The sequence below is a fragment of the Patagioenas fasciata genome, chromosome 2 (assembly GCF_037038585.1).
Source record: "Patagioenas fasciata isolate bPatFas1 chromosome 2, bPatFas1.hap1, whole genome shotgun sequence".
In the NCBI taxonomy this organism is placed as follows: domain Eukaryota; kingdom Metazoa; phylum Chordata; class Aves; order Columbiformes; family Columbidae; genus Patagioenas; species Patagioenas fasciata.
Window position 1 is genome coordinate 111364632 of NC_092521.1, and position 141114 is coordinate 111505745.

At 47.3% G+C, this 141114-nt stretch overlaps 3 protein-coding genes and 2 long non-coding RNA genes across 23 annotated transcripts; 3 read left to right on the top strand and 2 right to left on the bottom strand.

Annotated features, from left to right (window-relative positions):
* Positions 1 to 6721: 6721 nt before the first annotated feature.
* On the bottom strand, positions 6722 to 9135 carry LOC136098787 (uncharacterized). The gene is made up of 4 exons (XM_065832473.2): positions 8109 to 9135; positions 7904 to 7998; positions 7648 to 7772; positions 6722 to 7446 (listed from the first exon to the last, which is right to left on the bottom strand). Exons 1-4 carry the CDS (start codon positions 8757 to 8759, stop codon positions 7427 to 7429), a joined length of 891 nt encoding a protein of 296 aa, XP_065688545.1. The 5' UTR covers positions 8760 to 9135; the 3' UTR covers positions 6722 to 7426.
* A 9986-nt stretch (positions 9136 to 19121) lies between these two features.
* On the top strand, positions 19122 to 34494 carry LOC139827240 (uncharacterized). The gene is made up of 4 exons (XR_011737663.1): positions 19122 to 20144; positions 20456 to 20674; positions 27234 to 29046; positions 30600 to 34494. It is a non-coding gene; the product is annotated as an uncharacterized lncRNA (long non-coding RNA).
* An 898-nt stretch (positions 34495 to 35392) lies between these two features.
* LOC136098792 (uncharacterized) lies at positions 35393 to 78577 on the bottom strand. Of its 6 annotated transcripts, none has more exons than XR_011737661.1 (8): positions 77609 to 78577; positions 74933 to 75151; positions 55100 to 70429; positions 46793 to 53787; positions 45267 to 45485; positions 41506 to 42147; positions 40790 to 40862; positions 35393 to 37718 (listed from the first exon to the last, which is right to left on the bottom strand). It is a non-coding gene; the product is annotated as an uncharacterized lncRNA (long non-coding RNA). The 6 variants fall into 6 exon arrangements; XR_011737660.1 differs by having other exon boundaries at positions 75580 to 78577; XR_011737659.1 differs by lacking the exon at positions 74933 to 75151 and having other exon boundaries at positions 55100 to 70650; positions 75580 to 78577.
* On the top strand, positions 47136 to 49177 carry LOC139827233 (uncharacterized). Of its 6 annotated transcripts, none has more exons than XM_071804726.1 (4): positions 47136 to 47786; positions 47897 to 47991; positions 48119 to 48254; positions 48419 to 49177. In XM_071804726.1, the coding sequence occupies exons 1-4, from the start codon at positions 47136 to 47138 to the stop codon at positions 48419 to 48421; spliced, it is 885 nt and encodes a 294-aa protein (XP_071660827.1). In that variant the 3' UTR covers positions 48422 to 49177. The 6 variants fall into 6 exon arrangements, with proteins under 6 accessions (XP_071660827.1, XP_071660826.1, XP_071660824.1 ...); XM_071804725.1 differs by having other exon boundaries at positions 48483 to 49177; XM_071804727.1 differs by having other exon boundaries at positions 47255 to 47786; positions 48478 to 49177.
* On the top strand, positions 55443 to 57500 carry LOC139827232 (uncharacterized). 9 transcript variants are annotated; one of them, XM_071804720.1, is made up of 4 exons: positions 55443 to 56108; positions 56219 to 56313; positions 56441 to 56576; positions 56741 to 57500. In XM_071804720.1, exons 1-4 carry the CDS (start codon positions 55443 to 55445, stop codon positions 56741 to 56743), a joined length of 900 nt encoding a protein of 299 aa, XP_071660821.1. In that variant the 3' UTR covers positions 56744 to 57500. The 9 variants fall into 9 exon arrangements, with proteins under 9 accessions (XP_071660821.1, XP_071660820.1, XP_071660817.1 ...); XM_071804719.1 differs by having other exon boundaries at positions 56778 to 57500; XM_071804716.1 differs by having other exon boundaries at positions 56801 to 57500.
* Positions 78578 to 141114: the final 62537 nt, after the last annotated feature.

Here is a 141114-nt window from a genome sequence, read left to right on the forward strand (position 1 = left end):
CTGCCCCCCTTCCTCGACAGGTCCCATCTGTGGGCAGAGCGGTCAGAATGTCCCTGGCTCTCAGACCAGAGCAATTACAAACATTAGTTCTGTGCTGGGGTGTTAGCTCTTGTTCTCAACCTAATTCCAAAGAATGACTGTGCGAGCTGTGAAAAAGAAAGGTTTCTAACCGCGTGAAGAAAATCAGTTCGCTTTCGGCGAAAAGAGCACAATTTCTTTCAGGTATGGAGCCCTCAGGGCTCTGTCAGGGCTTTCTTTTCTCCTCTGCCTTCCCTTCCCTTCCCTTCCCTTCCCTTCCCTTCCCTTCCCTTCCCTTCCCTTCCCTTCCCTTCCCTTCCCTTCCCTTCCCTTCCCTTCCACCTTCCCTCTCCCTTCCTTCACTCTTCCCTAAAAACCACTTCCCAGGACACAAAACGCAATGGATACAAGTGTTTCTATTTGATTTTGTTTTATTTTCTTTTTTAATTTACTTCCTTTGATGTTATTTCATGTCATTTCTGTTTCTCACTCTGTTTCAGAGCCAGTGCTCACAATCCTTAACACAAGCCCACGTGTAGCCAGGAGCAGGCTGATGCGTTCTTCAGTTTAGCTTGAACAAACAGCCCTTGCAGGCTGGCAAAGGCAAGTCCCAGAGCTGCAGAGAGCAGCAGCAGGAATAGAGGCCAAGCTTTCCCTGGTTGCTGAAGAGGGAGAACCTTGAGAATGAGGCGCGGGCCTGACCATGCACAAAAGAAGAGGTCTGTGGTACTGTGGGATCTTTTCCGAAGCATCACATGTATCAATGACAAGCAGACGTTTTGCCTTCCACAGCTTGTTTTGCTGCTGTGCTTCTCGGGCAGGGATGCACGAGAAGCGCTCTGGTCCCTGCCAGGCGCTGGTGTTGCCCGCAGGGAGAGCTGCCGAGTGGCAGCTGCGAATCCTTCCTGTTCCTGACAGGACACCAGTGGCTGCTCCAAAGCACTGGGTCCCCATGCAACATCTCTGCATCCTGTTGCCTACATCTGCCTTCTTTGTCTGTAACTTGTTTGGGTTTTGCCTGTTTCTTTCTACCTTGTTTGTTTTTTTGTTGTGGTGGTGGTGGTGGTGGTGTTTCTCTTGTTGCTGTTGTTCTGGTTTTGTTGGGGCTTTTGAAGTTTGTTTCGTTTGGTTGGTTTAGGTCAGTTTCTATGAGTTGGTTTTGGTAGGCTTTTTGAGAGTGGTTGTTCGAAGGTGGTTGTTTGACGCTGTATTACGTTGTTGGTAGGTTGTGTGTTCGTAGGTCACTGAAGGCGGGTTGTTTTAGGTTAAGGTTTGTTAAGTTTGGTTTAGGTTGGCGGTCTTAGCTGCTTGTTTCAGGTTTGATGGTTTAGCTTGGTTTGGGTTGGTTAGTTTAGGTGGGCGGGTTCAGGTTGTTTGATGTGATTTTCTTAGCGCTGCTCTGTGTGGTTTAGCTTAGGAGGTTTCTTTTTCTTGGTTTTGCTGGGTTCTTTGGTTGGTGCTGTTTTCTGAGGATTCTTTAGCACTGGTTGTGTTAGTTTGGTTTAGGTTTCTGGTTTTAGTAGCTTGGTTCAGTTTGTTGCGGTCGTTTGAGGTTGGTTTGAGGCAGGTTCTTTGAGGGTGGTTGTGAGAGGCTGGTTGTTGAAGGCTGGTGGGTTGAGGTTGCTTGATGCAGGTGATTTTTGGTTGAAGTTGTCTTCCGTCGGTTGTTGTAGGTGGCGTATCTGAAGCCGTTTTCATGGAGGCTGTTTTCTTTAGTTTGGTTGAGGTTTGTTTAGATGATTTTAAGTTGGGGGTGGGTTGGTTATTTGAGGTTGTTTCTTTTCAGTAAGCAGTTTAGGTGGGTTGGTGGGTGTCTGTGTTTTTAGGTAGGTTGGTTTAGGCAGGTTTGGTTTACATTGTTTAGGTCGCTTGAAGGGTTTCTGTTAAGGTTGGTTCAGGTTGTTTGGTTTAGGTTGGTTTAGTTATTTCCTGGTAGGTTGTTTAGGGCAGTGTTATGCACGGTGCATGTTTTGAAGATGGGTTCCTTCAGGCTGGGGTGGCTTAGATTGGTTGTTGAGGGTGCTTTAGGTGGTTTGGTTAGATGTACATTGTGTTTTGTTGGTTTTAGGTTGTGTCTGGATGCTTTGGATGTAACTGCAATCTCGCTGGGACATGTGTCCCCCCACTAATCACCAGGCTCGATTGGGCTGTTTCTGCTGTCTCGGCAGATGTCCCCTTCCTCCTTCCCTGCTCCACGTGTTTCCCTGCCTTGCTCAAAGAGGATGACGTTCCCCGCTAGAGGCGAACCATTGCTAGGTCAAGGGTATACGGTAGCTGCGCTGTGCTTGAGAACCTCCCTCCAAACAAGCTCAGGGTCCGTTAGGAGGAGAACCTGGGGTAGTCAAGCTTCCAAGACTGCAGGCACATCCAAGTGAGACACTGCCTGGGGTAGGGTGGCTGGTGGTTGGGTTTTTGTTGTTGAGGTTTTTTAGGGTGTTTTAGCTTTGTTGTTGAAGTTGAGTTGATCTAGATTGGTTTTTAGCTTGGTCATTGTAGGCTGGTTTCAGTGGTTCTATTTAGCTTTGGGTTGTTTGCTTTAGGTCATTTTGGTCAGGTTATGTCATTGGGTTTCGTATTTTTGAGGCTGGTTTAGATCGGTCGCTTTAGGTAGTTTTATCCTTTATTAGATTGGTTTTAAGTTGTTTGAGATTGTTTAATGGTTATTTTAGGTTAAGATTGGTTGGTTTCAGTTTGTTTAGCTTGTTTGGTTCTAGGTTGCTTAAGGTTGGTTGAGAAATGCCGGTTTATGTAGTTTTAGATTGTTTTAGGTAGGATTTTTTTAGATCATTTGGTTTAGGTAGGTTTGTTTTAGGGTGTTTAGGTTGGTTTATTTTGTTTGGTTTAGGTAATTTGTTGTAGATTGTTTAAGGTTCTGTTTAGGTTGTTGGTGGCTGATTGAAGTTTTTTAAGGCAGACTGGTTTAGCTTCTTTAAGGTTGGTTTAGGTGAGCTGTTCTATGCTGGTTTGGGTAGGCTGTTCTAGCTAAGTTTAGGGCCAGCTCGTGGAGCAGCAGGCACCCAGCCCAAATGGCGCAAAGAAGCCGTGGCAAGGGGCCGTGCTCAGCGCTGCAGAGGAAGGCAAAAAACCCCCGGAGACGCTTGCTGTCCCACCTGGGGGAAAAAAAAAGCCTTCCTCCCCCCAGCTGCAGGGCACAAGAGGCCATCTTCCTGGTGCTTGAGCAGCAGGCAGGATCCGAGCCAAAAGGGCCCAGAGGAGCTCTGCAAAGTGGTCATGCTCAATGCTGCAGAGGAAGGCAAAAAACCCCCGGGGACCAGTGCCAATCTGCCCCGGGGGAAAAAATTCCTTCCTGACCCCAGTGCTGGCGATCGGCTGTTCCCTGAGCATGTGAGCCAGACCTGGCTCCTTGTCCCACAGGCTGCTCACGCCTCCCAGGACCTGCCCAAGCCCTATCCTATCCTATCCTATCCTATCCTATCCTATCCTATCCTATCCTATCCTATCCTATCCTATCCTATCCTATCCTATCCTATCCTATCCTCCCTTGAGCTGGAGTCATCTCCCGGACTCCCGAGAGTGCTCAAATGCCCCTGACATGATGGACCTTGGCGGGGACTAGAATGCTTCCTGTGCCTGGTGGGACACCAGTGGTTGTCCCAAAGCACTGCAACCCCTTGCAACCCCTTTACATCCTAGTTCTTACGGCTCCTGAGCCTGGCTCCACAGGGGATGAAGATGGTGAGCTCTGCAGTGCTCCTCCCGAAGGAATTCCCTTGGTCTTGCCACTGCTATCCAGCTGAAAAGGATTTCCAGCCATCAGATAAGCTTGGCAGGTGGCCCTGGCAGTCCGTGTGCCATTCCTTCCCAATGCAGCAAGTGACTTGTGCTGCCCAACGCAGCAAGTGGCGTGCTGCTACGCTGTCATTTATGGTGACGCTGTCTGCTCGGGAAGAAGTCCTGAATGGTTTTGTGCTGTTTACCGTCTCTTTCCCTGGACTTGATAGCTCTTTTCCTGCTTTGGCTTTCATCCTTGATATCGTCCTTGAAGAGCTCTGCAGTGCTCCTCAAGAAGAAATTCCCTTTGTCTTGCCACTGCTACCCAGCTGAAAAGGATTTCCATCCATGAGCTGAGGTTTGAAGGTGGCCCTGGCAGCAGATTGTCTTACAGTGGAGAACCTCCAGCAGCCTCACGCAAGCTCTTCCTCCCTCAGCCCCTGCCCTGTGATGCCACCAGCTCCTCAAGTGCTTCCTCCGGGATGTGTTGGGGCTGCCCCCGGGCCAGCTCTGGCAGTGGACACGGGACCCGGCTGCTCCTTTTGATCCTGCCCAGGGCATTGTGAGCTCTGCGTTGCCGGGTGCTGGCATTGTGACGTGGGGGTGACAGAGCCCCACGTGTGCAGCCCCGCCCGCCCCCAATCCGCCCAGCACCCTATGGAGGAAGCCTTTGGGGTGCTGGCCCCAGATCAGTCCCTGAGCTGAAGAGGCCCAGGAGGCTGTCCCTGCCCTTGGTGTGCATTCGCTGGGCAGAGCTGCTGGGTGTCCCTGAGGCCTCCTCTGCCGCTCGGCTCCCCAGAACAAACCTCCTGCTGTTTCTCTTCTCTCAGGCAGAAACCAGCCCTGCAGCCTCGAGGCCACCCTAGTATAGCCATCTCCTCTCTGCCCCACATAAAATGCCCACTGGGTCCCACAGCAAGGAAGACCAGGGACTCAATCCAGCTGGACACAAACCCTTTCCTGAGGCATAAAGAGAGTGATTTTGAGAGCTGCAGAGAGCAGCAGCAGGAATAGAGGCCAAGCTTTCCCTGGTTCGTAAGAGGGAGAACCTTGAGAATCAGGCGCAGGACTGACCATGCCCAAAAGAAGAAGAAGAAGTAGAAGATGATGATGACGGGTGTGGTACCGTGGGATGTTTTCCAGAGCTACGCGACACGTAGCGACAACGAGCGGACTTTTTGCCTTCCACAGCTTGTTTTGCTGCTGTGCTTCTTGGGCAGGGATGCACGAGAAGCGCTTTGGTCCCTGCCAGGCGCTTGTGTTGCCCGCAGGGAGAGGTGCCGAGTGGCAGCTGCGGATGTTGCAGCCGGGCTGGAGCCCTTCCAAGCAGGGGCTGTTTTGGTGGAGGGAGGTTTTTGGTTTTGGTAGCTTGGTTGAGGTTGTTGAGGTGGTTGGAGGTGGTTTGTTTGAGGCAGGTTCTTCTTTGAGGGTGGTTGTGGGAGGCTGGGTTGTTGAAGGCTGGTGGGTTTAGGTAGCTTGATGTAGGTGATACTTGGTTGAAGTTGTTTTCCCTTGGTTGTTTTAGGTGGGGTATGTGAAGTTGTTTTCATTGAGGTTGTTTCCAGTATTTTGTTTGAGGTTGGTGTAGGTGGTTTGGTTGAGGTTGTTGAGATGGTTTGAGGTTGGGTGGCTTAGGTTGGTTCTGTTATAAAGCTTCAGTTGCCATGGGGACTCGAACCCATGACTGGAGAGTCTGTTTACCCTTCTCCCACTTGCATGCAGTCATTAGCGGGTCCATCCTGGCTCCAGTGACCGGGACGCAACAGAAGGCTCACTCAGGGTTACTCGATCTACCCCCAAGATCGCTAGCGGCAGACCCCCTTCTGGTGGAGTCAAGTCAGTAGCCCCCTTAGGTAGGTGCCCATTTACAGCAATATGGGGAATCTGGCCATGCGGAGGCTTCCCTCGCCAGTTGCTGGCCCCCATGTTACAGGCCCACGTTACAGTAAAACAAAAGCATACCTTATCCGCTTAATTCAAAAAGTCGTTGTCTGCCCCCGCGGTGACCAGCCGGAGTGGAACGGAGCCCCTGTGAAATAAAAGGTGCGGGACACGTCTGGGAGGTCCGTTTCTCTCAGGCGGTCCGCACAGCCGGGCAGAGCTTGTCCCTTCGTGGTCGCCAAAATTGATATGTGGAAACAACTTTACAGCCTATAAAGTCATAAAACTTTACAACGTGCAAGCCTATAAAGCGGGTACGTTTATCTGATATCGGGCGCAAGGGGGATCGTTCCACCATTCATGCGCACCTTCTAACACTATGAGGTGTGTTTAAATACAGCAAGGTGTTAGGTATTCATAATGACCCCAGGAACGCCTATACTTATTCATAACCTTTCCCCGCTTCTTATTAAAATGAGTCCCAGGTCATAATTTCCAAAGCCTCCTCCTAGACAGCTCCCTGTTGCGCCTGCGCGGTGCCATCTGGTGGTCTTGAGGAGGGGTCTTTGGATGAAGGCTCCTTCAGCTTCGTCACAGTGAACTTTTTACCTTTGGCTCATTATGTTGAATTGACTGGGACCCAAGCGGCCAAGTCAATTGAAACCAGGCTGGCGCCCCCTTTTGCTCTAAGTCTTTGTTACCTCGTCTCCTCAAGTTTACAGCTGGGTGCAGTAAAACTTCTTATCTTGGCATTCGAGGGGGTTCTGTTTTTCTTAGCATGAGTCTACATAAAGCTCTAAACTAAGCACTTATTGTGTGCCTAAGCCTTAAAGTGGTAGTTCATTAGTAGGCACCCATTATATGTTTAGTTAACCCTTAAAATGGTAGTTCCCTCTATCATGTCCCCTCCCCCCCATCCCCTGTCTCTCACCCCTTCTCCCCCCCTCTTCCCCCCACCCCCTTCCCCTCTCCCCGCTCTGTCCCCCCTCCCCGTCCTATCCCTCTCTCTTCACTTCCCCTCCCTCCTTCTCCCTCTCTCCCCCCTCCCTCCTCTTTTCCCTAAAAAAGACTTTCAAGGACACAAAACACAATGGATACAAAGTGTTCCTTTTTATTTTATTATAGGTTCTTGAAGGTTGGTTAGTTGCTTGCTGTTGTTGTAGGTTGCTTTAGGTGAGTTGTTCTATGCTGGTTTGGGTGTGCTGTTCTAGCTAAGTTTAGGACCACCTCGTGGAGCAGCAGGCACCCAGCCCAAATGGCCCAAAGAAGCCATGGCAAGGGGCCGTGCTCAGCGCTGCAGAGGAAGGCAAAAAACCCCCGGAGACCCTTGCTGTCCCACCTGGGGGAAAAAAAAGCCTTCCTCCCCCCAGCTGCAGGGCACGAGAGGCCATCTTCCTGGTGCTTGAGCAGCAGGCAGGATCCGAGCCAAAAGGGCCCAGAGGAGCTCTGCAAAGTGGTCATGCTCAATGCTGCAGAGGAAGGCAAAAAACCCCCGGGGACCAGTGCCAATCTGCCCCGGGGGAAAAAATTCCTTCCTGACCCCAGTGCTGGCGATCGGCTGTTCCCTGAGCATGTGAGCCAGACCTGGCTCCTTGTCCCACAGGCTGCTCACGCCTCCCAGGACCTGCCCAAGCCCTATCTTATCCTATCCTATCCTCTCCTACCCTACCCTAGGCTATCCTACCTTGCGCTGGAGCCATCTCCTGGACTTGGGAGAGTGCCCAAAGGCCTCCGACCTAACGGACCTTGGCGGGGGGCAAGAACGCTTCGGAAAATCCTGCTTCCAGCTGTCCTGTCAAGAATTCATGACCAAACCTGGGCAGAGAAAACAAAATGCCAGAGATGAAACTTACTGCACGTAACAAGAGGACACAACAGAGATGACGGAGGAAAACAGCAAGAGGGGAAGGAGAGGAGGAGCAGAGAACACAGAAGGAAACGAGACCCTTGAATCTCACCCAATCAGAGGAGTAAGAGAAGGCTTCCAAAAGACCAGGCTCTGAATACAAAGCATACCTCGTAAGGTTTTGTCTCCAAACTTTTCCTCTTTTGAAGGCAAGCTGCAGATCCCACGCTGTCCTTTGGTCTCCGACGCGGCGTCCTTCGGTCCCCGGCGGTCTCTGGCGCTCTCCAGCGGGCTTCTGTGCACACACACACGCACATATCTGGTTTTTATTTTCTATATCTACACATTTCTATTAACTCTAGAGTCTGTATACACGTCTACAGGGAGAAGGAGAAAAAGTCTGAATTATTTGTGCCATGTGCAAACCTTTTCCCTTGAAGGCAAGCTCCAGCTCCAGCGCTGCCCTTGGGTGTCCTGGCCGTCTGTGGGGGCTCCTGAGGACTCCTCCCGGTGCTCTGGGGCTGCCGACCAGAAGATGGCAGCGACTCTCCTCGCCTCTTACCCAGGCCCCAGGGCAGAGGAGATGCCCCGGCATGAGGGCCGGGGCTGCGGGCTGGGAAGCCGGGCTCACCTGCGGCTCCAGAGCGGCTGCTGCTCCGGCCCGGCCCATCCCGTCCCGTCCCATGCCCCGGAGGCGGCTAGTGGCGGCTGCGGGGGCGGCGCCGCTTGTGCCCAGGCGCCTGCTTGGGGGCTCTGGGAGAGCCCCCGGCCGTCCTGCGGCGCTTCGGGCACCACGGCGCTGGGGGCAGCCCGCCCACGCTGCTCTTCTGCCCCAGCAGCCCTGCCTGAGGCGGGTCCACGTCCATCGGCTCCGCCTCCTCCCGAGGCGGGTCGATGTCCATGGGCTGCTCCTCCTCCTCCCGGGGTGGGTCAACCTCCATCGGCTCCTCCTCTCGCCTGGGGGCGGTGCTGCTGCTCCCGGCAGGCTGCCGCCGTTTCTTGGGCGGCGGAGCCATGGGCCGGGGGGTCCGTGAGCCTCCTCTTCTTTCTTCTGCTCGCTGCGGCCTCTTCTCTCCGAGCGCTGGCGCGGCTGCCACGGCTCTGCTCCAACTGCCACAACAGAGGCTCGCGGCGTCCCCAGCGAACGCTGCGGTGGCCGGCATGGCGGCCCACAGGGCCACGAGGGCCCCGTCGCGGGGCCATTTTGCTCTGCAGTGCTGTCAATGCTTATACTTGGTTTGCCTCGCCTCGCCTCGCCTCGCCTCAGGTGGAACCAACTCATTTGCCTTTTGTCTAAAGGAAAGACCGACAGCCGCACATCTTTTGACAGTATCTTTGACCAGCACGACAAACCTGGCACTTGTATTGCACAATTATCCTGTGCTAAGGGATTCTGCTGTTTCTTTAGTGCTGTACGATGAAGAATGCAAAAGGTGTTTGAAGAGACAGTGCTCGTTCCCGCGTTTACCGGCACACGGGGCGGGGCCGAGGAGCGACGGCTCTGCCATCCGCTCGTCAGGGCTGCTGGCTCGGTCTTTGCGGGAGGCGGTAGCGATTGCTCGGGTCTGTGTCCAGCATGGCGGCGAAGGCGAGCAGCAGCCCCTCTCAGCTGCTGCTGCCGCTCGGTAAGCGGCGCCGCGACGCTTCCGCGCTCTCCCGGTGCCCGGGCGGGGCTGCGCTGGGGCCCGGCCTGTGCCCGGCGGGCGGGCGGGCGGGGAGGGAGGCCGAGGCCGCTTGCGGGCACGCGTGGGTGGCGCGGTCGGCGCCGCCGCTTGGCGGGCAGCTGGAGCGGGGGGAGCGGGTGTGCCCGCCGGGTCCGGCGGTGTCGGCCGGTGCGGGAAGATCCCGTCGAAGATGTTACAGGCTTGTGAGTATTATTTCTGCTTGTTGTTGCTGTTTAAGTTTGTGTTTCCTGAGGGAAAACTTGCTGTAAGGTCTGTAAGCAAAACGTGCTTGTTTTTTTGGAATGAATGTTTGCCAGCTGAGTAGTTTCTGCCTTGGACTGAATCCTTGGGGGTGATCTGTTCGGGGCAGCCCTGTCATAGAGTAGCAGTTGCGTGACTGATCCTTGTCATCGGGTTCCTAACTGGTAGCCTTTATTTGGCGTGGGTTGTTGTGTTGAACTTCTCCGTAGTTCGTTTGCTTTTCCATTTCCTGAAGGTCTAGGCAAAGATTAAACAAATGAGTGGACTTAAAGAGAAGTATTTGTTATTTGGCCATGCCATGTTGCTATTTGAAACCTGTTTTGATTCTTGGTGATATTCAAGAAGTTGCCGCGACTCAGAGGGCAAATCTTGATGTGCTGAGCAGAAGAGTGCAATGGATCTTTTTGGTTGCCAGGTAGCTTTCCTGACCCATGTGGCCAGTTGATCGAGATTCCACTGCACGCCTGAGAGAGTGAGAAAGATCCCCTCCCTCCTTAAAGAATGACCGTGATGCTAATGGGATGAAATACGCTTGTTGATCAGCCTGGATGTCAGTCAAGCTCTGTCCCATCTCTGCCCCCCTTCCTCGACAGGTCCCATCTGTGGGCAGAGCGGTCAGAATGTCCCTGGCTCTCAGACCAGAGCAATTACAAACATTAGTTCTGTGCTGGGGTGTTAGCTCTTGTTCTCAACCTAATTCCAAAGAATGACTGTGCGAGCTGTGAAAAAGAAAGGTTTCTAACCGCGTGAAGAAAATCAGTTCGCTTTCGGCGAAAAGAGCACAATTTCTTTCAGGTATGGAGCCCTCAGGGCTCTGTCAGGGCTTTCTTTTCTCCTCTGCCTTCCCTTCCCTTCCTTTCCCTTCCTTTCCCTTCCCTTCCCTTCCCTTCCCTTCCCTTCCCTTCCCTTCCCTTCCACCTTCCCTCTCCCTTCCTTCACTCTTCCCTAAAAACCACTTCCCAGGACACAAAACGCAATGGATACAAGTGTTTCTATTTGATTTTGTTTTATTTTCTTTTTTAATTTACTTCCTTTGATGTTATTTCATGTCATTTCTGTTTCTCACTCTGTTTCAGAGCCAGTGCTCACAATCCTTAACACAAGCCCACGTGTAGCCAGGAGCAGGCTGATGCATTCTTCAGTTTAGCTTGAACAAACAGCCCTTGCAGGCTGGCAAAGGCAAGTCCCAGAGCTGCAGAGAGCAGCAGCAGGAATAGAGGCCAAGCTTTCCCTGGTTGTTGAAGAGGGAGAACCTTGAGAATGAGGCGCGGGCCTGACCATGCACAAAAGAAGAGGTATGTGGTACTGTGGGATCTTTTCCGAAGCATCACATGTAGCGATGACAAGCAGACGTTTTGCCTTCCACACCTTGTTTTGCTGCTGTGCTTCTCGGGCAGGGATGCACGAGAAGCGCTCTGGTCCCTGCCAGGCGCTGGTGTTGCCCGCAGGGAGAGCTGCCGAGTGGCAGCTGCGAATCCTTCCTGTTCCTGACAGGACACCAGTGGCTGCTCCAAAGCACTGGGTCCCCATGCAACATCTCTGCATCCTGTTGCCTACATCTGCCTTCTTTGTCTGTAACTTGTTTGGGTTTTGCCTGTTTCTTTCTACCTTGTTTGTTTTTTTGTTGTGGTGGTGGTGGTGGTGTTGTTTCTCTTGTTGCTGTTGTTCTGGTTTTGTTGGGGCTTTTGAAGTTTGTTTCGTTTGGTTGGTTTAGGTCAGTTTCTATGAGTTGGTTTTGGTAGGCTTTTTGAGAGTGGTTGTTCGAAGGTGGTTGTTTGACGCTGTATTACGTTGTTGGTAGGTTGTGTGTTCGTAGGTCACTGAAGGCGGGTTGTTTTAGGTTAAGGTTTGTTAAGTTTGGTTTAGGTTGGCGGTCTTAGCTGCTTGTTTCAGGTTTGATGGTTTAGCTTGGTTTGGGTTGGTTAGTTTAGGTGGGCAGGTTCAGGTTGTTTGATGTGATTTTCTTAGCGCTGCTCTGTGTGGTTTAGCTTAGGAGCTTTCTTTTTCTTGGTTTTGCTGGGTTCTTTGGTTGGTGCTGTTTTCTGAGGATTCTTTAGCACTGGTTGTGTTAGTTTGGTTTAGGTTTCTGGTTTTAGTAGCTTGGTTCAGTTTGTTGCGGTCGTTTGAGGTTGGTTTGAGGCAGGTTCTTTGAGGGTGGTTGTGAGAGGCTGGTTGTTGAAGGCTGGTGGGTTGAGGTTGCTTGATGCAGGTGATTTTTGGTTGAAGTTGTCTTCCGTCGGTTGTTGTAGGTGGCGTATCTGAAGCCGTTTTCATGGAGGCTGTTTTCTTTAGTTTGGTTGAGGTTTGTTTAGATGATTTTAAGTTGGGGGTGGGTTGGTTATTTGAGGTTGTTTCTTTTCAGTAAGCAGTTTAGGTGGGTTGGTGGGTGTCTGTGTTTTTAGGTAGGTTGGTTTAGGCAGGTTTGGTTTACATTGTTTAGGTCGCTTGAAGGGTTTCTGTTAAGGTTGGTTCAGGTTGTTTGGTTTAGGTTGGTTTAGTTATTTCCTGGTAGGTTGTTTAGGGCAGTGTTATGCACGGTGCATGTTTTGAAGATGGGTTCCTTCAGGCTGGGGTGGCTTAGATTGGTTGTTGAGGGTGCTTTAGGTGGTTTGGTTAGATGTACATTGTGTTTTGTTGGTTTTAGGTTGTGTCTGGATGCTTTGGATGTGACTGCAATCTCGCTGGGACATGTGTCCCCCCACTAATCACCAGGCTCGATTGGGCTGTTTCTGCTGTCTCGGCAGATGTCCCCTTCCTCCTTCCCTGCTCCACGTGTTTCCCTGCCTTGCTCAAAGAGGATGACGTTCCCCGCTAGAGGCGAACCATTGCTAGGTCAAGGGTATACGGTAGCTGCGCTGTGCTTGAGAACCTCCCTCCAAACAAGCTCAGGGTCCGTTAGGAGGAGAACCTGGGGTAGTCAAGCTTCCAAGACTGCAGGCACATCCAAGTGAGACACTGCCTGGGGTAGGGTGGCTGGTGGTTGGGTTTTTGTTGTTGAGGTTTTTTAGGGTGTTTTAGCTTTGTTGTTGAAGTTGAGTTGATCTAGATTGGTTTTTAGCTTGGTCATTGTAGGCTGGTTTCAGTGGTTCTATTTAGCTTTGGGTTGTTTGCTTTAGGTCATTTTGGTCAGGTTATGTCATTGGGTTTCGTATTTTTGAGGCTGGTTTAGATCGGTCGCTTTAGGTAGTTTTATCCTTTATTAGATTGGTTTTAAGTTGTTTGAGATTGTTTAATGGTTATTTTAGGTTAAGATTGGTTGGTTTCAGTTTGTTTAGCTTGTTTGGTTCTAGGTTGCTTAAGGTTGGTTGAGAAATGCCGGTTTATGTAGTTTTAGATTGTTTTAGGTAGGATTTTTTTAGATCATTTGGTTTAGGTAGGTTTGTTTTAGGGTGTTTAGGTTGGTTTATTTTGTTTGGTTTAGGTAATTTGTTGTAGATTGTTTAAGGTTCTGTTTAGGTTGTTGGTGGCTGATTGAAGTTTTTTAAGGCAGACTGGTTTAGCTTCTTTAAGGTTGGTTTAGGTGAGCTGTTCTATGCTGGTTTGGGTAGGCTGTTCTAGCTAAGTTTAGGGCCAGCTCGTGGAGCAGCAGGCACCCAGCCCAAATGGCGCAAAGAAGCCGTGGCAAGGGGCCGTGCTCAGCGCTGCAGAGGAAGGCAAAAAACCCCCGGAGACGCTTGCTGTCCCACCTGGGGGAAAAAAAAAGCCTTCCTCCCCCCAGCTGCAGGGCACAAGAGGCCATCTCCCTGGTGCTTGAGCAGCAGGCAGGATCCGAGCCAAAAGGGCCCAGAGGAGCTCTGCAAAGTGGTCATGCTCAATGCTGCAGAGGAAGGCAAAAAACCCCCGGGGACCAGTGCCAATCTGCCCCGGGGGAAAAAATTCCTTCCTGACCCCAGTGCTGGCGATCGGCTGTTCCCTGAGCATGTGAGCCAGACCTGGCTCCTTGTCCCACAGGCTGCTCACGCCTGCCAGGACCTGCCCAAGCCCTATCCTATCCTATCCTATCCCATCCTATCCTATCCCATCCTATCCTATCCCATCCTATCCTATCCCATCCCATCCCATCCTATCCTCCCTTGAGCTGGAGTCATCTCCCGGACTCCCGAGAGTGCTCAAATGCCCCTGACCTGATGGACCTTGGCGGGGACTAGAATGCTTCCTGTGCCTGGTGGGACACCAGTGGTTGTCCCAAAGCACTGCAATCCCTTGCAACCCCTTTACATCCTAGTTCTTACGGCTCCTGAGCCTGGCTCCACAGGGGATGAAGATGGTGAGCTCTGCAGTGCTCCTCCCGAAGGAATTCCCTTGGTCTTGCCACTGCTATCCAGCTGAAAAGGATTTCCAGCCATCAGATAAGCTTGGCAGGTGGCCCTGGCAGTCCGTGTGCCATTCCTTCCCAATGCAGCAAGTGACTTGTGCTGCCCAACGCAGCAAGTGGCGTGCTGCTACGCTGTCATTTATGGTGACGCTGTCTGCTCGGGAAGAAGTCCTGAATGGTTTTGTGCTGTTTACCGTCTCTTTCCCTGGACTTGATAGCTCTTTTCCTGCTTTGGCTTTCATCCTTGATATCGTCCTTGAAGAGCTCTGCAGTGCTCCTCAAGAAGAAATTCCCTTTGTCTTGCCACTGCTACCCAGCTGAAAAGGATTTCCATCCATGAGCTGAGGTTTGAAGGTGGCCCTGGCAGCAGATTGTCTTACAGTGGAGAACCTCCAGCAGCCTCACGCAAGCTCTTCCTCCCTCAGCCCCTGCCCTGTGATGCCACCAGCTCCTCAAGTGCTTCCTCCGGGATGTGTTGGGGCTGCCCCCGGGCCAGCTCTGGCAGTGGACACGGGACCCGGCTGCTCCTTTTGATCCTGCCCAGGGCATTGTGAGCTCTGCGTTGCCGGGTGCTGGCATTGTGACGTGGGGGTGACAGAGCCCCACGTGTGCAGCCCCGCCCGCCCCCAATCCGCCCAGCACCCTATGGAGGAAGCCTTTGGGGTGCTGGCCCCAGATCAGTCCCTGAGCTGAAGAGGCCCAGGAGGCTGTCCCTGCCCTTGGTGTGCATTCGCTGGGCAGAGCTGCTGGGTGTCCCTGAGGCCTCCTCTGCCGCTCGGCTCCCCAGAACAAACCTCCTGCTGTTTCTCTTCTCTCAGGCAGAAACCAGCCCTGCAGCCTCGAGGCCACCCTAGTATAGCCATCTCCTCTCTGCCCCACATAAAATGCCCACTGGGTCCCACAGCAAGGAAGACCAGGGACTCAATCCAGCTGGACACAAACCCTTTCCTGAGGCATAAAGAGAGTGATTTTGAGAGCTGCAGAGAGCAGCAGCAGGAATAGAGGCCAAGCTTTCCCTGGTTCGTAAGAGGGAGAACCTTGAGAATCAGGCGCAGGACTGACCATGCCCAAAAGAAGAAGAAGAAGTAGAAGATGATGATGACGGGTGTGGTACCGTGGGATGTTTTCCAGAGCTACGTGACACGTAGCGACAACGAGCGGACTTTTTGCCTTCCACAGCTTGTTTTGCTGCTGTGCTTCTTGGGCAGGGATGCACGAGAAGCGCTTTGGTCCCTGCCAGGCGCTTGTGTTGCCCGCAGGGAGAGGTGCCGAGTGGCAGCTGCGGATGTTGCAGCCGGGCTGGAGCCCTTCCAAGCAGGGGCTGTTTTGGTGGAGGGAGGTTTTTGGTTTTGGTAGCTTGGTTGAGGTTGTTGAGGTGGTTGGAGGTGGTTTGTTTGAGGCAGGTTCTTCTTTGAGGGTGGTTGTGGGAGGCTGGGTTGTTGAAGGCTGGTGGGTTTAGGTAGCTTGATGTAGGTGATACTTGGTTGAAGTTGTTTTCCCTTGGTTGTTTTAGGTGGGGTATGTGAAGTTGTTTTCATTGAGGTTGTTTCCAGTATTTTGTTTGAGGTTGGTGTAGGTGGTTTGGTTGAGGTTGTTGAGATGGTTTGAGGTTGGGTGGCTTAGGTTGGTTCTGTTATAAAGCTTCAGTTGCCATGGGGACTCGAACCCATGACTGGAGAGTCTGTTTACCCTTCTCCCACTTGCATGCAGTCATTAGCGGGTCCATCCTGGCTCCAGTGACCGGGACGCAACAGAAGGCTCACTCAGGGTTACTCGATCTACCCCCAAGATCGCTAGCGGCAGACCCCCTTCTGGTGGAGTCAAGTCAGTAGCCCCCTTAGGTAGGTGCCCATTTACAGCAATATGGGGAATCTGGCCATGCGGAGGCTTCCCTCGCCAGTTGCTGGCCCCCATGTTACAGGCCCACGTTACAGTAAAACAAAAGCATACCTTATCCGCTTAATTCAAAAAGTCGTTGTCTGCCCCCGCGGTGACCAGCCGGAGTGGAACGGAGCCCCTGTGAAATAAAAGGTGCGGGACACGTCTGGGAGGTCCGTTTCTCTCAGGCGGTCCGCACAGCCGGGCAGAGCTTGTCCCTTCGTGGTCGCCAAAATTGATATGTGGAAACAACTTTACAGCCTATAAAGTCATAAAACTTTACAACGTGCAAGCCTATAAAGCGGGTACGTTTATCTGATATCAGGCGCAAGGGGGATCGTTCCACCATTCATGCGCACCTTCTAACACTATGAGGTGTGTTTAAATACAGCAAGGTGTTAGGTATTCATAATGACCCCAGGAACGCCTATACTTATTCATAACCTTTCCCCGCTTCTTATTAAAATGAGTCCCAGGTCATAATTTCCAAAGCCTCCTCCTAGACAGCTCCCTGTTGCGCCTGCGCGGTGCCATCTGGTGGTCTTGAGGAGGGGTCTTTGGATGAAGGCTCCTTCAGCTTCGTCACAGTGAACTTTTTACCTTTGGCTCATTATGTTGAATTGACTGGGACCCAAGCGGCCAAGTCAATTGAAACCAGGCTGGCGCCCCCTTTTGCTCTAAGTCTTTGTTACCTCGTCTCCTCAAGTTTACAGCTGGGTGCAGTAAAACTTCTTATCTTGGCATTCGAGGGGGTTCTGTTTTTCTTAGCATGAGTCTACATAAAGCTCTAAACTAAGCACTTATTGTGTGCCTAAGCCTTAAAGTGGTAGTTCATTAGTAGGCACCCATTATATGTTTAGTTAACCCTTAAAATGGTAGTTCCCTCTATCATGTCCCCTCCCCCCCCATCCCCTGTCTCTCACCCCTTCTCCCCCCCTCTTCCCCCCACCCCCTTCCCCTCTCCCCGCTCTGTCCCCCCTCCCCGTCCTATCCCTCTCTCTTCACTTCCCCTCCCTCCTTCTCCCTCTCTCCCCCCTCCCTCCTCTTTTCCCTAAAAAAGACTTTCAAGGACACAAAACACAATGGATACAAAGTGTTCCTTTTTATTTTATTATAGGTTCTTGAAGGTTGGTTAGTTGCTTGCTGTTGTTGTAGGTTGCTTTAGGTGAGTTGTTCTATGCTGGTTTGGGTGTGCTGTTCTAGCTAAGTTTAGGACCACCTCGTGGAGCAGCAGGCACCCAGCCCAAATGGCCCAAAGAAGCCATGGCAAGGGGCCGTGCTCAGCGCTGCAGAGGAAGGCAAAAAACCCCCGGAGACGCTTGCTGTCCCACCTGGGGGAAAAAAAAGCCTTCCTCCCCCCAGCTGCAGGGCACGAGAGGCCATCTTCCTGGTGCTTGAGCAGCAGGCAGGATCCGAGCCAAAAGGGCCCAGAGGAGCTCTGCAAAGTGGTCATGCTCAATGCTGCAGAGGAAGGCAAAAAACCCCCGGGGACCAGTGCCAATCTGCCCCGGGGGAAAAAATTCCTTCCTGACCCCAGTGCTGGCGATCGGCTGTTCCCTGAGCATGTGAGCCAGACCTGGCTCCTTGTCCCACAGGCTGCTCACGCCTCCCAGGACCTGCCCAAGCCCTATCTTATCCTATCCTCTCCTACCCTACCCTAGGCTATCCTACCTTGCGCTGGAGCCATCTCCTGGACTTGGGAGAGTGCCCAAAGGCCTCCGACCTAACGGACCTTGGCGGGGGGCAAGAACGCTTCGGAAAATCCTGCTTCCAGCTGTCCTGTCAAGAATTCATGACCAAACCTGGGCAGAGAAAACAAAATGCCAGAGATGAAACTTACTGCACGTAACAAGAGGACACAACAGAGATGACGGAGGAAAACAGCAAGAGGGGAAGGAGAGGAGGAGCAGAGAACACAGAAGGAAACGAGACCCTTGAATCTCACCCAATCAGAGGAGTAAGAGAAGGCTTCCAAAAGACCAGGCTCTGAATACAAAGCATACCTCGTAAGGTTTTGTCTCCAAACTTTTCCTCTTTTGAAGGCAAGCTGCAGATCCCACGCTGTCCTTTGGTCTCCGACGCGGCGTCCTTCGGTCCCCGGCGGTCTCTGGCGCTCTCCAGCGGGCTTCTGTGCACACACACACGCACATATCTGGTTTTTATTTTCTATATCTACACATTTCTATTAACTCTAGAGTCTGTATACACGTCTACAGGGAGAAGGAGAAAAAGTCTGAATTATTTGTGCCATGTGCAAACCTTTTCCCTTGAAGGCAAGCTCCAGCTCCAGCGCTGCCCTTGGGTGTCCTGGCCGTCTGTGGGGGCTCCTGAGGACTCCTCCCGGTGCTCTGGGGCTGCCGACCAGAAGATGGCAGCGACTCTCCTCGCCTCTTCCCCAGGCCCCAGGGCAGAGGAGATGCCCCGGCATGAGGGCCGGGGCTGCGGGCTGGGAAGCCGGGCTCACCTGCGGCTCCAGAGCGGCTGCTGCTCCGGCCCGGCCCATCCCGTCCCGTCCCGTCCCATGCCCCGGAGGCGGCTAGTGGCGGCTGCGGGGGCGGCGCCGCTTGTGCCCAGGCGCCTGCTTGGGGGCTCTGGGAGAGCCCCCGGCCGTCCTGCGGCGCTTCGGGCACCACGGCGCTGGGGGCAGCCCGCCCACGCTGCTCTTGTGCCCCAGCAGCCCTGCCTGAGGCGGGTCCACGTCCATCGGCTCCGCCTCCTCCCGAGGCGGGTCGATGTCCATGGGCTGCTCCTCCTCCTCCCGGGGTGGGTCAACCTCCATCGGCTCCTCCTCTCGCCTGGGGGCGGTGCTGCTGCTCCCGGCAGGCTGCCGCCGTTTCTTGGGCGGCGGAGCCATGGGCCGGGGGGTCCGTGAGCCTCCTCTTCTTTCTTCTGCTCGCTGCGGCCTCTTCTCTCCGAGCGCTGGCGCGGCTGGCACGGCTCTGCTCCAACTGCCACAACAGAGGCTCGCGGCGTCCCCAGCGAACGCTGCGGTGGCCGGCATGGCGGCCCACAGGGCCACGAGGGCCCCGTCGCGGGGCCATTTTGCTCTGCAGTGCTGTCAATGCTTATACTTGGTTTGCCTCGCCTCGCCTCGCCTCGCCTCAGGTGGAACCAACTCATTTGCCTTTTGTCTAAAGGAAAGACCGACAGCCGCACATCTTTTGACAGTATCTTTGACCAGCACGACAAACCTGGCACTTGTATTGCACAATTATCCTGTGCTAAGGGATTCTGCTGTTTCTTTAGTGCTGTACGATGAAGAATGCAAAAGGTGTTTGAAGAGACAGTGCTCGTTCCCGCGTTTACCGGCACACGGGGCGGGGCCGAGGAGCGACGGCTCTGCCATCCGCTCGTCAGGGCTGCTGGCTCGGTCTTTGCGGGAGGCGGTAGCGATTGGTCGGCTCTGTGTCCAGCATGGCGGCCAAGGCGAGCAGCAGCCCCTCTCAGCTGCTGCTGCCGCTCGGTAAGCGGCGCCGCGACGCTTCCGCGCTCTCCCGGTGCCCGGGCGGGGCTGCGCTGGGGCCCGGCCTGTGCCCGGCGGGCGGGCGGGGAGGCCGAGGCCGCTTGCGGGCACGCGTGGGTGGCGCGGTCGGCGCCGCCGCTTGGCGGGCAGCTGGAGCGGGGGGAGCGGGTGTGCCCGCCGGGTCCGGCGGTGTCGGCCGGTGCGGGAAAATCCCGTCGAAGATGTTACAGGCTTGTGAGTATTATTTCTGCTTGTTGTTGCTGTTTAAGTTTGTGTTTCCTGAGGGAAAACTTGCTGTAAGGTCTGTAAGCAAAACGTGCTTGTTTTTTTGGAATGAATGTTTGCCAGCTGAGTAGTTTCTGCCTTGGACTGAATCCTTGGGGTGATCTGTTCGGGGCAGCCCTTTCATAGAGTAGCAGTTGCGTGACTGATCCTTGTCATCGGGTTCCTAACTGGTAGCCTTTATTTGGCGTGGGTTGTTGTGTTGAACTTCTCCGTAGTTCGTTTGCTTTTCCATTTCCTGAAGGTCTAGGCAAAGATTAAACAAATGAGTGGACTTAAAGAGAAGTATTTGTTATTTGGCCATGCCATGTTGCTATTTGAAACCTGTTTTGATTCTTGGTGATATTCAAGAAGTTGCCGCGACTCAGAGGGCAAATCTTGATGTGCTGAGCAGAAGAGTGCAATGGATCTTTTTGGTTGCCAGGTAGCTTTCCTGACCCATGTGGCCAGTTGATCGAGATTCCACTGCACGCCTGAGAGAGTGAGAAAGATCCCCTCCCTCCTTAAAGAATGACCGTGATGCTAATGGGATGAAATACGCTTGTTGATCAGCCTGGATGTCAGTCAAGCTCTGTCCCATCTCTGCCCCCCTTCCTCGACAGGTCCCATCTGTGGGCAGAGCGGTCAGAATGTCCCTGGCTCTCAGACCAGAGCAATTACAAACATTAGTTCTGTGCTGGGGTGTTAGCTCTTGTTCTCAACCTAATTCCAAAGAATGACTGTGCGAGCTGTGAAAAAGAAAGGTTTCTAACCGCGTGAAGAAAATCAGTTCGCTTTCGGCGAAAAGAGCACAATTTCTTTCAGGTATGGAGCCCTCAGGGCTCTGTCAGGGCTTTCTTTTCTCCTCTGCCTTCCCTTCCCTTCCTTTCCCTTCCCTTCCCTTCCCTTCCCTTCCCTTCCCTTCCCTTCCCTTCCCTTCCCTTCCCTTCCCTTCCCTTCCCTTCCCTTCCCTTCCACCTTCCCTCTCCCTTCCTTCACTCTTCCCTAAAAACCACTTCCCAGGACACAAAACGCAATGGATACAAGTGTTTCTATTTGATTTTGTTTTATTTTCTTTTTTAATTTACTTCCTTTGATGTTATTTCATGTCATTTCTGTTTCTCACTCTGTTTCAGAGCCAGTGCTCACAATCCTTAACACAAGCCCACGTGTAGCCAGGAGCAGGCTGATGCATTCTTCAGTTTAGCTTGAACAAACAGCCCTTGCAGGCTGGCAAAGGCAAGTCCCAGAGCTGCAGAGAGCAGCAGCAGGAATAGAGGCCAAGCTTTCCCTGGTTGTTGAAGAGGGAGAACCTTGAGAATGAGGCGCGGGCCTGACCATGCACAAAAGAAGAGGTATGTGGTACTGTGGGATCTTTTCCGAAGCATCACATGTAGCGATGACAAGCAGACGTTTTGCCTTCCACACCTTGTTTTGCTGCTGTGCTTCTCGGGCAGGGATGCACGAGAAGCGCTCTGGTCCCTGCCAGGCGCTGGTGTTGCCCGCAGGGAGAGCTGCCGAGTGGCAGCTGCGAATCCTTCCTGTTCCTGACAGGACACCAGTGGCTGCTCCAAAGCACTGGGTCCCCATGCAACATCTCTGCATCCTGTTGCCTACATCTGCCTTCTTTGTCTGTAACTTGTTTGGGTTTTGCCTGTTTCTTTCTACCTTGTTTGTTTTTTTGTTGTGGTGGTGGTGGTGGTGTTGTTTCTCTTGTTGCTGTTGTTCTGGTTTTGTTGGGGCTTTTGAAGTTTGTTTCGTTTGGTTGGTTTAGGTCAGTTTCTATGAGTTGGTTTTGGTAGGCTTTTTGAGAGTGGTTGTTCGAAGGTGGTTGTTTGACGCTGTATTACGTTGTTGGTAGGTTGTGTGTTCGTAGGTCACTGAAGGCGGGTTGTTTTAGGTTAAGGTTTGTTAAGTTTGGTTTAGGTTGGCGGTCTTAGCTGCTTGTTTCAGGTTTGATGGTTTAGCTTGGTTTGGGTTGGTTAGTTTAGGTGGGCAGGTTCAGGTTGTTTGATGTGATTTTCTTAGCGCTGCTCTGTGTGGTTTAGCTTAGGAGCTTTCTTTTTCTTGGTTTTGCTGGGTTCTTTGGTTGGTGCTGTTTTCTGAGGATTCTTTAGCACTGGTTGTGTTAGTTTGGTTTAGGTTTCTGGTTTTAGTAGCTTGGTTCAGTTTGTTGCGGTCGTTTGAGGTTGGTTTGAGGCAGGTTCTTTGAGGGTGGTTGTGAGAGGCTGGTTGTTGAAGGCTGGTGGGTTGAGGTTGCTTGATGCAGGTGATTTTTGGTTGAAGTTGTCTTCCGTCGGTTGTTGTAGGTGGCGTATCTGAAGCCGTTTTCATGGAGGCTGTTTTCTTTAGTTTGGTTGAGGTTTGTTTAGATGATTTTAAGTTGGGGGTGGGTTGGTTATTTGAGGTTGTTTCTTTTCAGTAAGCAGTTTAGGTGGGTTGGTGGGTGTCTGTGTTTTTAGGTAGGTTGGTTTAGGCAGGTTTGGTTTACATTGTTTAGGTCGCTTGAAGGGTTTCTGTTAAGGTTGGTTCAGGTTGTTTGGTTTAGGTTGGTTTAGTTATTTCCTGGTAGGTTGTTTAGGGCAGTGTTATGCACGGTGCATGTTTTGAAGATGGGTTCCTTCAGGCTGGGGTGGCTTAGATTGGTTGTTGAGGGTGCTTTAGGTGGTTTGGTTAGATGTACATTGTGTTTTGTTGGTTTTAGGTTGTGTCTGGATGCTTTGGATGTGACTGCAATCTCGCTGGGACATGTGTCCCCCCACTAATCACCAGGCTCGATTGGGCTGTTTCTGCTGTCTCGGCAGATGTCCCCTTCCTCCTTCCCTGCTCCACGTGTTTCCCTGCCTTGCTCAAAGAGGATGACGTTCCCCGCTAGAGGCGAACCATTGCTAGGTCAAGGGTATACGGTAGCTGCGCTGTGCTTGAGAACCTCCCTCCAAACAAGCTCAGGGTCCGTTAGGAGGAGAACCTGGGGTAGTCAAGCTTCCAAGACTGCAGGCACATCCAAGTGAGACACTGCCTGGGGTAGGGTGGCTGGTGGTTGGGTTTTTGTTGTTGAGGTTTTTTAGGGTGTTTTAGCTTTGTTGTTGAAGTTGAGTTGATCTAGATTGGTTTTTAGCTTGGTCATTGTAGGCTGGTTTCAGTGGTTCTATTTAGCTTTGGGTTGTTTGCTTTAGGTCATTTTGGTCAGGTTATGTCATTGGGTTTCGTATTTTTGAGGCTGGTTTAGATCGGTCGCTTTAGGTAGTTTTATCCTTTATTAGATTGGTTTTAAGTTGTTTGAGATTGTTTAATGGTTATTTTAGGTTAAGATTGGTTGGTTTCAGTTTGTTTAGCTTGTTTGGTTCTAGGTTGCTTAAGGTTGGTTGAGAAATGCCGGTTTATGTAGTTTTAGATTGTTTTAGGTAGGATTTTTTTAGATCATTTGGTTTAGGTAGGTTTGTTTTAGGGTGTTTAGGTTGGTTTATTTTGTTTGGTTTAGGTAATTTGTTGTAGATTGTTTAAGGTTCTGTTTAGGTTGTTGGTGGCTGATTGAAGTTTTTTAAGGCAGACTGGTTTAGCTTCTTTAAGGTTGGTTTAGGTGAGCTGTTCTATGCTGGTTTGGGTAGGCTGTTCTAGCTAAGTTTAGGGCCAGCTCGTGGAGCAGCAGGCACCCAGCCCAAATGGCGCAAAGAAGCCGTGGCAAGGGGCCGTGCTCAGCGCTGCAGAGGAAGGCAAAAAACCCCCGGAGACGCTTGCTGTCCCACCTGGGGGAAAAAAAAAGCCTTCCTCCCCCCAGCTGCAGGGCACAAGAGGCCATCTCCCTGGTGCTTGAGCAGCAGGCAGGATCCGAGCCAAAAGGGCCCAGAGGAGCTCTGCAAAGTGGTCATGCTCAATGCTGCAGAGGAAGGCAAAAAACCCCCGGGGACCAGTGCCAATCTGCCCCGGGGGAAAAAATTCCTTCCTGACCCCAGTGCTGGCGATCGGCTGTTCCCTGAGCATGTGAGCCAGACCTGGCTCCTTGTCCCACAGGCTGCTCACGCCTGCCAGGACCTGCCCAAGCCCTATCCTATCCTATCCTATCCCATCCTATCCTATCCCATCCTATCCTATCCCATCCTATCCTATCCCATCCCATCCCATCCTATCCTCCCTTGAGCTGGAGTCATCTCCCGGACTCCCGAGAGTGCTCAAATGCCCCTGACCTGATGGACCTTGGCGGGGACTAGAATGCTTCCTGTGCCTGGTGGGACACCAGTGGTTGTCCCAAAGCACTGCAATCCCTTGCAACCCCTTTACATCCTAGTTCTTACGGCTCCTGAGCCTGGCTCCACAGGGGATGAAGATGGTGAGCTCTGCAGTGCTCCTCCCGAAGGAATTCCCTTGGTCTTGCCACTGCTATCCAGCTGAAAAGGATTTCCAGCCATCAGATAAGCTTGGCAGGTGGCCCTGGCAGTCCGTGTGCCATTCCTTCCCAATGCAGCAAGTGACTTGTGCTGCCCAACGCAGCAAGTGGCGTGCTGCTACGCTGTCATTTATGGTGACGCTGTCTGCTCGGGAAGAAGTCCTGAATGGTTTTGTGCTGTTTACCGTCTCTTTCCCTGGACTTGATAGCTCTTTTCCTGCTTTGGCTTTCATCCTTGATATCGTCCTTGAAGAGCTCTGCAGTGCTCCTCAAGAAGAAATTCCCTTTGTCTTGCCACTGCTACCCAGCTGAAAAGGATTTCCATCCATGAGCTGAGGTTTGAAGGTGGCCCTGGCAGCAGATTGTCTTACAGTGGAGAACCTCCAGCAGCCTCACGCAAGCTCTTCCTCCCTCAGCCCCTGCCCTGTGATGCCACCAGCTCCTCAAGTGCTTCCTCCGGGATGTGTTGGGGCTGCCCCCGGGCCAGCTCTGGCAGTGGACACGGGACCCGGCTGCTCCTTTTGATCCTGCCCAGGGCATTGTGAGCTCTGCGTTGCCGGGTGCTGGCATTGTGACGTGGGGGTGACAGAGCCCCACGTGTGCAGCCCCGCCCGCCCCCAATCCGCCCAGCACCCTATGGAGGAAGCCTTTGGGGTGCTGGCCCCAGATCAGTCCCTGAGCTGAAGAGGCCCAGGAGGCTGTCCCTGCCCTTGGTGTGCATTCGCTGGGCAGAGCTGCTGGGTGTCCCTGAGGCCTCCTCTGCCGCTCGGCTCCCCAGAACAAACCTCCTGCTGTTTCTCTTCTCTCAGGCAGAAACCAGCCCTGCAGCCTCGAGGCCACCCTAGTATAGCCATCTCCTCTCTGCCCCACATAAAATGCCCACTGGGTCCCACAGCAAGGAAGACCAGGGACTCAATCCAGCTGGACACAAACCCTTTCCTGAGGCATAAAGAGAGTGATTTTGAGAGCTGCAGAGAGCAGCAGCAGGAATAGAGGCCAAGCTTTCCCTGGTTCGTAAGAGGGAGAACCTTGAGAATCAGGCGCAGGACTGACCATGCCCAAAAGAAGAAGAAGAAGTAGAAGATGATGATGACGGGTGTGGTACCGTGGGATGTTTTCCAGAGCTACGTGACACGTAGCGACAACGAGCGGACTTTTTGCCTTCCACAGCTTGTTTTGCTGCTGTGCTTCTTGGGCAGGGATGCACGAGAAGCGCTTTGGTCCCTGCCAGGCGCTTGTGTTGCCCGCAGGGAGAGGTGCCGAGTGGCAGCTGCGGATGTTGCAGCCAGGCTGGAGCCCTTCCAAGCAGGGGCTGTTTTGGTGGAGGGAGGTTTTTGGTTTTGGTAGCTTGGTTGAGGTTGTTGAGGTGGTTGGAGGTGGTTTGTTTGAGGCAGGTTCTTCTTTGAGGGTGGTTGTGGGAGGCTGGGTTGTTGAAGGCTGGTGGGTTTAGGTAGCTTGATGTAGGTGATACTTGGTTGAAGTTGTTTTCCCTTGGTTGTTTTAGGTGGGGTATGTGAAGTTGTTTTCATTGAGGTTGTTTCCAGTATTTTGTTTGAGGTTGGTGTAGGTGGTTTGGTTGAGGTTGTTGAGATGGTTTGAGGTTGGGTGGCTTAGGTTGGTTCTGTTATAAAGCTTCAGTTGCCATGGGGACTCGAACCCATGACTGGAGAGTCTGTTTACCCTTCTCCCACTTGCATGCAGTCATTAGCGGGTCCATCCTGGCTCCAGTGACCGGGACGCAACAGAAGGCTCACTCAGGGTTACTCGATCTACCCCCAAGATCGCTAGCGGCAGACCCCCTTCTGGTGGAGTCAAGTCAGTAGCCCCCTTAGGTAGGTGCCCATTTACAGCAATATGGGGAATCTGGCCATGCGGAGGCTTCCCTCGCCAGTTGCTGGCCCCCATGTTACAGGCCCACGTTACAGTAAAACAAAAGCATACCTTATCCGCTTAATTCAAAAAGTCGTTGTCTGCCCCCGCGGTGACCAGCCGGAGTGGAACGGAGCCCCTGTGAAATAAAAGGTGCGGGACACGTCTGGGAGGTCCGTTTCTCTCAGGCGGTCCGCACAGCCGGGCAGAGCTTGTCCCTTCGTGGTCGCCAAAATTGATATGTGGAAACAACTTTACAGCCTATAAAGTCATAAAACTTTACAACGTGCAAGCCTATAAAGCGGGTACGTTTATCTGATATCGGGCGCAAGGGGGATCGTTCCACCATTCATGCGCACCTTCTAACACTATGAGGTGTGTTTAAATACAGCAAGGTGTTAGGTATTCATAATGACCCCAGGAACGCCTATACTTATTCATAACCTTTCCCCGCTTCTTATTAAAATGAGTCCCAGGTCATAATTTCCAAAGCCTCCTCCTAGACAGCTCCCTGTTGCGCCTGCGCGGTGCCATCTGGTGGTCTTGAGGAGGGGTCTTTGGATGAAGGCTCCTTCAGCTTCGTCACAGTGAACTTTTTACCTTTGGCTCATTATGTTGAATTGACTGGGACCCAAGCGGCCAAGTCAATTGAAACCAGGCTGGCGCCCCCTTTTGCTCTAAGTCTTTGTTACCTCGTCTCCTCAAGTTTACAGCTGGGTGCAGTAAAACTTCTTATCTTGGCATTCGAGGGGGTTCTGTTTTTCTTAGCATGAGTCTACATAAAGCTCTAAACTAAGCACTTATTGTGTGCCTAAGCCTTAAAGTGGTAGTTCATTAGTAGGCACCCATTATATGTTTAGTTAACCCTTAAAATGGTAGTTCCCTCTATCATGTCCCCTCCCCCCCCATCCCCTGTCTCTCACCCCTTCTCCCCCCCTCTTCCCCCCACCCCCTTCCCCTCTCCCCGCTCTGTCCCCCCTCCCCGTCCTATCCCTCTCTCTTCACTTCCCCTCCCTCCTTCTCCCTCTCTCCCCCCTCCCTCCTCTTTTCCCTAAAAAAGACTTTCAAGGACACAAAACACAATGGATACAAAGTGTTCCTTTTTATTTTATTATAGGTTCTTGAAGGTTGGTTAGTTGCTTGCTGTTGTTGTAGGTTGCTTTAGGTGAGTTGTTCTATGCTGGTTTGGGTGTGCTGTTCTAGCTAAGTTTAGGACCACCTCGTGGAGCAGCAGGCACCCAGCCCAAATGGCCCAAAGAAGCCATGGCAAGGGGCCGTGCTCAGCGCTGCAGAGGAAGGCAAAAAACCCCCGGAGACCCTTGCTGTCCCACCTGGGGGAAAAAAAAGCCTTCCTCCCCCCAGCTGCAGGGCACGAGAGGCCATCTTCCTGGTGCTTGAGCAGCAGGCAGGATCCGAGCCAAAAGGGCCCAGAGGAGCTCTGCAAAGTGGTCATGCTCAATGCTGCAGAGGAAGGCAAAAAACCCCCGGGGACCAGTGCCAATCTGCCCCGGGGGAAAAAATTCCTTCCTGACCCCAGTGCTGGCGATCGGCTGTTCCCTGAGCATGTGAGCCAGACCTGGCTCCTTGTCCCACAGGCTGCTCACGCCTCCCAGGACCTGCCCAAGCCCTATCTTATCCTATCCTCTCCTACCCTACCCTAGGCTATCCTACCTTGCGCTGGAGCCATCTCCTGGACTTGGGAGAGTGCCCAAAGGCCTCCGACCTAACGGACCTTGGCGGGGGGCAAGAACGCTTCGGAAAATCCTGCTTCCAGCTGTCCTGTCAAGAATTCATGACCAAACCTGGGCAGAGAAAACAAAATGCCAGAGATGAAACTTATTGTACGTAACAAGAGGACACAACAGAGATGACGGAGGAAAACAGCAAGAGGGGAAGGAGAGGAGGAGCAGAGAACACAGAAGTAAACGAGACCCTTGAATCTCACCCAATCAGAGGAGTAAGAGAAGGGTTCCAAAAGACCAGGCTCTGAATACAAAGCATACCTCGTAAGGTTTTGTCTCCAAACTTTTCCTCTTTTGAAGGCAAGCTGCAGATCCCACGCTGTCCTTTGGTCTCCGACGATGTTCTCCAGCGGCGTCCTTCGGTCCCCGGCGGTCTCTGGCGCTCTCCAGCGGGCTTCTGTGCACACACACACGCACATATCTGGTTTTTATTTTCTATATCTACACATTTCTATTAACTCTAGAGTCTGTATACACGTCTACAGGGAGAAGGAGAAAAAGTCTGAATTATTTGTGCCATGTGCAAACCTTTTCCCTTGAAGGCAAGCTCCAGCTCCAGCGCTGCCCTTGGGTGTCCTGGCCGTCTGTGGGGGCTCCTGAGGACTCCTCCCGGTGCTCTGGGGCTGCCGACCAGAAGATGGCAGCGACTCTCCTCGCCTCTTCCCCAGGCCCCAGGGCAGAGGAGATGCCCCGGCATGAGGGCCGGGGCTGCGGGCTGGGAAGCCGGGCTCACCTGCGGCTCCAGAGCGGCTGCTGCTCCGGCCCGGCCCGGCCCATCCCATCCCGTCCCATGCCCCGGAGGCGGCTAGTGGCGGCTGCGGGGGCGGCGCCGCTTGTGCCCAGGCGCCTGCTTGGGGGCTCTGGGAGAGCCCCCGGCCGTCCTGCGGCGCTTCGGGCACCACGGCGCTGGGGGCAGCCCGCCCACGCTGCTCTTCTGCCCCAGCAGCCCTGCCTGAGGCGGGTCCACGTCCATCGGCTCCGCCTCCTCCCGAGGCGGGTCGATGTCCATGGGCTGCTCCTCCTCCTCCCGGGGTGGGTCAACCTCCATCGGCTCCTCCTCTCGCCTGGGGGCGGTGCTGCTGCTCCCGGCAGGCTGCCGCCGTTTCTTGGGCGGCGGAGCCATGGGCCGGGGGGTCCGTGAGCCTCCTCTTCTTTCTTCTGCTCGCTGCGGCCTCTTCTCTCCGAGCGCTGGCGCGGCTGCCACGGCTGTGCTCCAACTGCCACAACAGAGGCTCGCGGCGTCCCCAGCGAACGCTGCGGTGGCCGGCATGGCGGCCCACAGGGCCACGAGGGCCCCGTTGCGGGGCCATTTTGCTCTGCAGTGCTGTCAATGCTTGCACTTGGTTTGCCTCGCCTCGCCTCGCCTCGCCTCGGCTGGAACCAACTCATTTGCCTTTTGTCTTAAGGAAAGACCGACAGCCGCACATCTTTTGACAGTATCTTTGACCAGCACGACAAACCTGGCACTTGTATTGCACAATTATCCTGTGCTAAGGGATTCTGGTATTTCTTTAGTGCTGTACGATGAAGAATGCAAAAGGTGTTTGAAGAGACAGTGCTCGTTCCCGCGTTTAGCGGCACACGGGGCGGGGCCGAGGAGCGACGGCTCTGCCATCTGCTCGTCGGGGCTGCTGGCTCGGTCTTTGCGGGAGGCGGTAGCGATTGGTCGGCTCTGTGTCCAGCATGGCGGCCAAGGCGAGCAGCAGCCCCTCTCAGCTGCTGCTGCCGCTCGGTAAGCGGCGCCGCGACGCTTCCGCGCTCTCCCGGTGCCCGGGCGGGGCTGCGCTGGGGCCCGGCCTGTGCCCGGCGGGCGGGCGGGCGGGGAGGCCGAGGCCGAGGCCGAGGCCGCTTGCGGGCACGCGTGGGTGGCGCGGTCGGCGCCGCCGCTTGGCGGGCAGCTGGAGCGGGGGGAGCGGGTGTGTCCGCCGGGTCAGGCGGTGTCGGCCGGTGCGGGAAAATCCCGTCGAAGATGTTACAGGCTTGTGAGTATTATTTCTGCTTGTTGTTGCTGTTTAAGTTTGTGTTTCCTGAGGGAAAACTTGCTGTAAGGTCTGTAAGCAAAACGTGCTTGTTTTTTTGGAATGAATGTTTGCCAGCTGAGTAGTTTCTGCCTTGGACTGAATCCTTGGGGGTGATCTGTTCGGGGCAGCCCTGTCACAGAGTAGCAGTTGCGTGACTGATCCTTGTCATCGGGTTCCTAACTGGTAGCCTTTATTTGGCGTGGGTTGTTGTGTTGAACTTCTCCGTAGTTCGTTTGCTTTTCCATTTCCTGAAGGTCTAGGCAAAGATTAAACAAATGAGTGGACTTAAAGAGAAGTATTTGTTATTTGGTCATGCCATGTTGCTGTTTGAAACCTGTTTTGATTCTTGGTGATATTCAAGAAGTTGCCGCGACTCAGAGGGCAAATCTTGATGTGCTGAGCAGAAGAGTGCAATGGATCTTTTTGGTTGCCAGGTAGCTTTCCTGACCCATGTGGCCAGTTGATCGAGATTCCACTGCACGCCTGAGAGAGTGAGAAAGATCCCCTCCCTCCTTAAAGAATGACCGTGATGCTAATGGGATGAAATACGCTTGTTGATCAGCCTGGATGTCAGTCAAGCTCTGTCCCATCTCTGCCCCCCTTCCTCGACAGGTCCCATCTGTGGGCAGAGCGGTCAGAATGTCCCTGGCTCTCAGACCAGAGCAATTACAAACATTAGTTCTGTGCTGGGGTGTTAGCTCTTGTTCTCAACCTAATTCCAAAGAATGACTGTGCGAGCTGTGAAAAAGAAAGGTTTCTAACCGCGTGAAGAAAATCAGTTCGCTTTCGGCGAAAAGAGCACAATTTCTTTCAGGTATGGAGCCCTCAGGGCTCTGTCAGGGCTTTCTTTTCTCCTCTGCCTTCCCTTCCCTTCCCTTCCCCCTTCCCTTCCCCCTTCCCTTCCCTTCCCTTCCCTTCCCTTCCCTTCCCTTCCCTTCCCTTCCCTTCCCTTCCCTTCCCTTCCCTTCCCTTCCCTTGCCTTCCCTTCCCCCTTCCCTTCCCTTCCCTTCCCCCTTCCCTTCCCCCTTCCCTTCCCTTCCCCCTTCCCTTCCCCCTTCCCTTCCTTCACTCTTCCCTTACTCTTCCCTAAAAACCACTTCCCAGGACACAAAACGCAATGGATACAAGTGTTTCTATTTTATTTTATTTTATTTTATTTTATTTTATTTTATTTTATTTTATTTTATTTTATTTTATTTTTATTTTTTTAATTTACTTAATTTGATGTTATTTCATGTCATCTCCGTTTCTCACTCTGTTTCAGAGCCAATGCTCACAATCCTTAACACAAGCCCACGTGTAGCCGGGAGCAGGCTGATGCGTTCTTCACTTTAGCTTGAACAAACAGCCCTTGCAGGCTGGCAAAGGCAAGTCCCAGAGCTGCAGAGAGCAGCAGCAGGAATAGAGGCCAAGCTTTCCCTGGTTGCTGAAGAGGGAGAACCTTGAGAATGAGGCGCGGGCCTGACCATGCACAAAAGAAGAGGTATGTGGTACTGTGGGATCTTTTCCGAAGCATCACATGTAGCGATGACAAGCAGACGTTTTGCCTTCCACAGCTTGTTTTGCTGCTGTGCTTCTCGGGCAGGGATGCACGAGAAGCGCTCTGGTCCCTGCCAGGCGCTGGTGTTGCCCGCAGGGAGAGCTGCCGAGAGGCAGCTGCGAATCCTTCCTGTTCCTGACAGGACACCAGTGGCTGCTCCAAAGCACTGGGTCCCCATGCAACATCTCTGCATCCTGTTCCCTACATCTGCCTTCTTTGTCTGTAACTTGTTTGGGTTTTGCCTGTTTCTTTCTACCTTGTTTGTTTTTTTGTTGTGGTGGTGGTGGTGGTGGTGTTTCTCTTGTTGCTGTTGTTCTGGTTTTGTTGGGGCTTTTGAAGTTTGTTTCGTTTGGTTGGTTTAGGTCAGTTTCTATGAGTTGGTTTTGGTAGGCTTTTTGAGAGTGGTTGTTCGAAGGTGGTTGTTTGACGCTGTATTACGTTGTTGGTAGGTTGTGTGTTCGTAGGTCACTGAAGGCGGGTTGTTTTAGGTTAAGGTTTGTTAAGTTTGGTTTAGGTTGGCGGTCTTAGCTGCTTGTTTCAGCTTTGATGGTTTAGCTTGGTTTGGGTTGGTTAGTTTAGGTGGGCGGGTTCAGGTTGTTTGATGTGATTTTCTTAGCGCTGCTCTGTGTGGTTTAGCTTAGGAGGTTTCTTTTTCTTGGTTTTGCTGCGTTCTTTGGTTGGTGCTGTTTTCTGAGGATTCTTTAGCACTGGTTGTGTTAGTTTGGTTTAGGTTTCTGGTTTTAGTAGCTTGGTTCAGTTTGTTGCGGTCGTTTGAGGTTGGTTTGAGGCAGGTTCTTTGAGGGTGGTTGTGAGAGGCTGGTTGTTGAAGGCTGGTGGGTTGAGGTTGCTTGATGCAGGTGATTTTTGGTTGAAGTTGTCTTCCGTCGGTTGTTGTAGGTGGCGTATCTGAAGCCGTTTTCATGGAGGCTGTTTTCTGTAGTTTGGTTGAGGTTTGTTTAGATGATTTTAAGTTGGGGGTGGGTTGGTTATTTGAGGTTGTTTCTTTTCAGTAAGCAGTTTAGGTGGGTTGGTGGGTGTCTGTGTTTTTAGGTAGGTTGGTTTAGGCAGGTTTGGTTTACATTGTTTAGGTCGCTTGAAGGGTTTCTGTTAAGGTTGGTTCAGGTTGTTTGGTTTAGGTTGGTTTAGTTATTTCCTGGTAGGTTGTTTAGGGCAGTGTTATGCACGGTGCATGTTTTGAAGATGGGTTCCTTCAGGCTGGGGTGGCTTAGATTGGTTGTTGAGGGTGCTTTAGGTGGTTTGGTTAGATGTACATTGTGTTTTGTTGGTTTTAGGTTGTGTCTGGATGCTTTGGATGTGACTGCAATCTCGCTGGGACATGTGTCCCCCCACTAATCACCAGGCTCGATTGGGCTGTTTCTGCTGTCTCGGCAGATGTCCCCTTCCTCCTTCCCTGCTCCACGTGTTTCCCTGCCTTGCTCAAAGAGGATGACGTTCCCCGCTAGAGGCGAACCGTTGCTAGGTCAAGGGTATACGGTAGCTGTGCTGTGCTTGAGAACCTCCCTCCAAACAAGCTCAGGGTCCGTTAGGAGGAGAACCTGGGGTAGTCAAGCTTCCAAGACTGCAGGCACATCCAAGTGAGACACTGCCTGGGGTAGGGTGGCTGGTGGTTGGGTTTTTGTTGTTGAGGTTTTTTAGGGCATTTTAGCTTTGTTGTTGAAGTTGAGTTGATCTAGATTGGTTTTTAGCTTGGTCATTGTAGGCTGGTTTCAGTGGTTCTATTTAGCTTTGGGTTGTTTGCTTTAGGTCATTTTGGTCAGGTTATGTCATTGGGTTTCGTATTTTTGAGGCTGGTTTAGATCGGTCGCTTTAGGTAGTTTTATCCTTTATTAGATTGGTTTTAAGTTGTTTGAGATTGTTTAATGGTTATTTTAGGTTAAGATTGGTTGGTTTCAGTTTGTTTAGCTTGTTTGGTTCTAGGTTGCTTAAGGTTGGTTGAGAAATGCCCGTTTATGTAGTTTTAGATTGTTTTAGGTAGGATTTTTTTAGATCATTTGGTTTAGGTAGGTTTGTTTTAGGGTGTTTAGGTTGGTTTATTTTGTTTGGTTTAGGTAATTTGTTGTAGATTGCTTAAGGTTCTGTTTAGGTTGTTGGTGGCTGATTGAAGTTTTTTAAGGCAGACTGGTTTAGCTTCTTTAAGGTTGGTTTAGGTGAGCTGTTCTATGCTGGTTTGGGTAGGCTGTTCTAGCTAAGTTTAGGGCCAGCTCGTGGAGCAGCAGGCACCCAGCCCAAATGGCCCAAAGAAGCCGTGGCAAGGGGCCGTGCTCAGCGCTGCAGAGGAAGGCAAAAAACCCCCGGAGACGCTTGCTGTCCCACCTGGGGGAAAAAAAAGCCTTCCTCCCCCCAGCTGCAGGGCACGAGAGGCCATCTTCCTGGTGCTTGAGCAGCAGGCAGGATCCGAGCCAAAAGGGCCCAGAGGAGCTCTGCAAAGTGGTCATGCTCAATGCTGCAGAGGAAGGCAAAAAACCCCCGGGGACCAGTGCCAATCTGCCCCGGGGGAAAAAATTCCTTCCTGACCCCAGTGCTGGCGATCGGCTGTTCCCTGAGCATGTGAGCCAGACCTGGCTCCTTGTCCCACAGGCTGCTCACGCCTCCCAGGACCTGCCCAAGCCCTATCCTACCCTACCCTATCCTATCCTATCCTATCCTATCCTATCCTATCCTATCCTATCCTATCCTATCCTATCCTATCCTATCCTATCCTATCCTATCCTATCCTATCCTATCCTATCCTATCCTCCCTTGAGCTGGAGCCATCTCCCGGACTTCCGAGAGTGCCCAAACGCCTTTGACCTTATGGACCTTGGGGGCAAGAATCCTTTCTGTGCCTGGTGGGACATCAGTGGGCATTCCAAGCAGAGAAGAAATTCCCTTGGTCTCTCCACTGCTACCCAGCTGAAAAGGATTTCCATCCATGAGCTGAGGTTTGAAGGTGGCCCTGGCAGCAGATTGTCTTACAGTGGAGAACCTCCAGCAGCCTCACGCAAGCTCTTCCTCCCTCAGCCCCTGCCCTGTGATGCCACCAGCTCCTCAAGTGCTTCCTCCGGGATGTGTTGCCCCTGGGCCAGCTCTGGCAGTGGACACGGGACCCGGCTGCTCCTTTTGATCCTGCCCAGGGCACTGTGAGCTCTGCGTTGCCGGGTGCTGGCATTGTGACGCGGGGGTGACAGAGCCCCACGTGTGCAGCCCCGCCCACCCCAACTCTGACCAGCACCCTTGGGAGGAAGCCTTTGGGGTGCTGGCCCCGAATCAGTCCCTGTCATCTCCAAGACAGGGGAGTAATCCACCTAACCATGTCCCTATTTTGCCAAAATACAGTGTGGATTTGTTGCCAGTCCAGCCTTACTTCCAGTACTTCTTCCAACAGCCCTGTTTACGAATTCATGAGCAAACCTGTGAAGAAAAAACAAAATGCCAGAGATGAGAATTACTGCATGCAACAAGAAGACACAACAGAGATGATGGAGGAAAATAGCAAGAGGGGAGGGAGAGGAGGAGCAGAGGATACTTAAGCAAACGAGACCCTTGAATCTCACCCCATCAGAGGAGTGATAGAAGGGTTTCCAAAGACCAGGCTCTGAATAAAAAGCGTACCTCGTCAGCTTTTGTCTCCAAGTCTCTAATTTGCTCCTCAGCCTCAGGTCTGCTGTGACAGCAGGCCACATTTCTCTGCATTATTTCAGCATCTGGATGCTTCAGAAGTAATGTGTGAGCTGCTGCAATAGCTTTTGGAAGGTTATGAGCCCAAACAGGGATGGTAAAAAGAGGAAGGGGGGAAAGGGTTAATGGGAAGGGGGGAAAAAAAATAAAAAGTTTACCTGTTTTTGTCAACAAATTTTCCTGCAGCTTCTAGAGTCCCAGCTTACTTCTACTGAAGCCACAGTCTCGGCAGATACAGTCGTACACTAGGTCTGATACAATTCTTCTCAGTTTTACTAACAGATACATAATGAGGAATTTTTTTTTTAATGTTAAAATCCATTACTGCTGCAGATAGCATAGGTGATGACTTTAAGTTAAAAGAAGAGCACCTTTCCCCTCCACCTGCCCTGTTCATAAAGCTGACAAGGCACAAGCATATACTGTTGCTCCTGTGTGGGATTAATCTCACAGCAATTACTGAGCCCAGCTGACCGGGAACCATCACTGCCCATGTTTACACGGTGTTTGTGTCACTTCTTGGCCCAGCAGCACACAAGACAATATGCCAGTAAGGTATCTGCCTGATGGTGTTACAAAGTTTGAGCAAAGGGCAGGGACTTGCTCCATCCTTGTGTCCTAGTGAACTATGTGATTTCCTCTACCTATTTTTAAACTAAGTTTTAACCCCGTTAGAGACTCTTTGTGAAGCACGTACTGCTCATTTACAACTGCATGTGGCAGGTGTACTCTGTGTGCATGCATGGCCTGCTGGACAGAGGGAACAGGGTGAGCCTAAAGCACAGGCTTTGATAAAGCCCCAGTGTCGTGGTTGAGACAGACAAACGACATAGACCAAGTTCTTCCAGGATGAAAGTAGTAGATGCCATTTATTGCCACAAGTGCATTTTTATACAGTTTTACCAATTCATGTGTCTCTTCACTATTGGTTACAATTTACAGCAGTAACATCTCATTGGCTATTTTTGCTACCATCAATTTTACTCTTTTACTCCCTTTTCTCTCATGGGTACATCCTTAACATCTCTGGATACTCTGTTACTCCCATCTTTCTCACGGGTAGGCCTTCATATGTTCAATATCTTCTTCTGTTCCAATGCCCTCTGTCAGGGAATCCACAGACCCACTGTAGTCCCCCACAGGCCATCTGAAAGGAACCTTCACTGTGCATTTCATAAGCACAAAGTTTTTTTCACCTGATGACTACCCTGCTCTAATCTTTACACATCATTAACTTTTACACCTTTTTAAAGCCCAAGGTTATTCTTTTAAATGACCTACTTATAATGGCACCCTAAGTAGCATTCTGGAGAGCACCAGCGTCCACAACTTCTACAGGAGAGAACAGCACCGTTTCTAGGGGAAGAAAAACAAAACCCACCACTTCTTGTTCAATCAAGTGAAAAGATTATTACCTGCACTTCCAAAGCAGCAGGCTACAGGAATATTGATTACACAGGAAAATAGACCCATCTGGAATACTCTGAATTCTCAGCTCCAAGTTGCACATCTTTCCTTTCATATTATTAAAAAAAAAAATCTTCTTTTCTTTTTTTTAAACAATCTTATACCTTAATCCTTATTTTTTTCACCTTTTTTTTTTTTTTTTTCTGATGAGAATCAACACAGGAAAATTCTAAATTGTTTAAGCACATCAAGTATTTGCTACAGTTGCACTTGATCAACATCCTGTTCTTTCCAACAAGTGAACAAGTGCAACCAAGTTTCTTTCAAGAGCCATACAGAAGGAGAAAGTACAGATTCTGCTCTGTATGATAGCAAGTAGGTAAAGGACCTGCCACTGATTTGAGAACTCCATGGGCTCTGCTGTGTCAGTTTTGATCCGCGGGAAGAAAAACAGCCCTTATTGTTTCAATATTTAGGTCCATCTTTTCTCACTTGCAAAGTAGATCAATTGCTTGGAGAGACTGACGTGAATTACCTGGAACAAACACTATTTTAGCATAGGATCTGTTTGTTTCCTGGCCAAAGAGTCACTATGTCTTGGTTAATAACACTACACGATTTCATCAACATATTTCTGTCTCAAGGGGCCCAGTCCTGTTTTATTTTCCAGTAAGACATTCCTTCCTAATTCCTATCTCGGACTTAGAAATGAGCAGCATATAATTCTTCAGTGTCTGCTTATCACCCGAGGAAGTCAACAAATCTCTTTTCCGTAGCTACAAGGAGTTTTCAAAGATGTGACAGTTCCCTCCAGGCATCAACTGACCTTAAAGAAGGAGCAAAATACAGAAGGATCAATAAATGTGAAAAAGACCTTTGGTATTAGGGAACTGAGATGAACTGGTACAACTTTCTTCCTTAGTGATTTGAAAAGAATGCTGTTTGACTGCTGCTCAGACTGATAATCCACAAAATATTTGCTACACTTTGTAGCCAAAGGCATTGCCATCAGCAGCTTCAGAACACACCCTGAAACAAAAGTCAGATACTACAGCTCGAACTCCGAGGAAACAGCATCAATGCCTAATGACAGCTGTAACGTGGAAGGCATGGTAAGCAACAGCTGTAGAAGTTCATTAATAATTTATCATGGCTCTGTTTTGAATACTGACATTTTCCATTACTTTCATTATACCTGTTATTATGAGATCATTACATCACCTATCAGACAACTGTAACTTTCTTAACATTGAAATGAAAGCTTCTAGACAATACACAAAGTTACACAAGCGAGGGAAGTACACAGTGATTTCACAGGCAATTTGGAACTGGGCTCCTGACTTGCATTTCTGACTTTGAAAACCTCTCTCCAAATCATTTGCCATCTTTCATTAAGATCCAGCAGCAGCTCTCTCCCGTGCCTCCTGCTTTCCTTTAGTCATCCAAAGCCCACAGGGCTGCACCGCAAGCTTGAAGAACAGCATGCCAGCCTCATGTCCTGTTTCTGTCACCTAGCTTTTATGTACCATTTCTCACTAATTAAAACACCCAGTGACTCCTCATCACACGTGACACTTCAGTAGGTACATCCACGCATTATTTTTGCAGCATTGTATTTGCACAGATTAGCTGTTGAACCCTCCAGATGATGTCTTGCCTTTCAAGAAGGGTGTAGTACAACTGCTGGGGTTCTACAGAAAGTCCAAAGGGGAACAAAAGTCCGACTTCAAAGTGCAAATTGAAAACCAGCTGCTTAACCTGTAAAGGGCAATCGTGAAGAGAAACAAGTGTGTTTAAACATGTAAAAGACAGCTATGAAGAAAAACTTTTGTGTACATCCGCTGCACACAGGACACAGAATAATGAGGCTTAAGTTGAACACCTGAAAAACTTAGGGTATGCAGCAACCTGTGCAACAGCAGTAACATTAAAGGAATTTATAAAGAACAAATTAGACAAGCATTTGTAAGGAATGATACGGAAAACTCATCATCCTCCTTTGGGATGTGAGCAGCACCAGACTATCTTTAAAGGTTCTTCTTTCCTCATTGCTGCCCCCCTGTGTGTTTCTGTGGTCATCACACAACCATCATATTATCAAAGATTAACAGCATTTGGATGCACAGAAACTTCCTTTAGAGTGATGTCCGTAGACCTTGGAGTCAAGATCTGCTCTTTTTCTCTCCCAAGCTTGAAAGCTCTCTTCAGTTTAAGGCTGTTTTCAAAATACTGAGTGAAGTAGAAATTAAATGCACACACTGGAACATGAAGAAGATGATTTAACACCAGCCCTCTTTTAGGTTTGCTCCAGGTTTCGTTTTTAACCCCTGGAACATGAACTGGGTCTGGTCTGTCTGTCCTCGCTTGCCAAATACCATTCCGGCACCTTCACTACAAGAAAGTGGAGCTACCGAGCAAAAGAAGTCCAAGAGAGCTGAACCTCAAAGCCAGCAGAACCAAAGGCTGCTGAGCACCACACAGATGCATCCACTTGGAGGAGCTGCCAGAATTCTACAGCATTTTATCACATGGTTTCTGGTGACAAAGCCTGAAGATATGTTTAAACACATGATCCAGCTTAGTATCTGCCTGTACCCCAAAGAAGAGCAACACCAGCTCACAACTGGTGATTTCTACAGACCTGGGCCATAAACAAACGCACCAGACACTGAAAAACCAAAGGCTTAGAGCAGCTGAAATACAACTATTATTTTTCCATTCCATCAACCAGTCAGGAAACTACCTACGGCTTGTGCACTTACAGAACAGAACACAATAACTAACAAAAAGAAAGTCTTTGATTCCGAAGAGATCAGTGCGTCTTTACAAGACGCCATGAGTTCAACATACAAAGTCAGTATTCTCATTAGCAACGCACATTCCCTGAATAGGAACTGCTCACCTTTTATCAAATGTCAGCTGCAAGAGCGTGTAAACGAAACAAAACAACCCACACCAAAACCCACCCACACCCCAAAAGCTCTATTTAGATTATACATCTACATAAAACATGTCTTTGTAGATGATAACTGTTGAATTCATACTTCAGGTCCTTCTCTTCCAGGAACCAGCTATGAAAGATAAACACGATTTTCTGCTTGAATTCTACAAACCCATATGCAACCGTTCTTGTTTTACAACATTTTAGCAGATGGAGACTTCAGGGTTGACCACAAAAGCGGTTTTTATATTCAATATGATCTTACTCTCCCAGCAGATGAAGTCAGTTACTGCCAGACAAGCAGACAGACAACGCTTTACAAAACAGAAGTGAGTTCCCAGAGAACACACATTTTGGCTTTTGTCTTTGTTATTCGCTTCAAGGAAACAACTCTGTCTAGAAACGCTACAGTTCATTTCTAAAAGGACAAAGAACATGCTTCCTTTCATGAAGCATTTCTCCAGTCACTCATTCTTCCCCAGACTGGCGCTGGACTGGGAAGGTGGCTTCCTCTTGTCAACTTCTAGTGCTATGCACAGTGCAACAAGTAATAGAGCCTGAACCCTTCTACAGGCAGCAGGGAGCCAGGCAGCATTGCACTTTCCTGTGAAAAAAGTAAAGAACTGACCAATAGAAAAAGAAATACAAAAGGAAAAACACAGATAAGGGACAAAAAGGAGAGCCACTCCTTTAACTAACATCTTCTGAAGAAATAGCTGAACACTTCTAGAGACAAAGAGCTGAGCTGCCCTTGGGACTGACCTAAGAAAAAGACTAAAGCACAGGTTTCCATGTGGGAAAACGTGTCCTCAAAAGACACAAGATCTAATACAGAAACATGCTGATGTCTTGCTGAAAATTTGCACTCTTATGAATCACCAGCTTCTGCTTCAAGGACAGCACACCACCAGCTTCACTGGATGGGAGTAACTTTTCCCCATACAAGAAGCCACAACATGCACCATCCCTTAAGGATGAAGGACAATAAGCAGAGCAGAAAGAGGCTTCAACTTTAAGTCAAGGTGGCACTTGCTCAGACACACAGTGACGAGGTGCAAGGTGGACAAGACAGCAAAATGGAGATTATTCCTTCCTCATTCACACACAGCTGCCTTAGACTCAAGTCAGTCTTACTCGTGCCGCAAAATCAGGAATCCCCTCCTGCAGGAATCTCAGAGTTTGCAGCCATCTATGCAGACAAGCAAAAAACTACTGTGGGTCTGTTTTTCTGCTACTTAGGAAGTTGCAGAATTCAGCTTAGGGATGGATAATCACAAGATTTAACTACTGTTTCAGAACTGATCTACATACATCAGCACATGATAAACTAGATATTGGAATGCTTCTGAATTGGTATAATCCAACAGACGTCCAGGTTTTCTTTTCGGAGTACGTCAAGGTACAACTCTCTGGGGATCACATGCTGTCATAATTGCCAAATGGCTTAATGAGCTCATAAACATCCAAACTGCTGCAAATACAACTATACATGCGATAATGGATGAAATGCAGATGTATCCCATCCTACACCGTTATGCAGGCAAAGACTCATGAACTGTAGGAGCCGGCCTACAGACTGGGCAACAAAGCCAGCGGTTCCCTTGCACACCTGAAGACCAGAAAAGCATCCACTGAAACAAAGTTACGGCTATGCTCTCTTCATGGGTTTTTTGTTTGTTTTACTTCTAACCGTAACATGTACCAAGTAAGGCAATAAGATCACTTTTCCAGCACCACTCACACATCGATATGCCCTGAAGCTACCTGAAAGTAGCTTATGGAACAGACCTGTCTGGAAAGCTCAGCTTTAAGTAGTTGAACTAAATTACCGATTGCTTTACAGGCAGAGAAAATAAATGCATGCAGCATTTGAACAATGAGGACTTACCATTGTTATGTTATTTCCGTTGAGCAAAATCTGGTCTAGCTTTGTGATTCTTCTGCCCTCAGGTGGAATCTCACTGAAGTAGCATCAGAAAAAGGAAGTAAGAACAAATAACCAGGGACAATGACTGCAGTCTCGATTACACAACTGACATAACTGACTAAGACGATATTTGCTGGAACTAACAAATACATTAGCCACACTGCAGTGTAATCTTGATCAAGTGGCCACATGGGTCAAGAAAGCTACCTGGCAACCAAAAAGATCCATTGCACTCTTCTGCTCAGCACATCAAGATTTGCCCTCTGAGTCGCGGCAACTTCTTGAATATCACCAAGAATCAAAACAGGTTTCAAACAGCAACATGGCATGACCAAATAACAAATACTTCTCTTTAAGTCCACTCATTTGTTTAATCTTTGCCTAGACCTTCAGGAAATGGAAAACCAAACTCACTACGGAGAAGTTCAACACAACAACCCACGCCAAATAAAGGCTACCAGTTAGGAACCCGATGACAAGGATCAGTCACGCAACTGCTACTCTATGACAGGGCTGCCCCGAACAGATCAGCCCCTAGAGATTCAGTCCAAGGCAGAAACTACTCAGCTGGCAAACACTATACGAACACAAACTCCTTTTGCTTACAGACCTTACAGCAAGCTTTCCCTCGGGAAACACAAAATTAAACAGCAAGAACAAGCAGAAATAATACTCACAAGCCTGTAACATCTTCTACTGGATTTTCCCGCACCGGCCGACACCGCTGGACCCGGCGGGCACACCCGCCGGGTGTGCCCGCTGGTGGAATCACAGGGAGGAACTGGTGGCATCACAGGGCAGGGGCTGAGGGAGGAAGAGCTTGCGTGAGGCTGCTGGAGGTTCTCCACTGTAAGACAATCTGCTGCCAGGGCCACCTTCAAACCTCAGCTCATGGATGGAAATCCTTTTCAGCTGGGTAGCAGTGGCAAGACAAAGGGAATTTCTTCTTGAGGAGCACTGCAGAGCTCTTCAAGGACGATATCAAGGATGAAAGCCAAAGCAGGAAAAGAGCTATCAAGTCCAGGGAAAGAGATGGTAAACAGCACAAAACCATTCAGGACTTCTTCCCGAGCAGACAGCGTCACCATAAATGACAGCGTAGCAGTTCGCCACTTGCTGCATTGGGCAGCACATGTCACTTGCTGCATTGGGAAGGAATGGCACACGGACTGCCAGGGCCACCTGCCAAGCTTATCTGATGGCTGGAAATCCTTTTCAGCTGGATAGCAGTGGCAAGACCACGGGAATTCCTTCGGGAGGAGCACTGCAGAGCTCACCATCTTCATCCCCTGTGGAGTCAGGCTCAGGAGCCGTAAGAACTAGGATGTAAAGGGGTTGCAAGGGGTTGCAGTGCTTTGGGACAACCACTGGTGTCCCACCAGGCACAGGAAGCATTCTAGTCCCCGCCAAGGTCCATCAGGTCAGGGGCATTTGAGCACTCTCTGGAGTCCAGGAGATGACTCCAGCTCAACGGAGGATAGGATGGGATAGCATAGGATGGGATAGCATAGGACGGGATAGCATAGGACGGGATAGCATAGGATGGGATAGCATAGGATGGGATAGCATAGGATGGGAGAGGATAGGATGGGAGAGGATAGGATGGGAGAGGATAGGATGGGAGAGGATAGGATGGGATAGCGCTTGGGCAGGTCCGGGGAGGCGTGAGCAGCCTGTGGGACAAGGAGCCAGGTCTGGCTCACATGCTCAGGGAACAGCCGATCGCCAGCACTGGGGTCAGGAAGGAATTTTTTCCCCCGGGAGAGATTGGCACTGGTCCCCGGGGGTTTTTTGCCTTCCTCTGCAGCATTGAGCATGACCACTTTGCAGAGCTCCTCTGGGCCCTTTTGGCTCGGATCCTGCCTGCTGCTCAAGCACCAGGAAGATGGCCTCTCGTGCCCTGCAGCTGGGGGGAGGAAGGCTTTTTTTTCCCCCAGGTGGGACAGCAAGCGTCTCCGGGGGTTTTTTGCCTTCCTCTGCAGCGCTGAGCACGGCCCCTTGCCACGGCTTCTTTGGGCCATTTGGGCTGGGTGCCTGCTGCTCCACGAGCTGGCCCTAAACTTAGCTAGAATGGCCTACCTAAACCAGCATAGAACAGCTCACCTAAACCACCCTTAAAGAAGCTAAACCAATCTGCCTTAAAAAACTTCAATCAGCCACCAACAACCTAAACAGAACCTTAAACAATCTACAACAAATTACCCAAAACTACCTAAACCAAACTAAATACACCAACCTAAACCAAATGATCGAAATAATCCTACCTAAAACAAACTAAATCTACACAAACCGGCATTTCTCAGCCAACCTTAAGCAACCTAGAACCAAACAAGCTAAACAAACCGAAATCAACCAATCTTAACCCTAGATAACCATTAAACAATCTCAAATAACTTCAAAACAATCTAATAAAGGACAAAACTACCTAAAACAACCGATCTAAACCAACCTCAAAAATATGAAACCGAATGACATAACCTGACCAAAATGACCTAAAGCAAACAACCCAAAGCTAAATAGAACCACTGAAACCAGCCTACAATGACCAAGCTAAAAACCTATCTAGATCAACTCAACTTCAACAACAAAGCTAAAACACCCTAAAAAACCTCAACAACAAAAACCCAACCACCAGCCACCCTACCCCAGGCAGTGTCTCACTTGGATGTGCCTGCAGTCTTGGAAGCTTGACTACCCCAGGTTCTCCTCCTAACGGACCCTGAGCTTGTTTGGAGGGAGGTTCTCAAGCACAGCGCAGCTACCGTATAACCTTGACCTAGCAATGGTTCGCCTCTAGCGGGGAACGTCGTCCTCTTTGAGCAAGGCAGGGAAACACGTGGAGCAGGGAAGGAGGAAGGGGACATCTGCCGAGACAGCAGAAACAGCCCAATCGAGCCTGGTGATTAGTGGGGGGACACATGTCCCAGCGAGATTGCAGTCACATCCAAAGCATCCAGACACAACCTAAAACCAACAAAACACAATGTACATCTAACCAAACCACCTAAAGCGCCCTCAACAACCAATCTAAGCCACCCCAGCCTGAAGGAACCCATCTTCAAAACATGCACCGTGCATAACACTGCCCTAAACAACCTACCAGGAAATAACTAAACCAACCTAAACCAAACAACCTGAACCAACCTTAACAGAAACCCTTCAAGCGACCTAAACAATGTAAACCAAACCTGCCTAAACCAACCTACCTAAAAACACAGACACCCACCAACCTAAAACAACCTACCAAACCATAACTAAACCAACTAAACCAACCTTAACAGAAACCTTTCAAGCAACCGAAACAACGTAAACCAAACCTGCCTAAACCAACCTACCTAAAAACACAGACACCCACCAACCCACCTAAACTGCTTACTGAAAAGAAACAACCTCAAATAACCAACCCACCCCCAACTTAAAATCATCTAAACAAACCTCAACCAAACTACAGAAAACAGCCTCCATGAAAACGGCTTCAGATACGCCACCTACAACAACTGACGGAAGACAACTTCAACCAAAAATCACCTGCATCAAGCAACCTCAACCCACCAGCCTTCAACAACCAGCCTCTCACAACCACCCTCAAAGAACCTGCCTCAAACCAACCTCAAACGACCGCAACAAACTGAACCAAGCTACTAAAACCAGAAACCTAAACCAAACTAACACAACCAGTGCTAAAGAATCCTCAGAAAACAGCACCAACCAAAGAACCCAGCAAAACCAAGAAAAAGAAACCTCCTAAGCTAAACCACACAGAGCAGCGCTAAGAAAATCACATCAAACAACCTGAACCCGCCCACCTAAACTAACCAACCCAAACCAAGCTAAACCATCAAAGCTGAAACAAGCAGCTAAGACCGCCAACCTAAACCAAACTTAACAAACCTTAACCTAAAACAACCCGCCTTCAGTGACCTACGAACACACAACCTACCAACAACGTAATACAGCGTCAAACAACCACCTTCGAACAACCACTCTCAAAAAGCCTACCAAAAGCAACTCACAGAAACTGACCTAAACCAACCAAACGAAACAAACTTCAAAAGCCCCAACAAAACCAGAACAACAGCAACAAGAGAAACACCACCACCACCACCACCACAACAAAAAAACAAACAAGGTAGAAAGAAACAGGCAAAACCCAAACAAGTTACAAAGAAGGCAGATGTAGGGAACAGGATGCAGAGATGTTGCATGGGGACCCAGTGCTTTGGAGCAGCCACTGGTGTCCTGTCAGGAACAGGAAGGATTCGCAGCTGCCACTCGGCAGCTCTCCCTGCGGGCAACACCAGCGCCTGGCAGGGACCAGAGCGCTTCTCGTGCATCCCTGCCCGAGAAGCACAGCAGCAAAACAAGCTGTGGAAGGCAAAACGTCTGCTTGTCATCGCTACCTGTGATGCTTTGGAAAAGATCCCACAGTACCACATACCTCTTCTTTTGTGCATGGTCAGGCCCGCGCCTCATTCTCAAGGTTCTCCCTCTTCAGCAACCAGGGAAAGCTTGGCCTCTATTCCTGCTGCTGCTCTCTGCAGCTCTGGGACTTGCCTTTGCCAGCCTGCAAGGGCTGTTTGTTCAAGCTAAACTGAAGAATGCATCAGCCTGCTCCTGGCTACACGTGGGCTTGTGTTAAGGATTGTGAGCATTGGCTCTGAAACAGAGTGAGAAACAGAAATGACATGAAATAACATCAAAGGAAGTAAATTAAAAAAGAAAATAAAACAAAATCAAACAGAAACACTTGTATCCATTGCGTTTTGTGTCCTGGGAAGAGGTTTTTAGGGAAGAGTGAAGGAAGGGAAAGGGAAGGGGGAAGGGAAGGCAGAGGAGAAAAGAAAGCCCTGACAGAGCCCTGAGGGCTCCATACCTGAAAGAAATTGTGCTCTTTTCACCGAAAGCTAACTGATTTTCTTCACGCGGTTAGAAACCTTTCTTTTTCACAGCTCGCACAGTCATTCTTTGGAATTAGGTTGAGAACAAGAGCTAACACCCCAGCACAGAACTAATGTTTGTAATTGCTCTGGTCTGAGAGCCAAGGACATTCTGACTGCTCTGCCCACAGATGGGACCTGTCGAGGAAGGGGGGCAGAGATGGGACAGAGCTTGACTGACATCCAGGCTGATCAACAAGCGTATTTCATCCCATTAGCATCACGGTCATTCTTTAAGGAGGGAGGGGATCTTTCTCACTCTCTCAGGCGTGCAGTGGAATCTCGATCAACTGGCCACATGGGTCAGGAAAGCTACCTGGCAACCAAAAAGATCCATTGCACTCTTCTGCTCAGCACATCAAGATTTGCCCTCTGAGTCGCGGCAACTTCTTGAATATCACCAAGAATCAAAACAGGTTTCAAACAGCAACATGGCATGACCAAATAACAAATACTTCTCTTTAAGTCCACTCATTTGTTTAATCTTTGCCTAGACCTTCAGGAAATGGAAAACCAAACTCACTACGGAGAAGTTCAACACAACAACCCACGCCAAATAAAGGCTACCAGTTAGGAACCCGATGACAAGGATCAGTCACGCAACTGCTACTCTGTGACAGGGCTGCCCCGAACAGATCACCCCCAAGGATTCAGTCCAAGGCAGAAACTACTCAGCTGGCAAACATTCATTCCAAAAAAACAAGCACGTTTTGCTTACAGACCTTACAGCAAGTTTTCCCTCAGGAAACACAAACTTAAACAGCAACAACAAGCAGAAATAATACTCACAAGCCTGTAACATCTTCGACGGGATCTTCCCGCACCGGCAGACACCGCCGGACCCGGCGGGCACACCCGCTCCCCCCGCTCCAGCTGCCCGCCAAGCGGCGGCGCCGACCGCGCCACCCACGCGTGCCCGCAAGCGGCCTCGGACTCCCCGCCCGCCCGCCCGCCGGGCACAGGCCGGGCCCCAGCGCAGCCCCGCCCGGGCACCGGGAGAGCGCGGAAGCGTCGCGGCGCCGCTTACCGAGCGGCAGCAGCAGCTGAGAGGGGCTGCAGCTCGCCTTGGCCGCCATGCTGGACACAGAGCCGACCAATCGCTACCGCCTCCCGCAAAGACCGAGCCAGCAGCCCCGACGAGCGGATGGCAGAGCCGTCGCTCCTCGGCCCCGCCCCGTGTGCCGCTAAACGCGGGAACGAGCACTGTCTCTTCAAACACCTTTTGCATTCTTCATCCTCCAGCACTAAAGAAATACCAGAATCCCTTAGCACAGGATAATTGTGCAATACAAGTGCCAGGTTCGTCGTGCTGGTCAAAGATACTGTCAAAAGATGTGCGGCTGTCGGTCTTTCCTTAAGACAAAAGGCAAATGAGTTGGTTCCAGCCGAGGCGAGGCGAGGCGAGGCGAGGCAAACCAAGTGCAAGCATTGACAGCACTGCAGAGCAAAATGGCCCCGCAACGGGGCCCTCGTGGCCCTGTGGGCCGCCATGCCGGCCACCGCAGCGTTCGCTGGGGACGCCGCGAGCCTCTGTTGTGGCAGTTGGAGCACAGCCGTGCCAGCCGCGCCAGCGCTCGGAGAGAAGAGGCCGCAGCGAGCAGAAGAAAGAAGAGGAGGCTCACGGACCCCCCGGCCCATGGCTCCGCCGCCCAAGAAACGGCGGCAGCCTGTCGGGAGCAGCAGCACCGCCCCCAGGCGAGAGGAGGAGCCGATGGAGGTTGACCCACCCCGGGAGGAGGAGGAGCAGCCCATGGACATCGACCCGCCTCGGGAGGAGGCGGAGCCGATGGACGTGGACCCGCCTCAGGCAGGGCTGCTGGGGCACAAGAGCAGCGTGGGCGGGCTGCCCCCAGCGCCGTGGTGCCCGAAGCGCCGCAGGACGGCCGGGGGCTCTCCCAGAGCCCCCAAGCAGGCGCCTGGGCACAAGCGGCGCCGCCCCCGCAGCCGCCACTAGCCGCCTCCGGGGCATGGGACGGGATGGGATGGGCCGGGCCGGAGCAGCAGCCGCTCTGGAGCCGCAGGTGAGCCCGGCTTCCCAGCCCGCAGCCCCGGCCCTCATGCCGGGGCATCTCCTCTGCCCTGGGGCCTGGGGAAGAGGCGAGGAGAGTCGCTGCCATCTTCTGGTCGGCAGCCCCAGAGCACCGGGAGGAGTCCTCAGGAGCCCCCACAGACGGCCAGGACACCCAAGGGCAGCGCTGGAGCAGGAGCTTGCCTTCCAGGGAAAAGGTTTGCACATGGCACAAATAATTCAGACTTTTTCTCCTTCTCCCTGTAGACGTGTATACAGACTCTAGAGTTAATAGAAATGTGTAGATACAGAAAATAAAAACCAGATATGTGCGTGTGTGCACAGAAGCCCGCTGGAGAGCGCCGGAGACCGCCGGGGACCAAAGGCCGCTGCTGGAGAACATCGTCGGAGACCAAAGGACAGCGTGGGATCTGCACCTTGCCTTCAAAAGAGGAAAAGTTTGGAGACAAAACCTTACGAGGTATGCTTTGTATTCAGAGCCTGGTCTTTTGGAACCCTTCTCTTACTCCTCTGATTGGGTGAGATTCAAGGGTCTCGTTTCCTTCTGTGTTCTCTGCTCCTCCTCTCCTTCCCCTCTTGCTGTTTTCCTCCGTCATCTCTGTTGTGTCCTCTTGTTACGTGCAGTAAGTTTCATCTCTGGCATTTTGTTTTCTCTGCCCACGTTTGGTCATGAATTCTGACAGGACAGCTGGAAGCAGGATTTTCCGAAGCGTTCTTGCCCCCCCGCAAGGTCCGATAGGTCGGAGGCCTTTGGGCCCTCTCCCAAGTCCAGGAGATGGCTCCAGCGCAAGGTAGGATAGCCTAGGATAGCCTAGGATGGGATAGGATGGGATAGGATAGGCTAGGGCTTGGGCAGGTCCTGGGAGGCGTGAGCAGCCTGTGGGACAAGGAGCCAGGTCTGGCTCACATGCTCAGGGAACAGCCGATCGCCAGCACTGGGGTCAGGAAGGAATTTTTTCCCCCGGGGCAGATTGGCACTGGTCCCCGGGGGTTTTTTGCCTTCCTCTGCAGCATTGAGCATGACCACTTTGCAGAGCTCCTCTGGGCCCTTTTGGCTCGGATCCTGCCTGCTGCTCAAGCACCAGGAAGATGGCCTCTTGTGCCCTGCAGCTGGGGGGAGGAAGGCTTTTTTTTCCCCCAGGTGGGACAGCAAGCGTCTCCGGGGGTTTTTTGCCTTCCTCTGCAGCGCTGAGCACGGCCCCTTGCCACGGCTTCTTTGGGCCATTTGGGCTGGGTGCCTGCTGCTCCACGAGTTGGCGCTAAACTTAGCTAGAACAGCCTACCTAAACCAGCATAGAACAACTCACCTAACCCAACCTTCAACAACTGCAAGCAACTACCCAACTTTCATAGCCTAAAATAAAGTAAAAATAAACACTTGTATCCATTGTGTTTTGTGTCCTTGAAAGTGCTTTTGGGGGGGGGGGAGGGAGAGATGGGGGAGAGAGAGGGGAGGGGGGAAGAGAGGAGAAGGGGTGAGAGACTGGGGCCAGAGGGGGAGGAGATGATAGAAGGAACTAACATTTTAAGGGTTAACTAAACATAAAATGCAACAGAAAGTCAGAATTTGGAAACATTGTTGGATGAAGCCTGGAGAGTATTTAGTAACAGGGAAGAAGACTGTGGGAAGGATAAGTATCTGCTAATAGCAGCACTACAAGAGAGTAGGGAACTGAGAACTGGAAGGGCAGGAAGGTTTCCAAAGGCTTTAGAAAGAGACCAGTGCGCATGGTGCAGGAAAAAAGGACGTTGGCACAACGAATGTCGAGAAAGGCGCAGAGGAAGTAGGCAAAGGGAGAATCAGACGGTAGCAAATGTTGAAAGAGACCGATGGAGACCTGGGGAATCCACCCTAGCGGATCCACTGGTTATAATGAAGCCAGGGAAAGAACAAAAACAAGTGAAACTTTGGTAGATACAGGAGCAACATTCTCAATTCTCAATGCCAATAAGTAAAGACTACATAGTAGTAAAGGGAGCCACTGGCCAAAGTGAAAGAGCATGTTTTTGTGAACCTTTGAAATACAGATTGGGTAAACAAGTAGACATTCACAAACTTCTGTATACACCTAACTCCGTGAAAGCTCTTTTGGAAAGAGACCTAAAGCTCTACCCGAGTGACTGCATAAGAAACCCGGAAGGTTAATATACAGGGTGTTTCCAAAAGGCGGACCCTGTTTGAAGTCACTGCATTTCTGCAACCACAAACTATCAACTATCCTCTCGATGTTGTCCATACGGCAGGTGATGGGAATACTGCGCATTTATAAAAAGCTTACTAAAACCTGATGAACCATTAAACTGCTAGTAATTTTTTGTGTAATTGTAACATATTTGGCCCGTCTTTTTGAAACGCTCTCTAACTTCCAGCGACCTCCTTCACCCCCCAAAAAAACAGCCCCCTCCCCACATCGCACCACTGGAGCAAACAGCGCTCTGCCTCTGAACAAGCCCCCTCCGCTTCCTCGCTGGGCGGGGGGAAAGATGGCCGAGGGTGGGCTCTTCCCCTCCACACGCCAGGGCACCCCCTGCCCTTCCCCTTCCACTCGGGGCTGCGCCGCCCGCCGCCGCTTGGCGAGCCCCGCGCCGAGGAAGCGGCGGGGGCGGCCGGGTGCCGGCGGCGGCTGCGGGGGGCCCCGGCGGTCCCGCCTCCCCTCGCTGAAGCTCACGGGCGCCGGGGCTGCGGGTGGGTGCCGGGGGCTCCGCGGGGCCGCCCGCTTCCTCCTCCTCCTCCTCCTCCTCTTCTTCCTCCGTCTCCTCCTCCTCGTCCTCCCCGCGGGGCCTCAGCACCGCGGACAGCGGCGGCGGGGCCCGGGGAGGGCGGCGGGGGGCGGCTCGGTGCCCACCCGCACCAGGGCGCGCCGCGGCCGGCCCAGGGCCGAGGTCACGGAGCCCATGGCCGCCCCGCGCCGCCCGCTGCGCCCCGCCGGTCCCGCCTCTGCGCGGGCAGCGGCCCCCGGCACGGCCCGAGCGCCGCTCCCCTGGCCCCACCTCCCCGCACGGAAGAAAAGCTCCCGCTCCTGGCGCGGCCGAGCCCCCCCGCCTCACCGGGACGTTGTGTTTCTTCTCCCGCCCCACGCAAAGAGTGTGGGGAGACAGGAGGGGAAGGACCCATCCCGAGCACCCCCAGACCGGCGCGCCCTCCTCCACCCTCCCCGGAGAGCCCCGTCCCAACCCACAGGTGTCGGCTGCGGTGCGTGAGCGCCATTGGCACCAGGGAGTTCACGGCACCGTTTCAAAAGACACATTCACGCTGCTCTTCATCCTCTTCATAAGGGAGCGGGAGTAAATCCAACACTTTCTGCTCTTTCTTAATGTCCTTATTTGTCGTTCAGCATTGTCTCTTGGGACCAGTAAGAGGGCTCTCTGCTCGCAGACGGAGAGGCAGCACGGTGGTATCCAGTGGACTCAGCACTGTGCGCTCTGCTCTAGCCGACCCTGCCTTTCCAGAGACACCTTCCAACCTCAACTGCTCTGCGCTATTAGACATTACAATACCATGTACCATGCTGTATTGATAGCTTCTAACTGCAGAGCGTAGTACTATAGATATAGTCCCCAAGTATAACAGCATCACTTGCAGAGGTCTTGTACAATCCAGATGCAGCTCTGAGCTGCTGGAGATTTCCAAATCGGACTTTAATCTCGTAGCCGTAAAACAGATATTGTAAAACTTCACCAGGGCACTGCAAGTTGTTAAGGCACTTCAGTACCATCCTAACTGTGATAGATATTTCCTTAGATGTTTAAAACAACAACAGAACATAGATACGCTTCCATGAGCATATTGTCCCTGTTTCTTCACCTAACGGTTCAGCAATACTGACTAGCAACACAAAAGTAATCGGCTGCATCCCTACCAAGAACAGAAGTCAGGTGATTGCAGCCTGTAGTCCCAGGCTTGTCTGGAAAGAATGTGCCCCTTTCCCAAGCAGTTCTGTGCCTCAGAGCTGACTGCCACCAGCTGCTCTGCTCTTCTGTTACAGCGAGATCCCAAAACAACTCGACACTGATGCAATAAACTGTGAATGGGAATTTCTTTGCTAGGGCGGTCTGCCTCTTCTGGATGAAAACAGTGCCACTACTGCATCGGAAAGCAAGAAAACAATGGCACACGCAGCCTGTTCTTTTTAACCCTCTGCAACCGTTCCACTAACTTTTTTTTTTTTTTGGTCTCAGTGTCTCTACCTGTATTTTCTTCTTGATTCTACTTGCAGAGAAGACAGTTTAAGCACCAAGTAGCACTTCACAGAATCACAGGATCACAGAATGTTAGGGATTGGAAGGGACCTCGAAAGATCATCCAGTCCAATCCCCCTGCCGGAGCAGGAACACCTAGATGAGGTTACACACGAAGGTGTTCAGGCAGGTCTTGAATGTCTCCAGAGTAGGAGACTCCACAACCTCCCTGGGCAGCCTGTTCCAGTGCTCGGTCACCCTCACTGTGAAGAAGTTTCTTCTCAAATGTAAATGGAACCTCCTGTGTTCCAGTTTGTACACACTGACCCTTGTCTTACCATTGGTTGTCACTGAGAAGAGCCTGGCTCCATCCTCCTGACACTCACCCTTTACATATTTATAAACATTAATGAGGTCATCCCTCAGTCTCCTCTTCTCCAAACTAAAGAGACCCAGCTCCCTCAGCCTTTCCTCGTAAGGGAGATGCTCCACCCCCTTAATCAACTTCATGGCTCTGCGCTGGACTCTCTGCAGCAGTTCCCTGTCCTTCTTGAATGGAGGGGCCCAGAACTGGACACAATATTCCAGATGTGCTCTCACCAGGGCAGAGTAGAGGGGAAGGAGAACCTCTCTCGACCTGCTAACCACCCCCCTTCTAACACACCCCAGGACGCCATTGGCTTTTCTGGCGACAAGGTTCAGCTGCCAGGGCTGGTCCCTGCCTGGGAGCACAAACATTCGCCTGCCGAGGGGAAGTGCCAACTGCAACGGGATGCCCTTTCCCTCCACCAGACGACAAGACTGCAGCAAAACCCAATAACTTTTCAATTCTTGTGAAAGAGGCCAGAGAGAGACCAGCAGATAGGGCAAAGCACTGACTACGCAAATGCTATTTGATCTTTTGGAAGACAAGCGGGGCTGCTGTGGCAGATCGCCAGCACTGGGGTCGGGAAGGAATTTTTTCCCCTGGGGCAGACTGGCACTGGTCCCCGGGGGTTTTTTGCCTTCCTCTGAGTAACAGACAACCTACAAACACACAACCAGCCTCAGACAGCACAAAGCAACTGAAAACAACAAATCCCAAAGCACCTCAACCAAGCTAAGCCAAATGACCAAAAAAACCTAAACCACCAAACAACCAAAACCAAACCTACCAAGAAACCCAAACTAGACCACCTATTCAACCTAAACCACCAGAAAACACCTCAACAACCTCCAACAGCCTACCCAAATCAAATCCCCTAACCCAAACTACGCAAAAACAACTAAACTAACCTCAACCAAACCACCCGAACCAACCTCAACACAAACCACCTCCAACCACCTCAACAACCTCAACCAAGCTACCAAAACCAAACACCTCCCTCCACCAAAACAGCCCCTGCTTGGAAGGGCTCCAGCCTGGCTGAACCATCCACAGCTGCCACTCGGCACCTCTCCCTGCGGGCAACACAAGCGCCTGGCAGGGACCAGAGCACTTCTCGTGCATCCCTGCCCAAGAAGCACAGCAGCAAAACAAGCTGTGGAAGGCAAAACATCTGCTTGTCATCGCTACCTGTGATGCTTTGGAAAAGATCCCACAGTACCACAGACCTCCTCTTCTTTTGGGCATGGTCAGGCCCGCGCCTCATTCTCAAGGTTCTCCCTCTTAGGAACCAGAGAAAGCTTGGCCTCTATTCCTGCGGCTGCTCTCTGCAGCTCTGGGACTTGCCTTTGTCAGTCTGCAAGGGCTGTTTGTTCAAGCTAAACTGAAGAATGCATCAGCCTGCTCCTGGCTACACGTGGGCTTGTGTTAAGGATTGTGAGCATTGGCTCTGAAACAGAGTGAGAAACAGAAATGACATGAAATAACATCAAAGGAAGTAAATTAAAAAAGAAAATAAAACAAAATCAAACAGAAACACTTGTATCCATTGCGTTTTGTGTCCTGGGAAGAGGTTTTTAGGGAAGAGTGAAGGAAGGGAAAGGGAAGGGGGAAGGGAAGGGAAGGCAAAGGAGAAAAGAAAGCCCTGACAGAGCCCTGAGGGCTCCATACCTGAAAGAAATTGTGCTCTTTTCACCGAAAGCTAACTGATTTTCTTCACGCGGTTAGAAACCTTTCTTTTTCACAGCTCGCACAGTCATTCTTTGGAATTAGGTTGAGAACAAGAGCTAACACCCCAGCACAGAACTAATGTTTGTAATTGCTCTGGTCTGAGAGCCAAGGACATTCTGACTGCTCTGCCCACAGATGGGACCTGTCGAGGAAGGGGGGCAGAGATGGGACAGAGCTTGACTGACATCCAGGCTGATCAACAAGCGTATTTCATCCCATTAGCATCACGGTCATTCTTTAAGGAGGGAGGGGATCTTTCTCACTCTCTCAGGCGTGCAGTGGAATCTCGATCAACTGGCCACATGGGTCAGGAAAGCTACCTGGCAACCAAAAAGATCCATTGCACTCTTCTGCTCAGCACATCAAGATTTGCCCTCTGAGTCGCGGCAACTTCTTGAATATCACCAAGAATCAAAACAGGTTTCAAACAGCAACATGGCATGACCAAATAACAAATACTTCTCTTTAAGTCCACTCATTTGTTTAATCTTTGCCTAGACCTTCAGGAAATGGAAAACCAAACTCACTACGGAGAAGTTCAACACAACAACCCACGCCAAATAAAGGCTACCAGTTAGGAACCCGATGACAAGGATCAGTCACGCAACTGCTACTCTATGACAGGGCTGCCCCGAACAGATCACCCCCAAGGATTCAGTCCAAGGCAGAAACTACTCAGCTGGCAAACATTCATTCCAAAAAAACAAGCACGTTTTGCTTACAGACCTTACAGCAAGTTTTCCCTCAGGAAACACAAACTTAAACAGCAACAACAAGCAGAAATAATACTCACAAGCCTGTAACATCTTCGACGGGATCTTCCCGCACCGGCAGACACCGCCGGACCCGGCGGGCACACCCGCTCCCCCCGCTCCAGCTGCCCGCCAAGCGGCGGCGCCGACCGCGCCACCCACGCGTGCCCGCAAGCGGCCTCGGACTCCCCGCCCGCCCGCCCGCCGGGCACAGGCCGGGCCCCAGCGCAGCCCCGCCCGGGCACCGGGAGAGCGCGGAAGCGTCGCGGCGCCGCTTACCGAGCGGCAGCAGCAGCTGAGAGGGGCTGCTGCTCGCCTTCGCCGCCATGCTGGACACAGACCCGACCAATCGCTACCGCCTCCCGCAAAGACCGAGCCAGCAGCCCCGACGAGCGGATGGCAGAGCCGTCGCTCCTCGGCCCCGCCCCGTGTGCCGCTAAACGCGGGAACGAGCACTGTCTCTTCAAACACCTTTTGCATTCTTCATCCTCCAGCACTAAAGAAATACCAGAATCCCTTAGCACAGGATAATTGTGCAATACAAGTGCCAGGTTCGTCGTGCTGGTCAAAGATACTGTCAAAAGATGTGCGGCTGTCGGTCTTTCCTTAAGACAAAAGGCAAATGAGTTGGTTCCAGCCGAGGCGAGGCGAGGCGAGGCGAGGCGAGGCGAGGCGAGGCAAACCAAGTGCAAGCATTGACAGCACTGCAGAGCAAAATGGCCCCGCAACGGGGCCCTCGTGGCCCTGTGGGCCGCTATGCCGGCCACCGCAGCGTTCGCTGGGGACGCCGCGAGCCTCTGTTGTGGCAGTTGGAGCAGAGCCGTGCCAGCCGCGCCAGCGCTCGGAGAGAAGAGGCCGCAGCGAGCAGAAGAAAGAAGAGGAGGCTCACGGACCCCCCGGCCCATGGCTCCGCCGCCCAAGAAACGGCGGCAGCCTGTCGGGAGCAGCAGCACCGCCCCCAGGCGAGAGGAGGAGCCGATGGAGGTTGACCCACCCCGGGAGGAGGAGGAGCAGCCCATGGACATCGACCCGCCTCGGGAGGAGGCGGAGCCGATGGACGTGGACCCGCCTCAGGCAGGGCTGCTGGGGCACAAGAGCAGCGTGGGCGGGCTGCCCCCAGCGCCGTGGTGCCCGAAGCGCCGCAGGACGGCCGGGGGCTCTCCCAGAGCCCCCAAGCAGGCGCCTGGGCACAAGCGGCGCCGCCCCCGCAGCCGCCACTAGCCGCCTCCGGGGCATGGGACGGGACGGGATGGGCCGGGCCGGAGCAGCAGCCGCTCTGGAGCCGCAGGTGAGCCCGGCTTCCCAGCCCGCAGCCCCGGCCCTCATGCCGGGGCATCTCCTCTGCCCTGGGGCCTGGGGAAGAGGCGAGGAGAGTCGCTGCCATCTTCTGGTCGGCAGCCCCAGAGCACCGGGAGGAGTCCTCAGGAGCCCCCACAGACGGCCAGGACACCCAAGGGCAGCGCTGGAGCAGGAGCTTGCCTTCCAGGGAAAAGGTTTGCACATGGCACAAATAATTCAGACTTTTTCTCCTTCTCCCTGTAGACGTGTATACAGACTCTAGAGTTAATAGAAATGTGTAGATATAGAAAATAAAAACCAGATATGTGCGTGTGTGCACAGAAGCCCGCTGGAGAGCGCCGGAGACCGCCGGGGACCAAAGGCCGCTGCTGGAGAACATCGTCGGAGACCAAAGGACAGCGTGGGATCTGCACCTTGCCTTCAAAAGAGGAAAAGTTTGGAGACAAAACCTTACGAGGTATGCTTTGTATTCAGAGCCTGGTCTTTTGGAACCCTTCTCTTACTCCTCTGATTGGGTGAGATTCAAGGGTCTCGTTTCCTTCTGTGTTCTCTGCTCCTCCTCTCCTTCCCCTCTTGCTGTTTTCCTCCGTCATCTCTGTTGTGTCCTCTTGTTACGTGCAGTAAGTTTCATCTCTGGCATTTTGTTTTCTCTGCCCACGTTTGGTCATGAATTCTTGACAGGACAGCTGGAAGCAGGATTTTCCGAAGCGTTCTTGCCCCCCCGCAAGGTCCGATAGGTCGGAGGCCTTTGGGCCCTCTCCCAAGTCCAGGAGATGGCTCCAGCGCAAGGTAGGATAGCCTAGGATAGCCTAGGATGGGATAGGATGGGATAGGATAGGCTAGGGCTTGGGCAGGTCCTGGGAGGCGTGAGCAGCCTGTGGGACAAGGAGCCAGGTCTGGCTCACATGCTCAGGGAACAGCCGATCGCCAGCACTGGGGTCAGGAAGGAATTTTTTCCCCCGGGGCAGATTGGCACTGGTCCCCGGGGGTTTTTTGCCTTCCTCTGCAGCATTGAGCATGACCACTTTGCAGAGCTCCTCTGGGCCCTTTTGGCTCGGATCCTGCCTGCTGCTCAAGCACCAGGAAGATGGCCTCTTGTGCCCTGCAGCTGGGGGGAGGAAGGCTTTTTTTTCCCCCAGGTGGGACAGCAAGCGTCTCCGGGGGTTTTTTGCCTTCCTCTGCAGCGCTGAGCACGGCCCCTTGCCACGGCTTCTTTGGGCCATTTGGGCTGGGTGCCTGCTGCTCCACGAGTTGGCGCTAAACTTAGCTAGAACAGCCTACCTAAACCAGCATAGAACAACTCACCTAACCCAACCTTCAACAACTGCAAGCAACTACCCAACTTTCATAGCCTAAAATAAAGTAAAAATAAACACTTGTATCCATTGTGTTTTGTGTCCTTGAAAGTGCTTTTGGGGGGGGGGGAGGGAGAGATGGGGGAGAGAGAGGGGAGGGGGGAAGAGAGGAGAAGGGGTGAGAGACTGGGGCCAGAGGGGGAGGAGATGATAGAAGGAACTAACATTTTAAGGGTTAACTAAACATAAAATGCAACAGAAAGTCAGAATTTGGAAACATTGTTGGATGAAGCCTGGAGAGTATTTAGTAACAGGGAAGAAGACTGTGGGAAGGATAAGTATCTGCTAATAGCAGCACTACAAGAGAGTAGGGAACTGAGAACTGGAAGGGCAGGAAGGTTTCCAAAGGCTTTAGAAAGAGACCAGTGCGCATGGTGCAGGAAAAAAGGACGTTGGCACAACGAATGTCGAGAAAGGCGCAGAGGAAGTAGGCAAAGGGAGAATCAGACGGTAGCAAATGTTGAAAGAGACCGATGGAGACCTGGGGAATCCACCCTAGCGGATCCACTGGTTATAATGAAGCCAGGGAAAGAACAAAAACAAGTGAAACTTTGGTAGATACAGGAGCAACATTCTCAATTCTCAATGCCAATAAGTAAAGACTACATAGTAGTAAAGGGAGCCACTGGCCAAAGTGAAAGAGCATGTTTTTGTGAACCTTTGAAATACAGATTGGGTAAACAAGTAGACATTCACAAACTTCTGTATACACCTAACTCCGTGAAAGCTCTTTTGGAAAGAGACCTAAAGCTCTACCCGAGTGACTGCATAAGAAACCCGGAAGGTTAATATACAGGGTGTTTCCAAAAGGCGGACCCTGTTTGAAGTCACTGCATTTCTGCAACCACAAACTATCAACTATCCTCTCGATGTTGTCCATACGGCAGGTGATGGGAATACTGCGCATTTATAAAAAGCTTACTAAAACCTGATGAACCATTAAACTGCTAGTAATTTTTTGTGTAATTGTAACATATTTGGCCCGTCTTTTTGAAACGCTCTCTAACTTCCAGCGACCTCCTTCACCCCCCAAAAAAACAGCCCCCTCCCCACATCGCACCACTGGAGCAAACAGCGCTCTGCCTCTGAACAAGCCCCCTCCGCTTCCTCGCTGGGCGGGGGGAAAGATGGCCGAGGGTGGGCTCTTCCCCTCCACACGCCAGGGCACCCCCTGCCCTTCCCCTTCCACTCGGGGCTGCGCCGCCCGCCGCCGCTTGGCGAGCCCCGCGCCGAGGAAGCGGCGGGGGCGGCCGGGTGCCGGCGGCGGCTGCGGGGGGCCCCGGCGGTCCCGCCTCCCCTCGCTGAAGCTCACGGGCGCCGGGGCTGCGGGTGGGTGCCGGGGGCTCCGCGGGGCCGCCCGCTTCCTCCTCCTCCTCCTCCTCCTCTTCTTCCTCCGTCTCCTCCTCCTCGTCCTCCCCGCGGGGCCTCAGCACCGCGGACAGCGGCGGCGGGGCCCGGGGAGGGCGGCGGGGGGCGGCTCGGTGCCCACCCGCACCAGGGCGCGCCGCGGCCGGCCCAGGGCCGAGGTCACGGAGCCCATGGCCGCCCCGCGCCGCCCGCTGCGCCCCGCCGGTCCCGCCTCTGCGCGGGCAGCGGCCCCCGGCACGGCCCGAGCGCCGCTCCCCTGGCCCCACCTCCCCGCACGGAAGAAAAGCTCCCGCTCCTGGCGCGGCCGAGCCCCCCCGCCTCACCGGGACGTTGTGTTTCTTCTCCCGCCCCACGCAAAGAGTGTGGGGAGACAGGAGGGGAAGGACCCATCCCGAGCACCCCCAGACCGGCGCGCCCTCCTCCACCCTCCCCGGAGAGCCCCGTCCCAACCCACAGGTGTCGGCTGCGGTGCGTGAGCGCCATTGGCACCAGGGAGTTCACGGCACCGTTTCAAAAGACACATTCACGCTGCTCTTCATCCTCTTCATAAGGGAGCGGGAGTAAATCCAACACTTTCTGCTCTTTCTTAATGTCCTTATTTGTCGTTCAGCATTGTCTCTTGGGACCAGTAAGAGGGCTCTCTGCTCGCAGACGGAGAGGCAGCACGGTGGTATCCAGTGGACTCAGCACTGTGCGCTCTGCTCTAGCCGACCCTGCCTTTCCAGAGACACCTTCCAACCTCAACTGCTCTGCGCTATTAGACATTACAATACCATGTACCATGCTGTATTGATAGCTTCTAACTGCAGAGCGTAGTACTATAGATATAGTCCCCAAGTATAACAGCATCACTTGCAGAGGTCTTGTACAATCCAGATGCAGCTCTGAGCTGCTGGAGATTTCCAAATCGGACTTTAATCTCGTAGCCGTAAAACAGATATTGTAAAACTTCACCAGGGCACTGCAAGTTGTTAAGGCACTTCAGTACCATCCTAACTGTGATAGATATTTCCTTAGATGTTTAAAACAACAACAGAACATAGATACGCTTCCATGAGCATATTGTCCCTGTTTCTTCACCTAACGGTTCAGCAATACTGACTAGCAACACAAAAGTAATCGGCTGCATCCCTACCAAGAACAGAAGTCAGGTGATTGCAGCCTGTAGTCCCAGGCTTGTCTGGAAAGAATGTGCCCCTTTCCCAAGCAGTTCTGTGCCTCAGAGCTGACTGCCACCAGCTGCTCTGCTCTTCTGTTACAGCGAGATCCCAAAACAACTCGACACTGATGCAATAAACTGTGAATGGGAATTTCTTTGCTAGGGCGGTCTGCCTCTTCTGGATGAAAACAGTGCCACTACTGCATCGGAAAGCAAGAAAACAATGGCACACGCAGCCTGTTCTTTTTAACCCTCTGCAACCGTTCCACTAACTTTTTTTTTTTTTTGGTCTCAGTGTCTCTACCTGTATTTTCTTCTTGATTCTACTTGCAGAGAAGACAGTTTAAGCACCAAGTAGCACTTCACAGAATCACAGGATCACAGAATGTTAGGGATTGGAAGGGACCTCGAAAGATCATCCAGTCCAATCCCCCTGCCGGAGCAGGAACACCTAGATGAGGTTACACACGAAGGTGTTCAGGCAGGTCTTGAATGTCTCCAGAGTAGGAGACTCCACAACCTCCCTGGGCAGCCTGTTCCAGTGCTCGGTCACCCTCACTGTGAAGAAGTTTCTTCTCAAATGTAAATGGAACCTCCTGTGTTCCAGTTTGTACACACTGACCCTTGTCTTACCATTGGTTGTCACTGAGAAGAGCCTGGCTCCATCCTCCTGACACTCACCCTTTACATATTTATAAACATTAATGAGGTCATCCCTCAGTCTCCTCTTCTCCAAACTAAAGAGACCCAGCTCCCTCAGCCTTTCCTCGTAAGGGAGATGCTCCACCCCCTTAATCAACTTCATGGCTCTGCGCTGGACTCTCTGCAGCAGTTCCCTGTCCTTCTTGAATGGAGGGGCCCAGAACTGGACACAATATTCCAGATGTGCTCTCACCAGGGCAGAGTAGAGGGGAAGGAGAACCTCTCTCGACCTGCTAACCACCCCCCTTCTAACACACCCCAGGACGCCATTGGCTTTTCTGGCGACAAGGTTCAGCTGCCAGGGCTGGTCCCTGCCTGGGAGCACAAACATTCGCCTGCCGAGGGGAAGTGCCAACTGCAACGGGATGCCCTTTCCCTCCACCAGACGACAAGACTGCAGCAAAACCCAATAACTTTTCAATTCTTGTGAAAGAGGCCAGAGAGAGACCAGCAGATAGGGCAAAGCACTGACTACGCAAATGCTATTTGATCTTTTGGAAGACAAGCGGGGCTGCTGTGGCAGATCGCCAGCACTGGGGTCGGGAAGGAATTTTTTCCCCTGGGGCAGACTGGCACTGGTCCCCGGGGGTTTTTTGCCTTCCTCTGAGTAACAGACAACCTACAAACACACAACCAGCCTCAGACAGCACAAAGCAACTGAAAACAACAAATCCCAAAGCACCTCAACCAAGCTAAGCCAAATGACCAAAAAAACCTAAACCACCAAACAACCAAAACCAAACCTACCAAGAAACCCAAACTAGACCACCTATTCAACCTAAACCACCAGAAAACACCTCAACAACCTCCAACAGCCTACCCAAATCAAATCCCCTAACCCAAACTACGCAAAAACAACTAAACTAACCTCAACCAAACCACCCGAACCAACCTCAACACAAACCACCTCCAACCACCTCAACAACCTCAACCAAGCTACCAAAACCAAACACCTCCCTCCACCAAAACAGCCCCTGCTTGGAAGGGCTCCAGCCTGGCTGAACCATCCACAGCTGCCACTCGGCACCTCTCCCTGCGGGCAACACAAGCGCCTGGCAGGGACCAGAGCACTTCTCGTGCATCCCTGCCCAAGAAGCACAGCAGCAAAACAAGCTGTGGAAGGCAAAACATCTGCTTGTCATCGCTACCTGTGATGCTTTGGAAAAGATCCCACAGTACCACAGACCTCCTCTTCTTTTGGGCATGGTCAGGCCCGCGCCTCATTCTCAAGGTTCTCCCTCTTAGGAACCAGAGAAAGCTTGGCCTCTATTCCTGCGGCTGCTCTCTGCAGCTCTGGGACTTGCCTTTGTCAGTCTGCAAGGGCTGTTTGTTCAAGCTAAACTGAAGAATGCATCAGCCTGCTCCTGGCTACACGTGGGCTTGTGTTAAGGATTGTGAGCATTGGCTCTGAAACAGAGTGAGAAACAGAAATGACATGAAATAACATCAAAGGAAGTAAATTAAAAAAGAAAATAAAACAAAATCAAACAGAAACACTTGTATCCATTGCGTTTTGTGTCCTGGGAAGAGGTTTTTAGGGAAGAGTGAAGGAAGGGAAAGGGAAGGGGGAAGGGAAGGGAAGGCAAAGGAGAAAAGAAAGCCCTGACAGAGCCCTGAGGGCTCCATACCTGAAAGAAATTGTGCTCTTTTCACCGAAAGCTAACTGATTTTCTTCACGCGGTTAGAAACCTTTCTTTTTCACAGCTCGCACAGTCATTCTTTGGAATTAGGTTGAGAACAAGAGCTAACACCCCAGCACAGAACTAATGTTTGTAATTGCTCTGGTCTGAGAGCCAAGGACATTCTGACTGCTCTGCCCACAGATGGGACCTGTCGAGGAAGGGGGGCAGAGATGGGACAGAGCTTGACTGACATCCAGGCTGATCAACAAGCGTATTTCATCCCATTAGCATCACGGTCATTCTTTAAGGAGGGAGGGGATCTTTCTCACTCTCTCAGGCGTGCAGTGGAATCTCGATCAACTGGCCACATGGGTCAGGAAAGCTACCTGGCAACCAAAAAGATCCATTGCACTCTTCTGCTCAGCACATCAAGATTTGCCCTCTGAGTCGCGGCAACTTCTTGAATATCACCAAGAATCAAAACAGGTTTCAAACAGCAACATGGCATGACCAAATAACAAATACTTCTCTTTAAGTCCACTCATTTGTTTAATCTTTGCCTAGACCTTCAGGAAATGGAAAACCAAACTCACTACGGAGAAGTTCAACACAACAACCCACGCCAAATAAAGGCTACCAGTTAGGAACCCGATGACAAGGATCAGTCACGCAACTGCTACTCTATGACAGGGCTGCCCCGAACAGATCACCCCCAAGGATTCAGTCCAAGGCAGAAACTACTCAGCTGGCAAACATTCATTCCAAAAAAACAAGCACGTTTTGCTTACAGACCTTACAGCAAGTTTTCCCTCAGGAAACACAAACTTAAACAGCAACAACAAGCAGAAATAATACTCACAAGCCTGTAACATCTTCGACGGGATCTTCCCGCACCGGCAGACACCGCCGGACCCGGCGGGCACACCCGCTCCCCCCGCTCCAGCTGCCCGCCAAGCGGCGGCGCCGACCGCGCCACCCACGCGTGCCCGCAAGCGGCCTCGGACTCCCCGCCCGCCCGCCCGCCGGGCACAGGCCGGGCCCCAGCGCAGCCCCGCCCGGGCACCGGGAGAGCGCGGAAGCGTCGCGGCGCCGCTTACCGAGCGGCAGCAGCAGCTGAGAGGGGCTGCTGCTCGCCTTCGCCGCCATGCTGGACACAGACCCGACCAATCGCTACCGCCTCCCGCAAAGACCGAGCCAGCAGCCCCGACGAGCGGATGGCAGAGCCGTCGCTCCTCGGCCCCGCCCCGTGTGCCGCTAAACGCGGGAACGAGCACTGTCTCTTCAAACACCTTTTGCATTCTTCATCCTCCAGCACTAAAGAAATACCAGAATCCCTTAGCACAGGATAATTGTGCAATACAAGTGCCAGGTTCGTCGTGCTGGTCAAAGATACTGTCAAAAGATGTGCGGCTGTCGGTCTTTCCTTAAGACAAAAGGCAAATGAGTTGGTTCCAGCCGAGGCGAGGCGAGGCGAGGCGAGGCGAGGCGAGGCAAACCAAGTGCAAGCATTGACAGCACTGCAGAGCAAAATGGCCCCGCAACGGGGCCCTCGTGGCCCTGTGGGCCGCTATGCCGGCCACCGCAGCGTTCGCTGGGGACGCCGCGAGCCTCTGTTGTGGCAGTTGGAGCAGAGCCGTGCCAGCCGCGCCAGCGCTCGGAGAGAAGAGGCCGCAGCGAGCAGAAGAAAGAAGAGGAGGCTCACGGACCCCCCGGCCCATGGCTCCGCCGCCCAAGAAACGGCGGCAGCCTGTCGGGAGCAGCAGCACCGCCCCCAGGCGAGAGGAGGAGCCGATGGAGGTTGACCCACCCCGGGAGGAGGAGGAGCAGCCCATGGACATCGACCCGCCTCGGGAGGAGGCGGAGCCGATGGACGTGGACCCGCCTCAGGCAGGGCTGCTGGGGCACAAGAGCAGCGTGGGCGGGCTGCCCCCAGCGCCGTGGTGCCCGAAGCGCCGCAGGACGGCCGGGGGCTCTCCCAGAGCCCCCAAGCAGGCGCCTGGGCACAAGCGGCGCCGCCCCCGCAGCCGCCACTAGCCGCCTCCGGGGCATGGGACGGGACGGGATGGGCCGGGCCGGAGCAGCAGCCGCTCTGGAGCCGCAGGTGAGCCCGGCTTCCCAGCCCGCAGCCCCGGCCCTCATGCCGGGGCATCTCCTCTGCCCTGGGGCCTGGGGAAGAGGCGAGGAGAGTCGCTGCCATCTTCTGGTCGGCAGCCCCAGAGCACCGGGAGGAGTCCTCAGGAGCCCCCACAGACGGCCAGGACACCCAAGGGCAGCGCTGGAGCAGGAGCTTGCCTTCCAGGGAAAAGGTTTGCACATGGCACAAATAATTCAGACTTTTTCTCCTTCTCCCTGTAGACGTGTATACAGACTCTAGAGTTAATAGAAATGTGTAGATATAGAAAATAAAAACCAGATATGTGCGTGTGTGCACAGAAGCCCGCTGGAGAGCGCCGGAGACCGCCGGGGACCAAAGGCCGCTGCTGGAGAACATCGTCGGAGACCAAAGGACAGCGTGGGATCTGCACCTTGCCTTCAAAAGAGGAAAAGTTTGGAGACAAAACCTTACGAGGTATGCTTTGTATTCAGAGCCTGGTCTTTTGGAACCCTTCTCTTACTCCTCTGATTGGGTGAGATTCAAGGGTCTCGTTTCCTTCTGTGTTCTCTGCTCCTCCTCTCCTTCCCCTCTTGCTGTTTTCCTCCGTCATCTCTGTTGTGTCCTCTTGTTACGTGCAGTAAGTTTCATCTCTGGCATTTTGTTTTCTCTGCCCACGTTTGGTCATGAATTCTTGACAGGACAGCTGGAAGCAGGATTTTCCGAAGCGTTCTTGCCCCCCCGCAAGGTCCGATAGGTCGGAGGCCTTTGGGCCCTCTCCCAAGTCCAGGAGATGGCTCCAGCGCAAGGTAGGATAGCCTAGGATAGCCTAGGATGGGATAGGATGGGATAGGATAGGCTAGGGCTTGGGCAGGTCCTGGGAGGCGTGAGCAGCCTGTGGGACAAGGAGCCAGGTCTGGCTCACATGCTCAGGGAACAGCCGATCGCCAGCACTGGGGTCAGGAAGGAATTTTTTCCCCCGGGGCAGATTGGCACTGGTCCCCGGGGGTTTTTTGCCTTCCTCTGCAGCATTGAGCATGACCACTTTGCAGAGCTCCTCTGGGCCCTTTTGGCTCGGATCCTGCCTGCTGCTCAAGCACCAGGAAGATGGCCTCTTGTGCCCTGCAGCTGGGGGGAGGAAGGCTTTTTTTTCCCCCAGGTGGGACAGCAAGCGTCTCCGGGGGTTTTTTGCCTTCCTCTGCAGCATTGAGCACGGCCCCTTGCCACGGCTTCTTTGGGCCATTTGGGCTGGGTGCCTGCTGCTCCACGAGTTGGCGCTAAACTTAGCTAGAACAGCCTACCTAAACCAGCATAGAACAACTCACCTAACCCAACCTTCAACAACTGCAAGCAACTACCCAACTTTCATAGCCTAAAATAAAGTAAAAATAAACACTTGTATCCATTGTGTTTTGTGTCCTTGAAAGTGCTTTTGGGGGGGGGGGAGGGAGAGATGGGGGAGAGAGAGGGGAGGGGGGAAGAGAGGAGAAGGGGTGAGAGACTGGGGCCAGAGGGGGAGGAGATGATAGAAGGAACTAACATTTTAAGGGTTAACTAAACATAAAATGCAACAGAAAGTCAGAATTTGGAAACATTGTTGGATGAAGCCTGGAGAGTATTTAGTAACAGGGAAGAAGACTGTGGGAAGGATAAGTATCTGCTAATAGCAGCACTACAAGAGAGTAGGGAACTGAGAACTGGAAGGGCAGGAAGGTTTCCAAAGGCTTTAGAAAGAGACCAGTGCGCATGGTGCAGGAAAAAAGGACGTTGGCACAACGAATGTCGAGAAAGGCGCAGAGGAAGTAGGCAAAGGGAGAATCAGACGGTAGCAAATGTTGAAAGAGACCGATGGAGACCTGGGGAATCCACCCTAGCGGATCCACTGGTTATAATGAAGCCAGGGAAAGAACAAAAACAAGTGAAACTTTGGTAGATACAGGAGCAACATTCTCAATTCTCAATGCCAATAAGTAAAGACTACATAGTAGTAAAGGGAGCCACTGGCCAAAGTGAAAGAGCATGTTTTTGTGAACCTTTGAAATACAGATTGGGTAAACAAGTAGACATTCACAAACTTCTGTATACACCTAACTCCGTGAAAGCTCTTTTGGAAAGAGACCTAAAGCTCTACCCGAGTGACTGCATAAGAAACCCGGAAGGTTAATATACAGGGTGTTTCCAAAAGGCGGACCCTGTTTGAAGTCACTGCATTTCTGCAACCACAAACTATCAACTATCCTCTCGATGTTGTCCATACGGCAGGTGATGGGAATACTGCGCATTTATAAAAAGCTTACTAAAACCTGATGAACCATTAAACTGCTAGTAATTTTTTGTGTAATTGTAACATATTTGGCCCGTCTTTTTGAAACGCTCTCTAACTTCCAGCGACCTCCTTCACCCCCCAAAAAAACAGCCCCCTCCCCACATCGCACCACTGGAGCAAACAGCGCTCTGCCTCTGAACAAGCCCCCTCCGCTTCCTCGCTGGGCGGGGGGAAAGATGGCCGAGGGTGGGCTCTTCCCCTCCACACGCCAGGGCACCCCCTGCCCTTCCCCTTCCACTCGGGGCTGCGCCGCCCGCCGCCGCTTGGCGAGCCCCGCGCCGAGGAAGCGGCGGGGGCGGCCGGGTGCCGGCGGCGGCTGCGGGGGGCCCCGGCGGTCCCGCCTCCCCTCGCTGAAGCTCACGGGCGCCGGGGCTGCGGGTGGGTGCCGGGGGCTCCGCGGGGCCGCCCGCTTCCTCCTCCTCCTCCTCCTCCTCTTCTTCCTCCGTCTCCTCCTCCTCGTCCTCCCCGCGGGGCCTCAGCACCGCGGACAGCGGCGGCGGGGCCCGGGGAGGGCGGCGGGGGGCGGCTCGGTGCCCACCCGCACCAGGGCGCGCCGCGGCCGGCCCAGGGCCGAGGTCACGGAGCCCATGGCCGCCCCGCGCCGCCCGCTGCGCCCCGCCGGTCCCGCCTCTGCGCGGGCAGCGGCCCCCGGCACGGCCCGAGCGCCGCTCCCCTGGCCCCACCTCCCCGCACGGAAGAAAAGCTCCCGCTCCTGGCGCGGCCGAGCCCCCCCGCCTCACCGGGACGTTGTGTTTCTTCTCCCGCCCCACGCAAAGAGTGTGGGGAGACAGGAGGGGAAGGACCCATCCCGAGCACCCCCAGACCGGCGCGCCCTCCTCCACCCTCCCCGGAGAGCCCCGTCCCAACCCACAGGTGTCGGCTGCGGTGCGTGAGCGCCATTGGCACCAGGGAGTTCACGGCACCGTTTCAAAAGACACATTCACGCTGCTCTTCATCCTCTTCATAAGGGAGCGGGAGTAAATCCAACACTTTCTGCTCTTTCTTAATGTCCTTATTTGTCGTTCAGCATTGTCTCTTGGGACCAGTAAGAGGGCTCTCTGCTCGCAGACGGAGAGGCAGCACGGTGGTATCCAGTGGACTCAGCACTGTGCGCTCTGCTCTAGCCGACCCTGCCTTTCCAGAGACACCTTCCAACCTCAACTGCTCTGCGCTATTAGACATTACAATACCATGTACCATGCTGTATTGATAGCTTCTAACTGCAGAGCGTAGTACTATAGATATAGTCCCCAAGTATAACAGCATCACTTGCAGAGGTCTTGTACAATCCAGATGCAGCTCTGAGCTGCTGGAGATTTCCAAATCGGACTTTAATCTCGTAGCCGTAAAACAGATATTGTAAAACTTCACCAGGGCACTGCAAGTTGTTAAGGCACTTCAGTACCATCCTAACTGTGATAGATATTTCCTTAGATGTTTAAAACAACAACAGAACATAGATACGCTTCCATGAGCATATTGTCCCTGTTTCTTCACCTAACGGTTCAGCAATACTGACTAGCAACACAAAAGTAATCGGCTGCATCCCTACCAAGAACAGAAGTCAGGTGATTGCAGCCTGTAGTCCCAGGCTTGTCTGGAAAGAATGTGCCCCTTTCCCAAGCAGTTCTGTGCCTCAGAGCTGACTGCCACCAGCTGCTCTGCTCTTCTGTTACAGCGAGATCCCAAAACAACTCGACACTGATGCAATAAACTGCGAATGGGAATTTCTTTGCTAGGGCGGTCTGCCTCTTCTGGATGAAAACAGTGCCACTACTGCATCGGAAAGCAAGAAAACAATGGCACACGCAGCCTGTTCTTTTTAACCCTCTGCAACCGTTCCACTAACTTTTTTTTTTTTTTTGGTCTCAGTGTCTCTACCTGTATTTTCTTCTTGATTCTACTTGCAGAGAAGACAGTTTAAGCACCAAGTAGCACTTCACAGAATCACAGGATCACAGAATGTTAGGGATTGGAAGGGACCTCGAAAGATCATCCAGTCCAATCCCCCTGCCGGAGCAGGAACACCTAGATGAGGTTACACACGAAGGTGTTCAGGCAGGTCTTGAATGTCTCCAGAGTAGGAGACTCCACAACCTCCCTGGGCAGCCTGTTCCAGTGCTCGGTCACCCTCACTGTGAAGAAGTTTCTTCTCAAATGTAAATGGAACCTCCTGTGTTCCAGTTTGTACACACTGACCCTTGTCTTACCATTGGTTGTCACTGAGAAGAGCCTGGCTCCATCCTCCTGACACTCACCCTTTACATATTTATAAACATTAATGAGGTCATCCCTCAGTCTCCTCTTCTCCAAACTAAAGAGACCCAGCTCCTTCAGCCTTTCCTCGTAAGGGAGATGCTCCACCCCCTTAATCAACTTCATGGCTCTGCGCTGGACTCTCTGCAGCAGTTCCCTGTCCTTCTTGAATGGAGGGGCCCAGAACTGGACACAATATTCCAGATGTGCTCTCACCAGGGCAGAGTAGAGGGGAAGGAGAACCTCTCTCGACCTGCTAACCACCCCCCTTCTAACACACCTCAGGACGCCACTGGCTTTTCTGGCGACAAGGTTCAGCTGCCAGGGCTGGTCCCTGCCTGGGAGCACAAACATTCGCCTGCCGAGGGGAAGTGCCAACTGCAACGGGATGCCCTTTCCCTCCACCAGACGACAAGACTGCAGCAAAACCCAATAACTTTTCAATTCTTGTGAAAGAGGCCAGAGAGAGACCAGCAGATAGGGCAAAGCACTGACTACGCAAATGCTATTTGATCTTTTGGAAGACAAGCGGGGCTGCTGTGGCAGATCGCCAGCACTGGGGTCGGGAAGGAATTTTTTCCCCTGGGGCAGACTGGCACTGGTCCCCGGAGGTTTTTTGCCTTCCTCTGAGTAACAGACAACCTACAAACACACAACCAGCCTCAGACAGCACAAAGCAACTGAAAACAACAAATCCCAAAGCACCTCAACCAAGCTAAGCCAAATGACCAAAAAAACCTAAACCACCAAACAACCAAAACCAAACCTACCAAGAAACCCAAACTAGACCACCTATTCAACCTAAACCACCAGAAAACACCTCAACAACCTCCAACAGCCTACCCAAATCAAATCCCCTAACCCAAACTACGCAAAAACAACTAAACTAACCTCAACCAAACCACCCGAACCAACCTCAACACAAACCACCTCCAACCACCTCAACAACCTCAACCAAGCTACCAAAACCAAACACCTCCCTCCACCAAAACAGCCCCTGCTTGGAAGGGCTCCAGCCTGGCTGAACCATCCACAGCTGCCACTCGGCACCTCTCCCTGCGGGCAACACAAGCGCCTGGCAGGGACCAGAGCACTTCTCGTGCATCCCTGCCCAAGAAGCACAGCAGCAAAACAAGCTGTGGAAGGCAAAACATCTGCTTGTCATCGCTACCTGTGATGCTTTGGAAAAGATCCCACAGTACCACAGACCTCCTCTTCTTTTGGGCATGGTCAGGCCCGCGCCTCATTCTCAAGGTTCTCCCTCTTAGGAACCAGAGAAAGCTTGGCCTCTATTCCTGCGGCTGCTCTCTGCAGCTCTGGGACTTGCCTTTGCCAGCCTGCAAGGGCTGTTTGTTCAAGCTAAACTGAAGAATGCATCAGCCTGCTCCCGGCTACACGTGGGCTTGTGTTAAGGATTGTGAGCATTGGCTCTGAAACAGAGTGAGAAACAGAAATGACATGAAATAACATCAAAGGAAGTAAATTAAAAAAGAAAATAAAACAAAATCAAACAGAAACACTTGTATCCATTGCGTTTTGTGTCCTGGGAAGAGGTTTTTAGGGAAGAGTGAAGGAAGGGAAAGGGAAGGGGGAAGGGAAGGGAAGGCAGAGGAGAAAAGAAAGCCCTGACAGAGCCCTGAGGGCTCCATACCTGAAAGAAATTGTGCTCTTTTCACCGAAAGCTAACTGATTTTCTTCACGCGGTTAGAAACCTTTCTTTTTCACAGCTCGCACAGTCATTCTTTGGAATTAGGTTGAGAACAAGAGCTAACACCCCAGCACAGAACTAATGTTTGTAATTGCTCTGGTCTGAGAGCCAAGGACATTCTGACTGCTCTGCCCACAGATGGGACCTGTCGAGGAAGGGGGGCAGAGATGGGACAGAGCTTGACTGACATCCAGGCTGATCAACAAGCGTATTTCATCCCATTAGCATCACGGTCATTCTTTAAGGAGGGAGGGGATCTTTCTCACTCTCTCAGGCGTGCAGTGGAATCTCGATCAACTGGCCACATGGGTCAGGAAAGCTACCTGGCAACCAAAAAGATCCATTGCACTCTTCTGCTCAGCACATCAAGATTTGCCCTCTGAGTCGCGGCAACTTCTTGAATATCACCAAGAATCAAAACAGGTTTCAAACAGCAACATGGCATGACCAAATAACAAATACTTCTCTTTAAGTCCACTCATTTGTTTAATCTTTGCCTAGACCTTCAGGAAATGGAAAACCAAACTCACTACGGAGAAGTTCAACACAACAACCCACGCCAAATAAAGGCTACCAGGAAACACAAACTTAAACAGCAACAACAAGCAGAAATAATACTCACAAGCCTGTAACATCTTCGACGGGATCTTCCCGCACCGGCAGACACCGCTGGACCCGGCGGGCACACCCGCCGGGTGTGCCCGCTGGTGGAATCACAGGGAGGAACTGGTGGCATCACAGGGCAGGGGCTGAGGGAGGAAGAGCTTGCGTGAGGCTGCTGGAGGTTCTCCACTGTAAGACAATCTGCTGCCAGGGCCACCTTCAAACCTCAGCTCATGGATGGAAATCCTTTTCAGCTGGGTAGCAGTGGCAAGACAAAGGGAATTTCTTCTTGAGGAGCACTGCAGAGCTCTTCAAGGACGATATCAAGGATGAAAGCCAAAGCAGGAAAAGAGCTATCAAGTCCAGGGAAAGAGATGGTAAACAGCACAAAACCATTCAGGACTTCTTCCCGAGCAGACAGCGTCACCATAAATGACAGCGTAGCAGCACGCCACTTGCTGCATTGGGCAGCACATGTCACTTGCTGCATTGGGAAGGAATGGCACACGGACTGCCAGGGCCACCTGCCAAGCTTATCTGATGGCTGGAAATCCTTTTCAGCTGGATAGCAGTGGCAAGACCACGGGAATTCCTTCGGGAGGAGCACTGCAGAGCTCACCATCTTCATCCCCTGTGGAGTCAGGCTCAGGAGCCGTAAGAACTAGGATGTAAAGGGGTTGCAAGGGGTTGCAGTGCTTTGGGACAACCACTGGTGTCCCACCAGGCACAGGAAGCATTCTAGTCCCCGCCAAGGTCCATCAGGTCAGGGGCATTTGAGCACTCTCTGGAGTCCAGGAGATGACTCCAGCTCAACGGAGGATAGGATGGGATAGCATAGGATGGGATAGCATAGGATGGGAGAGGATAGGATGGGAGAGGATAGGATGGGAGAGGATAGGATGGGAGAGGATAGGATGGGAGAGGATAGGATGGGAGAGGATAGGATGGGATAGCGCTTGGGCAGGTCCGGGGAGGCGTGAGCAGCCTGTGGGAAAAGGAGCCAGGTCTGGCTCACATGCTCAGGGAACAGCCGATCGCCAGCACTGGGGTCAGGAAGGAATTTTTTCCCCCGGGGCAGATTGGCACTGGTCCCCGGGGGTTTTTTGCCTTCCTCTGCAGCATTGAGCATGACCACTTTGCAGAGCTCCTCTGGGCCCTTTTGGCTCGGATCCTGCCTGCTGCTCAAGCACCAGGAAGATGGCCTCTCGTGCCCTGCAGCTGGGGGGAGGAAGGCTTTTTTTTTCCCCCAGGTGGGACAGCAAGCGTCTCCGGGGGTTTTTTGCCTTCCTCTGCAGCGCTGAGCACGGCCCCTTGCCACGGCTTCTTTGGGCCATTTGGGCTGGGTGCCTGCTGCTCCACGAGCTGGCCCTAAACTTAGCTAGAATGGCCTACCTAAACCAGCATAGAACAGCTCACCTAAACCACCCTTAAAGAAGCTAAACCAATCTGCCTTAAAAAACTTCAATCAGCCACCAACAACCTAAACAGAACCTTAAACAATCTACAACAAATTACCCAAAACTACCTAAACCAAACTAAATACACCAACCTAAACCAAATGATCGAAATAATCCTACCTAAAACAAACTAAATCTACACAAACCGGCATTTCTCAGCCAACCTTAAGCAACCTAGAACCAAACAAGCTAAACAAACCGAAATCAACCAATCTTAACCCTAGATAACCATTAAACAATCTCAAATAACTTCAAAACAATCTAATAAAGGACAAAACTACCTAAAACAACCGATCTAAACCAACCTCAAAAATATGAAACCGAATGACATAACCTGACCAAAATGACCTAAAGCAAACAACCCAAAGCTAAATAGAACCACTGAAACCAGCCTACAATGACCAAGCTAAAAACCTATCTAGATCAACTCAACTTCAACAACAAAGCTAAAACACCCTAAAAAACCTCAACAACAAAAACCCAACCACCAGCCACCCTACCCCAGGCAGTGTCTCACTTGGATGTGCCTGCAGTCTTGGAAGCTTGACTACCCCAGGTTCTCCTCCTAACGGACCCTGAGCTTGTTTGGAAGGAGGTTCTCAAGCACAGCGCAGCTACCGTATACCCTTGACCTAGCAATGGTTCGCCTCTAGCGGGGAACGTCGTCCTCTTTGAGCAAGGCAGGGAAACACGTGGAGCAGGGAAGGAGGAAGGGGACATCTGCCGAGACAGCAGAAACAGCCCAATCGAGCCTGGTGATTAGTGGGGGGACACATGTCCCAGCGAGATTGCAGTCACATCCAAAGCATCCAGACTCAACCTAAAACCAACAAAACACAATGTACATCTAACCAAACCACCTAAAGCGCCCTCAACAACCAATCTAAGCCACCCCAGCCTGAAGGAACCCATCTTCAAAACATGCACCGTGCATAACACTGCCCTAAACAACCTACCAGGAAATAACTAAACCAACCTAAACCAAACAACCTGAACCAACCTTAACAGAAACCCTTCAAGCGACCTAAACAATGTAAACCAAACCTGCCTAAACCAACCTACCTAAAAACACAGACACCCACCAACCCACCTAAACTGCTTACTGAAAAGAAACAACCTCAAATAACCAACCCACCCCCAACTTAAAATCATCTAAACAAACCTCAACCAAACTACAGAAAACAGCCTCCATGAAAACGGCTTCAGATACGCCACCTACAACAACCGACGGAAGACAACTTCAACCAAAAATCACCTGCATCAAGCAACCTCAACCCACCAGCCTTCAACAACCAGCCTCTCACAACCACCCTCAAAGAACCTGCCTCAAACCAACCTCAAACGACCGCAACAAACTGAACCAAGCTACTAAAACCAGAAACCTAAACCAAACTAACACAACCAGTGCTAAAGAATCCTCAGAAAACAGCACCAACCAAAGAACCCAGCAAAACCAAGAAAAAGAAACCTCCTAAGCTAAACCACACAGAGCAGCGCTAAGAAAATCACATCAAACAACCTGAACCCGCCCACCTAAACTAACCAACCCAAACCAAGCTAAACCATCAAACCTGAAACAAGCAGCTAAGACCGCCAACCTAAACCAAACTTAACAAACCTTAACCTAAAACAACCCGCCTTCAGTGACCTACGAACACACAACCTACCAACAACGTAATACAGCGTCAAACAACCACCTTCGAACAACCACTCTCAAAAAGCCTACCAAAACCAACTCATAGAAACTGACCTAAACCAACCAAACGAAACAAACTTCAAAAGCCCCAACAAAACCAGAACAACAGCAACAAGAGAAACACCACCACCACCACCACCACAACAAAAAAACAAACAAGGTAGAAAGAAACAGGCAAAACCCAAACAAGTTACAAAGAAGGCAGATGTAGGGAACAGGATGCAGAGATGTTGCATGGGGACCCAGTGCTTTGGAGCAGCCACTGGTGTCCTGTCAGGAACAGGAAGGATTCGCAGCTGCCACTCGGCAGCTCTCCCTGCGGGCAACACCAGCGCCTGGCAGGGACCAGAGCGCTTCTCGTGCATCCCTGCCCAAGAAGCACAGCAGCAAAACAAGCTGTGGAAGGCAAAACGTCTGCTTGTCATCGCTACATGTGATGCTTCGGAAAAGATCCCACAGTACCACAGACCTCTTCTTTTGTGCATGGTCAGGCCCGCACCTCATTCTCAAGGTTCTCCCTCTTCAGCAACCAGGGAAAGCTTGGCCTCTATTCCTGCGGCTGCTCTCTGCAGCTCTGGGACTTGCCTTTGCCAGCCTGCAAGGGCTGTTTGTTCAAGCTAAACTGAAGAATGCATCAGCCTGCTCCTGGCTACACGTGGGCTTGTGTTAAGGATTGTGAGCATTGGCTCTGAAACAGAGTGAGAAACGGAAATGACATGAAATAACATCCAAGGAAGTAAATTAAAAAATAAAATAAAATAAAATAAAATAAAATAAAATAAAATAAAATAAAATAAAATAAAATAAAATAAAATAAAATAAATACAATAAAATAAAATAGAAACCCTTGTATCATTGCGTTTTGTGTCCTGGGAAGTGGTTTTTAGGGAAGAGTGAGGGAAAAGTGAAGGAAGGGAGAGGGAAGGGGGAAGGGAAGGGAAGGGAAGGGAAGGGAAGGGAAGGGAAGGGAAGGGAAGGGAAGGGAAGGGAAGGGAAGGGAAGGGAAGGGAAGGGAAGGGAAGGGAAGGGAAGGGAAGGGAAGGGAAGGGAAGGGAAGGGAAGGGAAGGGAAGGGAAGGGAAAAGAAAGCCCTGACAGAGCCCTGAGGGCTCCATACCTGAAATTGTGCTGTTTTCACCGAAAGTGAACTGATTTTCCTCATGCGGTTAGAAACCTTTCTTTTTCACAGCTCGCACAGTCATTATTTGGAATTAGTTTGAGAACAAGAGCTAACACCCCAGCACAGAACTAATGTTTGTAATTGCTCTGGTCTGAGAGCCAGGGACATTCTGACTGCTCTGCCCAGGGATGGGACCTATCGAGGAAGGGGGGCAGAGATGGGACAGAGCTTGGCTGACATCCAGGCTGATCAGTACAAGAATTTCATCCCATTAGCGTCATGCTAATTATTTAAGGAGGGAGGGGATCTCTCTCACTCTCTCGGGCGCCTTCTCTTGCGCACATAGTTTTGTTTCTTCCCTCTTTTTCTGTCAGAGCCGGGGGAGTTTTGGTGCGGGATGTTTTGTTCGGCCCTTTGCCGTTTTGCAGAGGCCTCTGGGCTTTTCTGCCTTTTTCCTTTTTTATCTTTCGGATCAACTGTGGGCACCAGGTGCCCCTTCCTGGGACCGACTACTCAGTGTGGACAGAGTTTCTGAGAATTGGCTTGAGTACCTTTTATTTCTATTTATATATGTATTTACTAGTAGTATATTAGTATTTTGTTATTTTATTACACTGTGTTTATCTCACTCCAAGTTTCTCCCTTCCCTTTTGATTCTCTCCCCTATTGGGGAGGGTAAAGCGGGGTGGGGGTGGGTGTGAGCAGCTGTCGTGGTTGTATTGCTAGCTCGAGTTAAACCACAACAAAATGGTAAAATCAGTTTAACTCAATATTTTTTTTTAGATCTGGGTAGTTTACGGAGTCCTTTTCCATGCATGCAGGCCACACTTCAAGGCACTCTTCCCCTCTCTAGACAACCATTTCTCATTTCCCTCATGTCCAGACACCTTCACTGTGATGGCAGCAGCACTCACTTATTACTTTCTCAGCAGAAGTAACTTTCAAACATGTAAAATAACCTGAGGCAGTTCTGGGGTGTTTAAAAAAATAGAAGTCTTCAACCACTTTTGCAAGCAAACAAACAGGATAAGATAACTAACAGGATTTTTCCAAAGGCATCTTCTGATACTTCAGTCTGACTCCTAGATTCTAAAACAGGACATTGTAAACTGTTATTTATATATTCTCCGATTTGTTGTCCGGCAACATCTCATCCATATGTGCGGTATTACTGTATTTCACAGAGTGGTATTGATTTCAGAAGCAATGGTGATCTCAAATGTTAAGAATTAACTGTCATTAACACATGTAGCTGTGAGCTATTATCTAGATGCATATTATACTAACGAGATCAGAGACTCGTAATCCCTAAGAACACAGCAGCACAGGTTGAATAAGAAATCTTTGCTAATGAAGTGAACTGTCTCTGTTGCAGCTCTTAGACCCGAAATATTACTTTACACATTTAGCTACCTGAGCCTCAAATGACACAAAACAACTCTGTGTCAGGACGTCACATAAGTGTGGAAGACTGTGATAGGGTGAATTTTTTGTCTCAAAGCTTGCTTTCTAAAATAATATTCTTAAGGCCCGCTTGTTACAGAGAAATGCTCGCTCATGCTGCTTGCTTAATTGGGCCTGCTGTAAAGGTCTAAATACAGTGAGTTGAGGTGCAAAATGCATGATCACTGTGAATTGCTAAAACTAAAAGAGTGCTTGAAGCTTACATATTAAAATTAAATAGATTGTCTTTACTCTGTCTTTAGGCATAAAAATAAAATAAGATTGTTTAGCAGCGTCTGACGTCGTTTGTGTCTTGATCTTTCTCGGAATAATTTTTGAAACTTCCTGAGTCCAAAATTGGACTGAGAAGCCACACTGCGGGCAAACACCACAACTACAACATAGCTGACTTCCATAGCAGCTGCACATTGGTCTGAATTCATGTTACAATTTAGTAGGTTTATAGGTGTATGGGGATATAGCGGAAGATATGGCGAGGAGATTAGTTAAATGTAAATACGCTGAAGTGACTTGCATCTGTCTGTAGAAAAAGCACGTACATCACACTCATTGTTTTACTGACCTTGTGTGCTGGATGGGTAGAACCTCTGTGTTAGATAACGTAGGCCTGTGAGGAACTCTAGGCACCTTATCACTATGTCTGAGATTCCTGCTTTGTTGTAAGAAAGAGCGGGAGGCTGCGCCTGCCTGAAGCCTTGAAATACAGGTGAGCTCAGCAGGCCCAGCGATTTCAGCAGGGCTGAACTGACCAGGGCCTGCGTCCCTGTTGGTGTCACCTCTGCCTGGGAGCTCAGGTGTGGCTTCAGAGATCCCCCAGTAGAGAGATTACTAAAATAAAACTTGCTCTTTACAATGCATTCGTGGCCTCTGACTCTTCTTGCGACGTGCTTGTGTATGTGTACACAGTCAGTTCTTTGCTTTCTTCACAGGAAAGTGCAATGTTGCCTGGCTCCCTGCTGCCTGTAGAAGGGTTCAGGCTCTATTACTTGTTGCACTGTGCATAGCACTAGAAGTTGACAAGAGGAAGCCACCTTCCCAGTCCAGCGCCAGTCTGGGGAAGAATGAGTGACTGGAGAAATGCGTCATGAAAGGAAGCATGTTCTTTGTCCTTTTAGAAATGAACTGTAGCGTTTCTAGACAGAGTTGTTTCCTTGAAGTGAATAACAAAGACAAAAGCCAAAATGTGTGTTCTCTGGGAACTCATTTCTGTTTTGTAAAGCGTTGTCTGTCTGCTTGTCTGGCAGTAACTGACTTCATCTGCTGGGAGAGTAAGATCATATTGAATATAAAAACCGCTTTTGTGGTCAACCCTGAAGTCTCCATCTGCTAAAATGTTGTAAAACAAGAACTGTTGCATATGGGTTTGTAGAACTCAAGCAGAAAATCGTGTTTATCTTTCATAGCTGGTTCCTGGAAGAGAAGGACCTGAAGTATGAATTCAACAGTTATCATCTACAAAGACATGTTTTATGTAGATGTATAATCTAAATAGAGCTTTTGGGGTGTGGGTGAGTTTTGGTGTGGGTTGTTTTGTTTACACGCTCTTGCAGCTGACATTTGATAAAAGGTGAGCAGTTTCTATTCAGGGAATGTGCGTTGCTAATGAGAATACTGATTTTGTATGTTGAACTCATGGCTTCTTGTAAAGACGCACTGATCTCTTCGGAATCAAAGACTTTCTTTTTGTTAGTTATTGTGTTCTGTTCTGTAAGTGCACAAGCCGTAGGTAGTTTCCTGACTGGTTGATGGAATGGAAAAATAATAGTTGTATTTCAGCTGCTCTAAGCCTTTGGTTTTTCAGTGTCTGGTGCGTTTGTTTATGGCCCAGGTCTGTAGAAATCACCAGTTGTGAGCTGGTGTTGCTCTTCTTTGGGGTACAGGCAGATACTAAGCTGGATCATGTGTTTAAACATATCTTCAGGCTTTGTCACCAGAAACCATGTGATAAAATGCTGTAGAATTCTGGCAGCTCCTCCAAGTGGATGCATCTGTGTGGTGCTCAGCAGCCTTTGGTTCTGCTGGCTTTGAGGTTCAGCTCTCTTGGACTTCTTTTGCTCGGTAGCTCCACTTTCTTGTAGTGAAGGCACCGGAATGGTATTTGGCAAGCGAGGACAGACAGACCAGACCCAGTTCATGTTCCAGGGGTTAAAAATGAAACCTGGAGCAAACCTAAAAGAGGGCTGGTGTTAAATTTTCTTCTTCATGTCAGTGGTGATTCTGCATTCACCACCAAGTGGTGCTGTGTGTATTTAATTGCACTGGGAGCTGCCTGTGCCTGCCTGTGTAGTTCAGAGCAGTCATTAGAGGAAATGTTCTTCTGGCTGCGTCTGTTCTCCTGTGATATTAATAACTTGAGAGATATTGGGAGCAGCTACTACTTTAGGAGAATTTCTATGAAGTAAGGAATTGCTGGTTTTATTTTGCCAGCATGGACAAGAAAAGAACTGATTTTAACTCATGTCCACTGCAGCTTATGCTTCCATGATCCACTGCTCCACTCATCTCTGTGCATAAATGTCTTTGGAGAGGAATGGTAGGTGCTGGCTCTTCCCATGGACAAGCAGGGTGCTGTGTGGGCTCCCAGGGACAGGACATGCTTTGCCTTCCCATCTCCAGAAGAAAGAAGAGTTGAAGAAGGGGCCTCAGGAGTGAGAGACTGCAAAGAAGTTGCTGCACTAGATCCTTTTTTCTTCATTTATCTGTCAGAAAAGCTGCATTCTGCTCACTGTGTCTTAGCTCAAAATACAGTGAGAGCTTCTTGCTTGAGCCTGCTAAAGGAGAAAGACCCTTCCCTATCTCAGGGAGTGTGCGACTTTTGACTCGCTTGTTCTGAATCCGTGAGCTGCAGGTACCATGTTCAGATTGTGTGGTGACAATCTATACCACTGACTCCCTGAATGGGTTTTCATTTCTGACCCTATTTGCTTCTCCAGCATTTTTCACTATATAAAGAAAAAAATATTTTTAGAAAAAAATTAGATTGGATTGGAACATCATGTTGATTTTGGTCCCAAAGACTTTGTTTCCTAGAAATAAGTTGAGTCTTCATCAGATCACTGCAGAGATTTCTAGCCAGTGTAGAACTATTGCATTATGTTATTTTTAACACGATTCAATGCATGTTCCAGTGTGTGCATTTAACTTCTACTTCACTCAGTATTTTGAAAACAGCCTTAAACTGAAGAGAGCTTTCAAGCTTGGGAGAGAAAAAGAGCAGATCTTGACTCCAAGGTCTGCGGACACCACTCTAAAGGCAGTTTCTGTGCATCCAAATGCTGTTAATCTTTGATAATATGATGGTTGTGTGATGGCTACGGAAACACACAGAGGGGCAGCAATGAGGAAAGAAGAACCTTTGAGGATAGTCTGGTGCTGCTCACATCCCAAAGGAGGATGATGAGTTTTCCATATCATTTCTTACAAATGCTTGTCTAATTTGTTCTTTATAAATTCCTTTAATGTTACTGCTGTTGCACAGGTTGCTGCATACCCTAAGTTTTTCAGGTGTTTAACTTAAGCCTCATTATTCTGTGTCCTGTGTGCAGCGGATGTACACAAAAGATTTTCTTCATAGCTACCTTTTACATGTTTAAACACACTTGTTTCTCTTCACGATTGCCCTTTACAGGTTAAGCAGCTGGTTTTCAATTTGCACTTTGAAGTCGGACTTTTGTTCCCCTTTGGACTTTCTGTAGAACCCCAGCAGTTGTACTACACCCTTCTTGAAAGGCAAGACATCATCTGGAGGGTTCAACAGCTAATCTGTGCAAATACAATGCTGCAAAAATAATGCGTGGATGTACCTACTGAAGTGTCATTTGTGATGAGGAGTCACTGGGTGTTTTAATTAGTGAGAAATGGTACATAAAAGCTAGGTGACAGAAACAGGACATGAGGCTGGCATGCTGTTCTTCAAGCTTGCGGTGCAGCCCTGTGGGCTTTGGATGACTAAAGGAAAGCAGGAGGCACGGGAGAGAGCTGCTGCTGGATCTTAATGAAAGATGGCAAATGATTTGGAGAGAGGTTTTCAAAGTCAGAAATGCAAGTCAGGAGCCCAGTTCCAAATTGCCTGTGAAATCACTGTGTACTTCCCTCGCTTGTGTAACTTTGTGTATTGTCTAGAAGCTTTCATTTCAATGTTAAGAAAGTTACAGTTGTCTGATAGGTGATGTAATGATCTCGTAATAACAGGTATAATGAAAGTAATGGAAAATGTCAGTATTCAAAACAGAGCCATGATAAATTATTAATGAACTTCTACAGCTGTTGCTTACCGTGCCTTCCACGTTACAGCTGTCATTAGGCATTGATGCTGTTTCCTCAGAGTTCGAGCTGTAGTATCTGACTTTTGTTTCAGGGTGTGTTCTGAAGCTGCTGATGGCAATGCCTTTGGCTACAAAGTGTAGCAAATATTTTGTGAATTATCAGTCTGAGCAGCAGTCAAACAGCATTCTTTTCAAATCACTAAGGAAGAAAGTTGTACCAGTTCATTTCAGTTCCCTAATACCAAAGGTCTTTTTCACATTTATTGATCCTTCTGTATTTTGCTCCTTCTTTAAGGTCAGTTGATGCCTGGAGGGAACTGTCACATCTTTGAAAACGCCTTGTAGCTACGGAAAAGAGATTTGTTGACTTCCTCGGGTGATAAGCAGACACTGAAGAATTATATGCTGCTCATTTCTAAGTCCGAGATAGGAATTAGGAAGGAATGTCTTACTGGAAAATAAAACAGGACTGGGCCCCTTGAGACAGAAATATGTTGATGAAATCGTGTAGTGTTATTAACCAAGACATAGTGACTCTTTGGCCAGGAAACAAACAGATCCTATGCTAAAATAGTGTCTGTTCCAGGTAATTCACATCAGTCTCTCCAAGCAATGGATCTACCTTGCAACTGAGAAAACGTGGACCTAAATATTGAAACAATAAGGGCTGTTTTTCTTCCCGCGGATCAAAACTGACATAGCAGAGCCCATATAGTTTTCAAATCAGTGGCAGCTCCTTCACCTACTTGCTATCGTACAGAACAGAATCTGTACTTTATCCTTCTGTATGGTTCTTGAAAGAAACTTGGTTGCACTTGTTCACTTGTTGCTAAGAACGGGATGTTGATCGAGTGCAACTGTAGCAAATACTTGATTTGCTTAAACAGTTTAGAATTTTCCTGTGTTGATTCTCATCAGAAAAAATTAAAATGTGAAAAAAAAATACTTTAAGGATTAAACTATAAGATTGTTTTACACAAAAAGAACATCATAGTTTTATAGAAAGTAATTTTTTATTTTCATAGCACTTTGAAGTGAGGTAAAATAGCTGTCTGTAAGCACAATTTTCAAACAAAAGATATGTCATCTCTGTTATTCTTTTGTGGCCTTCTAAATGAAAAGTCTGTGTGAACTCTTGTTATCTGTGTTCTAGAAAACTGATCTGCTTTGCAAGCTGAGATGATTCTGAGACAGAACCAAGCATGAGAGACATGGTCTTCTCATTATTGTGTAGTTTAAGCATACTATGTAACAGTCAAATCTTTTTGTGATTTAAAAACTTCATTTGACTACATAAAGGATGAATGTGCTACATGAATAGTTTCTTGTGTTCAAGCATATTGCCAGTGTTTTACTACTGAGAGAAATCCTAGCGATTGCAAACAACTAGATAATTCATTAGAAGCCAAACATATATGTATCTCAAATAATTTTTGTATCACAGCTAGTCTAATGCATTAACTTTTTATGTTGGGAGGTTTTCTATAATAATCTATTTCTTACTTCATGGGATAGACAATGACCAAGTTTCTTGAAATATCTAAAATGAGATGTTGGATGAGAATAGAGCAGCGACAGAACCATTTTTAAGTGCCTACGCGATATTATAGATTGTCTTCGAGTTCGCAGAGAAAAGAATACTTTGGTTACGATAACAAAATATTTCTCTTCCACATCTGTAAGCTATACTAATTATTTCACACTTAGAAGCTTAAAAGATCCTGAGAAGTTTATTTCAACCTCTTAAGAAAGGCTTCTTGGCTAACATGGTATTTTTCCATTTGTGTGGTCTAGATTAACTCGTATCATTCTCAATGACAACTGTTGAGGTGAAAGTTTTATTTTCACGTATCCTGGGTATCAGAAATGATAGGCATAAGTAAATTGTCAGAGGTTTGAATTTACAAGTGTACTGAAGCTTTTAAGTGCCTGATTCAGGTTTAAGAGCAGAAGAAACCCTACTGAACTCAAGTGGGACCGTGTTTTTGTGAAGCAGCAAATCTGGTTTCAGTACACTCAACACTCATTTAGAAATGTTGTAACTGCATGGTGCAAAGCAGTGAAATCTTGTGAAGTTGCTCTTCTAACATTTTTTGTGAATAAATTTTGAGTGAGCAATTTCTCCTGGCAAACTCTCTGATGGATCATGTACTGTTTCCTCCCCCACAAAGCATAAGAACTGTCATAAATATCAGATTGTAAATTCTGGCTCAATCAAAAGAAATTTGCTTAAACCTTGTCAACAGGAAATTTCAACTTTTAGGTGATCTGAGTAGTGCACAGACCTGATAATAATAAAAATTGAACTACAGTTTCCACACTCCATTGGAGTGAAGCCGGAATGTACAGTACTTCCACATCCAGCTTAGCTGTAACCAACTGGTTTTGCCATATTGTAAATAATTATTTTTATCTTATGTTGAGTTTCAAAGTTATTATGAATAGTAAGCTGTGTGTATACCATAAAGCAGCATGTTTAGTAAGTTGAAGTGAATGTTTTCTAGCAGCACAAGAAGAAAATGACGTCTAGCATAGCATTATAATTGAACCCCAAAATCGTGACATGAGAATTTTGCCAGGGAGTATTTGTAACAGAAATCCACAATACTGCCAAATCACCTGTTTTCGTCACAAGTGAAGACGTCAGTTTTCAGTAAGATGTGGCTAAATGAAACACGTAGGCAAGAAAGCATATTTTATTGAACACAGAGGAATTAATATTAAACTGAAGTCATGTTTTCACATAAAAATTCACTGTGCTTGTTCTTAAAGTTTTGGATTACATAAAAAGGAAAGGCATGTGTCCCATTCAGTCAACAGGATTTTTCTAAGGTGTGTACTGAAAGACCATATATTTCTTGCTCCAAGGTTAAATTAGCATCTCATGCAGACAACAGAGGCAGCTTTAAAAGTGAAATCCTTCAGTTTCATGCTCCAAGTCATCAATGCTGCTAAGCCTTCTAAATTGTTGAAATTTACACCAAATTTAAAGCTAATAGTTTCCTCTTGCGAAGGTTTAACTGTACCTTGGGGAAAAGTTGCTTCCCTTTGAGATTAAAAGGGAAATACTTCTATGGACAACAGCTGCATAAAATGTAAACTTTTCAGCCATATATGCTAGCTGCAGGACCTATGCTAATCTACAGAAAAGCAAACAAATTCAGTGAGTTTTCTCTGCAGACCAAAATGATGTGAAATTTTACTAATTTTACAAGAATGACATTTCTCAGTTACCCGTAACAATGTTTGTGGTCTCATGTTAAACATTTAGCTGAAAGTAAGCTGCTGTTCTCTGCCAAACTCTGGTTGTCCTCTGCACCAAGAGTGGGATCAGGGGTAAGAACTGTCTGGTCAGGAACCTTGGTCAGAGCTGTTGGTGTGAAGCTCTTGGGGAAGAGCTGTTTTAGCTTAATCCATGATCCTCCTTAACAAACGAGAAACGGCACTTTACTTGCAACTGATTTTTGTGATGTTTCTTTTCCCCATCTTTCTCTTTATATTTCTGACATGCTGGAGTCTCCCAGAGGATGGGATGGTGTCATGAGTGCTCAGGCAGAGTATATCCACTTTAGTTCAAATAATTGGCATGTGTTTCTTAGGCTGCTGCCTATAAAAAGCACTTAACTATGGCAATAGTCCCTAGTGACAAAGTGGATGTGTTTGTTGGTTTAATTAAACCTCTCTTGCACTGCTGACTTCCCCACCTTATCCCCCATCAAGCTTATATAAAAAAATCAAGTAACAAGGCAGTCTAGAAATGGAAATGTGAGTTTTAAGGCAAGAGGAACTGCCATTTAATCTGCACTCCAGCAGGCCATGAAGGAGGTTTGTGCCAAGCAATTGCTGAATCAAACTTTGTGTGATGGTTATTTATTATGGTAATGATTAGGGATGAACCAAAATTACATGATGGCTGTGCAAGTGTAAAGAAGTAGCTGAATTTCTGTGGTCTATTTGTTCTGGATACACATTGTTTAATGCACGTGTATAGCTAATATTCACATACTTCAGTAGTGAATTGTTCTAGCTTGTGTCTACAGACTGTCAAATGACTCAGTGCTGGATGTGGTGAATATTCTGAGAAATTAGTGCTGAAATTCTGAACTTGCAGAAGAGAGATACCATCTTCAAGTATTTCTTCGAACGGAAGACATCCACTAATACTTCAAGTGTTGTTTAATCTGAATGTTACATTGTGGCAGTTTCTTTTGATATCATAGCGTAAGATTAGGATGGTGTTTCATTGTTTTCAGAGATATTTCGCAGCTCACAAAGAATGGAAAGCTCAGGAAGACAAAAGTACAAAAGCTTTATTTTGTGATATGAACATATATAAGAAAGCAGTTGGAAAACATCCAGTGGCAAACATATCTTTGCAATATATCTTTACTCCTCTTTGGTTATTTATCTCTCTTCTCTTAGTTCTGCAAAACCTTCCAAGCATTTAAATTGTCTACTCTGTGTGTATTGATTTGTGCATTCATCATCTTAAATTACATGTGCATAACACAGAGTTGTTTTGTGTCATTTGAGGCTCATGTAGCTAAATGTGTAAAGTAATATCTCGGGTCTAAGAGCTGCAACATAGTTCACTTCATTAGCCAAGATTTCTTATTCAGCCTATGCCACTGTGTTCTTAGGGATTACGAGTCTCTGATCTCGTTAGTATAATATGCATCTAGACAATAGCTCACAGCTATTTGTGTTAGAGGAAATGACAGTTTATTCTTAACGTTTGAGATCACCATTGCTCCTGAAATCAATACAACTCTGTGAAATACAGTAATAGCACACATATGGATGAGATGTTGCCAGACAGCAAATAGGCAGAATATAAAAATAATAGTTTGCAACATCCTGTTGTAGAATCTAGGAATCAGACTGAAGTATCAGAAGATGCCTTTGGAAAAATCCTGTTAGTTATCTTATCCTGTTTGTTTGCAGAAGTGGTTGAAGACTTCTATTTTTTTAAACACCCCAGAACTGCCTCAGGTTATTTTACATGTTTGAAAGTTACTTCTGCTGAGAAAGTAATAAGTGAGTGCTGCTGCCATCACAGTGAAGGTGTCTGGACATGAGGGAAGTGAGAAATGGTTGTCTAGAGAGGGGAAGAGTGCCTTGAAGCGTGGCCTGCACGCATGGAAAAGGACTCCTTAAACTACCCAGATCTAAAACAATATTGAGTTAAAATGGTTTTACCATTTTGTCGTGGTTTAATTCGAGCTAGCAATACAAACACAAGAGCCACTCATTCACCCCATCCTCCCGCCCACTCCCCAATAGAGAATGAAAAGAAAAGGAAGAAACTTGGATAGATAAACACAGTGTAATAAAATAACAAAATACTAATATACTACTAGTAAATACATATATAAATAGAAATAAAAGGTACTCAAGCCAATTCTCAGAAACTCTGTCCACACTGAGTAGTCGGTCCCAGGAAGGGGCACCTGGTCCCCACAGTTGATCCCAAAGAGATAAAAAAGGAAAAAGGCAGAAAAGCCCAGAGGCCTCTGGAAAACGGCAAAGGGCCGAACAAAACATCCCGCACCAAAACTCCCCCGGCTCTGACGAAAAAAAAGAGCGAAGAAAAAAAACTATGCACACAAGAGAAAGCGCCTGAGAGAGTGAGAGAGATCCCCTCCCTTCTTACATAATTAACGTGACACTAATGGGATGAAATTCTTGTATTGATCAGCCTGGATGTCAGCCAAGCTCTGTCCCATCTCTGCCCCTCTTCCTCGATACATATGTTAAATGTTAGGATTAGAAAACCAGGAATAAGTAGGATTCATGTCCTTAGTAGGATACATCTTCTCTCCTTCTCCCTCTCCCTTCCCTTCCCTTCCCTTCCCTTCCCTTCCCTTCCCTTCCCTTCCCTTCCCTTCCCTTCCCTTCCCTTCCCTTCCCTTCCCTTCCCTTCCCTTCCCTTCCCTTCCCTTCCCTTCCCTTCCCTTCCCTTCCCTCTCTCTTCCCTAAAAACTGCATTCAAGGACACAAAACACAATGGATACAAGTGTTTCTATTTGTATTTATTTAATTTAATTTAATTTAATTTAATTTAATTTAATTTAATTTAATTTTATTTTATTTTATTTTATTTTATTTTGTTTTGTTTTGTTTTGTTTTGTTTTATTATTTTATTTTTATTATTTTTATTTTATTTTTATTATTAGTTATTTTATTTATATTTTATATTTTATTTTGATGTTAATTTATTAATTTACTTTATTTTCTGTTATTTCATGCTATGTTATTTCATGTCATATTATTTCCATTTCTGATTCTGTTTCAGAGCCAGTGCTCACAATCCTTAACACAAGCCCACGTGTAGCCAGGAGCAGGCTGATGCATTCTTCAGTTTAGCTTGAAAAAACAGCCCTTGCAGGCTGGCAAAGGCAAGTCCCAGAGCTGCAGAGAGCAGCAGCAGGAATAGAGGCCAAGCTTTCCCTGGTTCCTAAGAGGGAGAACCTTGAGAATGAGGCGTGGGACTGACCTGGCACAAAAGACGAAGAAGAAGATGATGATGACGGGTGTGGCACCATGGAATGTTTTCCAGAGCTACGTGACACGTAGCGATGACGAGCAGACTTTTTGCCTTCCACAGCTTGTTTTGCTGCTGTGCTTCTCGGGCAGGGACGCACGAGAAGCGCTCTGGTCCCTGCCAGGCGCTGGTGTTGCCCGCAGGGAGAGGTGCCGAGTGGCAGCTGTGGATGGTTCAGCCAGGCTGGAGCCCTTCCAAGCAGGGGCTGTTTTGGTGGAGGGAGGTGTTTGGTTTTGGTAGCTTGGTTGAGGTTGTTGAGGTGGTTTGAGGCAGGTTCTTCTTTGAGGGTGGTTGTGGGAGGCTGGTTGTTGAAGGTTTGTGGGTTTACGTAGTTTGATGTAGGTGATTTTTGGTTGAAGTTGTCTTTCTTTGGCGATTTTAGGTGTGGTATGTGAAGTTGATTTTGTTGAGGTCGTTTTCAGTGGTTTGCTTGAGGTTGGTGTAGGTGGTTTGATTGAGGTCATTTAGATGATTCGAGGTTGGGTGGTTTAGGCAGATTATTTGAGGTTGGTTTGATTTATTTCTGTTTGTTTTCAGTAGGCAGTTTAGGTAGGTTGGTGGATGTCTGTGTTTTTAGGTAGGTTGGTCTAGGTAGGTTTGGTTTCCATCGTTGAGGTTGCTTGAAGGGTTTGTGTTGAGGTTGGTTCAGGTTGTATGGTTGAGGTTGGTTTAGGTTTTTTTTAGGTAGGTTGGGTTAGGTGATTTGATGAGGGTAGGCTGTTGGAGGTTGTTGAGGTGTTTTCTGGTAGTTTAGGTTGAATAGGTGGTCTAGTTTGGGTTTCTTGGTAGGTTTGGTTTTGGTCGTTTGGTGGTTGAGGTTCTTTTGGTCATTTGGCTTAGGTTGTTTGGGTTGTTTGGAGTTTGTTGTTTTCAGTTGTTTTGTGCTGTCTGAGGCTGGTTGTGTGTTTGTAGGTTGCCTGTTTCTCAGAGGCTTCATGTTGTTGAAGCTGGGTTCTCGGAGGTCATTGAAGGTTGTTTGTTTTTTGGTTTCGGTTGGTTGCTTGAGGTTGGTTTAGGTTGGTTCAGGTAGTATGTTGTAGATCGTTGAAGGTTCTTTTTAGGTTGTTGATGGCTGGTTGTGTGAAGATTTTGAAGCTAGATTGGTTTAGGTTCTTGAAGGTTGGTTAGTTGTTTGCAGACGTTTAAGGTTGTTTTAGGTGAGCTGTTCTATGCTGGTTTGGGCAGGCTGTTCTAGCTAAGTTTAGGGCCAGCTCGTGGAGCAGCAGGCACCCAGCCCAAATGGCCCAAAGAAGCCGTGGCAAGGGGCCGTGCTCAGCGCTGCAGAGGAAGGCAAAAAACCCCCGGAGACGCTTGCTGTCCCACCTGGGGGAAAAAAAAAGCCTTCCTCCCCCCAGCTGCAGGGCACGAGAGGCCATCTTCCTGGTGCTTGAGCAGCAGGCAGGATCCGAGCCAAAAGGGCCCAGAGGAGCTCTGCAAAGTGGTCATGCTCAATGCTGCAGAGGAAGGCAAAAAACCCCCGGGGACCAGTGCCAATCCGCCCCGGGGGAAAAAATTCCTTCCTGACCCCAGTGCTGGCGATCGGCTGTTCCCTGAGCATGTGAGCCAGACCTGGCTCCTTTTCCCACAGGCTGCTCACGCCTCCCAGGACCTGCCTAAGCCCTATCCTGTCCTGTCCTATGCTATCCTCCCTTGAGCTGGAGTCATCTCCTGGACTTCTGAGAGAGCCCAAATGCCTCTGACCTTATGGACCTTGGGGGCAAGAATGCTTCCTGTGCCTGGTGGGACACCAGTGGGTGTTCCAAAGCACTGCAACCCCTTGCAACCCCTCTACATCCTATTTCTTACAGCTCCTGAGCCTGGCTCCACAGGGGATGAAGATGGTGAGCTCTGCAGTGCTCCTCCCGAAGAAATTTTCTTGGTCTCTCCACTGCTATCCAGCTGAAAAGGATTTCCATGCATCAGATGAGTTTGGAAGGTGGCCCTGGCAGCAGATTGCCTTGCAGTGGAGAACCTCCAGCAACCTCACGCAAGCTCTTCCTCCTTCAGCCCCTGCCCTGTGATTCCACCAGTTCCTCAAGTGCTTCCTGTGGGATGTGTTGGGGCTGCCCCCGGGCCAGCTCTGGCAGTGGACACGGGACCCGGTTGCTCCTTTTGATCCTGCCCAGGACATTGTGAGCTCTGTGTTGCCGGGTGCTGGCATTGTGACACTCGGGTGACACAGCCACACGTGTGAAGCCTCGCCCGCAGCAGCCCTGCTTATCTTCCAAAAATCAAATAGCATTTACATAGTCAGTGCTTTGCACTATTGGCTGATGTCTCTCTGTCCTCCTTCACAAGAACTGAAAAGTTACTGGTTTTTGCTGCAGTCTTGTCATCTGGTGGAGGGAAAGGGCATCCCGTTGCTGTTGGCACTTCTCCTCAGCAGGCAAATGTTTGTGCTCTCAGGCAGGGAACAGCCCTGGCAGCTGAACCTTGTCACCAGGAAAGCCAATGGCATCCTGGGGTGCATTAGAAGGGGGGTGGTTAGCAGGTTGATAGAGGTTCTCCTTCCCCTCTACTCTGCCCTGTTGAGACTGCACCTGGAATACTGTGTCCAGTTCTGGGCTCCTCAGTTCAAGAAGGACAGGTGTGTACACAGATGCAGGCACGTTGCAAGAAGAGCCAGAGGCCACGAATGCATTGTAAAGAGCAAGTTTTACTTTAGTAACCTCTCTACTGAGGGATCTCCGAAGCCACACCTGAGCTCCCAGGCACAGGTGACACCAGCGGGGACGCAGGCCCTGGTCAGTTCAGCCCTGCTGGAAGATCGCTGGGCCTGCTGAGCTCACCTGTATTTCAAGGCTTCAGGCAGGTGTAGCCTCCCGCTCTTTCTTACAACAAAGCAGGAATCTCAGACATAGTGATAAGGTGCCTAGAGTTCCTCACAGGCCTGTGTTATCTAACACAGAGGTTCTACTCACCCAGCACACAAGGTCAGTAAAAGAATTAGTGTGATGTATGTGCTTTTTCTACAGACAGGTGCAAGTCACTTGAGCACATTTACATTTAACTAATCTCCTCGCCAAATCTTCCGCTATATCCCCATACAACAGGGAACTGCTGAAGAGAGTTCAGCGCAGGGCAATAAAGATGATTAAGGGAGTGGAGTATCTCCCTTACAAGGAAAGGCTGAGGGAGCTGGGTCTCTTTAGTTTGGAGAAGAGGAGACTGAGGGGTGACCTCATTAATGTTTATAAACATGTAAAGGGTGAGTGTCAGGAGGATGGAGCCAGGCTCTTCTCAGTGACAACCAATGGTAAGACAAGGGTCAGTGTGTACAAACTGGAACACAGGAGGTTCCATTTACATTTGAGAACAAACTTCTTCACAGTGAGGGTGACCGAGCACCGGAACAGGCTGCCCAGGGAAGTTGTGGAGTCTCCTTCTCTGGAGACATTCAAAACCTGTCTGGACACCTTCCTGTGTAGCCCTATCTAGGTGTTCTGCTTTGGCAGGGGGATTGGACTGGATGATCTTTTGAGGTCCCTTCCAATCCCTGACATTCTGTGATCCCGTGATTCTGTGGAGGAAGGCAGATATCCCTCATGTTAACTGTGCCGTGAACTCATGGAGCCTCATTTCCTGACAATTTGGGACTTGAATTGACAAGCCAATGCCTGGTAAGAAATAAGTTAACCCTGCAGTCTTTCCCACAGTGATGAGGAGTTCTGGTCACTTATTCTCACAAATCTTTTTACGAAACTTGCATTAGTTTTGCATCTTTGAGTACTTTACCGTTTTACATTCAGACAAATCTGATTGGGAGTTAAAAAATTATGAGGAAGTCAGTGATCTGATAGCCTCATTTTCATTTAGGCTGAACTACAGTGACAGAAGATCATTTCAGGCAGAGCTAGAAAGAGAACTCAGCTCTCGTCTTGTGGCAGACTTCTGTTTCATCTATTTTGCATTTTGGAAAAATAATTGACCCTAAGTCCTTAACTCTGTGAGAACTGCTCCTGCTATTACATTGCCATTGTGACTGTAAAGCAGCTTTTAGCTGATGATTCACCAAAACTGACTATTTGTCATGTACCCCCTGAAAATCTAGCCCAGCTCAGGAACAAATGGTACGTTTTTCTTCAGGCTGTGTGTGCAGGGCCTGTGTAGTAGGTGTCTGTAGCTGTCTGAAGAGACTGTGTGGAAATGCTCTATTTAGATCTTGCTGGGAATGCTATGACGAAAAAAAAAAAGCATGCATAGGATCATACCGTTAAAGATGGAATGACAATGCATGTGTGCAATTTATTTTCGTGTTGGGCTGCAAGTTAAATTCTTGCATTTCTTAAGATTTTGTGCCTGTATTGCGTAACTCTACAATGCTGCATGTCATTAATACTTTTACTCATTCAATTTAAAGTATTATATTTTTAAAAATTATTGTTTACATGAAACAAATTGTCCTTTACCACACACCAAAACTTAGCAAAATGGGAGGTAGGGCTGTTCTAAAGGAAAAGTTGATACATTTTATTTCCATTTCCTTCTTGTGGTTATCGAAAGTTCTTCCTGATCAAGCAACATCCCCAGAGAGCAAGACATGTTCTCTCCCTGAAATGTTGCTTTGTGCTGAAACTGTCTTCTCTGCAAGTAGAATCAAGAAGAAAATACAGGTAGAGACACTGAGACAAAAAAAAAAAAAAAAAAAGTTAGTGGAACGGTTGCAGAGGGTTAAAAAGAACAGGCTGTGTGTGCCATTGTTTTCTTGCTTTCCGATGCAGTAGTGGCACTGTTTTCATCCAGAAGAGGCAGACCGCCCTAGCAAAGAAATTCCCATTCACAGTTTATTGCGTCAGTGTCGAGTTGTTTTGGGATCTCGCTGTAACAGGAGAGCAGAGCAGCTGGCGGCAGTCAGCTCTGAGGCACAGAACTGCTTGGGAAAGGGGCACATTCTTTCCAGACAAGCCTGGGACTACAGGCTGCAATCACCTGACTTCTGTTCTTGGTAGGGATGCAGCCGGTTACTTTTGTGTTGCTAGTCAGTACTGCTGAGCCGTTAGGTGAAGAAACAGGGAAGCGTATCTATGTTCTACTGTTGTTTTGAACATCTAAGGCAATATCTATCACAGTTAGGATGATACTGAAGTGCCCTGGTAAAGTTTTACGATATCTGTTTTATGGATACGAGATTAAAGTCCACTATAGAAATCTCCAGCAGCTCAGAGCTGCATCTGGATTGTACAAGACCTCTGCAAGTGATGCTTTTATAGTTGGTGACTCTATCTATAGTATTACGCTCTGCAGTTAGAAGCTATCAATATAGCATGGTACATGGTATTGTAATGTCTAATAGCACAGAGCAGTTGAGGTTGGAAGGTGTCTCTGGAGATCATTCAGCCCAAGCCCCCTGCGAAAGGCAGGGTCGACTAGAGCAGAGCGCACAGTGCTGAGTCCACTGGATACCACCGTGCTGCCTCTCCGTCTGCGAGCAGAGAGCCCTCTTACTGGTCCCAAGAGACAGTGCCGAACGACAAATAAGGACATTAAGAAGGAGCAAAAACTGTTGGATTTACTCCCGCTCCCTTGTGAAGAGGATGAAGAGCAGCGTGAATGTGCCTTTTGAAACGGTGCCGTGAACTCCCTGGTGCCAATGGCGCTCACGCACCGCAGCCGACACCTGTGGGTTGGGACGGGGCTCTCCGGGGAGGGTGGAGGAGGGCGCGCCGGTCTGGGGGTGCTCGGGGTGGGTCCTTCCCCTCCTGTCTCCCCACACTCTTTGCGTGGGGCGGGGGAAGAAACACAACGTCCCGGTGAGGCGGGGAGGCTCGGCCGCGCCAGGAGCGGGAGCTTTTCTTCCGTGCGGGGAGGTGGGGCCAGGGGAGCGGCGCTCGGGCCGTGCCGGGGGCCGCTGCCCGCGCAGAGGCGGGACCGGCGGGGCGCAGCGGGCGGCACGGGGCAACCATGGGCTCCGTGACCTCGGCCCTGGGCCGGCCGCGGCGCGCCCTGGTGCGGGTGGGCACCGAGCCGCCCCCCGCCGCCCTCCCCCGGGCCCCGCCGCCGCTGTCCGCGGTGCTGAGGCCGCGCGGGGAGGAGGAGGAGGAGGCGGAGGAAGAGGAGGAGAAGGAAACGGGCGGCCCCGCGGAGCCCCCGGCACCCACCCGCAGCCCCGGCGCCCGTGAGTGTCAGCGGGGGGAGGCGGGACCGCCGGGGCCCCCCGCAGCCGCCGCCGGCACCCGGCCGCCCCCGCCGCTTCCTCGGCGCGGGGCTCGCCCAAGCGGCGGCGGGCGGCGCAGCCCCGAGTGGAAGGGGAAGGGCACGGGGTGCCCCGGGGTGTGGAGGGGAAGAGCCCACCCTCGGCCATCTTTCCCCCCGCCCAGCGAGGAAGCAGAGGGGGCTTGTTCAGAGGCACAGCGCTGTTTGCTCCAGTGGTGCGATGTGGGGAGGGGACTGGTTTTTGGGGGAGAAGGAGGTCGCTGGAAGTTACAGAGTGTTTCAAAAAGATGGGCCAAATATGTTACAACTACACAAAAAATTACAAGTGGTTTAATGATTTATCAGGTTTTAGTAAGCTTTTTATAAATGCGCAGTATACCCTTCACCTGCTGTATGGACGACATTGAGAGGATAGTTGATAGTTTGTGGTTGCAGAGATGTAGTGACTTCAAACTGGGTCCACCTTTTGGAAACGCCCTTCCAGGTTTCTTATGCGGTCACCCGGGTAGAGTTTAGGGGGGGAAAGAGCTTTGTAAGTGTTAGGAGTTTCTTCCCGGGATGCTGGCAGTTTGAAATTGGTCCCACTGTGTCAAAACTTCCTCAGCCAAAGATTTCCATTCTTGCTGTGTGTGCCTGTGGAAAACTTTTCCCATTGCTGTACTTCAGTTTCGAAACAGTGCATCAAATTTTGGGTAATACAAAGTGATTGGTGTGTTTTATTCAGTCAGGAGTAATAAAAAGATGTCTGGATGCTGCATTGGTCAAAAAATCTTGAATATCTTGTAAAGGAAGGCAGGGAAGCAAGCTCATATGAGAAGAAAGTTACATGGTCAAGGAAGTGAATAACCTGCTTATTGTGCTGCTTAGCATCAGCTTTCTCCTGTACATATACATACATATATACATTACATTAGGTGGTAGGTGTGTTTGTTTCATGAGACTTGCTTTGTAGCTCTCTTTTGTTGTAGCTACTCTTTAGACCACACACACAATAACATTTGGAATCAATGATCTAACAAAGCTTAAAGGTACTGATCTAACTAAATGCAAAGTGTGGCTCCTCACAGAAGGGTAGGCTCTCTCATGCGAAGGTTTGATGACCATGGTGACCTTCTCCTTTCATACTGTTCCAACTTTCTTCCTGTTTGATTATCTCCTATTTATGACATTATATGAGTTGGAGCAACTGTTTTTATGTCCCATAAATTTTTTATGTTACTAACTCATTGGTGTTTTCGCTTCAAACCCAGCAGTTATGTCTTCAGTGCAATGCACTTGATGTCTGATCAGCCTTTTAATGCCAACATAAAAATTTGTCAAAAAATCCATAGAATATGACCAGATTCTGAAGTGTCATCGTCCCTTGAAAGAGATGGAATGATAGTGGTTGACACCAATGATTTGCCATTAGGATTTATCTGATTATGCCTTCTAACACTTCACTGTACAGGAGAAAAGAGAACATACAGCAGAATATGCAACCTATTTTTCTTCTTTACAGCCGGGTCGAGATGCCATTTACCTGGAATTTGAGTTGAAGGAATTAATTTGGCATTAAAATAGATTTTAGAGCATGCAGCACTTTTTTTCCCTCCTCTGAGTGGTTCATAGCTTGTAGACTTCAAATACTTTAAAATCTTGCTAAAGTGCATGACAAGTATTGCAGTCATTTCAGTTGAGTGCTAAGCCTCAAGGCAGTGGTCTGCTGCTGATACTTCCAAATGAATATTTAAGTTCACAGAGAGTTTGGTGTTGCTTAGCCACACATTCAAGATCTAAATATTTCTCAAGATGGTTATTCTGAGCAATGATATTGCCATTTCTTTTGGTACACTCATTTGTAGTATTTTTTAAGGTATTATTGTTTATGCCAGGAACATACATATTTATTAGCTGAGCAGTGTCAAATTTAGTAGGCAAGAGATTTCCTTGCTTACGTTGTAACCTGTGTAATTAAATTTAGGACTGATGCCTTGCACTGGCAGCAAAATTAAACAATTAAACACAACAATGGGTTTTGAGATTGATCTGTGGAGTCTCCAACTCTGAAGGCATTCAAGACCCGCCTGGACACCTTCCAGTGTAACCTCATCTAGGTGTTCCTGCTCTGGCAGTGGGCTTAGACTAGATGATCTTTCGAGGTCCCTTCCAATCCCTAACATTCTGTGATTCTGTGATTCTGTGATTCTGTGATTCTGTGATTCTGTGATCCAGTTTCAGTGAAGGAGACCAGAAGACAGTCGGGAACTATTTGACTTGACTGGGTTTTACTTGCATCCAACTTAAGAGGCTCAGACTTCGTCTGGGCTTGAATCACCAGTGAGGCAGAGGTGCAGTGCTCTTGTGGGAGCTGTTGGAGACACCGTTCCTTCAAGGACTCACCTGGCAGTTTCCTGAGCTCTGGGGAGCATGAATACAGGGACGGCGGGAAATGCAATCTGCTGTTTCGCTCAGTGCCCATCACTTATGTCCAGGAAAGGGCCTGACACCATTCATCCAGAAATGCTACAAGTACCAGCACGTGGCCTTTCTGCTGTCAAACATTTTATATCACAGAATATTCAACGTTTATAAAATTGAAAAGCCACTTGCTGGTACCCATGGCATTTCAGGATGAATTTTCATCTACCTAAGAGCAAAACATTCCAATTGCAGTTTCCAAAGTGGCTTCCAATGGCTTTATTGATCTTAAGGCCTAGTCTTTAAGTCACAGTAGGATAATGCAACATTTGCATATCATGTGATTGCATTATAATGCTGTGATTGCAGGGGGACTATATCTGTTTAGAGTATGGTATAGGAATGAGACCGAAGGCATAAATGAATAAAACCTTAATTTATCTCTAATGATGTTTTGATCAAAAGGCCTCAGACAGTAGAGGAAAAAGGTTTATAGAGCGCACCAGTCTGTTCGTATCATATGAGTTACCAGCCACTTCTGATCACACGAGAGAAGTGCAGGAAAAGAGTCAAGGCCTCATTTATTAATTAGTGCTAAAAACTTATGAATTAATTATTTTATTCTTTCTCTTTTCAAGCACAGGGATTTTTTAACTGCAGAAACTGATTCGAATCTCATTATCAGTGACTGCCTGGCCTCCAGCCTTTCCCCACTGATTTCCCTGCTGTTTCTGTTAACCCAAACTCCAGTCACTGAGTTCTCTGATACCTTTCAAGCCCTTTCCCAGTGCTCAACTGAAGGATCTGAAAAGACCTCCTGAGGCAGGACTGCTCTTTTCCATGGCCAGCATGCAAACAAACATCCCATGTTGTCTCCTGGCAACCTAACCATCCTTTGTAGAGCCCTCAGATGTTAAATTGCTCTTTCATGTCCAACCACCAATGTTACACCCCCCACCTTCTCCTTAAAACGATGAGAACCCAACATGTTATTTGTGATGAGGATGAAGGGTGAGAGGACTTGGTGAGCTGCTTTGTTTCTCTGCCCAGGTGCCAAACAGCCCCAGTCCTTCCAGTTGGAGAGCACAGTCGCTCGTGATGTTCTGGTTAGTCTCCTGTTGTTTCGTGCAGTGTGGGACTGCATCAATGACAGAGCTTTCTGCCAGATTAATGAAACAGGCTATGTAGAAACGCTAGTGTTCTGGGGAGTCTGTTATCTGTGGTTAGTCTCTGACTGAAATGTGATATATTAGTTTTGAATACTTTTTCCAATATATGTTTTTAATCCATAAAACATTTCATCTAATCTGTGGGACACATTATTAAGCTAAAGTTGTGCATATGTACATTAGGACAACGGGCATCACTTCGAAGTCCTTAAGGGCCTAAAGGCCAACTATAAGTAGGTAGGAAATAGTTTAAACATAATTTTTTAATCCACTGGGCTCTGTGACCCTATTTGTTAGCTGCATTATTATCTCCACTGGCCCAAGGAGTGATTTACATCCAATAACACAGAGAAAATGAGAGGGGAGAGGAGAGATGTGTTGGAGGTGGCAGGGTACTTTGACTTCTGGGGGATTTCAGCTGCAAGTGTAGGCATACAAAACAATTTCTTAAGATCATCAAAAATACCTGGAGGTTTTAATTTGACTTGTAGGGAAAGAGCATTCTTTGAGTTGAGAACTTTGAAGCCCTTCCTCTGTTAACGGAAAGCATTTTGCCGTTCTTTACATGCTATGTTCTTTCCATGGATTTTATTTCTTGTTTTCTGTTTTTGTCTACTTCTCTGCCATCTTCATTCATGACCAGTTTCTAAGACATTCAGGACTGTATCTTATTATATAATGAATGCAAATCTACAGAAAGTGTCTAACTTCTGGCTATGTATACATACAAAAATAGTTAAAAAAATACATCTATATTAATCACATATGGTGCCTCAGGGCTCTAGTGCTGGTTCTTTATGGAAAAAAGGAATAATTTAGGAGGCTAAATTTGTGTTAAACAAATGAGATATATATCTCTAAATTGAGCTCTTGGGGACTGTTTCAGGATAAGAGCATGCAGTGCTGATAAAACTTGCTAATTACTGGCTAGTAATGTCATTACAGCTATGAAATATGAAAGATCAGAATCCAGTCCATCTTAACTAGCTGAAAAAGAGTAAAGCCAGTATAATATTGATTTGATCTGAAGGTGTTTTTGCTTGTGGCTGAGGTATTGCTGTGAAAAGCTAAATGGCTGACATTATTTCAAGGTGGTGATATCTGGCTCCCAGAATAGCAGGGGCATGTTGCCAAAGTGCTAATAAGGGATTTTCAGAAAACATACCATTTAGTCAATGGTTGGTGTGCCCACAGCCTTCTGGTCCAAAGCTCAGACTCCTGATATTTCAGCTAATGGAATAATCAACACAGCAGTACAAGACTTTATTACCCTTTTGAGCATAGAGAGTGCACACTGACAGTAGTTTGTTAGATTCATAATTTATGTATAATAACATATTTGACAAGCTTATAAATGAGATAACAGTGCTTAGCAGGAAGCTTGCATTTTTTCTTGATGGTAGAAAAGGTTGTGGTTAGAATCAGAGTTTGAGAAAGCACATGGTCTAAAAGGCAAAATTTAAATAGATAAGTTTTGTGTTTAAATATGAAATTCTTCCAGTTCTTCCCAGTGTCTCGTTTAAAAATCCCGTGATACTTAAAATTCATGTCAATATACTTATTTTCCTAGTAGTGAAGACTGGGGATAAAAAAAGAAACACTGAATGCCTTCCAGTAGAGGAGGTGGAAATCATAGTCCAGGGATTTTCAGGTCTTCTAAAGACCTCTGGGTTGGTCCTCATCCTTTGCAGACCTTTTGGACAGGCCTCATAATTTAGCAGTCGCAATACACAAACCACTCTAGGGCACAACTCTGAACACCACAGGCAGCCCAAGTACTGCCTTTAACAGCAATTGGACAAACCCGTGTGCCGTTGTTTCTTGTACCCCAGGTATGGGGATTGTACCTGTCCAGGTATTGTTCAGAATAATAGAGTGTTTGAGGTTAGAAGACACCTCTGGTGGTCATCCTGTCCAGTTCACCTGCTCAGGTAGGGTCACCAAGATGGTCCAGATGGCTTTTGAGTGTCTCCAAGGATGGAGACTCCACAGCCTCCTGGGGCAACCTGTGCCAGCACTTGATCACCCTCACAGTGAAAAAGTGTTTCCTGATGTTCCAAGGGAACATCCTGTGTTTCAGTGTGTGTCCCTTGCCCTTCCCCTGGGCACCACTGAAAAGTGCCTGGCTCTGTCATCTTTGCACCCTCCATTCAGGTATTTATATACAAAAATGAGATCCTCCTGAGCCTTCTCTTCTCCAGGCTTCACAGTCCCAGGTCATCTGTTCTTTTTTTAAATAATGTTTTGGAAAATGAAGATCTCTAGCTTAGCACTAAGATCTGAAAATAGCTGCATTATGAATCCTATTAAAAGTCTTGGCATCACCTTGCTTGGATAGTTTGGAGCATGTGGATAAATATTGTTTAAGGGAAGTCTGCCTTTTGAGGTTTGAGCTGGCTCTATGTGCAGTAACAACTCCAGAACCAAGCATGCTTGGTTTATTATCTTAGGTTGGACTGATTACGCTGGGTACTATGCTACCCAAATACAGCTGTATCCAATTGGGTGCCGGCTGGCAATCAGAACAGGACGCGGTCTCACACATGTGTGCTGCTTGGCTTAGGCCACGTGGCATAGATGTGTCTTCAGTTGGGATGACCAGATATTGCCAGAAGAGATCGTTCCCAGGTCCCAACAGTAGTTCAGGATGCTATTTCCATGTTTCATGGCATCTTTTTCTTTGTCTCCTATTCTCTAGACACAGTTCTTGGAAACTGCTTGCCATGGGGGCAGGATGGAGTGGAGGGGAAGGTGGTCTATGCTGGGTGACACAACCTGGCACAGCAGGTTTACCTGCCTGCCATGTGGTCCTGTGCTGCAGTTGTGACCTTGCTTTGATCCCAAGTAGTGTTTTAAGCAATGAAATTCATTTTCCTGTGGTCTATATAAGAGCATATATGCTAGTTTTAAGCAATAACTAGATCTTGGAAGACTTTCCAAGGAAAGTAGAAGTCATTATGCCTGTTTGATGGATGAGGAGATCAAAGTATAGCACCTAGCTTAAAGGGGATGAGATACTATGCCTCAAGGAGCTACCATCTGCAGCTGTACTGTAGCAGAAGTGCGTGTCCTCGGCCCCAGGACTTAAGCAACTTGGCCAGGATTTGTGGTAGACAGGTACAGAAATGAGTTCTCCCTTGTCTTATTAAAATGCTACATAGGGCCTGCCACAGAATTTGGGACATTATGGCAGATCTGCACATGGGTGGCTTGGTGCCCCTGGCCTGCAGTGGAAATGCTGTTGAGGTTCTTGCTAAGCACTGAGCAGAAACAGGCAATGATGGATGTCTATTGAATGTTCATGGGCAATAATTCCAATGCCTTATTTCATAAAATAAAAGACTTTTTTTCTTGGTGGTGAATTCAAGCTTGCAGATGCTACACAGGCACTCCCAGTGACTATTTTCAGCGTATGGCGGTGTGGAATTAAGGTTGAGCTGTGAGGGTGGCAGATGCTTTAACTGCATATTTTGTGTATTATTTACCTTTTTCCTGAGTTTATTTTTAGTTGTTCTGTGCAATACCACAACGCTGACTCAGGTCTCCATTGGCAAGGTTTGCAGGCATCAAAGTATAATTACGTGTTTGAATTTATTTCTATAATTTAAGAACCTAGAGGAAATTAATAACAAAATCCATGCCAATGTAATTGTGATGGTTGTATATTATTTTTTCTGGTAGTGAGCCAAAACAACAAATACAAGAGTGTTTCACTCTATTAAATGTGCAAATAGCATTTGGTTCATTATCTGTGCGCAGAGTTCCATTCATGGTCTGTTGATATTCAAGTGCTTCCTCTCCATGCCCAAGGATCATTAAAAGACCTGGCTGGTTTAATACATAGTGTATAGCAATCCAAGTTGCAGCAGCTCCAAGCTAATGTACATTGAGTTCCTGCAACAGGAAATGTAGCCTAATTCTCACTAAGGTTTTGAGAGCAAGCAGGTCCATAGACTGTATCTGTCTAGTGTAATCATGAAAACAATGTTTGTACCTCTGCATTTTTCTAAGTGAAAATTTAGGTCTGCTTCCAGAGTAAATATGGCCTGTCCTGTTTTGTTTCAGTTTTGCGATCTGTTTTCAAACTGGTTTCTTGCAGGTGAGAAAAGCCCGTTGGATGCTGGTCTTGCTGCCATGGAGAGAAACCTGCTTTTTTTGTAGCTGGCTGGCAGCACTTGTGACGCACATTTGCTTATTGAGGGCATAATTACACAAAAGTCTGACACTGGGATTTTTAAAAAGTGAAGCATGACTAAAGATTATTGTTCTGAGCTATAATTAAGCACTCATTTTATTGCAGCAGGTCTTGAAGGGAACCTGATAGTTATTATTAACTGTAAGTGTGAATACATACAGTGTGACAAACAACTGCAGATTTTCTATCCTTGCTAATACAACATAAAGCTGAGTCCTTCCTCTATTTGCTTCCCTCCTAGGCTTTTCCCGGTTCCTGGATACAATTGCGTGTTTCATCATGTGTTGTTCTTGTTTATCCTTCATATAAGATCTTGGTTTCTGATACCTCTTTTGGGCTGTTCCGTTTAACTAGAGAACCAAAACTACTGGGGATGCTCATTTTGCAAAGGCCATGGGATCCATCCCATTTGGAGGCTTTATTTTTGACATGTGACCTCTACAGCCACAGCAACATCAATGTGTGGTATCTAATTCACCATTCAGGGCTTGCTCAGTGCTGTACTTTCTTGTGTAAAGCCCACAGGTACTCTCAGACTATACTTCTGCTGCTAAATGAATGAGCTTGAACGCTGCTCTCTCATTCTTCTGAGTCGTTCCCTCGTGTGCTGCTGGTTTGTGTGAGTGTCTGGATGTGATGGGGTGGTGGCACACGAGGGACTGTTCTCACCAGACTGACCCGGGTTTGGATCTCTTCACAGGTGTCCTTTGTGGCCACTGGGTCCTATAGTAGATCAGACAGGCCAGCCTGTGCTTTTTGGCCTCAAGATCAGACACCTGTTTGTGGCCCTGTTCCATTTAACCCTGTAGATGTAGCCTTGAAGGCTGACCACCGTTGTGCTGTTGGACATGCTATGGCTCTATAAAAGAGGAATTCCTTATTAGTAGTATTTTGTAATATTATCCTGGAACAGAGGTGAGAATCTGGCTCCTGTTGCCTCTGTGGGAGGGTGAAATTTTCTTGCTTGCCACCATAAGACTCTTTTGATTCCTTGAGGATCAGATCATTGCATCAGCATTGAGCTGGCCAGAAGAGAAACTGAATTTTATTCTTAATGACAGTAATTAAATGATTTTTTTTCCCCTCAAATTAACAGATATTTCTCTCATTTACAAATTGTGGACTGTGCAAAACTATCACCTGCAGAGCCTAGCAGTCTCTTGTTCCTTAGACATATATATGTACACTTGTATGAGGGGCTTAAACACTCGCCATTCTCAAATGCTTCCTTATTTTTGTTCATGGTAAAACTCCGTCTATAGGTTAGCATCCTGCTTTGATGAAGTGAAATTAAATTCAAGACAGAATTCTGAAAATGTAAGCATTGCTATTGCAAGATGAAAAGTAAATCTGATGTATGGCACTGCTTCAGTTTTCTATATTAGTCCTAGTGAGAGTTCTTCGATCTTGATTTGCAGGTGTGCAGTCTGTTATCACAACAGACTAAAATCTTCTGTTTTAATCTAATTTTATTGACTCTATTTGAAGTATGGTTTTAAAGTTGATGGCAAAAACTTCAGAACAAAATGCCTTTAGGGAACTGGAAAATAAAGTTAGATTTGCACTAAAAATTTCTCATGTCCATGAGCAGCTTTTCAAGAAGAGAATAATTTTTCCATTTTCTCAGTATTCCCAAAAGAAATACTGACAGAGATCAACCAGCACTCACAGGCTGAACTCCAGTCTCTCTAGAGGAAGCTTGTGTGTATCAGGAGGTAAATTATAAATGTCCATTTCCATGCAAAACTGATTTCCCTGATAATCCCTGCCCCTTCCTTTTCTGGGGCCGTTTTGTACAACATCTGCCGGTGGTGTCAGATTCTGTGGTAGGTTTATGGTGTCTGTGTGCAGCTATCTGTAGACTTTAACATTCAAAAAAAGCCAAAGTGTGTCCACCATGATTTAGCTTTTTGTTTGTGGTTTGGTTTTTGTTGTTTGTTTGGTTGGTTTTTTTGTTGTTGTTGTTTTTTTCTGTGTTTGTTGTTGGTGGTGGGTTTGGGTTTTTTTTGCTTATTTGTTTGTTTTTCTTGCCTTTTCTTTTTCAGAAGGCAAAAGGGCAGTGGAGCTTGACTAAAGTCAACAAGAAGGCTTTTATTTTGGTCGGGCTGAACACAACCTCGAAGTAGTGTTTTTGTGCAGATCAGGGCTCCTAAAAAGAAACAAAAAAAAGGTAGAATTGATCTTATGGCATTGTCTTTTGTTTTTTTTTTTTTCTTTTTTCCCTATCCTGACCATTTTGATTTTGATAGATTCAAGCATATACAGCCTTTAAGTATTTCTCTTTCAGTTTTAGTGTCTTGGTGGGTGCTGCCTTCTCTTCCATCTTGAAAGGTACCTGCTATGTTGCTCTCTGGAGTCTGTTGGATTAGGCAGCCATGGTGGAAGGTGTCACTGGCTGTAGCTCTTGTCTCCCTTCTGCTGGAGGTTTTCATCACAGCAACAGCAGCAAACAAGTGCCTCCTCCTCAGCTCCTGCGGCTTTGAGGCTCCATAGCACAGCCCAATAAAATAGCGTTGTGAACCTGGGGTAGCTGAAAAAATTGTTGCACTATTGCTCTTGTTGCCTCTTTTTCTCCTGGTGTTAATCTCCCGCAAACCAGAAGAGCTGGAGGTGATAAATGTTGCTTGTCTGCTGGAGCCCACATGATGGCTCTGAGCTGTGTTGGGGTGGGATTCAGGCTTAATTGAAACTGTCAGGAATTTACCTCATAAATTCAGCGGGGTCAGTGTTTTGAGCCTGATGCCTATAGAGTGTTAGGTGGATACCTGCTGCCAAAGTCATGGACTGAGGACTAACTTTCACTTCAGACCATAAAAAACAGGCACTTATTAAGGTTCCGGTGAAGTTAAAGCAAGATAATTGCCTCTCAAAACGCTGAGTCTATCCAGCAAGCTCGGTAGTTTTTGTGTACCAAACAAGTGAATTTTGTAGCATACTAAGCTTGTACACATCACCTTGACCTGTGTAGGGTTTTTTAAAATGTTTTCTTTCACATTTGTGAGCACATAAATAGATTTTTGGGGGGATGTGGTAGTGGTGACAGAGCAAAGGTGAATTTGCAGTATTCTGACTGAAGACTTGCCATTGAGCCAACAGATGTATTAATTGTTTGTGATTCTCTTGACTGTAAGGAGCTAAGAGAAAACAATTCAGAAATTAGCAATTTTATCAATTATTTACAAAGTGGTGTCCTAACAAAGAAAACATCTAATTCTAGACAAATGGGGTTCAAAGGAAGTAGAAGACTGTCAACAGCACTTGGCAAGTTTGTTCTGAAAGGCTAAGTCCATGTTAAAACCAGTTTCTTTTTGGTTTAAATTACATATAAGAGGGAAGGAGAAGCAATAGCATGTATCTTCTTGTAGATTATGACTGTATGTCTACATCTGTATTATGACATTAATTTGGAAAGATGTTATAATGCAAGCCATCAGCACTTCATCTAAATCATTTAAGTATGTGGAAACAGGCTACAGTTTTCGCTGTATAGAAGCAATCGGGGCATCTATATATTCAAATGTGGATCCCAAAGTGGAATCCTGACTTTATTTACTTGAGTTTCTGGCTCTTGCACTTTTGGAACTGTGATCAATGCAAGTGAGAGTTGGGCTCTGTTTGCAGTAGAGCTGAGTCAGCAGTTGCTCTATGGCAGATGGGACTTGGCTTCTCCATATCTACTTGGAGCAGAGTGTGAAAGGTCCTGTTGGGTGTTAAGCTTGGCACTTTAAAACAGAACAAACCCTAAGTGACTCCTCTAAATGTTCATGTATGCCTTTTTGCATGCAGCTTATTGCTGACTGAGAAATGGTCCTATTCATCAAAAATGATTTATGGTATTGCAGACATGCATACAGAGCAGGAACTCTGCAAACAGCCCATGCAGGGACCTGAAGTAATTGGCAATGTTGGGGCTGTCCTAAAACTTGGTGGGGCCCTGGGTACTGACTGTGGGCATGAACAGATGACTCTAGATTCTGTGCTCAAGGAGAATGGGCATTTTGGAGTCCTTTGCACCTATATACAGGCTCTCCTACGTGAGTATTGCATCTTCAGAATGGCACTGGCAGAAATGTTTTCTGCATCCAATGTTTTACCTGACTGCACTTGTACTGCATTGTACTGTTTCTTGTATCTCTACTATTGAGGATCTAGATCCAGCTGAGCTGCCGTCAGCCCTGCCATGACTAGAGGAGGCCTTTGGGGGTCTTCTCAAAATCCAGACAAGGATCTTTCTCATGGGGTATTGTGTGAATTGGGTTTTCTGCCTAAATGCCAAACCCGAAAACACAGCTGTGTGTGTGTTGGGGTGAGGTGAGTGTGTATTATGAGTATGTTGGCAAAAATTTTTATGAGTCACACTGTTTAACCTTTTCTGACTCAGTTAGCTTTTCATCTTTGTTGTGATTTAACCTTGGAAGGCAGTAGAAGCACCACACAGCTGCTTGTTTGCTTTCCCTGACCTCCAATGGGATGGGGGAAGAGGAAAGGAAGAGTAAAAGCAAGGAAACTTGTACATCAAGATTTAAATCGTTTAATAAGCAAAAGGTAAGTGGAAGAAGAGACAAAGCAAGCAAAAGTCATGCAAAGGCAATCACTCACCACCTCCCACAAGTAGACTGTTGCTCAGCCAGTTCATGACCAAAAGATAGCTAATCCCCCTAAAATCCCCTCCTCTCCCTTTTTATTGCTGAGTGTGATGTTATATGGTACAGAATATCTCTTTGATCAGTTTGGGTTACCTGTCTGGTCATGTCCCCTCCTAACCTCTTGCAATGCCCCCAAACTATTCACTGAGGGGGGGCAGAGTGAGAAACAGAGGCCCCTAATGCTGTGCAAGCGCTTTCAGCCACAGCTAAAATGTGTTATCAGCCTTGTTTTGATCACTAATCTAAACCACAGCACCATACAAAATGCTATGAAGAAAATTCACTCTGTCCCAGCCAGATCTGATACAGTGTTATAAAACCGATGGGATTGATCACCTTTTTTCTAATAAGGAATAAGAAAATCTTCACCATCAGATGTAGTCCTGCAACTGGATCATTAATAATATGTTGTGACTTGAAGCTAGAATAATATTTTTTAAATGATTGCCCCAATTCAAATGAGCTTTTGGTACACCATGATTTCTAGCTAATGAGCACATGGCTAGCACACTAGCTGGAGTGCTGCTGTTGTTTAGCCATTAAATTATATTATTAATACTATTTTGTTACCACAGAAACAACAGAAGCACTGAGTTACAGTCTTTAAGGACTTGAAATACAACACCTGTTTGTGGGTTTTTTGAAAGTATTAGTAATCAATCATTCTGGCAGGACTACCAGCAGGATTATGTTGTGCTCCTGCAATGTCCGCCAACCTGCCCACCTTGCTACGTGGGTTCTGATTTGGACAAGGGTCTAAAGTGTTTAGCCTGACACATCTCTCCTCAAGTATAATGAGTGCTGCATTACGAACAAACAGAAACCCCCATCTTGTGGTGATCTGGAGAAGGACAAATACTGACTGAAGCAACATTAACATGGTTTGTGTATGCAAATAAGATTTACGTGGATAAAATGATCTTGCACTCAGATTGCAGGGGTAGTATCTAAAGGGTTGGAGTAACTTTTTCAGCTGTCCAAATTAATCTCCTAACAACAAAATCAGAGATGTTTTGACTTGTCATTTGGAAACAACTAGTAGCACTGTGGAAGTAATGTGCATGTGATTTTATTTTTTCTGCTTCAGCAGTTTCTTTTGTTTCACTGAACTATGTTCAAAAATAAAATGTACCAAATGTTTAGTGTCAATGACTCAAAGAAAACACTCACTCTCTTCAAAAGAACGCCCAAGCAGCAAATGATGCTTAATTGCATTGCTCTTTTTGTTGCCCTCGGGACTGTTAGCCGCTGGGATATGTACAGAGGTTGCCAGGAAAGGACAGGTTAGTGCTGCTGGATGGGTACAGCACACAGTATGCTGCCAGCCTCTGTTACAGAGGTGTCATAGGAAAAAGAAACAAAGAAAGTGTAAGATTTATTTCCCTTCCCCCCACCAAAGTCCTTCATTTTCTCTGTATGGCGATAACTTCTCAGTAGGGGGTGGATTTATTAATGTCACTTCCCTAGAGCCCTGTAGATAAATAGTATCTGCCAGTAGAAACAAGGCATAATTAAAAAAAAAAAAACTTCCTTTATTCTTTGAAGTTCCTGAAGGAGCTCCTGAAGAAGCACCTCTCCCCACTTTCCCTGTCCTTGCACCCAAGCTGTGGCCTTTTCTATCTCTTATTTCCATTGAGTGGCAACTGTGCTCAGCTCAGGACCAGAGTCAAACTTGATCTCCACTTATTCACACACACACAGAATTACAGAATGTTAGGGATTGGATGCTCACGTTAGTAAGTGTGCCTACAAACACTGTTCAGATCACAGGGAGTGAGATGTGATGTAGAGAAATTCGTGGTTTCTGGACCAAGGTGGCTTTGGAAGTTCTCTAGGAAACAGTGAGGTGAGCCTGTTCTGCTTCTGCAGCGTGGCACTGGGTGTCACAGATGGAGAGCAAAATGGTGTTACCCAGCTGTCTGGCAACGTACCCCATTTCTCACTGCTGTGGCAGTTCACCAGAGTGTTTTGGGAATGCAGGGTTAAGATTTTGATCCCAAATATTACTTATAAACACTCGAGCGCTTTTCAAACCTGGAAACTGTTTTCTATCAGGGGGCTTGAGAAACAGAATCTCCTTTTTCTGTTTGAATGGAAACTGAAACCTCTAGACTGCGTAGTTATAAATAAACCTGGAAAACATAGTATAGATGTCTTTGGCATCTGCTTCAGTTTAAGGCAGCTGCAAGTAGAAACTCTGAGAGATGTGAATGAGAAAAGGAGGCTGAGGGGAGACCTTATTGCTGTCTGCAACTATCTGAAAGGAGGTTGTAGCATGGAGGGTGTTGGTCTCTTCTCCCAAGTAGCAAGTGATGGGACGAGAGGAAATGGCCTCAAGTTGCACCAGGGGATGTTTATATAGTATATTAGGGTAAAACTTCTTCAACAAAAGGGCTGTGAAGCATTGGAACAGGCTGCCCAGGGAAGTGGTTGAGTCACCATTCCTGGAGGTGTTTAAAAGATGAGGTTCTTAGGCACACAGTTTAGAGGTGGACTTGGCAATGCTAGGTTGTAGGTAGAACTCAATCTTAAAGCACTTTTCCAATCAAAATGATTCTATGAAATTCCTCTGTAGCACCCTGACATCGGGAGTGGCTTGCAGTGGAGAGCTTGCCTCACCAGAGGGTTCCTTCTGCATGTGGATGTGTCTGTTTGCCTGGATGTAGTGCACTTGCCCAAGCAGATGCACCCTAGTTGCTGGATAGGTCCTCCTCCTGCCACCTGCTGTGGCTTTTCTTTCATGGGAAAGTGCTGGTGATTTCTTGCTCCACCTGGGAGGAGAGGAAATCTTTTGTTACAGCCACATCAGAGAATGATCCTCAGACATAGTGAGCACCTGAGGCTCCTGATCAGCTGAGTCAGGTCCTGACTTCAGCCAAGTCAGGAATAGCTCAGATATTTTCACTGGGGATATTGCAAACAGGTATGTATCCCTATAGATATATACTTCAGAAAGCATTTGTAGATTGACGCTGTCATGGAGGCACCCCGAGTTTAGCTTAAGGGACAATAGGGTCCAAAACAACTTTTATTAAACCGGTGAGAAACAGGGTTTTAGCACTCCAAAAGTGACTTAAATACAGGTTCAGATATCAGTTGAGGAAAATTATTAAGGGGCAGCAACTAATACAACAGGAGGTCCACAGTGTGCATGCACGTGGCTTCACCCAAAACAATGCCGGAGCCGGCCCTGAGTCCGGCATGAATACACACTTGCCTGAACACGGTGTGAGATTATTCTTAAAGAGATATACGTACTCGTAGTGAGTACGGAAAGTACACGTGCAAATATGCACGGAATATATATATGTACTCGCAATCCTGCGAGGGTTAATTTACTTAAACGTGCAAATGTGCACGGAATACTACACGTGCTTATGTGGAAGCACAGGAGGAAAATACACTCGTGATTGTGCGAGGAAATTATTTAAAGTACGCGTTCAAATGTGCACGGAAAGTACACGTGCAAATGTGCACGGAATATATATGTACTCGCAATCCTGCGAGGGTTAATTTACTTACACACGTGGCGGCAAGGCAAGCGGAGTCTCAGTCCCGGGAAGTGGTGGGGGGCTGTGGCTCCTGGCAGCAGTGGCTACACTCGTGCTCTGAGACACCCGCGACAATCGGCAAAGTCTCGATGAGAGTCCCGTTTTATACTGGCAGATCAGACCTGACTGTAGGCATTCTAGAAGCTTCTCTGCACCCCCACACTGGCTGTGGGGTGCTCCTGAAGCCTCCAAACATCCCCCACACTGGTCACAGGTGCCCAGCGGCTCACTGGCGCCTCGGCACTCCCTTCTCCTAATGGCCCTGGCCAGGGTGCTCTGGGGCCAAACAAAAGAAGCTGTTAGCCTCAAGTAATAGAGAGGGAGATGTGCCTACTCCTTCCATATTGAAGGAGCGGGGGGGAGAGAGGTGTGAGGGGGTGCATCCTGCCACAATCCACCCCGTGACTACAGTCATGGTCTGATACCTTTGGAGTGGTGGTGCAGTCACCTCTTGCCTCCAAAGAGAACAGGGGACACTTCTACCGGTGAGCCTTAATGTCCACTGTGGATCACCATATAACATATGTTGACTTACCCCTGCAAAACAATTACCATATCTTGTGTGTTGACTTACCCCTGCAAAACAGTTATTAATAACAATCAACAATAGAATTGAAGTAATTACAACAATCAACAATAGAATTGAAGTAATTACAACAATCAACAATCGCCCAAGGTAATTATTGAGTCCCAGCATCAGTCACAGTTCATTAGTGTTTCCATTTCTGCGACTGCCTTCCTTCTGAATGGCTTGCTGGTGTTAGCTGGATCCTTTTCCACCCCGTCATTGTTGGTGTTGTTTCCAAGGCATTTGGATCCTCTTCCACCCCGTCATCTTCCTTCGCCCTGCAAGAAAACACAAGAACAGACCTCAGTCCTGGGGGAGGAACTGGGTTTTCAGGGTTGGTAGTCTGGAACTATCCACCGAGCACTAATACGCTGGGTTTTCCCATTCTCATCAAGGGCTTCCCAGGCATATAACCCTCTGGGTTTTGCTAGAGTCATGGGCACAATACCAATAGACGGTAATTTCATCATGACAGGCTGGCCCACTTGTATTTTTGGTGGCTGTTCTTCCTCTGTGTTGGTTGTCAAGTTGCTGTCTGTCAATGGCTTTTCAGGACAGAACGCCGTGATTTTGGGGCTTCCATAGCTTTCCCAGTGGTTATTGACAAGGAAGACAGCTTGTGCTAATCGCTTGTCCCAGTTGTGTCGTGATGCATCTGCATATTTCTTATTCAAACCATTGGTTCGTTCCACGATCCCATTGGCTTGGGGATAGTATGGTGTATGAAACACCCACTTAATACCTTCTCCCTTAGCCCAGTCTTGAACCACGGCAGCTGAAAAGTGTGTGCCATTATCACTCTGGATATTCTCAGGAGTGGATAGGACACCAAACCACCCACACAGCGCTTGCGGAGTTTGATCTCCAGTGGCCGTGTTGACAGCAGTGGCCATTGATAATCCTGATACTACCTCTACCCCCACCAGGATGTATTTCTTTCCATTAGAGGGTCTCAATGGCCCGACATAGTCAACTTGCCACATGCTCCAGAGAGCCTTGCCCTGCCTGATATGTAGGGCCGGGGCCTGATTTGGGTGATCAGCTTTAAGTCTGACCCGACATTGTGGACAGGCTGTAAGAATTGCTTCACATGTTCCCATGGACACTGGCCAACCCCGGGATTGGCATTCGTAATAAAGATCTGCTTTTCCAGAATGGCCTCGCTTAAGGTGTAACCATTCAGCTAATCGTGCCCACTCCTCTGGTATGCTTTCAGCCAGCCTGATCTGGGCTAGAAAGTCAGCTTGTCGATTCCATTTGGCAGCGGGGGTTCCATCCTTTGCGTGTCCTTTTACCCAGCCCACACTCAAAGGTCGTGACCTGCCTATCTCTAATAGTCTTTGCCAATCTTCAGCTCTCCACACTCTGGTGCGATTTACTTCCCACTGGTTGGATTCCCATTGGCATATCCATTCAGTGGCACCCTTATAAGTTGCATAGGAATCAGCGTAAATCGTGGAGGCTCGTCCTTCTGCTGCTAATAAGAGAGCACGCAGTTCTCGTACTTGAGCACTACCTTCCCCCTCCTCTGTTATTCTTTTTCCAGTAGCAATCTCCAATGCTGCTGCCTTGTACTGCCAGTTTGTTCCTACCTGATGGGCTGATGCATCAGTGAACCAGACTCCTTGTGTGTCTGAGTCCTGAGTTAGCTTAGGTGCTTCTTTAATTGGAGAGGGTTTATAAGGCAGGCTCAACAGGACCGGATCAGCGTTCACAGGTTGTTGAAGTTTTGAAACTTTTACAGAACCCTCCTTTAGTAGTAACAGTTGGCTAACTCCCTCTAAATAGGCGTACCATTTTCGTACCATTGCTTTCTGTGCCACCCCCTCGGGGGGGGTAACCCTTTAAGGATTGAATTCAACAGAGGGAAAGGGCCTTGTACAGTAACTTTCTGTGATGTACACAGTTTCTCTGCCTCCTTAACTGCTCGAGTAAGTGAGAGAAGCCCCTTTTCCCACTCCGAATATCGTTGTTCAGCTCCCTTAAATGCGGTGGAAGAGAACAACAAAGGTCTAGCTGGCCCTATTGGCCCCCTTTGGAATATAGCACAATAGGAGGCATGTTCTGCAAACCCCCATTCCACTCTCAATGGGTCTTGTGGATGTAGCGGGCCCAATTTCTGATAGGCTTTAAGTTCATCTTTTAGAACATTAAGGGCCTCTGTATGTTGTAGAGTCCAATTCCATTTCTTGTTTTTTCGGAGTAGGTCATATAGGGAACGGGCAATCACTGAGAATCCTGGGATATGTTTTCTCCAGTACCCTAATGTACCCAACAGGCATTGCAAGTCTGCTTTGCTGTTTGGGGTGTGCCCCTTGTCTATGGTAGCCAGAACATCATCAGGCACTGCTATGGCTCCCCCTATCCACCAAGCCCCTAGGAATTTAACTTCCTGGCTGGGACCCTGGCACTTGGACGGTGGAATATCTAATCCGTTCTGTGTTAATAAATTCCAAAGAGTTTCTGCTACTTGCCCCACCTGTTCCTTATTGTCTCTGCCCACTAAGATGTCGTCTATATATTGATATATGCAAATGCCTGAGGGTACCTGTACAGTGTCAATGAGTGCAGCAAGGGCATTGTGGGCAATAGTAGGAGAGTGTTTGTACCCCTGAGGAAGCCGATTAAAAGTGTATTGCTTCCCTTCCCAGGTAAAAGCAAATTGTGCCTTGTCTTCTTCCCTTAGGGGAATCATGAAGAACATATCTTTAACATCTAAAGCAGCCATCCATGGATGGGCTGCTGCTTGTATTACAGTCACCACCGAGGCTATGTTTGGGACGGCAGCTGTTAGTGGTGCGGTGTTATTATTCAGTTTTCGATAATCAATAGTTAGGTGCCAACAAAAGAAGCTGTTAGCCTCAAGTAATAGAGAGGGAGATGTGCCTACTCCTTCCATATTGAAGGAGGGGGGGGAGAGAGTGGGGGGGGGTTGCATCCTGCCACAGACGCTGAGGCTAGCAGCAGAGCACAAAAAAGGAGGTTGCCTATGAACAAATATTTGTACAGGGGACCTCCTGTTTTCCGTATTTTTGTGTTGCATTGACTGTACGAAGGGCTGGAGAGCCATTAGCAGGGGCTTCTGAGATTGCTTTTCCTTCCTATAGTGTCTGGCAGGTGGTGAGGGTGTGGCAGGTCATTATATGCTCTGGTTATTTTCTCCTGCTGTACTGAATCTTTAAGGTTATTGCTAAATCTTAGCAGTATCCTTTATTCAAGACTCACTTTTTCACTCCAATCTTGCAGGCTTTTCTGTTGTTGCTACCGTCTTCTATAAAAGTCTAAGATGAATCTTGTTCAAAATGTTACCTTAACTGCCTTTCTTGGCAGACTTTAATCAGTAACACCGTTTTATGAGTGCTTCAAATCTTAAATACGGAATTCTATATATCACTGAGACATCAGAAAGAGTATTAGGCAGGCTGAAAAATAAACCTCGGAACAATTATGTCAAACAGCTATGTATATAGAAGATTGAAGTAAATGTTAGCTGTGAAAGAAGACATGCAAACTTGACAGTGAATGAGCCTGTAATTCATTCTGTCCTATCCTGGCACATAGAAATAAAGAGAAATTGTAGAAGACCCTTGCTGTATGAGACTTTTTTTTAGAGGGCCTGAGTGTGGGAGGAGAGGCCACATCTCAGTCACGACCTGGAAAAACGAATTATGTTTTAGGGAATACAAAATGCTAGAGGTTTTTCTTCAGTCAATCACTTTCTTCTTGTTGCTTGACAATAGGACTTCTGAGCCCCTGATGTTGCTTCCCCATCAAATAGCAGCTATAAGAGATTTGAGGTTGGTTTTGGCCAGTGCATATCTTGTACTCTATGCACAGGAATAACTAAGTTTTGAACTGAATGAAAGTGCCCCTACTCTTTTTTCTTAAGAAATTATTTTTTATTCCCCATTGAGCTTTGCTGTACTATTTCTATGCTCTATCACTGATAACAATGCTGAGTGATAAAATGCTTCTTGCCTTTGAAGTCAGGTCTAATAACACTGATTTTCAAACCACTCTGAACTCTTTTGTGGAAGAAGATAGGAAAATGATAGGGCGATCATTAGTTTCTTTTTTCCTCTAATCTGGTATAATGTGTCTTATTATGGGCTTTAATAACTGTAACCACAGCAACAAATAGTGATGGATATAATGCATTAGGGTTTCTCCTCTCAGTAATCATATTCTGCTTCCAGATGCCTTTCAGGCCACAAAGTAAATTAACATTCAACAGCAATACATCAAGATGCTGCAGAAAATACCCTCTTCCTTTTCAGAGAGGTGATCCAGGTTGTTAGGGACCTTTGAGTAGTAACTGACTTTTCCAAAGACCAACAGTATTCCAACTTGACAGTTATTGAGCAGGTTGCTGTGTAAAGATTAATGAAGTTGTCTGCCCAGATTAGTTGGAGGGGCTATACAGGCATCAGCTTGTGGAATAAAATTCAAGATATACCAGTAGAAGAATGAGAGAGTGGCTTAAGGGGGCAGGTTGTATTGGAGCTTTGGTTGTAGGGCACTCTCTATTGTGGGGTGGAGTTTTTCTTAAACTGAAAGTCTTTCAAAGCCAAAAGGTTTATATTGGTTATGGTTGCTGGTGTTTTGCATCGCAAACCCTGGCACAGGAACTAAACAGCATGGAGTGACATGCAGTGTTTTTGGAGGGTATTTATGGTCCAGGTGGAGATATAACAGTAATGATGTGTCCTGTAATCAGAGGGTGGTATCCTAGTGCAAGAGGTCTTGGGTGAGTGTCAAAGCAACAGTGATTACAGAGGAAATTAATACATCTGGTTGTCCTCCCCAGCATCTTGTGGAAAAGACTGAAAACAGCAGCAGAAGTGATGTACTGAATGCAATGGAGAAGAGCTGTACCTTATATGTAATTAATCTTTATTTGAAGGGTTGTTAAAATGGAATCATAGAATCATTTCAGTTGTAAGAAACCCTCAGGATCATCGAGTCCAACCATAACCTAACTCTAGCACTAAACCATGTCCCTAAGAACCTCCTTCTGACCTCCCCGAAATGAGGAACGTAATATGTGTGTCCAGTTAAAATTTCACATTTGCTGTGTACATAAGCAGGTTTAGAAATATGAATTTTTGCCCAGCTACAGGGTGTCCTGAGATCAGTATGAGAACAAGTGAGATAAATTGCATCCAAGGAGTGTCTGCATCTTCCTAAAGAAGTTAAATAAAATTTCAGCTTTTACATGTCTGAAGTCAGAAGAGATCTGAGTCCTATGGGAAGATTTTTGTAAAACATTCAAGAGGAAGAAACAGAAGAGTGCTTAAACTGTTTGATTGAGTTACTTACTAAAATTGCATGTGTGTGTGTTGTTAAATCTCTTGGGCATTTTTGAAAATAATACCCTTCTCAAAAGAAACTGAGCAAAATATGCTTCTAGATAGTGATTCCACATAATACTTCTAAGAAGAAACAGAATTTTCTTCATTTTTTTTAAACAAATTTGCCTATGGCCTATTTACTACTCTCTTGTTACTAAAATGATTTTTTCTGAACAGTTCACAAATATGTAAATTCTATAGTTATGAAATATATAAAAAATAAACTGTGATCACAGATATATTAGAAGAAACCAAATGCATTACACTTGAATATGAAAAGCTACATCTTGAACATGTTAATAGTATCTGAGTACACAACAACACAGATATGACTGAAGAGAGATACCCATGAGACTGGTTATTTACTTGACAATTGATGTCTTGCTGTTTGAAACTACACTGATACTCTTAGGATATGGGGGAAAAAAATAATACTTTTGAAAGTCATTTGTGTATGTTTCTGAAGTACTGATTGTTCATGGCTCAAAATACTTGATTTTAAAGCATACTGAGGTCATGCAGATATAAAACCAGATAAACTAGGATATTTCTGAGGATTTTTGTGATGCTTGTAACTACAACTCAGAGATCTCTGTGGGTTCCATCTGGTGTATTTGTAAAAGAGGATGCATTCACTCTGCTGTTGCCTCTCTTGTAGTAATCCTCCTTTAGGGGTCTGTTGCCTGTCTATGGGGTTCTTCTCTACCTGGTTGAACTGCACTTGTCACTGAAGTCTTGTCTCATCTATGAAATGTCCTGCGCCCAGTAAGAGTGTCATCCTGGATAGAGGCTGGTCAGGTCCTGGCAGCCAAGGAACCCAACTGAAATGTGGTTTTGGATGTAGGTTGCCAGGTCAGCCTGGCTTTGGTCAGGCAGCTGCTTGACTTGACAGAGGACTGTTTCCTGGCGTGAATGTCTTGTTTCCTTACAGCTCTGCACACTGGTGGGTCTCTTCTGTTCCAGTTTGGGGCTAGAAGACTCCACTGGAGCCTGTTAAATCTGGTACAGAGTTAGCAACAAAGAAGCCTTGTAGCTGCAGTGCTCCTAGGTGATGCAAATATTGTGCCACTTTCATTAATTGGATTTTTTTTTTCTTCTGAAAATAATGTTCTCATTCTCTAATACTCATATTGATATAAAGCTGCCTTAATCCAGTAAGAAGTGAGCACAAGCTCAAAGTATACAAAACTCTTAGTGATGCGACTACTTCCACTGAAAGGGTTATACTGCATATTTCTGCTGACAGGAAAGCTGGCACTCTCTACTGGCTTTAACTACTGTAAAGTGGTGTGTGCAACATCTAATTAACAATATCCAGTGATGTTAGACTCCTTATATAATGATGTTGTAATCTTGGAAACAAACTTCTATTCATTTTTTATCAATGAATTACCAATATATTTATTTAAAACTTCTCTTTATATATGTTTCCATTTTCTCTCACAAGTGTGTGTTTGACTTAGGAAGATTCTAAGCTAATAAGAGTCTCTACAGTTGCATTTATTTTAAGCGAAGAATTGTCTTACCTAAGCTGAGTTGGACCTTTAACCTAAGGAACACAGGAGTGGAGACTTCCAGTATCTTAGTGTAGGAGGAGATGGCTTTTGCAACTTGGATGGAGTGGGAAGGAAGGACTGAATAGACTGGAGATCTGTCCTTGTGGATTAGTTTTAAGTTTGAAATAGAAGGTGGAGAAAGCGGTGTGTACTTATGCCCTACTCAGCCTCTTCTCATGGTGCTTAAGTCCAGGCTGCTGTAGCCACTTCTTTGGACCCGAATCGTGTGAGAGAACGTATGGTTTATATATGAGTGGAGTCGGAGCTGGGCTTTTGTGGATGGCTATGTGGGAAATGAGAAGTAGGAATTCTGTTGGTGTGTGTGAAGAGCTGCTAGGAGGCACATGCTGAGGGTGGTCTGGAAGCAAGACTGCTGCAACTGGTCTATTTCTATGAGAAGCTGGGGCATTACCAATCTGCAGGGGTTTGTCTCTGCAACAAGCTTCTTAAGTGTGCATGGGAAAAACAAAGACGGAGTGTTCTTGTGTTGGTGATACTAGAGGTAGAGATAGAGGAAATGCCACCTGGACAGCATCATAGAAATGTATCTTTTGGAGCTCTGCATCTCTAAGCAGGTTTTGTTCTTGTTAGAAGATAAATTTTGCCAGTGAGTGGAAGCTTGTGTTTCTGAGAAGGGGACAAAACCCCTCTGAGGACAGTTACCAAGCAATTGTACAGATGTGAAGCTTTTTTCTTAATTAGGCTACTTAGCGATGGCTTTATGCTTTGTAGCATGTGCTTTCTATCTCTTCTATTAAAAATATATAGTAAGTGTCCAGGGATATTTCTTCTTTTCCTGACAATAATTGCATTAGAATTCATATTTCGACCATGGCCTATTATATGTAGAAATAATTAAATCTGGTCAATGTTCATTTTTCTACTGAAAATTCTCAGGAAGAAGATATTCCAAATATGCTTTTTCTTGTGTGGAAAAGACCTCTAATCTTTGTAAACATGAGGTCATGCTCTTTACTCATGTAGTTTAATTTGTTATGTTATAAACACAGACAAATTGATACAGATCTCACATCTGACTGCAGTGACACTGCAATGATTGCTCCTGTTTGTGGGTTATATATATAAAATAAATATATATATATAAAATAAATATATATAATATATATAAAACATATATATAATATATATAACATATATATAATGTCTAATAAATTTATTTATTTATTTATTTATTATTGCATGCACACAAAAATCTGGATTTGGCACAGTTTTAAGTGGGGCCAAACTCTTTTTATTTGGCTTTTGTGGCAGCTTCACTTCCCCTAAACGAGATCCTGAGCCTTCAATAGGGCAGTTGATGGGTCGTTGGCACCTTTTGTACCCCAGCTGTGCCTGTCCCTACCTATACACTTACGATGGTGTTTACAGTCACATCCTCCCCGACTGGGGGCAGGGTGACTTCACTTCCCCCCCGGCTGGGGGGAGGGGGGCGGGCAAGGAGGGGTTGAACACTCAGTCGATTGACAGGGTCCCCAACAAAGGAGGTGCCCAGCGAAGCTGAGAAACTTCTGGACCGTGTGGTAATGACCACAGTCACATCTGACCAGGCTATAAAATGGGGTCCCTGCTGAAGACCCCCTGAGGTTAAAAAGAAACAAACAAATGACACCCCACCCCCCGCACCAAATATAAAACCAGAAACAAACAAAAACCAAACCAGAACCCCAAACCAACCAACTGAAACAAAACACAACAAGCCACAAAAAAAAACAAACAGAAGAGACATTAGCTTTGGAAAGACTGACAATTTTAAAGCAGCAGCTGGGTCTTCTGCAGTGAATGATCTTTGAAGCGAAATAAGCTAAAAAGGAAAAATTCACTACCCTTCTGCAGTAAGCTCACCCATTACTGAGAACTGATTTACATAATTATAAGAGTATAATTATATCTGTTATTTCCTGGGGTAAACAAGTCATCAGTATGATTTAAAAAAAAAAAAAGGGAAGTTAACCTTTATATCACCGAAGTCTGGTAGTGAATAATAGCTGGGGTATTAATTTGCTGTGTTGTTAAATGAGATAATGCTTAGATTCAGTGTTCATTGAAGGCAGTTCATAGCTGTTTGTTAGACCCTCTGCTTTCCTGGGATGTTCTGGTTTCTAAGAGGGTCACTCCGTGTGGAAAAAAATGGCTTAATCACAGGTGGGCCTGAGGCTGGCAGCCTGTTCCAGAATTGAGTACAAACAGTTCATAGCAAATAAATATCATAGAAATTTAGAATGAAAATGTGTACTGTTTTCCATTCTAATTAAATTTTGTGACATTTGAGGTTGTTTTTTTTTTTCCCTTGAGATTTTTCCTCGTTTCTGTTAGATCCCGCAGCAAATCTTCTCAGTAGCTTAAATATTTCTGTGGCATCATGCTAGGAGAGTTTTTGTGTATTTCTTTCCATTTCAGAAAAGCCTACACAGAAATAAGTTGTGATCCTTGTTTTGAAGTATTTAATTGAATACCGCAATAAAATCACATGCAGCTTTGTTAAATATGCAGCTTTATATACACACTCAGTGTAATGTATGCGACACTTAAGATTTTTTGATACTTTTTGTGTGTTATGTATCAGCCCAATAACTCTGGGTACAGGGAGAGCAAATCGTGTCTATTAAAATGTTCTCTACTGCTATTTCACTTCCAAGGCAACAGCTCATCCTGCAAGGATCACCTATCCAGAACTACCAGCTGCAGACTTTTGCATTTTGAATGTACTTGATATTATTATCTGTTGTTCCGGGAAATGACAGTTCTTAGAGTGAAGGATTAATTTTCAACCATGAGCGTCCTCTGCTGAACTGAGTTATTTTGCTCATCATTTGACATGAACAGAACATTCTGTGTGGGACTTGACGTAAGTCTCAGTTCTCCTTGCTGAGCAGTGTTCTCTCAAGTTTTGGTCTCAGTCTGTTCTTAGACCTCGAAACCACGGAGAATCCAAACACTTAAGTGTAGCTGCAGAGGGGACAGGAACACTTCTGCAGTACTTGGTGCAGACAATCCCGGTTTTCAGGACCTGGCATTTTAAGAAAGAGTCTCTATTTGCTACAGGTTTTTTTTTTTTTAACGTTCTAATCAACACTGGCTATGTATCTGTTATAGTGTGGATGATGCCACAGTTGCAAATATGGGAAATCAACTCCTGACACATGCTGCTGTCAGTGGAGCAGCTCTCCAGGCTCCCTGCTAAATGTCACCAACCTACACTTGAGCCATGTCACCACATTTGCACTGTCACTGTTACTTTGACAAGCTAACATGGTCACAGGGATGTGTATTTCTTGGCTTCAGATGCCCTGTGGCTTTATCCTTGATTGTACTAATTCTATACCCCAAAATATTTCTACCTTTAGATGTTTTTCAGACAAACTTCTTCAGTTAGAAAATGTGTATGTACCTTCCCGCAGATTACTTAAGAAGAAACTGCTGATGTGTACTTCACCTACAAAATGGCATTTCTTGGCACTACCATCCAGATAACTTTAGATTGCTCTTTGCTTACTGAAACCTCTGCCTTCGTGGTTCACAAAACCAGTACAGGTAGCTGAATTATTTATTTTTTTTTAAATTTATTTTGATACTGCCCTGAATGGCTTGGTAGGCTGAGTTACTGCACAGCATCACAGGAGCTAGCACAGTTTCTCAATGGCTTGCTTTCTTATGTGTGCTCTTGGTGCCATATGCATACAGGGAAATTGGTGTATATCTGGAGAAAAGCCTGTCATCTGGAGACACGATTTTCTGGAAATAACAAATTTTACTGTATGGCAAATAGCCAGTGGCTCACTCTCAATAACAGCAAAAAAGCTCAATGTTTGTCTCCTGGAGAAGAGGGCAATCTTTAAATCTTGAGCAAAAGCCCCACATAAATAAATAGTGGTATATTCTCTGAGAAGTATTTTGAAAACTATACTAGGTATTAATTCTGTGTGAAGCCTCTTTGCAATAAGGAATTATTCATAGAATAATTAATGCAAAGACATATACCACAGAAAATACTAGATGTGTTCAAGAACTATATTTGTGGAAACCTGAATGTTGTCTTGAGCAGTCAAATTAGGAAAAAGTGTAGGTGACTTCAAATTACAGTGGCAGGGGCCATGCTGGGTTGATACTGGACCTAATACTTCAATGGGACACTGTTGTGAACATCCTTAAATTAGAAGTATGTATTCGGGGTGGGGCGAAAGGATGAGAATGGAACATCCTTATTCTCCTCAGAAGAAGCAGGAGGGAAAGGAAGGAACAGGTGGATACTTTTCCTGGGACTCTGGGGGCCTAAATAAGATCTGGAAGTTCTATCACAGGCACTCTGCAAGGCAGGATGGTGAGGAGGAAGCTTTAGGGATTAGTGATCTTGGTACACCTCTTTTTTTTAATCCAGTCCAAAAGGATCCTCTTGTATCACATGCAATGAAACTGGTAGCATTTGCAGAATGTGGAAAATTGTCCCTTAAATCTACTGAAGTTAGTGGGATCATGGACTGCAGGGAGCACTACAGTTTAATGCTCAAATTAATTAAAAGAGAAAAAATAATTATTCAGAAAATGCCGTGGTCGTGTCTCATCAGGCAGCTGCAAGCATATCGAAAGGTTAACATATCTACCAGAACCATGTGCATAACAGACTTCTGCCATGGGCTTCAGAGACCAAATAATCTTTAAGTGACCTGTACCTAAACACTGTAATGCTTTTGCAATATAAAAGTATTTTAACCTGCCTTACTTCTATGAAAAGTTTATTTTGCCATGCTGAGTAGCTGTGTTATGGAACTCCGTGATACAGTACACCACAATGGTTACGTGTCTGTATGGATGATGAAATCTTCTGTAGTTATAAAAGTATGAATCTGTGGTGAACAAAATCCCAGGTCTTGGACAAACAAACAAACAAAAATTCTGTGGGATATCAAGATGTGGATGGGGGAATGAAGAGTTATCAGGGACGGAAATAATCTGGTCTGCTGTAAACATGGATGGTTATAAACTTCTCTACTGTGACAAATGCAAGATTATTCCATAAGTGCACAGGATGTATAAAATTATCATGTACCATCCCTGAAGGTATTTAAAATATGTGTAGATGTGGCACTTAGGGATGTGGTTTAGTGGTAGACTTGACAGAATTAGGCTTACAGTTGGACTCAATGATTTTAAGTCTTTTCCAACCTAAATGATTCTATGATTATATGATCTGAAATGTGATATCTCAGTACCCTTCTTCAAATGTTTGTGCCATTGAGTAAGACCATCAGAAGCACTGTAATGGAAGAACTTGGGAAGAAATCTCCTATCAGCTTGTCCGTTTTGCTTTGGTATCATTTTTTTGTTGGTTTGCTTGATAATCTTTCTGTGATACATCCATAATTGCTTAAACCAGGAGGCTACTAGTAGACCGTGAGGAACTGTTAAGCAATGAGTACGAGCTAATCATTTTACAGTGTGCAGTCAGTAATTGCTCCAAGTGAAATAAGTTCATGTGACTTGCCTGAAGTCACTATTGTGCTTCAGGTGTGAAATTGCAGATCCATACTGGTGTCACCTTGCGTGTGCTGCACACATTGAAAGCCCCTGCTGGCTCTGTCTGCTTCGTCTTGTTGCAGGAACCTAATGGCATCGTGTCTGCTGCAGCAGGGTGCCTTCCTGCTTCCCACTCTGCAGACTCTCATGGTGCCTTCCACAGCAACTGGTAGTAGGAACATCAATGGAAAAAAGAAGAGATAAAACCCTGCAATGAAGTAACCTGTTCTCAGGAATGGCATCATTGCATTCAGTGAGGCCATAGTGCTAGAGAAATCTGGGATTTGTATTTGAGAGTATTGGTGGCAGGTTTTCACACTTGATTTGGCTTTGGTTGGAGGGACAAACTTGTTCTGTGCTGTACAGGTTTCTGTCAATCTTTGGTAGTTAATGTGTACTAGAATTACTGGGAGTTGGTTCTCATTGCCTTAAACTGTGTTTTTTAACCCAAGAAGCCTTAATAACACTGATTAAAAGCCTCTGAATACAGAAGTGATTAGGAACACATACCCCTGTGTGTGTATATATATAGTATAGTTTGAGTATTGTGAGCATATCTTTGTCATTGATGAAATGATGTATCTGCAGACTTTTTTTCTATAAACTGGTGTCTCCTGTTCCTGCACAAAATTAAGTGCTACTGTAAAACTTACACTTTTTAAAAATACTTCTTACCTTACTTGCATTGCAAGGTGCAGGAGCAAACTAAGCAAACTTTAGTATGAAACTTACCCTTCTGAATTTCAAAAGGGAGCCCACATCTCCTAATTTGTTTTAATCACGAGAAACAGTGTTTTTAATAGTTTCTATAAATATGTGATCGAATATAATGCAGCATAAAAATGGAATAATGTCACAGTGCTGATCACTCTATAAATGTGTTTTGACTACAGTAGCCAAGGTTTTTTTTGCTACCTTTTGCCATGCTACAGCTTCTTGTTTGTTGCTACTGGTGCTGGGGAGAATAAAGGGAATGTGAAAGGGAAAACACGAGAATGTGAACATTTATATACAGGTTAAAGTGTTTATCCAAGTGCTTTGCATCAGAAACTGTTTAGAAACTTGCTTTATTTTTAAACAGCACCCAGTAGTTCTACAAATATAAATATTTCTCAAGAGAAAAGGTACAATTAGTAAGTGTCTTCTTCCGCTGCTGTGTAAAAGAATAACCCATGACTAACTTTTCTACAGGAATACACATAGAAATCTGTGTAAATCTGGACTTCATAAATTGTGTAGCAACACGGTAGAGCTGTGAGATGACAGGCCCACCCTACGCTTTTAACACCTCACCCACCCACAGCCTGCAGGCAGGCAGAGCCAGAGATGGTCAAAAACTCAAGACGGTCCATAGAGTGAGAGAACTGGGACACAGATGGAATGAAGTTTTCTTTCCCACATGCGTTACCTATTTTGAAAGACTTAAATGGTTCCCTTCTCCGTAATGCTTTATTTTAACACTGCTAGCTAGTCACTTGGCCATGTCAAGACAGCTACAACTGTGCTTTTTGGAGCAGTCGAGAGGCTATGTTTTCAGAATGGAAGATGCTGTCATTTTTACAAAGTCTTGTTGGGTGAAACAGTAGGACATGCCTCTCAAGTGTGAAAGTTATCAAAATTACTCTAACAGTTTGATCACAGGATTTTCTCAAGCCTGAGCTGAGAACCCCTCAAGCTGGGCCACAGTCTGCTCTTTTCCCTTCTTGCTCTTCAGGCAGCAAGGCCAACCACATATTGGCCCTTTGGTGCCTGGCCAGCAGGCTTGAATAAGTGTTTACACACCTCTCTTCATCATTTGAGAAGCCGTATTTGTAGCAAGATGTCCAGTTTTGGGCTTGGTACCAGAAAATGATGAAGAGAGTCCAGCCACCACAATGGTCAGGACAGGCGTGGGACATAGGCTCTGTGAGCTGGGTTTCCTCAGTCCTCAGAGTAGAAAGCTCAAGTGGTTTCAACTACACAACGAGAGATTACAGAGAAGACAAATACACAGCGATAGGGTGAGGACAGTGGACAGAAGCTGCAACATGGGAAGTCCGGTTTAGGTTGTAAGAAACTCGTTCACTCAAACACTAGAGCTGTGGCCTAGAGAAGCTGTGGTATTTCCATCCCTGCAGATAGTCAAAGCTCATCTGGGCAAGTCAATGAGCATCTTTATCTAAATATGAAGTTAGATCTAACATCAAAGTTCATCCGGGTTTGAGCAAGGTGAAAGGAGATATTAAAACTGCTTAACCAAAAGACTTTCAGAACTTGCTTCCAACCTCAATTAATCAAGCCATTGCTTGATGTCATTATTGAAAACTAACAAGCCTACAATCTTTGATCTTGACTTCTTTCTGGAATCTAGGAGAACGGGCCTGAGTTTAGCACTTCTGCTGTTGGTTGCAGGCAATGCTGTGACAAATCAGCTTGCGTCCTAAATAGATGTGATGGTAGTAGGGCTGTTGTAGCACAACCTTGTCTGGAAGCAGTGACAGCAGCATCTTTGCTTCAGTCTCTTATATGCTGCTCTGTGTAAATACCAATGCTACGGTGTCCCAGTGTCCTGCAGCAATAGTGAACCTACACTAATATGAAGCCATGGGTTTTTTCCTGTGCAAAAGCCATTGTGAAGAAACTTGAAGTCATAGCACTTGGAGTACCTGTGTTGTCATGACGAGTGAATATTTTTCTTCATCTCCTCATTTTCCAGATCAGCCAGTTGAATTGTAGTGGTCTCTGGTCATGATTGCACTTGACAATTAGGAAAACAGTGAACATTGAGGTTGAGCTCTTTAGCTTTTTACAATTTCTTTTAATGATTTATTTTATTTTCAAAGTCCTTAATTCCTAGGCTGAAATGAAATGTGAGCACTTGCATGCCAAAAGGGATTATTTTATTCAGGTTGTGTGGAGGAGGAAAGAAAGAGGTTCTGAATAGTGATTAAAATAGCATTCAGAATAGCCTTTGCTTTCAGTGGAAGGAATTGGATGCTTTGGTTGTTTCAAAGCTACAGTAATCACCTTAGCAAGCACCACTGTAGAGTATGAGGTGAAGTTACTCCTGTGTAGAATACTTTTGTGTTGTTCACTCTGCCTATATAAATAAAGAATATAAAACTGTTCTTAAAACTTTTTGGTTCGGGGGAGTTATGGGGAGAGATCTGATATGTAATAACCAAATAGATCGGTCTCCCTGGGGACCATTTGCATTAATGAACCATCTGCTACCCTCTTCTCTATGAAGCATCGTGGACAGCATCATGATCTTTCTGTTGTGCAGTGATAATGGGATATTCAGGTGTCTTTGTAACAGGAGCTTGTTTGACATGTTTTTGGTTGTTACTCCCCCCTCCCCAGTGACTGCCTCTCGTCTCAGGCAAGCTGGTCCTGTCAGTCATTGTAAATGTGACCAGAGATGGAAAGAGGTCTCAGGTCTCCTTGGCAATCTGGTGATTAACATGGGTTGTACAATGACACAATTCATTCAGAGGGGGAGAGTGGGGAGTTGTGAATGCTTTGCTTACGTGGCATCTCAGCCTCCACTCATGTACAGCAGGTTTCTGCTATTACACTTGTGTTGCCTTAAGCATCTCATTTTGTTCTTAAAAACAAACAAACAAAAAACCTAAAAGACCAAAACCAATCACAAAAACCACAAAGCAAATGAAAAAACCCAAACCAAACCAAACAACCAAAAAAGCTTCTTTACTGATTCTTACAAGGTCTGAGGCATCTGATCATCACCTCATATCAACGGAGAAGTACTTATGGTAGCTATGCATATGAGAGGGTTTTTCTAATGAATTTGTCTATCTGCAGTTGTGCTATGCTATTTTCAAATACTTTTTCCCCTTCTGAGCAGGTGAAACAGAAGTGAAGGATTCTCTTGCATGCATTTAAAGAGCAGGGAAATGAATTCCAATTTCTGTGCAGTTACTTTGGATTTACACTGTGCTACTGAGGAGGGAATCAGTCCAAGTCTCACAGTAGTAGAATCACGCAGGGATGTTATCAGTTGTGTCAGGGAAAACTTCTTTGTTTAAATACACTGCACTGAAGCTTAAATTCTGTAGCCCTCCTGTGCTTTGGTTTTGTTTTAAGAGATGCTTAGTTATCAAGGGAGACTGTGGTGGGGGAAAAGGGCCAAACCTTGAATGTCTTCTCTACAGGTTGGCTTGTATAAGCAAAGGCTGTGCCTCCTGGTAGTACCAAGTTCAGCTTTTTTGTTTTAGGAAGAGATTAGCTGGGAAGAATACAACATCAAGCAATATTTTTGTCTGAAGTGCACAAGAATGACAGGCATAGATTTTTATTAAACAGAAAATAATTTTCTCTTATATGTCTTCTGCTTAAGTACACAACTCTCTGTTCTGCTGACACTACTTTTTCTTGAGCCCAACCTGCCATCCAGTTTTGGCAATCAGGCTGTCTTCTCCAGAACACTGCTTTTCTATGGTGTCTTGGATCTTGTGGGTGTGGTGGTCTTTAGTCTTTTAAAGTAAAAGCCAAGTCAATTATTAAATTATTTTCTTCCCCCAGTGCACAAATCCTCACAGCATGGATTTTGTTTAGAAGCAGCTTTCAGGCCAGGTAATAACTGGTAGAGATCTCTGATCAGCTTGTCACTCATGTCTTGGATGCTTGTGATTTCTAAGGGAAGCTATCTAATGATTTAAGCTACCATTTTGCTGGTTTTATTTCCCTACCCCCATTCATTTATTGTAGTTAGCCCCTCTTTTTGATAATAAAATTAATAATCCAAGTTAATTACATAATGAATTATTTTCCCCAATACCAGCTGTTCTACTGTTTTTCTTCCTATCCGTGCTCATAAACAGGCAAGACTTCCTGCTGTTTTAAATATCCATATTGTTGGCAAAACCAAAAATGTTGTAGTTTGCTACTACCTGAATATATTAGTCATGAATGAAGAGAGACTGGTAAGTGTTTGCAGGACAGCTGGTGCTCTGACTAGTACTACTTCCAAGCAGCTATTCCTTTTCCCTCTCTTGATATTGTGCAAAATGAAGAAGTAATTAAAAGGTTAAAGAAGATTCCTCAGCACTGAGAAGCTATAATCAACTATTGCAGTAAACTAAGAGCAGAATGGGATAAAAACGGTAGAGTTTCTCCGTGCAGCCTTGTCTGTGTTTAATCCTCCTCCCCCACCTCTTTCCCTTGTTATGTTTGGGTTTTTTTTTTTTGTTTGTTTGTTTGTTTGTTTGTTTTCTTGAGGTATTTGTGTACATAAAGCCTTGTTGCTAGAGTCCTGTTGCTGTGTGTAGATTTGTGCCTGCTTAATACAAGTAGGGCAAGTACATGGTTTGGCTGGTTTTGGGGGATGAAGCAGGTGCAGGAGGCAATGCCGGGGCAGGCACCTCAGCAACTGGGAACTGGAGTTGTCCTTGCTTCATGGGCACAACCTGGGGTTGTCCTTCCTCCATAGGCCCCAGCTGGCTCCTGTTGAATCTGGGAGATGTGACAGCGCAGGTGGCAGCTGCCAAGAGGATGTCTGTGCTGACACCTCACCAGGGAGAGGAAAATGTGTTGGGGAAAGTCAGAAGAGGCAAGTTAAGGCATTCTTCTGAGAAGAGAGAATAGCTAAACTTGTGCAACGTGGATAAGAGAAGCTGGGCATTTAGAGGATGTTTAGACACCTCACAAAAAGTATTCAGGCTTTCTCTAGCTGGTCTTGGGGTGGAGTGAGGGGTCAGCAGAGTTGAGCATTCAAGATTTTACAATTCCTCATCTGGCTGTGGACACCAGCTTTGAACATCTCGCCTCTCATCTGTAAATTAATTAGTAATTCCTGTTTGATCTTTCTAGATTTCTTTCTTATAGTAGGCAGTGATATTTTGGTGTGTTGCAATTAAACAACTGAAGAGAGAATGGTAAAACTCAAAAGTGACCTTTTGCTAATGGTCCTCAAGAGTGTTGGGAAGGATTTGTTTGCTTAGCCTGTGATGTTCCCTTGTGAGCAGCTTCAACCTATTGAGTTTAATTGCTCTGTAGATGTTATTCTCCTGGCTTGCTTAAGTTTGGAGGTGAGGGAGGGTAGAAGTTAGATGGGTTACTTCATACCTTTACATGTTGATTTTTTTCATATATCAGGGTTTTCTGTGCTCTGCAGATAACCCTGGAATTGAAGTGTAGGAAATGCAAGGACAGAGTCAGAGAACTCTGTTTGAAACCTGAATTGGCAGAGATTAACAGGTAAAAGAAATATGATTAATGCTTTGTCTATAAATACCTCTGTAAAACTTATCTTACCTGCTGGGATCTTGGGTTGTATTCAAATATTCACAGCATTTCTTCCCACCTGGGGAAGCATTGTTATTCCTCTTGTACAGGTAAGGGTTATACGTCAGAGTAGACTCTCCACTCTGTACTACACAGTATTGAATTTTTGCTCTGTTGGGAGTTGCAAAGCATTTTTACTTGTGCCTATTCATTTGAAAAGCTCTCAAAAAGAACAGTAACACTTTCAGAAAGTCAGTTACATGGTTCAAGGTGGAAAAGAACTGAGCCCGGAAAGCTTGTCTGATGAATTCAATGGTGATGTTTAAGGAGTGGAGGAGAGGCTGGAGTTCGAGCAGGGGACGTTCTCCATTTGGCCTTGAGCACGCAGTGTGGTAGGGGGATTTGTCGTGCTGGTCTGACAAATGTGATGAAACCCTAATTCCTTCTTCCACTGTCTCTGCTTTTAGCCCTTGTCCAGCTTAACTGGGAAGAAAACCCAGGGCGCTTGGATACCTATCTTCTTATCCTAATACTCCACCCTAGGTGGGAAGCCAGGCCTGTTGCTTGTGAAGGGTGGGTAGACTCTGTTCAGATGGGAAAACTGAGCAGCTGGCACCCTGAGTTTCATTCCCAGCACTGCTCCAGTCTCCTCCAGCTGGTTACTCGCTACCTACCCGCGGAGAGCTCTGGGCAAAGTAAAGGCCCTTCTACTGGTAAGAGAATGACAGTCCAGCGTTCAAGGAAAGGGAGTAGTCTGAACACTGGAGAAGCTAACCCACCTGCACCTCTCCAAAGAGATGCAGAGCTTCTAGTAATAGTTCTTTCCTGCTCTGATTTGATTGTGTTTTTTTTTTTTTTTTCCTGGTTGCCAAGGTTACACTTTAATTCTCTTTAGCAAAAAAGCCCCATATGTAAACTTGACCATGAGGACGTCTATGTTGATAACAATGGCTTGGTTTCGTTCATTGTGTTCAGCTTCCACTGCAAGGGATGGGGTCAAACAATCTGCGAAGCGATGGAAGAGAGGTCCAGCTTCACATTCAAATCTGCACTGTGAGTCGGATCTTTTAATTGATAAACTTGGTCAGTAAACTCGGCAGTTCTTAACACACTATGAGGCTGAAGACCATGGATTTACTTTGCAGAACCCCACCAGTGTCTGTTCCTGCAAATGCCTTATGCTCTGTTGTTGGTCATGAGGTAATTGGATACATGCTTAGGTTAGATTATTCACGTTATATGCAGTTGGACCCTGAAATAACTTTGATTTTATGCATTGAATAAATAATCATGTATTAAACTTCTTAAGAAGATAAAAATCTGCAGTAAATTAGGAAGCAACACTATGGACCGTTTTTTCTTGTACAAAAACTTAGCGACAAAATGTACCACATTTAGGCTTCTCACTTTTGTAATGACCATTCTTGCTTGGTGTTTGTTCTTGCAAGGTGTTGAATGCTCTGGCTGTAATCCAGCAAGATTTAAGCATGTAATTTAAGGATGTAAGTAGTCCCACTTTATTGAAACCATTTGAGTGATTAAAGGTACACAGGTGGATAAGTGCTTTGCTGGATGGAAGCCAGAATGCACAGCATCTTCCAAAATCAAATCCTTAATTATTAAATTGATTTAGAGCAGTTCTCGTATCCAAGGCAACAATGACAATGAGGTGGTCGAGTACTAAACTCTCTGTACATCTAAGGGAAAGGCAGTTAGTAAAATTCTACTCAGATATGGGTGGACATGGCTTACTGTAGTTTGTTATTTTCAAACAGGCAAAATCTGGCTCAGTAGTTGCATGTTGATGAATACAAATGGAGTAAATTAGCCACACTATGGATATTATATGTAAATGTTTACAGATTCTTTTTGTTTGTTTACAAATTTAATTCAAAACCAGTCTTCATATAGCCTGTTTCCAGGTGGTTAGCAGGTCTTTTAAATCAGTTGTTGCTGACCCTCATGACTTTTTTTTTTAAAATAAAGTTTGAAATGTATATTTCTTGTGCCTCTACTTCCTGGATTTCATTTAAATTGGGGAAGAATATTTTCTGGTTGTTATACTACAAGATTTCATTTGCTTGTAATATGCTAAACTATTGAGTAATCTGAAAGTCTCAAAATATGGGAAGTAAAAGAGCCTTTACCTTCCTTATTCTATTTATGTTTAAAGAAGCTTTTGATTCTGGAATCTCTCTCATGACTTTTTAAATACCTAAAACTAGGGTATCATTACCACTGTAGTTAACACAAACCAGTTCAGACTGAATCGGTTCTTCAGTGTTTTAATTCAAATACTCAATTGCTCTACAACAGCTGGAAAATAGTTCGTGTCAATGACCTAGGTAGAGAAGAGTCCATCCTAGGGCCTTTGATTAAAAAGGAAAGATGGCAGCATGGTCTTGTCTGGTTTTGCATGGTCTTTCTAACTAAACATGAGTAAGATGGTGAATAATCTTGTTTAAGGTAAATACCTCACAAGAATTTACTCTGTCTTCAGAGTTTTTTGTAGTGTCAATTGATTGTTAATTGATGTCAGTTCTAGTCATCTGTAATCATACCCTATGATCTGTATTTCTTTGCAGTTTACCTTGATATTGTTTTGTATCTTGTGTGACTACATATGCTGCAGAAGTAACAGACTTTTTAGATCAGTAGTGAGGAGAGCAATCTGTTTCCAGTAAGACTGCCTTTTTGTGCCACTATGAGCTTTCAGTAAACAGGAAAAATGTGAACTTCAGAGTACTGAAATTGTGATGCCACAGGGGAGTTCACAATTTAAAAAACCTGAGCATCAGTTAAAACAGTGCAGGGAATATCAGAGTGTAGACTTCTGGAAAACTCCATATGGTGAAATGTGATGAATTCTTCATCAACTGAAAATAAGCACAAATGTAAAGCTACGTTCTTCATGTTTGTGGTCCTATGTCACACTAATTTCAAATTAATTTTTGGTTTAATAGAAGATATTCCCACAAACTTTCTACAAACTGTCTTCACTTTTGTAGCATTAATTTTGTGAGTAAATCCTAGAGTCCGCATTCTCCGCTGTGTTGCATATGGAGCAATACCTTCCATCACTGCAGAAAAAAGGCATTTAACCTACACTAGTATTTGTTTTGCCACAGAGATAAACAGTGGCACCATTCAGTGTCATGGACAAGGAGGCTGGTTTCCTGCACCTTGCTCTTTGCATTGATTTTGCTTGTTTATTGCAGTCTTTTCCAAGAATTGCCTCCCACTTTGAATAACTGCAAACTTGATTGCACCCAGCTTTCAGCAATAAGAGGGAACCATTAGCAAAATTAAGAAGCAGATGCATAGAAAGTAGCTCTGCTTGGGGGCTAAAGCAAATGCTGTGAATTATGTGAAGCCGCTGTGTAGTTCTTTAGCTAAAGTCTTGATTTGGTCTGTGCTTAAGATGCTTTGTTAGATTAGCTGTCAGCTGGAAATACGCTAAAAACCAAAACAACCTCCCACGTCATTGATGAAGAGAGCTATGTTGGTAAAAGTTCTGAAATGGACACAGTTATATTGGAAAAAGGAGGGAGGAAAGATCTCTCTGGTATCAACTGGTCCATGTGGGGAGCTGGCAAAAGAATTCAAAATGTATATTACACCTGTATAATCTCTCTCTTCTGGTTTGCCAGTAGACTTGACTGGTAAAGCCCAGATGTTTGTCAGTGTAGGCTCTTCCACTGAGTAAATTATTAGCTGATGGAAAGCAGCATATGATTTCTGCCCAGTGTTTTGCAAGACAGCAGTTTTAGGGGACCGTTTTGTCCATAGTTGCATGTCTCACACCACAGGTCTGAGACAGTGCTGATATTGCAGGGCAGCAGGACTTTTCTCCTGAAGGGCTGTGCAATGGCCATGCTATGGATTCTCCTGGAAAGCTTGCCAATTCCTGCTGCCACCACTTAGCATCAGCCTCAGCCAGTCAACAGCTGGAAGCCATTACCCAAAATAACAGGACTGGTTTCAAAAATTTAAAACCAGGGATTCCTTTTGTCTGACTTTTTTTCCTAGCTTTTGGGGGTTTATTTTTCAAGCCTTTATTTGCAGTAAAAACTACTTTAAGAAAAAGGACATGTGGAATTCTAGTCATGTGAATTTTTGAAAAGATGGAACAAAAAAACCCCAAACAAAGCCCCCTTAAAACCTCTACCCGCCTATTTCTGAGACTTGTAGGGGAAAAAAAAATCATGACCAGGCCTGGGTCAGGCCCATCTGTATTGTTAACAATCTAGAAGACAATGTGGGCTGTACAGGGAGCCCTAGTGTCTTGTCCAGGAAAGAAAAAACACACACGGGCAGATTGTAGGTAAGGTTGTCACCTCTACTTTTTTTTTTCATTCAGAACAAACGAAAAAAATCCACATGTCAGGTTTCAGCTGGTATTGACCCAGGAACAGCTAAGGATGTTACCTGTTTATGGTGACCTACAATCAGAGCAAGAGAACTGTTGAGCCAGTTTTCAATGGACCAAGAGCCTGAGATGTAGATCTGTGGATCCAGCCCGGATCCCTGAGGATGAGGCTGGCTGCTGTTGATGGAGGTTGAGGCCCAGAGTAAGATTCTCAGGCTGTGGAGCTTTTTCCATTGTGTATCGCTGGGAAGCTCCAGAAATGGTGACTGGTAACAGGATAGGTGGTTGGTCAAAGAATGTCTTCTAAGGAAAACTGGATATAGTATAAGATGAAGCTAGTTTCCTAGTGGAAATATTAGATAAGCAGACAGATTTATACATACATACATATATATATGTGTGTGTGTGTATGCACATATATATATATATATATATCTCTATATACACACACCTAGGTCTTACACTTTTTTCATTGCTAACTAATAACTAAGAAAAGTTTCAGGAGTAAATCGTACCTCCTGCACTTGGTATCTTTTCATTTTTGGTGCTATTTTTCTCAGTGCTTAAAAAAACCTTAAAAATTAAATCTTGAAGAAATAGAATCATTATTTTAAAGCTTCAGAGCTTCTTGGGAGAAGGGGTTGGTGAAGCAAGACAATTTCCTCTGAATTTGAATTGCTCTATGTGAAACTCGGGTTAAGTTCATGTGAAATGACAAACATAGATGCTTTAGCTAAGAAAAATATTAGATGAAATAGAGGATTTGTGTATATATATCATACTAGTTTGACTGATAATACCAAAATGGGTAAAAATTACCTGAGATATCAAGCTGGTGATCTAGAAAACAAGCTAAGGATAAGAAACATCAGGCTTGGTTTTTTTCCTTCCTCAAACAGGCAAGTGGATTGATGTAAATACCCATTACTCAGAAGTCACCTATCTTGATGGCAGTAAAAATGATGTAAAAACCAAACAGTGATTCTAGAGACCTGTGTGCGTGTGTTGCAGGAGTAATGTTGCCATTTTGCATCACTTCATCCGGTAGTACCACAATCACTTTGCTTTGTGATTTGCCTTCGTATTGAGCCTCCTTGACACCGCTGCACCAGCGTGCCAGCTCCTGTTATGTGTTTGTGAGACCAGCTGCAAAGAGGTGTTAGTCTTGGACTGCTACAAAACTGCATGAAGGAGTGATTTATCAGGGAGGAATAACTGGTGACGTTCAGACAAAAATGGTCAGGACTAGTGGCTGCTGTGTAGTGCCAGCCCTCGAATGGTGGATTATGGTACTTGCTGCTGACGGTATGTGGTATGGGGAAAGTGTATAGCCTGATGTTAGCATTTCTCTTGACAGTAGGTACTTAGTTTGACCAGAAAGGGGAAAGCCACTGAAAAGTTGAAATTTGGATGCTAGGGATCTTTGACATGTTGTTGAGAGACTAAATAGCCTTTATCTTTATTACCACCCTAAAGCAAAACTCTAGTTACTGGCTGCCAAAAGGTGTTTTCCAGGGACTGATACCTGTTTGTTCTGCCTGCCAGCCCCATGGAGCTAAGCACATGCTATCGCAGCCCCACTGGGCAGCAATATGGCTTTTGTCAGCTTGTCTGGCTGGTTTTGTGTGGTTCTGTTCTTAAGAAAAAAAAAAAAAGTAAATAAATCTGTGAAATGGTCTGAAGTAAAAGCCAGGGAATTTTTCTGCCTTTCTCCTTTCATTCCAACAAAAGCATCTGGACTGGCACAGCTCAGAGACAGGTAACCTTCACTGAGGAATCAAGGGGGATGAGAGATGGGGCAGAGTGGCTGAGAAAAACCTCCTCATAGAGCCCTGCTTTTGGTACCTCAGTGACTTCTTTCCCAAGCAGAAAGAAAGGTGAGGACAAGGGTGTGCGGGATGAAGGAGCGAAAGAGGCTCAGAAGAGGGCAGCACCCAACAGGGCTCCCGGCACAGTGGAAAACAGACAAAACCAGGGAACGCAGGAAGCTCCTTCCTGGTGGGACAGGAGTGAGGAATGACAAGCCACTGGTGTGATGGAGTAAGCAGGGCTGTATGTCTGAGTGGGGGAGAAGTACAGGAAGACTTTGCACTCATGTGCTCTTCAGCAATTCTGACTGGTTGAAAACACTAAGCTTGCAAATAAACAGTTGTTTGAATCAGATGTTAAGAAACCGGTTGTGTGAAGTCACTAGTTTAGTGAAGTTTGAGTTTGGCCTTCAGTACTGAAAATGAAGACAGTGATGGGGGAACTCTTAAAAATACTTAACACCTATATGAGGATAACTTTAGAGAACATTTATCTTGTTTTTGAAATGTGTTGGGCTGCAGGGATACAATACAAACACACACATTCCAGGGGAAGATGTTTTTAGATCTCCATCACAGGCTTTCTTTCCTCCCACTCCACACATTATTCCCTCTCCAGACACTACTGACATCAATATCAGTGTAAGGAAGCCTTTAAGTTCTGAAATACGGAGTAATCGAGCTTTGTGTAAAGAGGAGCCAAACTTGCATGCCATTTGTAGGAGGGAGTGTTTCATAAAAATTATTTTTATTATTCTGGTATTGTGTTAGAAAATCTTGTTGCTAAATGTATGAGAGAGAAATTATTATAATGGAAAGTGTCTTAGCGTAGCTTAAATATCTGACAAGAGCATTTCAGAACTAAATCATTCATGCTCCCACTTGCTGCCAACTGTAACCTGCTGCCTTTCTGATGATAATATGGTGTCCCTGACTTGCAAATTAAACATTAGCCAGTAATGGCATAGGAAATCAGAGAAAAAATCCATGGAAACGGAGTTGTGAGTTTGCGTCATAGTCATGCAAACCGATGCCTGTTCTGATGAATTGAAAAGCTCTCAATGAATTTTGCCGTGGAATTCTTTTGTAGTGAAGATTTTTCCACCAGACTGAGATGCAGGAGAACCCTGAAATCGTGAAAGTTGGGTTCTCTGAATGAATTATTTGACATCTTTTATCTAAAACTGCAACCGAGTCTTCCCAGAAAACTAGTGGGGAGTAGGCAAACTGTGGGTACCACTCTGCAGGCACTAAAACCACTGGCAGCCTCAGAAGAAACCCCAAGATGTCTCACTCCAGGTAAATATCACAGATGGACATTGCATTGCCCATAATAAAAATGTGCTTGTTTTGTGCACTGAGGACTAAATAATACTTCTATAACAGTAACTGTGTTCTGGGATTGAGGTGACTGTGAAGGACAGAGGGAAGGACACTAGAAAGCTCTGCTAGATGAGCATACAGTATATAAAGTAAGCAAAGCATAACTAGCTGTCAGTGATTTTGCAGCCTTACATCAGCAGCTAACATTCCTCCTTGCTGATTCACCAAATCAAACAAGTCAATACCTGTCTTCTTTGGTGGGAGATGAAATCTCGACAGATGGCTCTTTTGAGAGCTACTTGCTCATAATCTTGCTGCCGTACTACATATGGGGTAATTGCCTTTTTTCAAGCATACATTGGTTAGCACAGGACAGGTTTTACAAATGTGCATATATTCAGCAGGACAGGTAACTCCTCCTAGTTTTAAGTCATCTTGTCCTTATTTCTTGACAAAGTTGTCTCATGAACACCTGTTCTGTTTCAACAGGCTTCTATTTAGAAACTATATACACCAGCAAAAGTTTGTCTACAGCTTCCCCTATCAACAAAATAGAAGTTTAGGTGTTTTTTACATGCAGATGAACAATGAGGAAGTCTATGCATTAGCCTGTTCTTAAGTGGTGGCCATGGTAGGCCTATGTAGGCTGATGGTAAAGGTTTGGCCATGGGACAGCTACATTCACAGTGCCTATAGTTAAGATATCAGTTCAATGCAGAGAAGCCTGGACAAGGAATCAAGGCATAAGACCAGCTTTGACAGTGTAAAGAATTTGACCTGAAGTGTATCCAAGGCTGAACCTCTGCCCTAGAAGTGGTCCGAACAATGACAGCATTGAGAGTCCCGCATATTACAGCCTGTTATTCCCTGCAGCAAGGGAAATGGTCACATTCCTTCACCCTGCCTCCCCAACAACATCTATTCTTTTCTCTTTTGAGAATAGTGCTTTCTAAAATTGAAAATCCAGTTCTCTCTGTTCTTTCAAACCTGTTGCATGGCAGGAACTGTAGTCATTGCAGCTGAAACTTTACACATGTTCAGCAAGGAACCTAAAGAGGGTGTTTGTCAGGTTTTGTAGGATAATGTGAGTGAGCTGACTGTGTGTGTGCTCCGCATCCCCTTTGATCAGAAAATAAATATGGTAGGTCAAACCTGCCTTCAACCTGCTAAGATCTAATTTTTTAATGAACATTAAATATCCATGAGCTCAGCAATGCATGCAGATGCCTTCCACACTGAATTCAAGTCTGAGTAACCTTGATGGATTACTTTGCTCTAAGACATCAACAGATATTTTGGGGCGCATGGAAAATGACATAGTACTGTGGCACAGTAGAGAGAGGTGTGAACAGTAGTAAGGAAGTTGGTATCCATAGGGCTGCATGGTCATACCCACATCCCTTTGTTACAACAGGCTGGCATCTTCCTTTAAGAAACCTTATACAATACACTGTTAGCAATCTGAGATTTAAAACCCACTAGGGTGCCAGCATATTCCCTTTTTAGTACTTCCATAACAACTAAGGAAGCCTAACATGTGGTGGGATCTGTTCTCTCCTTTATACATACGTCCAGCTGCAATTGATGCTGGTGGAAATGAAAAGTCTGAAATGGAAGCAGAGCAGTCCCTGCTGTTTTCGTCACTTCAGTGGTCTTATAGAAAAGCTCTGTGGTCCTCATCCCAAGGTTGTTCGCCAACTTCTGGACCACATTCTTCCCCAGGGTATCTTGATTAAATTTGGCTTTCTGTGCTTTCCATCACAGAGGGCTTTGTGCAGTTGAGAGAATTAATGTATTGTTTGTACCTAACACCATTTGCAGCATGACAGATGTGTGGAAGGTTAGGTTAGGAAGTAGTTGCTTTCTTGTTGTATCATCTACAGCAAAGAATAAAGAGTAAGAGAAAATGGTTATGTTCTCGGTGATCTATTTGTTTTCACTCAGGGAAAACATGAACCTGAGCAACTCAGAGATACTTCACTCCTACCAATATATATTATTTTCTGTCATTTAAAGATAATGTTCACTGCTGCATTTATAGTGTACGCCAGATCACAAGAAAAATAATGTCCTCCTTTGAAGTAGTGAAGTGAATGCTTTCTGTGAGATTGGAAGTATCTTTCATTTTCTGATTGCTTTGGTTTCAGAAGTTTTAGCAATTCAGTTGTTTGGTCTGTTGCTAGGAAGTTTTTTCCTCATCTATGACTAATAGATGTAGCTGTGAAAGTCAATTGCATAAAACTGGGCACTGCACTTCAATATGCATTGTCTTGCAGAATTGAATTTGTGAATGTGAGGTCTCAGTTTTGTCAAGGTAATGGAACTGAAGGTCTGTAAATGTGTATAGCTTTGCTGGGTCATGGTCTACAATTTATCCTTTATTCGTTCTAAGATACAAATTAACCACAATCTTTGAATTTCATATGTTTCAAATATATATAGTGGTGAAGAAGGGGCTTTTAAAATCTGTAGCTCTCTTTGCAACCCTTACACTCATTGTGTGAATAAATGGATAGAAATATAATAGGAAATAAAAGATATTCCTATTAAAAATGTTTTCTTGAACTTCTGTATTGGAATACCACAGATAGCAGATCAGAAGACGAAATATTCAGCTCTTAAGTCAGGTTTCTATGCTTAATTACACTTAAAAGTCAAAAGAATATGAAGGTAGCAAAATCAAGAAGTATAACTTGCATGAAACCTTGATTTGTGCATCACAACCTTGTGCACGTGTTGTTGACCTCGTCTGGCTGCCGGGTGCCCACCCAGCTGTTCTCTCACTCCCTCTCCTCAGCAGAACAGGGGGAGAAAATAAGATTTAAAAAAAACTTTGTGTCTTGAGATAAAGGCAATTTAATGAAAACAAAGGATCTGCATAGAAGCAAGATGAATAAATAAATCAATAAATAAATTATTCCCTACTTCCCATCAGCAGGTGATGTCCTGTGACATTGTGGGAAGTAGGACCCCAGTTATGCACAGCGGTTGCTTTGAAAGACAAACCCCTTAATAACAAGTGCCCCCTCTTCCTCCTGCTTTCTATTAGGTTTTATTGCTGAGCATGAAGTTGTATGGTGTGGGGTGTCCCTTTTGGCCAGTTTAGGTCAGCTGTCCTGGCTGTGTCCCCACCCAACCTCTTGTCCACCCCCAGCCTACTGGCCTTTGGGAGGGGTGTTGGAGAGACGTCCTTGATACCGAGTGAGCACTGCTCAGCAGTAGCAAAGTGTAGCTACGAATAGGAAGCACAGCACTACATGAGCTGCCATGGGGAAAGTTAACTCCAGCCTAGTCAGACACAGCACAGAATGAGAGGATGGTGCCTAGCTGTAGTTTAGTTTTCCCTTGAAATGATCTTTGCTGCTTTGATGAAATATCACAGTGGAGAGAAAGCAGATGTGGGTTTGATATCACTGCAGCTAGTTATGGTCAGCTCTTGTTATCTTCTCAGCCATGGTTTGTGTGGGTTAGCTCCAGGCAAATAAAACTCTAGAGCTTCATGTCTTTATTCAATATTTTTTAGTATTTATATTGTGTTAGCTGAGGTGATTTGGGAGCTGTTGGCTGCATAGAAGTGTGATCAGGAGGCGAAGGGAGGTGACTCTCTCCCTCTACTCCACTCTGGTGGGGTCCCACCTGCAGTACTACATCCAGCTCTGGGGTCCCCAGCACAAGAAAGACATGGACCTGTTCGAGCAGGTCCACAGGAGGGCTGCAAAAATGATCAGAGGGATGGAACACTGAGGCTGAGAGAGTTGAGATAGCTCAGCCTGTAGATGAGAAGGTTCTGGGGAGATCTCATTGTGGCCCTCTCAATACTTCAAGGGGACTTTTTAAGAAAGACTGAGAGAGACCTTTTACCAAGACCAGTAGTGACAAGACAAGGAACAATCATCTCAGACTGAAAGAGGGTAGATTTACATTTGGCATAAGGAAGAAATTTTTTACAATGAGAACTGAAACAGGCTGCCCAGAGAAGTTGTGGATGCCTCATCCCTGAAAGTGTTCAAGGTCAGGCTGGGTGGAGTAACCTGATCTAGTGAAATGTGTCCCTGCCTGTGGCCGGGGGTTTGAATAGATGATCTTTAAAGGTTCCTTCCAACCTCAGCCATTCTGTGACTCTCTGATTTTTCGGAAATGAATTTTCAAGCAGTTTCCTGAAATTAGCATAGTCTTTACTCTTTTTGAGAGAAAAGGGGATGAGGAATAGGTTTTAATTTGACATTTGTGAAAAATAGTGGCCACTATGATTGCTCACTACTATTCTTTCAGGGTCATTCCTTGCAGCCCTGCTCACCCACCATGTGCCAGAGCACCTCTAGACTCCACAGTCTGACAAAACAGCCCAGCCACCTGCCCTTGTTGTGAGTACCTACAAATCTTTTTCATACTATTGTTCCACAGCAAAATCCA

What these genes read in the sequence shown, in the direction of transcription:
- LOC139827233 (XM_071804722.1), top strand. Translation starts at nt 47,136, where the DNA reads ATGAGTTGGTTCCAGCCGAGGCGAGGCGAGGCGAGGCGAGGCAAACCA. An exon ending in GCTTGCCTTCCAGGGAAAAG is followed by an intron (nt 47,992 to 48,118) that starts GTTTGCACATGG and finishes GTGTGTGCACAG; the next exon opens with AAGCCCGCTGGAGAGCGCCG. An exon ending in TGGAGACAAAACCTTACGAG is followed by an intron (nt 48,255 to 48,482) that starts GTATGCTTTGTA and finishes CTGACAGGACAG; the next exon opens with CTGGAAGCAGGATTTTCCGA.
- LOC136098787 (XM_065832473.2), bottom strand. Translation starts at nt 8,759, where the DNA reads ATGAGTTGGTTCCACCTGAGGCGAGGCGAGGCGAGGCGAGGCAAACCA. An exon ending in CAGCCGCTCTGGAGCCGCAG is followed by an intron (nt 7,999 to 8,108) that starts GTGAGCCCGGCT and finishes TCTGGTCGGCAG; the next exon opens with CCCCAGAGCACCGGGAGGAG. An exon ending in TGGAGACAAAACCTTACGAG is followed by an intron (nt 7,447 to 7,647) that starts GTATGCTTTGTA and finishes TTCTCTGCCCAG; the next exon opens with GTTTGGTCATGAATTCTTGA.
- LOC139827232 (XM_071804712.1), top strand. Translation starts at nt 55,443, where the DNA reads ATGAGTTGGTTCCAGCCGAGGCGAGGCGAGGCGAGGCGAGGCGAGGCG. An exon ending in GCTTGCCTTCCAGGGAAAAG is followed by an intron (nt 56,314 to 56,440) that starts GTTTGCACATGG and finishes GTGTGTGCACAG; the next exon opens with AAGCCCGCTGGAGAGCGCCG. An exon ending in TGGAGACAAAACCTTACGAG is followed by an intron (nt 56,577 to 56,800) that starts GTATGCTTTGTA and finishes AATTCTTGACAG; the next exon opens with GACAGCTGGAAGCAGGATTT.